The sequence below is a fragment of the Pogoniulus pusillus genome, chromosome 37 (genome assembly GCF_015220805.1).
Source record: "Pogoniulus pusillus isolate bPogPus1 chromosome 37, bPogPus1.pri, whole genome shotgun sequence".
Lineage (NCBI taxonomy): Eukaryota > Metazoa > Chordata > Aves > Piciformes > Lybiidae > Pogoniulus > Pogoniulus pusillus.
This window is the reverse complement of record NC_087300.1, coordinates 3688777-3824928: the sequence shown is the minus strand read 5'-3', so window position 1 is coordinate 3824928 and position 136152 is coordinate 3688777. Positions and strand designations below refer to the sequence as shown.

The following is a 136152-nucleotide window of genomic DNA, read 5'->3' as shown; positions in this document are numbered from 1 at the left end:
GTTAATTATCTGTGCTAAAAGCCATTTCTTCTATACAGAGGGAGAGAGACATGAGGATGGGTGGTGCCACCACAATGAACATGGGAGGTAAAGAATTTTTTACGTAATTCCTTTATGTGGTTAACTCATAAACTGTCAGAAGATGATTATGTATTTCTCTTCCTTAGATCCTTATGCTTCTGCAGCCCAGAAATTTCCACCTCTGGGAGGTGGTGGCGGAATAGGTTATGAAGCTAATCCAGGAGTTGGCCAAGCAGCCATGAGTGGTTCTATGATGGGAAGTGACATGGTAACGTATCCTGTGGTGGCTTTAGTTTAGCACAAGGGAATTGTTGCTGTTGGGACTTGAGTTTCTCTGCCAGTGTTCGGATGGTTGTGTAAATGTCACTGTTAACTGCTGACTCTCTTGTCAGGTGTTTAACACACAGAGTAGCGTGGCAGTACGTAGTAGTAGAGTAGTTGTTAACCATTATGGTAGCTTACAGAGTCGGAAGTTGTTTGTAAGTGAATTCAAATGTGCTCCTCAGCACATTTGCAATTAACTCTGACTTTATTGGACTTGGGAAATTCTGCGTCACTGTTAGGCTTGGAAGGATTTTTTTTAAAAATAAATCCTATGGAGAATCTGCCAAATTCCATCATTTAAACACCTCCTTTAGTAGTTCTTCAATATTTGATATTCTGTACTTGAGGACAAAAGAGATTTTTGTCCTTTCCTGTGTAACGTTGCATTTATTTTGTCCCTTCCAAGCCTAGTTAGGATGGATGCATGTTGGGACGGGTATGCTGTTAATTCAACAATCTGCTCATGTCCTTTTAGCAGCAGATTAATTTAAGTAATGAATGGTGAACAGCATATCACTGATGTGTGCTGATGTTTGCCATAGAAGAGCAGAAATGCTGGTTTTTAGCTTTAGGCATGTTCCAGCCATCCTTGACTGTAGCCCTTTTTGGGGTTCCTATCTTGCAAAGGAATGACAGCCTGTTGTTTTCCCTTGGTGGACACGACTATAGAGGTGGAGTTTGTTAAAGCCGTGGCATATCTCATGTCCTGAGGTTTGTCTTCAAACTGCACAATTTTTGGCACACTATATGTGTGAAGGGGCTGCCAGCCCACATGGTGTTAGCACACTAATGCAGATTAAAGAAATGCTGAGTGGGTAGGGTGGAGATCTGTCGGCTTAGGTGGTGATACCAGTGTGCTTTCACCCTTCTGAAGGGGTGTATGCTCTGTAGCACAAGCTGAACTAAATGATTTTTGGGTGGGTTTAGGCATCTGACTTGTGGTGAGCTACCATAGTAGCTTAAGTACCTTCTGTTTTTTTTGGGAACCATCTTTGGAAATAACGTTGCAGGCATCATTGATTCAGTAGACAGTGCCGCTGGCCTTACCGTATCCAGATAATCCACTGATACTGAAGCAGTTCCTAAGCTTCTGTGAACAATCAGGCAGTCTGTGATGAGTTCTGTGTTCGTTTTTCTCCTGGAATTCTTGGTACAGGTGCATGCTGAACTTGTGTAAGACTTGAGAAGGTGCTAATAATGCAGAAGGTGTGACAGGAAGATGGTTTAACTGCCTCGAGTTTCATAGGATGGGGATCTCTGCCACACATTGCTGCCACAGTTACTGAGCTGATAACTTTTAAGCAGACCTGGAGATTAAACTCAAGTTGCTGTGAGCTAGGCAGAAAGGATCTAGACAATCTTTCTGAAATTCCTTTCTTGGAAGGATTGACACTTTTCAGAAGTCCAGAACTTGAAGTGTGCATTTTCAGTTGCAGATAACCTTTTGTAACAACCAACTTACCACTGTTCCGTTACTCGGTAGTGGGAAACTTGCTTGAAGTGAAAGTTTAAAACTATCTCTGACTTTACAATGGCAGTTCTGTAGATGGAATGCTGATCACACCTACTGGTACAGTAACTGAACAAAGTACATGCAACTAGAGGTACTAGTAAAAAGACTTAAAGCCTCTGCTTTACTGCAGGGTTGATTTAGCTTTTACATCTTGGTGTGAAACCTTTCAATGCTGTGAAGTTGCGAGTTTGCCAAGAGCTTGCGGTGAAGGTGGGGGGGTGGGAAGGGAGATACTGACTCGATGCACACAGCCCTCTGTGCATAGTTCCAACTGGAAAGGGAATAAATTGTAATTCTTGGAAGAGGTTTTGCATATTCTGCAGCAGCTCTGGGGTCCGTGGGATGTTAACAAATGCAAGTCTTTGGAGCGAGCAGTTGCGTTGGTTAGGTAAATCATTGGTCATCAGCCTTTTTTTTCACATATATTTTTTTTTTCTTCTTGCAATCCAGTAGTGCTCACACTCAGTTTTGGTTACTGCCTAAGGCCTCTGCAGTTTAGTCAGCAGACCCTAGTCTCTTTAACCCATCTTGAAAAGCACATGGTCTCTATTGCAGCACATGCCATTAACTGGTGAGTAGGCATTCTGTTTACCACGACATTTGATGAATGTCAGCTCATACTTGAGTGAACTGAAGAGTCATTTTCTGGCTAGGCTCGTGGAAATGACAGTGATGTAATCTCTAAGCTTTTCCTGCACTAAAGGTGAGAAGTTTGCAAGCTGTTTGCATTAACTTGGTTGAAAATTGCTAGAGCTCATTTGGAAAAGTTGTTTTTAATTCACATCTGCACTAATGCTTACATTTCTAGCACTGCAGGGAGGATCTGTTCTTTGTAACAGATGTATGAGAATGCATCAAGTGGGAACATACCTCAAGGCATGTATGACAATAAACTAATTTTTAAATTACCCTTTTTTCCTTTCTATGTTCCCGGTACCTGTGGATCGGCTCAATGGTGATTGTATCGACGAACCTTGACTACGGAACCTTCTAAAAATATATACTTAACACACATGGACATCAACTACCTATAATGAACTGTTAATTCTGTTCCAATAGCGTCCTGAACGCTTTGGGCAGGGAGGTGCGGGGCCCGTGGGTGGCCAGGGTCCTAGAGGAATGGGGCCTGGAACACCAACAGGATATGGTAGAGGGAGAGAAGAATATGAAGGCCCAAACAAAAAGCCCCGATTTTAGATGTGACCTGTAGTTTCATTCCAGTTTGGTTTTTTGTCTGTCTTGTTTAGACACCAACTTTTTAATTCTTGCATTTTAGTAAGAAAGCTACGTTTTTATGGATGTTAGAAACTTACTGACCTAATATTTGTAAGTGGTCTGTTTGGGCGAGTACAATTTAATTATGTAATGCAGTGTTTCAAAACAAATTTAGCTGTTTTTTTGATGTATAACGTCCCTAACTTGATGGCAGTGTACCTTGTGCCACTGAATTCCCAAAGTGTACCAACTTTTTTTTACTGTGCTTCAAATAAATAGAAAACTAAATGTAGTAACTCTCCTTTGCCATTCGTGGTTAAACAAATGAGGCTAAAGTACCACACCTACAGTAAGCCCAGAGTCCTGAATAGAGGTCAAACCAGACCAGGGTGTGGAACTGGGGTGAAGAGAGATCTCCTCCCAGAATGCCTCTAGCCTAAGATTGGGCCAAACAGTAGCCAAACTTTCCAGTAAGGTGCAGGTTTTTTGAGCATTAATTGTGCTGCAATAAGGAAGTAAATTAAAACTCTTGCAAGTGCTGTAAGACAATAACTGAAGCTACGCTGCAAGCAGTGCAGTATGTAACATGTCCTCTTTTAGCTCTGGCTAACGGGTGGTGGGATGGTAGCACGTAACCACCTTGGCAGTTACTGCTTGGTATCTTTTAAAGACTTAAAGCAGAAGACTAGCAATGGTTACTTGAAAAAGACAAAACCATAGAATGACTTGTACTGGCTGACTTCAGAACTAAAGGATTGTTAATGTGATGTTTATATGCTCTTAAGCTCTCTGCGATTACAGGATCTGGCCTTGCTCCGTATTGTACGTGAAATTGCTTGGCAAAAAGACCAGACGTGTTACTGGAGTGATTTAAAGTTAACTTGCTTGTGTCCTCATGCTAATTGAGTGGACTAATTTGCCTAGTTCAGAATACAATCATTTGTATTACGAGGACTGCAGGAACTATTCTTAAATCGTGTAGCCAGTGGGCAAATTATGTAAACTACAGAAATTAGCTTGCTTGCATGATGGTTATCGCTCTTTTATTATTGATGTTTGGAGATAATGCTTCAAAAGTAGTATCTGAATCTGGAGTTTAATAGTTAATACTACACAGTGCAAATAAACTCCCTTTAAGGTTCTTTTGTAGAAGATTTGCTGAATTCGTTAGCTTGCTGTTCATTTCATTAAGCCCCAGAAGAATCTCAGAGCATTCTGGACTCATTGCTAAGGTAGTTTCTTTGCTTATTTATTACACTGTACCAGATAAGCTGGGAACATGACTTCCCAGTGTCAGATACCTTGGTGTTAATGCAGGATTCGTCAACCTGCTTGGCACAAAGTAGGTAAAGTTATTTTGGCTGTACCTTCACACCATTCCCCAACTACCCAGCATTCTGTGAGTAGCTTTTTAATCTTCCAGAGGTCTCTTTTTTTTTCCCATTTCTTGTGCTAAGTATTGGCTAATTCTAAATTCTATGCCAAATTTTTTTTCCTCTGTGGTTAAAACTTCAGTATCAGATTTTTGCAGTATTTGAGAGTGCAGATGATTTGATCCCTCTTGAAGTGTTCACTGGAAGTGCTGTTACTCCTTACATAAAAAAAATAGCATGTTGTGAGAAGCTGCTACCAGGTAACACAGGTGAGAGCATGAAGTGTGCTAAAGAGCAACTCTGCTCACTTGAACGCTTCTTATTGTCCCAGTAAGGTTTGGGGGTTGCTAACATGCTACAGTGATCGATTGCTGTTCAGGAAATTCCTGATTGGCAGTTCCCAGAGTGTGGACCAAGCATTTGGGAGTACTTGTATTGGATACTTAGTTTGAAAATGAGCAGTTCCGATGCAATTTGCTTGATTGAAGTAGTGTTAATTAATGCATATGTTCTCTGGAAGGGTGTTCATGGGACACCCGCTAAAGGTTGAAGGTGTCTTGAGGTGGGGAATTCTGAACTTAAACATTAAATTAATTTTTTTCAGTTTATTTTTCAGATTACATGTCATTCTTTATTAAAGAGATGCTGGTGCATATCCTAAAGTATGTTCTTTTATAGTTATGTAACTTGGAAGAGTTGAAGGATGCTGATGTCCTTGTACCTTACAGAGGTTGTCTTTTGGTACCCCTGTTTTGTACGTAAGCTTCTGTTGCTAGATAACAAAAATAGCTGAGTTGCAAAACCATGCTGAGTACCCTGCAAGATTTGGCAGTTTTCAAAACATCAGAAAGTTGGGGTTAAATCTAGCTTTGTTGGGAGCTGCAGAAGCAGAACTTCTAAAACAAGTTCTGCTTTCAGTTGGATGTATTAAACAGGCATACAATTAACTAGCCAACGTCTTTCCAAGACCTTTTAAAGGCTGTGTCTTTAAAAGCTGGCAAACATGTCAACTTCAAAATATGCTTAAAGCTGCTAAATGTGGGAGGTGAGAAAGTTATGTTCCTTTGCTCTGTTCCTATGAGGTTTTGGACTTTTTTCTCCTAAAATCAGATTGATATCATTGAAGCTTTAAAAAAACTCAAAACCAAACATTTAGGAAAGTGCTTTGTTGGTCAGACCTGGTTTTGGATGGTCTGAATCACATAGCCAAATTTTTATACTGGACTGGGAGGATATTTGCTGTTGCAATTTAGTTTCCTTCATCAAAATTGAGCCCATTTTGACACTGAGATCTCTTAAAAACTGCAGCCTGTAGAAATTGGTATCGTTACAGACGTGTCTTCATACTTTTCTCAGGAATGAATGCAGAATAATCTTCTCTTCTGGTGTAGACACACTAATCATTTATACAGCTGATGAGAAACTGAATCTGCTTTTGAGATTTTGTGGTATTTTTGTGGTAGGAAAAAAAAATTCTTGGCTTCTCTTTGGCAACCATTTATCATGGCAGCAAATTTTTGCTGGAGTTTGAGACTGCAATTTACACTTAAACCAAAAAAACTAGTGGCCTGCTACATAACTGCACTTAGCCAGCATTTCTGCAGTTCATAACTGTGAGGAACGTAGTCCCACAAATGGCAATGGACATTAGGACCCGGATGTAGTATTCCTGCTTGCTCCAAGATTCTCATTGCCGACTGCGTACAGGTAGGTAACAAGCAATATCATCTAACTTGGTGACTTTCTATGTAATCTTATACTTGTGGGTATTCTGACATCACACTTCTGACTGTGGAATTACAGTGCAGCACTCTCCATACCTGTATATGTTGAGCTTGCATCAAAGCCGCGTGGTTTTCAGTTTGAAGCTTTGTCTTGTTCAGAGGCAACAAGTGACGGTGGTTCTCAGACGAGCGTTTTCAGACCCGATTCCTTTGTGCATATCAACTCGGCTTCTGTGGCTTTCTTAGTTCTGATGTAACCAAAGTATTCTTAGAGGAGCTCTGTGGGGAAGAGGGAATGTGGTCTTAGACTTGCTCAAGTAGTCACCTAGGTGCTGTCAGTGCCTAGAAAAGGACTGTTCACGCTCTCTGTAGTGACCCAGTGGCCCATCCTCAGCACATCCCTCTGTAGGGTCCTGGCTCAGTAGGAAATGCATTGGAATCACTGTTCTGGCCTTCGGGTGTGCTCCCAGCCTGCTAATACAGACAGCTTGGAGACTGGTGGGGATTTTTTTTTGAGGACAAACACATGAGTGCTTGAATATCTCTGTAAGCAGTTTCATAGAGCTTATTGGACATTTCAGTTGTCTATTTTAATCCTTGACTGACAAGCATAATGCATTCCTCTGCCTTTAATTGACAGCAATGAGATTCTGTATTTCTGCCTTGTAGACTCATCTTGGTAGTATAATGCTCAATTTCATTTTTCATCAGTCTTGGGGATGTAATTCTAAACTCTTCATTACTAGAAGCACTGAATGTAGTGTTTCAGGATGATTAACATGCTTTACATTTCCAGACATCCAGACATGCTGATCTGCAGATCTTTTGCATTAGCTCTTCAACCTGAATTTCAAGGTCCCTTGTTTTCAGCACATGATCTAGCTCTTGTCTGATACTCAGTTTTTCAGAGGTGTTGTAATGTATTTCCCTACTTGTTCTGCAAAGTTCTGCTTTGCATACTTCTGGTAATACTGTCAAGTGTGGATCCTTCTGTGTCATCTTCCAGGCAGGATTCTTGCTGGGGAACAGGGAATCTGCTGGACAGCCTTGCCCTCTGCTTTAGTTACCTTCTTATATTCCATTGAAAGCCTGAAGTAGTAGCAGCTGCACCTTAAGATCGTAACAGCAGGTCTTGGGTTACACCTCAGTGAGTGTAGCCAAACTCCAGCTAGTCAAGCATTGACACCACTGTCACAAGTCAGTTTGGCTTCTCGCAGTGGCTTGCCTGTGCCTAGACTTCAGCAGCAATACCAGTGGCAGCCTGCATGCTGTCGCCTAGCAAAACTGCACTGGTGAACTCTAAACCAGTGCTCAGACCTGACTTAGTTATTCCAGTGTGCTCTGGAAACTTGGCCTGCAGGAATGTCATGGAGGGGTTACTGGCACATCTGCCTTGTTCTACATACTTGAACTAGCAGGTTTTTTACACTCTTGGAGCAAGCGGTTTGTGACTGAACCCTGGGTCTCATACCAGCTCTGACTGTCTGCAGTAATGAAACTTGGTGTGGTAGCTAACTTGAAAAGCAAATAGCCATGTCTGCTCTAAGTCAGTCTGTAACAAGTGGGTACAAGTAATGACATTAAAGTGCTTGCATTGTGTTTCATCTTGGTTTTATACCTGTGTGAAAAACACTTTTTTTTCTCAAAAGCTTACCTGAAGCTCAGAAGTGTGGTGTCAGAATACATTTGCGTACCTGTTAGGCCCTCAGATCAGGTACTGGTGCTGTCAGGAGAGCCCAGCACAGTGTGGATGGGGGCTTTACTGTAACATTAAGCATACACAGTGCTGATTTGCTTGCAGTTTTCCCCATAGCTAAACACTGAGGCCTGTGAGTAGTTTAGGACTCGAGCAGTACTGGGGTTGCATGTCTCTGTTAATCATTGCCAGCTGCAGTGACAGGATCAGGAAGGCCAGTGGCTTGTTCCATTATGTTAAATGAGGCTAAGCATGTTGGAAAGGATACACTAAAAGTATGCTGCTCTGGGTTAATGACTTGCCTTCTTCCACTACTAGCAAGTTTGGAATCAGCTAATTAGCTTCAGATACATTTTTTTTTCTTCTCCTCATACAACCTAGTGGGGCTGTTAAATAGCTGCTTACTGGAAAAGGAAAAAAAGGGAGGATTGGCCTTTTCCCACCTCTGTCATTGCTGCTAGATAATGATTGACATGTTAGGACTTGGCTGTGCAATCCCGCAGTGGTCTGTGAATACCCCATCTCTCTAAATGTTGCTTCTGAACACCAGTACTGAAGAGCTAACTTGGGAGGGCTGGGAGGAGTGTTGCTATAAGTGAATCTGGAGTGTTAAAAAGGATGCACAAAGATATAGTATCCCTTATGCATGGTGTTTGTTGCTATGGCATAGAGAACAAAACGTGCATACTTTACTGCTCCTGAGGGCCATGATAAAACCCAGGTGGTGGGTCTGAGACTAAACTTGAACTTGGCCCTGCCTGGTCAGATCACACTGTGACCATGGTGTGATTTGTCTCCCTCCCAGAGGTGTGCACAGAACCTAACAGTGCACCCCCAGCTGCTGCCCATTGCAGTTCACCCTTGACTTAGCTGCAGCAAAAGGGTGGGGTTGGGTCTTCAGAAGGGAAGAACCTTGCCAAGAACAAAAGCTGTGACTGACAGTGCTGACCTCCAGTGTCTTCCTTTGGCTTTTGAAGCACTTGTAGGACTACAGGAGTTAGGGACACTTCACTCCTTCACGAAGGAGAGGAAAGGAGACAAGATTAGGGTAAAAAGAGTTGAAGTAGCTTGACAAAATTGTGAATGCCTTCACATAAGGGATAGTATACCTCTGGCTGCCATCAAACCTCACTGTACTCAGACTGGTGGTTACGGTTTGTGCTCAGACAAGGTGCAGTTCTGCAGTCAACTACCTGCATATTCTTTCATCTCTTCACGAGTGCTCAGGCTAGCCTATTTCTGCCCCTTACTCTTCCACTTAGTGTTTTGGAATAATTTGTAAATTTCTGCCCCCCACACCCCCCCCCACCTCATAACTAATCAGTCCATGTATCTTAAAACTTTGATTTTTAAGTTAGTCACAGTTTTCTGCGTGTTACCTTAATAACATCAGTTGTTATCCTTTAGGTGAAGATGAAAGCTGAGTGAAACTGGAGTGCTCATCCATGGGAAGTAAGCATAACTTCTGATGTTGCTTGAAACGGTGGGGGGGGAGTAACAAAGGCTTCTTGGACACTTGATGTTCAGTCAGCTTTGGGTTGGTGACTTGAGAAATTGCTGTGAGTGAAAGAGTGAACTTGAACCTGCTGTGCACCCAGGCTCTGTCTTGGGTTTTGTGGTATCTTGGCAGCAGTGGTTAAAAGTACCTTTGTAGTCAGGAGTTTGTACAAAAGATCTCAAATCTCCATGAGTTTGACTTCTGAATGTTTTTCCAGTTCAGGAGCTGAGCATGAGCACATCCAGCATGATGCCCAGTGGTGTATGGAGGGACCAGGACAGCATGAGGACAAGTAAGTAGTTGGTGTCCTGACTGTTGTCTGTCACCCTCCGATGTATTGTGCAGCTCCTGCCTGAAATTTGCCCTCAAATCATCTCAATTTTATATAAACCAGCTGAATCTTTCTTTTGTAGAGCCAAGATAGAACCATTGTTTGAAGCTTTTCAGCCCTGCAGCATCAAATAAACTGTCCTCTGAATGCTGTAGGTGGTCAAAGGAGAAATAACTCTGAATGGGGTGGGTGATGGTCAGCAAGGAGAAAGGGGAACAATAGAGCAGCTGCCTCTCAGATGTTGATTCAACTGAAAGTTGTCACAAAACTGCTTTTCTGAAATATTTTTATGAACACTGAACTTTGAAACCAACCTGAACTACAAAAAAGCACAGGCAAATAGGAATTTAGGGAAAAATTAACTTGTGGAGCTGTAATTAATGTCATTTTCCCTCTAATTTACCATTAAAACTACAAGGGGGAACTGCAGATATTTAAAATCTTGTGAGGACCAACACCCAAAGTACCTAAACTGAGGAGTGATGAGGGGTAAGTAATGGCGTAGATCTGCCACAACTGAACCTGTGAGGGCAGTGAGCTTGAGCTGGTGATCTCCATTGCTAGGGTAGTAAAATGAAGTCATTTCAGTCCTGACATGGAAGTGGATGAAATGTGAATGCTGTTTGTTGGACTCGAGAACTTAAGGTCCTAGAAAGCCTTGAGGTGCATGACCTGTTGTGCTGTGCTGACTCTCTCTCTGTTGATGTGGGTGGTGGCTGCTGGTGGTTTTACTCTTCCCTGCTAACAAGTGTGCTTTGTGCTTGCAGAGGAAGATGGAGTCTGAATGCAGTGAAGAGGAGCCAGGAGCATCCAACTTCTAAAATAAATAAACTATTTATTTTTTTCCTACAAAGAACTCTCTCTTATCCTCTGTGGCCTTGGGGTGGGTAGGCTATCTGCTGTGGTGCAGAGGAGTTTGAGCAGCACTGACAAGTAGGACAGTGAAAGGGGACACACAGGATGGAGTACAGGGGTGAGAAGAGTCGTTGGATCCTACTGAGGATCAGAGGAGCACTCATGACCAGTACAAACCTGACGTGCACAGAACTGTCCTTTTTTTTCTTGGCTGAGATTGTGCTGTGGGTTTCCTCTTGTGGTTCAGGTGATCAGTTCTGAGTGCACCTGCTAAGTGATGGGGCTTTTTAAGGGGCAGTGGTTTGGAACTACAGCAAGGCAGATCTAGATTGGATGTTAGAAGATCTTTATTATGAGGGTGGTGGAGGTCACATCTCTGAAGATATTCAAGGTCAGGTTTGACTGGGCTCTGAGCAACTTCCTGAGATGTCCCTGCTGCCTGCAATGAGGGTTTGACCTAGATGACTTCTGGAGGTCCCACCTCAGTGCATGCTAAGATTCTCTTAAGGGTCTTTGTTCCCCCTGCCTGCACGCCTATCCTCTGTGGTTTAGATCGTGGAACTCTTATCTGTGCATGCCCTGGGGCTTGCAGAGAGGCTTCAGAAGAGCTTGGTGCTGCCTGGAAAGCTGCTGAGAGCTAAGTTTCCCTTGTTCATGCAATCAGGTGCTTGGGTGCAGGGTAACTGAGGTATTTCACTCTTGATTTCACTGCTTTCTGGTATGGGCCAGACTCTGAAAAGGCTCCAGCAAGGAGATTTTGTGGTTTCTCAACAGTCATGCTGTGGGGGCTGAATCTTGGGGATTGTCTCCACACCATCTGCAGACTTTATGCAGGGTTTTTTATCTCAAATCCTATTACTTTGCACTAATGTCTGGGTGTCCACGGTGACAGGATGGACTGCTTCCTATGTGAACCTTCCACCCTGAAGGTGAGTCTAGTGTTCAACAGGTTGAGCTTCACCTACACCTTGTAAATCAAACCCTGGCTTGCTTCTGCCTGGAGCCAAGCTGCTGGGATGGTTGGGAGAAAGGCAAAAAGCCCTGAGGTGGGGGGGTTAGGGGCCAGCCTTGACCTTAGTCTGCTGAAGGCAAACAAAGCTTGGCCCTTATTTGTCCAAAGCCTCCAACTTCTGTCCTGGCCCGCAGCTCTGCAGTGGGGGTGAAACCTGCTGTGGATGAAAGAACATGCTTTAAAAGCTGAAAGCTGACAACTTTTAAGCTGAAGGATGATGGTTTTGGGTGGGTTCTCCTTGGAACAACAAACCCGGGAGTGGTGATGAGCTGCGATGTCACCAGCACACCGAAGCTGTGACCCTGTGCTGTGGGTGTGAGGGAGCTGAGCTGCTGCCATCCCTTGTACAAGATTTGGCTAGGTTTGAATTCTCTTGTAACCCCCAGGAGTTTTCCTGAGACAAGAACGGTTTCAGCTCCCCCTGGCCTGTTGCTGTTTATCAGCCGAATCACAGCAAGCAGCTCCTCCGCTGCAGCAATCCCAGCACGGCCGGGGAACGATAAGCTGCCAGGGGTAAAAATAGCGCCAGTGCTGCACCCCCGTGACGCTGCACGGCTCTGCTGGGCTCGGTGCTGAGCCGGGCTGGGACACGGTTCCTGCTCCTTCATCTTTTATTGGCATTAACAAAAATCTTTCCACTTCGCTTGACGTTGCCGCTAGTGCCGCGGCAGCTCCCCCGGGCCCTGCCGCTCGCCAGCCCCGTTCCGGAGCCTGGCCGTGTGCCGGAGGCCGAGGCAGGCGCTGGCGCAGATGGTGACGCAGGCTCGGGGAGGGCGGCAGCCGCCTCCGCCGCCCCAGAGCAGCCTCCTCGGTGCCGGCAGAGAAGCTGTGCTGCAGCTGCCAGATCCCGAGGAGCTGATGGCATCCGTGCCCGCAGCCCTGCCCGTGCCAGGGTCTTGGCAGCCCCTCGCACTGTGGCCGCCCGGAGCCGGTGACCCGCCGTGGGTGCTGACACGGGGCTCGACCCGCTCACGAAGCCCCAGCTGTGGGGGGGGTTCGATTTTTGGCTGTTTTTCCGCATTTTCTGCCCCCAGCTCTCGTTTGGTGCTGGGACGGCGCTGGCTATGGCAGGGGATCGCAGCCTTGGGGTATGGGGAGGTGAAGCTGCAGATCTAAGCAGCTCCCGCCCGGGCGGCGCCCCATGGCTTTGGGGTGTCGGTGTCCCTGCCCCCGCTTCTGCTGCGGGGGCCGGGAGCGGGGCCAAGGCCAGGGCCGGGGCCCGGATCCGAGCCGTGCTGAACCGACCCGCCCCCGGCCCCGCCCGCTCGTCCCCACCATGGCGGCGGCGTTCAGGGTCCTGCGCGTCCTGCTCGGGCTCTTCTTCGTGCTGACCGGCGCCGTCAAGCTCACGGAGCAGCTCTCAGCCGACCTGTACCGGCACATGGTGAGCTCGGCTGCGCGGCGGGCGGCACCGAGCCCCGGAACCGCGGGGCTAAGCCCACGGGTGGGGAGGAGTGGACTGGGGTGCTGGGGAGGGCACTTTGGGGTGTTGAGGTGCAAGGCGAGCAGGTTGGGGTGCCGGGTTGAGCCCCTTGGGGTGCTGGGGTGAGCAAGCTTGAGCCCTTTGGGGTGTAGGACTGAGCCCCTCTGGGGTGAGCAGTGGCTGAGCCCGTAGGGGCACAGGGCGAAGTCTCCTGGGATGCAGGGCAAAGCAGAGCACCCCCAGCAGAGGAGCTGTGCCAGCCAGCCCTGGACTCAGGGCCGCCCCACTCCCCTCCTTCCCTTCCAGCACTCGCAGTTCGTGCGCTACGCCGAGGTCTTTCCCCTGAAGGATTTGGGGTTCACGCCGGAGCCAGGCCAGTACCTGGCCGTGGTGGGCTGGGTGGAGGTGGTGACTGGGCTGCTGCTGGCATTCGGGCCCCAGCTCCTGCAGGAGATCAGCAACTTCATCCTCAGCGTCGTCATGATCGGTGAGAGCAAGCGAGCACCCAGCACCCCATACAGTGAGCACCCAGCACCCCGTACAGCAAGCACCCACCCAGCACTCTGTACAGTGAGCACCCAGCACCCTGTATAGCGAGCACCCAGTGCCCTGTATAGCGAGCACCCACCCAGCACCCTGTATAGCGAGCACCCAGCACCTTGTACAGTGAGCACCCAGTACCCTGTACAGCGAGCACCCAGCACCCTGTATAGCGAGCACCCAGCGCCCTGTACAGCGAGCACCCATCACCCTGTATAGCGAGCACCCAGCGCCCTGTACAGCGAGCACCCACCCAGCACCCCGTACAGCGAGCACCCAGCACCCCGTACAGCGAGCACCCAGCACCCTGTACAGCGAGCACCCAGCGCCCTGTACAGCGAGCACCCAGCACCCCGTACAGCGAGCACCCACCCATCACCCTGTACAGTGAGCACCCAGCACCCCGTACAGCGAGCACCCAGCACCCCATACAGCGAGCACCCAGCATCCTGTACAGTGAGCACCCAGCACCCCATACAGCGAGCACCCAGCGCCCCGTACAGCGAACACCCAGCACCCTGTACAGCAAGCACCCAGCACCCTGTACGGAGCCTGGGGGGGACTTGTGGGCAGGGACCGCCATTCCCACTCTCTTCTCCTCGCCCAGGTGCCATCTACACGCTGCTGGTGCTGCGGGAGCCCCTGGCCATGTGTGCCCCTGCCACCCTCTGCCTCGCCCTCCTGCTGCTCCTCAACATCCGTGGGTATGGGCCCCCTGCGAAGCCCAAGTTCGAGTGACAGGAGGCAGGGTGGGTGGCTCGGGTGGCTGGGTGGCAGGATGATTGGCTCAGCCATCAGGAGGAGATGCCCTGACAGAATTTCCCAGGACAGCATCGTATCCTGTGAGGTAATCTGGGACTGGGGCAATGGTGTGTCCTCTCCTGCCACTGCCAGGGATCCCCATGCTGTGTGACCCAGGCTGGTGCTGTGAGGTTGGGGCTGCTGCACCACCCTGGCACTGCCACCAGTCTGGCAGCTCTGTTGCGAAACCCGCACAAGGTGAGCAGCTGTTCCCGGTGTTTGGCTGGGCTGGGCTGGCTCTGCTCTCCTGGTGGCTTTTGTATTTTGGAATAAAGCCTCTTGTTTTTCACGTTCTGCTTCCCCTGTTTATTTCTGCCTCCCCAGTGCTGAGCCAAGGGGGCTGAAGGGATGCCCTGAGTTTGGAGACCCTGGGGACAAAGACTGAGGACTGGCAGAAGCTGGCAGCAGCTGATGTGGAGGCAGATAGCTGGTGGGGAGAGCCCACGTAGGAGTGGGAGCCATCCAGAACCATTCAGCAATGTGCCAGGCCATTTGCAGCACAGCCAGGGGGGTGACAGTGGCAGCGTGACCCTTCCTCAAGCTTATACCCAAGCAGGCACATGCATTTTTGGCATCTTGCTCTAGTGAGACCCTGGGCCCATGGGCACCCCTCTGCCACCCTAGATGAACACAGCCAACGTGGGCCACTCAGGATGAACCCAGAGGTCGTGTTTGAAGCCACATCTCCCAGCATGGTGGCTGGGGTGGGTGAGCAGAGTGGCTGTGACACCCCCTTACCCCAGCAGGACCTGAAGCCCCTTCCACCTAAGCAACATCCACGAATTTCAGGGCCATTAAGAAGCAGTGAGTCAGATTTTCACAGGATTTTGGGGGGGGAGCTGCTCCTCCTAAATCCAACTTTGAAGCCAACAAAAGCTCTAAGAGCTGAGAGGAGGCAGATTCCAGCTTTGATCCCTTTCAGGGCATCCCCCCCCCCCTCCCTTTTTTTTTTCTCCAGCTGCTGGGTGCAGAAACTTGACCCTTCCACTGCTTTCATCCCAGCGTGGGTGGGAAAAGGGCCCTGGGAAATGGTCCTAAAAAGGGCTGGGGGTATGCGAGGGGGGGGTCGGCAGTGCCGGTACCGGCACTGCCGACCCCCCCTCGCATACCCCCAGCCCCGTCGACAGGCGCAAGGGGGTCTTAGCATGGCTCCAAAGTGGGAATCCCCCATTACATACACACACAGGTGCTGCCCACAGGCACTGACCCCCACGGGGGGCTTGGGATGGGAAGAGAGGGGGTGGGTCAGGCAGCCTCTGTCTCCCCCAGTGCTTAAATCCTTCCCCAGCCTGGCTGGATCAGACAGTGAGGAGCAGCCAGAGAGGACGCAGCTGGTTCAGCTCGCTTCAGTGGGGTAAGTGACCCACTTGGGGTGTGGGTGAGGAGAAGAATGCCCTGTGGAGACAGGGGTGAGGGAAGACGAAGAGAAATGAGCTGGAGGGAGGGAGCTGGGGGCTCTTTGGGGGTCTGGGCTGACTCTGAAGAACTGAAACCCACCAAGATGAGCCTTGAATCTCTCCTCACGGTAGCTCATGCCCTCTGTGCCTCAGCCTGGTGCTGGGTGTGCCAAATCCAACCCTGCCACGCTGGAAAACACTCGCTGGGTGACTCAGAGCTGTCGGCGAGGTGTGGGCAGGTAGCAATGGGAGGTGAAGGAGCTGCAGCCCAGGGATGCAGCTCTTGCAGCACAATCTGGTTTTTCACAGCCAGGACCAGCAAACAGCAGGGTGGCAACCTGCCTGGCACAGGGCCGGGAGACACAGAGTGCTTGTACCTGCCTGTTCGTACCTGAGGTCTCTCCATTCCAGGGCATGCAGAGCCGATGGGTGACTTCTCCACGGGTGTCCTGATGGGGGGGGTTTTGGGGTGCTGGGAGCAGGGCAGGGATGGGTGTCCCCAGCAGGCGCACGGCTGCGTGGGTGGTGTTGAGCCCCACAGCTGCCAGCTGGAGACGATGCAGCACCTCCGGGTGCTGCCGGTCAGGGCTCTGCCCCTTAGCCGCGGTGCAGCTGTGCCTGCCACTCCCCAGGGAGCCCTGGCTGGGCAGTGGGGGGGGACATGGCTGGGGCTGGGCTGGGAGTTGGTCCTGGAGCTTCTTTTCTCCTATGAGCTCCTCGTCCCTTGTGAGGAGCTGTAGGAGGCTGAGCCTTTCTAGCAGATGATGGCATCGCCACTGGTGATGCCACCGGTGCCCAGCTGCTCGGGTCGTGTTCCTCTGCTGTCCTTCAGAGGCTGGCTGGGGCCGTGCCACTGATTGTCCACTCATCTTTGCAGGAGCCTGGGATGAACCTCTCGGTGCCAGGGCTGTTGCCAGCAGGGAACCCTGACGACTGCGTGCCCAACGACCCGGTGCAGTTTGTGCTGGTGCCTGCTGTCTACTGCCTGGTGCTGTGCGTGGGGCTGCCGGGCAACTTGGTGGCCCTGCTGGTTTTCCTGCAGAACGGCAAGGTGAGGAAGGCCATCCGCATCTACCTCATCAACCTGACGCTGGCAGACATCCTCTTCAACCTCACCCTGCCCCTCTGGATCTCCTACTACCTGGCCGGCGGCGACTGGCTGCTCTCAGAGGCCGCTTGCCGCCTGGCAGGGGCTGCCTACTACCTGGCGACCTACAGCGCCGTCACCTTCATGGCACTCATCAGCTTCAACCGGTTCTGCGCGGTGCGGGCGGCACGGCGCCAGCTGCCGCTGACGGGGCGCCGGGGAGCTGCGCTGGCCTGTGCCATGGCCTGGCTGCTGGGGCTGGGCTGTGCCATGCCCACCCTGGCTGCACAACAGACCTTTCCCGCCCGGGCCGGTGCCACCGCCTGCTTCGAGCAGCACGGGCGTCAGCGGGTGTACGCCTACGCCATGGTGGGGTTCTTCGGTGCCGCCTTCCTGGTGGTGCTGGGCACCTATGCCTCCATTGCCAGGGCTCTCTCCGTGCCCGCCGCTGCCTCACCGGGCTCCCACCGGCAGCAGGCACGTGCCATGGTGCTGGGAATGCTGCTGGTCTTCGTGGTCTGCGTGGCACCGTACCACCTCACGCTGGCCCCCTGGGTGGGCAGCCAGCCTCCTGTGCCGCTCTGCGGGCCCCCTGCCACCCTGGACGTGCTGCACATGCTGAGCGTGGCCCTGCTCAGCCTCAACAGCTGCCTTGACCCCCTCGTCTACTGCTTCTCCATCCGACGCTTCCGCGCTGACCTGGCACGGACCCTGCGCAAGGTCGGCCGCTGCCTCCCGCTCTCCCCGCCAGCCCCCGCCCTGCCCGGTGCCCGCACGTCCTCCTTTGCCTCCTCGTAGTGGAGTGGGCGCTGAGGTCCTGTTCCAGGCTGCTCTGGTGTCGCTGTCCCAGCAGGATGGGGCCCGAGCACCTGGCTGGGGATGGGGAGCAGCACGAGGGGAGGTCTGGTTTTGTGCAGCCCTCCTCTTCCTCCCACCTCCGTTCTGCTCTGCCCGTGGTTTACGGTCACGCACGGATCCTGCCCTCCACTTTCACCGGCAGCAGGAGGGCAGAGGCTGAGCCATGGCAAGAAAGGACAGGGATGAATGCCCAGGGGTTGCTGTCCCTTCCCGGAGGTCTCCTTCCCATGAGACACGCATGATGAAAGGCATCTGTGGCATGAGCCAAGCTGCCTGGCGGGGGTGTGTGTGGGGACCTGTGGCCAATCCCACCCTGCAACGCGCCCCAGTCTCACACCCTCATCCCTCCTGCCTCTCTCAGGATTAAAAGTTAATGAACCGAAGGCTTCCCCCATCTCTTTGCTGGCGGGCACCACTGCCACACACTGAGCAGTGCCAGCTGCCCTGCACTCTGAGACAGAGCTGGGCATGGGACATCCCCCGGCACCCCCTTCCCACCCCCTGCAGCAGCATCCTTCTCCTGGGAAGCTCCTGTACCAGGGACTGCTCCCCGTGCCCCATTCCCTGCCCACAGATGGGCAGCCATGGTGGGCACAGTGCAGCTGCCAGCCCCGTGCCTGCCACCTACTTTCCCGATGAGCCCTGGCGTGCTGCGTGGGCGGCAGAGCTGGCGCAGAGCCGTGGGCGGCTGCGTGGGAGGAAGACGGTGTTTTCCCAGCCCTGGCTCCTTCCTGCCGCCACCGCAGCCTCGTTCCCTGGCACTGCACGGACGGGAGCGATGGATGGTGGCAGCCACGTGGGCTCTGAGGCATCGGCACACTGGTGGGTGCATCAGCTGCCCCTAACTGGAGGGTTTGCCACTCCAACACAAGCTTGATCTCTGGCATTCTCCAACCCACGAGTGTCTGGGAGGGACACGTGGCACGGAGCAGAAGGAGATAGGCTGCCCCAGGGACAGCTGGCACAGCACAGGCAGGGTGGTAATGCAATGGCTGGGTGATGCCGTGCCCGGCAGTGGTGTTATTAACCACTGCCAAGCTGCCAGTGGGAAGAGGAAAGTGGAGGGCAGGAGCAGACTCGGGGGGGGAGTCTCCACGTGCCATGGGGTACACCATCATGACTCAGGGACACCACAGCTCAGTTAACCTGGCAAAGGCTTGCAGGATGCCAGGATGCTTTGTCCTGGCTCCATGCAATTGTGCCCATGGGCTAGGCTGGACGGAGCTGGTCTCTGTGCCATGGTGCCACGCCTCAGCAGAACTGGGACACAGTCAAGGGTGCCCCTGCTCCACAGCCAGCCCTGGCCCAGCGCTGCTCGGCCACCTGCTTGTTCCCCTGTTGAAGTTCATCTAAAATGTTAATCCTTTTATGTAACTGCTCAGGGAGGTGGGCAGAGCTCTGTGCCCTGTGTGCAGCCCAGGCAGCTTTGCTGGTGGCAACATGGGGTTGGTGAGGACTGGGGCTCACACACACAAACCCCCGCGGGGCAGCAGGGCTTTTTGGGGTCTCTGCATGCCAGGGCTGGGAGCAGCCCCGGCTCTGGTTCTGGTGGAGCGTTCAAGGGAAGAAACTGTGCAGCAGAGGGGTAACAGTGAGGGTGGCCATGGGGCTGCTGAGCAAAACGGCCCAAGACAGAGGTGGGTCCGCAGAGCTTCAGTGCTGGGATTAGAGCCTGGATCCAGCCTCACTCTCCCCACAGAGTGCTGCTCTCCTCTTGCCCCCTGCCACCCCCGGGGAAACACCTGTGCCCTCCAGCTCTGACCATCCCACTGGGTGACACAGTCAGCTTGGCTGGGGCATGGACACAAACCACCAGGACCTGGCTGCTTAAAAACTTGCTCCAGGCACTTGCCTGGGCATGGCAAGTGGCATGGTAGGTGGCTTCGAGGCCAGCACGGTGCCAGGGCTGGGCATGTGCCATGGTATGGCTCCTGCAGCTGCACACAGAGAAGTGTTAACCAGGTTATTGTTCTGCTAGGCTTCTGACACGGGCATGCAGTAATAGTAATTATAACAATCATTGTTATTAGCAAATTACAGGGTGTGGCTCGAGTGGATCAGTAGGTGGGCAGCAAACTGGGTCCTTGTGGACTGCACCTTGCCCGTGGCTGTCTCGGTATTCCCAGGGCTGTCCTGGTACCTTTGCTGCCACGGGCAGGAGTGGTTGATAGGTCCCAATGTGCCCCAAATGGGTGCCCACGGGTGGATACCACCCATCCCAGTGCTAGCCCATCCTGGCCGGGCAGAGCCCACGCATCGTTCCCCACCGGCGGCAGCTCCCTAGTCCCTGTTCCCCCAGCCCGGTCCTGGCTGCTCCCCGACGAGGGTCCCGGGTACCGGGAGGCGGCGGCAGAGCCGCACCGGAGCCATCTTGCGCCGCCGCCGCCCGCTCTGACTCCCGGGGAAAATCCACCGCCGTGTCTTGGCTGTGCCGCGGCGGCTCCTCACCGATCCGCACCGATCCGATCCGCACCGATCCGATCCGCGCCCATCCGCACCGTTCCGCGGCGGCTCCGCACCGATCCGCGCCGCTCCGCGACCATCCACGCTGCACTGCGGGGCCGCCGCCACTCGCATGCTCTCACCCGCGGGGTGCCGAGCCGGGACCGACCGAGCCCAACTGAGCCCCTCAGGTACCAACCGGGCCGGGCCGTCGGGGAACCGCCCGGCGGCGGCCGGAGAATGTAGACGGCGGGAGCGGGGTAAGAACCGGCGGAGGGGTGTCGTGGGAAGGAGTGGGGGTGGTCGGTTCCCCAGTGCTGCCGTCCCCCGAGGCTGGCATCGCGGGGCGGGCGCGGGGGCTCCGCTCCCGGGGGACCCGCTCTGCCCAGCGCGGTGGGGTTGTCCCCAACGAGGCTCTGGGGCCCTGCGGGACAAAGCCCCCCCCTCCATCTCGGGGGACAGGACGTGTGTCCCGGGGACCATCCATCGCCGGCGGGCGGGTGCTGGGGGAAGCCGGGGGAGCTGGCAAGATGGCTGGGGGCATCGCCTCGGCGGGGGTGGGAGAAGGGCTGCGGGCACTCCCCACCTCCAGCTGTGTGAGGCTTTGGGGAGGGGGCTGAAGCTCTCAGCCCCCCCACCCAAGAAGGTGACACCAGTCATCCTGGTGCTTTCCCGCTGCGGGGAGCTCAGGACAGGGTCTGGCAGGCCCAGGACCCCTCCCCAGCCTTGGTAGTCTCCCCTCTCACCGTCCTGCGAGGCTGGGGGGGCAGAAGAGGTGCTGGTGCTAGGTGCAGGGGCCGTGTCCTGGCCAGGCTGGTGCAGGTCCGGGGCTGCCAGCGGGTGCTGGGAGCTGCTGCAGAGCCTGAGCCGAGCTGTGGCTGCTGCCGCGCACCCAGGGCTCCACGGCACAGCCCAGCCTTGCCGGCAAGGAGGGCAGATTCTGGGGGGCCTGGGTCTGGGTCTGTCCTCTCTCGTCACCCTCCATCTCCTGGGGGGGGGGGGGGGTGGGGTGGGTGTTGTTGGGGGAACCAGTGTGGTCCCTCCACCCCACGGCAAACCTGCAGATCAAGTTGGCATGGGACCACTGGTCCCCGTCCATCCTGTGACATCCAGCCCTGCACGTCACCTGCCCCGCGGGGCTCGGGGCCACGCCGCCTGCAGGGTCCCTGTCCTCTCCCTGTGCCAGCCACGAAGAGCCCCGAGAAGGCAGGAGGGGGCAGAGCCAGGCTGCTGTGTGCAAGCTGCCCCTGTGGCAGCCGGGGCTGGGAGGAGGCAGCCTCCCGTGGTGTAAGTGAGGGCAGGATCTGGCCGGCAGCGCAGATTCTCCTTTAGGAGATGGATGTCGGTTCCCATCCATCTCGTTTCCTTGCCCCCGTGCTCCCACTGTCCTCCCACACGTGTTTGCAGCTCTTGGCCCTCGAGGACCCCATCTGCTGGGGCATGGAGCAGGGGATGCCTACCAGGAATGGGGAGGGCTATGCTCAGGGGGCTGGAAGGGGACACGTCAGCCCTGGCAGAGCATTGCTCAAATGCTGGCAGGGCCAGGAGGGAAAAAATAGCCACCAAAGTGAGTGTGGAGCACCTGAGCTGGAGGGGCCTTTCGGCTGTGGGGTGGTGACAGCACTGGCATGGGGCAGTGCAGACACAAGCCATGTTTGGGGCTGCCTTGGACTTCAATACTGCACTGAGCTTGGGCCCCAGGACCAGCTCCAGGCATCCCTGCTGCAAGGAAAGGGATGACACAATCGTGATGTTCCCATCCAGCTTGGGTGAATTGGTGCTGAGCCCTCAGTGCCCAAATCTTCCTCTTAAGTACCAGGGCTTGTGCAGTGTGAGCTGCAGGATCAGCACTTGGCCCATGCAGTCCTCCTGCTGGGCTTGGCTCCAGCAGTCTGGGCAAGGAAGGGGGAGAGAAGGGCAGGCAATGGGGAGCCCAGGGTGGGGGGCTCTGGAGGGGACCTTTCCTTCAGCCTTCCCATCACTAGCTCAGAGGCAGAGCTGTGCCAGCATCTGTGGGACACAGAAGCCATAGGGCTGGTGGCTGTACTGGTGTGGGGTTCTCCATGAGTCTGCCCACCCATCAGGGCAGGATCAGATCCTATGTTGGGGTCCTGTGCCCAGCTGGTGTTGCTGGTGCTGAGGCTGGGGCTCCAGCTCCAGGTTTTGCAGATGCTTGTGTCTCTCTGACAAGCTGTTCTGAAACCCTGGATCCCACCCAGCCAGAAATTTGGATCTGGAGCCAAAGGTGACTCTTGGCCCTGACTGCCAACACGGGAGAAGCTAAAATCTGGATCTGAGCAGCAACACGAGGAGCCTGGAGCTGGCTCAGGAGGTGGACATGTGGATGGGCTCCTTCTGCCCATGAAATTGGATTTCCTGAAATAGCCTGTTGAAGACCAGAGCCCGGCAGGGACCGAATGACAGGTCACCAGGGGTGTGGAAGCCCCACCACGATGCTGGCTGCCTGTTTCAAGACGTTGGCAGGCAGCAATAGCAGTAAAATACGGTGGCATTGCCGGGAGAGCAGAGCGCTGGAGAGCTAAGAATAGCAGGCGAGACGTGCTGGCACCGCGGGCAGGGCTGGGGGTGCACATCTGCTGTGTCCCAGGGCACATAGTGGTGATGGGGTGGATGGAGGTGGCAGCCTGTCTCCTTCACAGAGGGGAGGACAGCCCCGTGGTGCAGGTGGCACAGGGCATGGCAGGCGCCAGCAGAAGGCAAGGGGATAGAGAGTAGGTTGCCCAGGGAGGTGGTGGCATCACTGTCCCCAGAGGTGTTCAAGAAACATGTGGACATGGCACTTTAGTAGGCATGGTGGTGTTGGGTTGGTGGTTGGACTGGGTGATCTTAGAGGGCTTTTCCAACTGAAACAATTCTATGATTCTATGAAGAATGGTGCCCGGTGCTGCCAACCCTGCATAGGGCCCCTCAGTGTGGCCTCAGGGCTCTGCTGTCCCCAAGAGCCATGTGTGAAGCTTGTGCTGCTGAAGTGGCCTCAGGATCAGGGCTCTCTCGATGGCCCTGCGGTTCCTGGTACCTGTATGAGCAGCAGCATGGGGGGACAACCCCAGGAGGCCAGGAGGTCTGAGCTCAGCACTCCACACTCACCTCTCCCAAGCTGGGCAGTATCAAGCTCTTCTGCTCCCTTTGCACTGCCCAGTGCTCAGAAGCTTGTCCCCAGAGCCGGTATGGAGCTGGTATGCGTCTGCCATGGGCACTGGAGCCGAGCCCCGGGGAGGCCAGGCTGCCCTCTGCCAGCCGTGGTGGTGGCACGTGGCCGCAGAGCCAGTGCCCATCAGATTAAGGAGAATTAATTTGTACTTTCCCCGGGTGTGCCTCGGGCACCTGGTGTCCCCCTCCCAGCAGCAGCTGTGCTCCGGCAGCTCCCCTGGCAGCGCTTCTCCAACCTGCCCTCAATCCTAATTAAATTTCCCACGTGCCCCCAGCCCAGCTCCCTTCTGCCCAAACGCTGGAGCGGGAAGGAGCCATGACATGGTTTCTAATCAGCTTTCTGAATTCAGAGTTCCTCTGCCTGCCGTTGGAGGAGGCTTCTGGCAGCCTTTGTCTGGTGCTGCCCGAGCAGGGTGCTGCTCTGCGGTTCCCCTCGAAGGCAGGGCGGCAGCGACGCCAGCATCCTGGAGAGCAAACGGCTCAGCACCACTCACAGAGGCAGCCAGGAGGCCCCCACGCAGACCCAGTGCTGGTTGGAGCTGGGCACTTGCAGTGGCATCAGCAGCATCCCACAGACCTTGCCACGTGCGGCTGGGTGGGAGCCAAAGCAGGCAGCCTCCCCACCACAACCTGGCTGTGCCAGCAGTGCTGAGCCCAACAGTGCTCTGCCCACGGTGAAGTGCTGGTGGTACTGAGCCCAGCAGTGCTGTGCCCACAGTGCCAGCTGCTTCTGGCAAGCCTAGAACACTGTTGCTGCTGTTCTCCTGGGGCTCATTCTGCATTGCTCTCGTGGAGCCGGGCAGCGGGTGCAGGAGCTGGGCACTCTGCCCTGTGTGCCCATCCTGGCACAGCTCTGCCGTGGCCAGTGTACAGCCGGTGCATTGCTGGGTTTGGCTCTTTGCTTGGCACCCAGCCCTCGTGGGCAGCGAGTTGTGGCTCTGAGCAAAGCCAGGGGATGCAAACACATCCCAGTGCTGCCAACCCCCCAATTAATAGCCTGTGAATCACGATGCCATTGGAGGAGCAGATGTTTGTGGTGTGGCTGCCAGCACTCCTCGTTTCACCGCGGGTCTGCTTGGCCTTAAACTGGCAGCTTTGGGTGGCAGGCGGTGGCAGGAGCCTCACTGCCTGCCTGGCCCTATCCTCTGGCACGGTCGGGAGCTGCTTGGGCTGGGAATTAGCTGGAGTTTTTGGTGGGCAGAGTGGATGGGAGAACAGCCTGGCCGTGGGCGTGTGGGGGTGCCGCTGCGGAGCCAGAGGACTGTGAAAGCTGAAGGTATCAAGTCCCACTGTGGTGCGTGGTGGGGGCCTGCTGGTCTCCCATCCCTGTCATTGTGGCCTCAGCCCGGGGTGCCCTCTGTCTCCCCAAGGGGCTGGAAGGGCTGTGGTGGGACTGGAGATTCTGTGCTGTTTGTTTTGGGGGTGATGAATTGGTTGTTACAGGGGAAATGCTGTGTGTCTCTTGGATGTGGCTGTCCCGTGCTATGGTGGTGCAGCCTGGCCCAGTGTAGTGTTCCCAGCTGGTGGGTTGGGGCGAGACCCTGTGGTGGTCCATGCACCCCAGGTTGGTGCCATCAGTGCAGCCAAGCCAAGGGGTGGTCTTGGTGTTTTGTGCCTTGACTCCATTCTGCTGGCCCTCTCTGGGTGGGGGTGAAGTCTGGGACACCACTTGGTGTCAGAGTGTGTGGGGGGGCTGATGGGGGTGGGGGCTGCATGCAGGTGTCTGGGGGGTGCAGAGGAGGGGGTAGGTAGGGAGTGATGGTGAGGGGTAGGGGGTGTGGGAATGCTGCAGGGTGCGAACAGTGGGGTGAGAGGTGGGAGCAGTGGGGTGCAGGGTGGGAGCAGCGGGGTGCAGAGTGAGAGCAGTGGGGTGCAGGGTGGGAGCAGCGGGGTGAGAGGTGGCAGCAGTGGGGTGCAGGGTGTGAGCAGTGGGGTGCAGGGTGTGAGCAGTGGGGTGAGAGGTGGCACCAGTGGGATGCAGGGTGGGAGCAGCGGGGTGCAGGGTGGGAGCAGCGGGGTGCAGGGTGAGAGCAGTGGGGTGCAGGGTGGGAGCAGTGGGGTGCAGGGTGTGAGCAGTGGGGTGCAGGGTGGGAGCAGCGGGGTTCAGGGTGCACAGAGCTGCAGCAGTGTGGGAGCAACTGGGTGCATGTGGCTGTGGGGCTGTGCGGGTGCATGGGGATGCAGTGGCATGGAGCAGGCATGCAGCTGTCTGGGCATGTGGGTCCTGTGTCCACCCGGGCGTGTGGAGCTGTCTGTCTGTCCATGTGTGCTAAGCTGTGTGTCCATCTGGGTGTATGTGGCTGTGTGTCCATCTGGGTGTGCAGGGCTGCATGTCTGTCCAAGTGTGCTGAGCTGTGTGTCCATCTGGGTGTATGTGGCTGTGTGTCCATCTGGGTGTGCAGGGCTGCATGTCTGTCCAGGTGTGCTGAGCTGTATGTCCATCCGGGTGTATGTGGCTTTGTGTCCATCTGGGTGTGCATGCCTGCGTGTCCATCCAGGTGTGCTTAGCTGTGTGTCTGTCTGGGCGTGTGGAGCTATCTGTCTGTCCAAGTGTGCTGAGCTGTGTGTCCATCTGGGTGTGCAGGGCTGCATGTCTGTCCAGGTGTGTGGGGCTGTGTGTCGGTGCAGGTGTGCATGCCTGTGTGTCCGTCCAGACCTGCCTAGCTGTGTGTCCGTCCAGCCATCAGGGGTTGCCTTTCTGCCTGCCTGCCTGTGGGCACAAGGCAACGCAGCGGTGCGGTGCGGTGCGTGGGCACCCGCGGGTGCAGCTGGCGTGGGCAGCCCCTCGGCGGGGGGTGCGTGGCTGTGCGCGGGGGTGGCTGGAGCGCGCCGGGGAGCGCGCGTGGGTGTGTCTGAAGCGTGCGGGGGCGACGGCTCCGCCACCACCTCTTGTCGACTGGAAAGGTGCCGGCGGTGGCGGTGGTGGTGGTGGCCCAGGCACTGGGAGAGTGGCTATCGCCGGGCTGCCCTTGGGTGGCAGTGACCTCAAGGATGCCTCCAGCCGGGCCGCTGGCCGCTCGCTGCGTGGCCTGGCCGCGGCGTGAGCAGCCCGTGGGGATTTAGCTGGAAAAGAGCGAATCCAGGCACCGCTGCGCTGCTTCCGTCCTCCGGCTCCTGCCGAGCCCAGATGGGCAACTTCGTGGCTTAGCGGCAGCGGGAGGGTGAGTGGCGACAGGAGAAGGGGCTGCTGGGTGGGAGGGAGTGGGCTTGGCTGGGCTCAGGGGGGTCTATGCCTCGCACAGCCTCTCTCCCAGGAGTCCTCCACTTTATGCCCAGCGGTACCGGTGCGCTGGGAGGGGGAACTGAGTCTTCCCAGCCCGGACAGAGCAAGGGTCTCCCAGGCAGCCAGAGTCTCTCCTAACCCTTTCCTGGCTGAGCCCTCCGCCCTGGCAGCTACCTCCTCGTTTCAGTGTGCAGCAGATGGCTCCCGGCCAGCTCTCTCCCAGACAAGCCTGGGCACCGTCTTGGATCTCGCCCGGCCGGGATGGGTAGCTCCCAGCGCAGAGGTCTCTGCTCCCTTTCCCTGCAGCCCTGTGCGGGGTGGGGGCTGTGTCTGCTGGGGCTGGGGGCCAGGGGCTGTGCACGCTACAGGTGACAGGCTGGGCTGTGCCTGAGCTGAGCTCACCTTTGGGGACACGATGTGCTCAGCCCTGCGGACACGGCGGTCCCGCGGTGGGTGTTTGCTCCAAAGGAGGCAAGGTGAAATCTCGCTGCTGCCAGCCCAGCTCTTCACGGGCTGTCCCCAAGCACCGGCGTCCACGGCTGGCTGTAGGAACAGAAGGGAGAGACTTCTTGTGGGAGAGGCTCTTCTGTGTGCACAGAGCTGGGGGCACATGGTGACATTGCCTGGAGCCCCGCGTGGGTGGGTGTTCATTCGCCTGCCTGTTACCGTGCGGAGAGCAGAGCAGGGATCGAGCCCCAGAGTGGCCAGATAAGCACCTCCCGGCAGCATGGGGAGCAGGGGAGGGCTGCACCTCTGTGTGTCTGGGGACAGAGACCTCTCTGTGGTGTCAGTGTGCCAGCCCACGGGTGGAGCTGGGGAGCCCCACTTGCCTGCCAGACAGACGGCCTCGCTGCCACCGAGTGGCACAGCCAGTGCTGACATCTGTGCCTCCAGCCCTGCCTGGCTTTGGTGCGCTCCTGGCACAGTCACGGTGGCAGTCAGGTCCCTCTGTGCCTCGCCCTGGTTTCTCCTCACCACGTTGCCTCTCCAGGAGATGAACCTGTGCTCTCCACTGAGTTTTCTCCAAAGGGAAACTGAGGCAGGAGGAGGGAAAGTAGCAGAGCCCTTCCTGATCCCTGCCACCCTCCTGCTCGATCCCATGCCTCACCCTGGGTTGTTTTTTCCTGCCAAGCGGTGCCAAGAGCCGGAGGCAAGCAAGGGCGTCCTGGGACACAGCTCTCAGATGTGTCTGCTCCTTCTGCCGCCGCCTTGGCGCATCCCTGGCCTAGGGCTGTGAGTGGAGCTGGTGGTTGGGCTGCCAGTGGCTGGCTGCGGCACGTGCTGCCAGGTGGCACGGTGGCGGCGGTGCTGACTGCGGTGGCTGTGGTAGCCATGCCAGAGTGGTTATGGTGGCTATGGTGACCCTGACAGTGGCCATGGTGGCTGTGGTGGCCCTGACAGTGGCCATGGTGCTGAGCACTGGACGCTGTCCATGGTGCCGATGCCCCCAGCGCTGCCCATCCAGCCCCATGCATGGCACAACCCCTCAGTCCCCCCGGGGGTGCCTATGGGCATGCTGGGGCTCCCCTGGGGACATCTTGGCCTGCCTTTGGCCTTTGATGTGCAGCAGCTCCAGACGAGGCTGGTGGGATAGGCATCCAAGTCACGGCCATGCCTGCCACCCAACGCCCTGCCTGCTGGGCTGGGCATGTCCTGCCTGCCACCAGGCACAGGTAATTGTCCTGCCATGCAGGTCTGACGGGGGCAGGGTGCTGCGAGTCGTGTTGGAGAGCGGGGCAGAGCACCTGGGGCATAGGCCACTGAGGCTCCATCACACCCTGCCAGGTTTGGGGCAGGCTGGAGGGGTGCTGCTATCTCTGCTGGGCACGGGGTGGCCGATATGGTATGCCCAGAGCTGGGCACATGCACTCACCTCCACCCCCCACCTCCCGACACGGTGCCGGTGTCAGCGCTCCCGGCACAAAATGTCAACCCATGCAAATGAGGCTGCGGGAACAGCTGATTGAAGGGCCCTGCCCCGCCCCGGATTGCAATCAAATATGCAAATGCATCCCGAGGAGGCCAGTGAGGGCTATTAATAGCGGGGACAAGGCTGGGAGGAAGCATGGTGTTCTTGGAGAGGAGGAGGAGGAGGCTGGGGGCTGAGCTGCTTCTGCCTGCCCCTCTGACCAGGGATGTGCCACCTGGGCAGGCACCCACCTCTCTGTCGATGCTCAGATGGGGTAGCATCTGAGCCACCCCAGTTGGACCTTGTGGGGTACCCATGGACACCAGGTATGGCTGTGGTCACCACGACCCTTTGCAGGGTGGGTGCTGCCCATGCTTCTGCCCGTGCCCTGTGCCAATGGTGGGTGCCTTGGCGTCCAGCAACTGCAAAACCCTGCAGGGGAGTGGTTGGAAATGCCTGTCTGAGATTTCCACTTGGAGAGTCCAACCTCAGACAAGAAGGATTTGGGATCCTGGGGGTGGCTGGGCACTGCTGGGGGACTTTACTGTGGCCTCAGCCTGGAGCAGATATCACCCTCGTGATATAGGGAGGGAAGAGGGGGCTGGGGAAGGCTCCTCCTGGGCCCCCATCCTTCACCTGCTGCTGTCATCTCCCCTTCTCTCTCCTGGTTTCCTCTTGTCACTGTCGAGGCAGGGACATTCCTCTCCTGCCAGCTCCACTGTGAGCCCAAGGTGAGCCCTCACCATAGCAGTGGTGGGCACTGCGCTGTCCCCAGTGTGCCCAGCTGGTGCAGGGAGGGGGCTTAGAGTGCTTGGGCCCCCCCTGCAGCCCCTCCACTCTGCCTCGAGGGTTTCAGGAGCTGGGAGCCACTTGACCTTTTTAGCAAATGAAGGAAGTAAATCTGGAGACAACGGTAACTAATTATTTAAAATCTGAAACTGGAATAATTAGCCCAATTAAGAGTCTCAGGTGACATCTCCTTCCACCTGATAACGTCCCGAGGAAGAGGGAGGGTAATTAACCCATCAGCCTGACGTTTGTAGGTCACTGCCAGCTCCTTCTACCTTGTCTGGGGGTGCTTTGAGGGTGCGTGTCCCACTTGGCACAAGGGGACTGTGAATTTTGGGAGTCCCGGTGCAGAGAGGAAGGCCATGGGTGGGTCCCAGTGGCAGCCCAGGGCTGGCGAGCTGGGGGAAAGAAAGGGTGCCACGGTCTGAGGCTGGGGTGATGGGCAGGGGTGCAGGGCTTGGTGTCCCCCAGGAGCGCTGCCGGCGCAGGTTCGTCAGCGAGGTGGCAGCTGTGGGCCTTTGAGGTTGCTGTGGAAACGGCGGTGCTCGGTACCGGGAGGAGCCTTCTGCTTTCCAGGCAAGGACATCCCCCCCCCAGATCGCTGCAGGAGAGGGACCTGCACCCTGGGGCTGCACAGGCCCCCGTGTGTGGGGAGGGACATGGTGAGAGCATAGCCATGCCCACGCAGGCGAGTGGCACTGGGTGTGCAACTTCACCTCTAGCACTGACCCCCTCCAGCTTGTCCTTGGCACGTCCAGGCGGGGCTGCACATGCATGCAGAGGGCAGGGTGCCAGCGTGCACACCTCCCTGGGCAGTGCAGCCCCTTGGGACCTCTGTGGGCACACAGCCGTGCACGCTGCCAGCACAGGAGCGTGTACCCATGCACATGGACCCGCCTGTGCCCCAGCCTGGCGCTGGCGCCACCGTACCTCACCGTCTGCCCTCCGCAGCACGGGGCCCACGGGGTACAGAGCGTGCCAAGGCAGAGCCCCTGGCCGAAGCCCCGTGGCAGCTCGGTGAGGCCTCGGAGCTGCTCTCAGCTCTTGGAGTTTTAATGAGGTAAATTGTGTAAAAGCTGCCTTTGCCCTAAATGCCCATCCCGGCGGAAAGCCAGCGCAGCCCGGCGCCGGGAGCCGGCCAGGGCGCTGTGGGCTTGGGCGCAGCGCTCCTAGGCTGGGCACGTGGCAGCAGGAGGAGGAGAAGAAGGAGGAGGAGGATGAAGGCATTTTTTTTTAGCACATTTGCAATCATTTCCCTCCTCCCTCCCCCACTCCCCCCCCCCAAAAAAAAACACGTTTCCAGCTTACCTCAGCAGCTGATCAGCCTCCAATCTCATTAAATCAGGCAAATTGTAGCATCTGATGTTTTGTGGAGCTGAAGGTGAGCCCTGGACCCTGTAATTATCAGCAGAGATGTATTTACAGTGCCTTGTTGGCAGTAAACAAAACATAACTTCGGATCAAAGCACTTTTACCGGGAAACAAATCTGCCGTCGGACCCCCTCCGTGGGGGGGGGGAGACGTTGGCGCTGCCCGGGGTGGGTGGGCACTGCTGGGGACACACACACACACGCGTGGGGATGGTTTGGGATGTCCCTAGTCCCACGTGGCTGCTGCGGGTCCCGTGTGCTGAGGCCATCTCCAGGCTGTTGCCCTGTTCTTAGATCTCCTTTGTTGGCATCTCCTGTGGTTGCCCAGTGCCATGACTCCACCAGGGATTTCCACCTTGGAGACCTCCCTGCTGGCACAGCACCTGGGCCACCCCTAGGCTGTTGTCCTGCCCTGTGACTGGGTCTCCCTTGTTGGGAACTCCCATGGATGTGGCTTCATCAAGGATTTCTTACCTGAAGACCTCCCTGCTGGCACAGGACCTGAGACACCCCAGGCTGTTGCCCTGCCCTGTGGCTGGGTCTCCCTTGTTGGCATCTCCTGTGGTTGCTGAGTGCCATGACTCCACCAGGGATTTCCACCTTGGAGACCTCCCTGCTGGCACAGCACCTGGGCCACCCCTAGGCTGTTGCCCTGCCCTGTGACTGGGTCTCCCTTGTTGGCATCTCCCATGGATGCCTGGTGCCACCTTGTCTCCACCTTGGGGATATCCCTGCTGGCACAGGACTGGGATTTGCTGGCACAGGGTGTGATCAGGGATGGCACCACCTTGCCTCTCCATTCTTCAGCGTAGTGGGAGCAGTGAGGCTGGGTCATTGCTGCCTGAAGTGGATTTATTGGCACCATGGAGCCTGGGCTCACCATTGGTGTAAATCAGCACGACTGGCACCAGCCCAAGCGTGGTGGCTGCATCCCATCAGGGCAGGAGCTTCCAGGCTTCCTCGGGGGTGTGTGTGTGTGTGTGTGTGTGGCTGTGTAGCTCAGCTCACCTGCCTGGCACTGGGCACAGCTTTGGGCAGAGCTCTCCCTTCTCCTTCCCAATCTCCTGCCTGCTGAAACAAGAACAAAACAGTGATAATGCTGCAGATGTCCTCTGGAAAGGGCTTTGAGGCAGACGAAAGCCTCGCTGAAGGGGGAGGCCATTATTAGTAATAGCTCTGAGCCAGGCTGGAGATTCAGCCAGCACAGCCACTCTGGAAACCAGCCTGCTCCCTGCTGCAGGCTGCCCAGCTGTGGGACAGGCACGGGGGTGGAAAAGCACAGCACTGGGATGGAGTGGGACATGGGACAATTTGGGATGTGGTTTAATGGCATTGATGGTGTTAGATTGATGGTCTCCTTCTCTGGAGCCTTTCAAGGCCTGTCTGGATGTGTTCCTCTGTGATCTGTGTTAGATAGGATTGTCCTGCTCTGGCAGGGGGGTTGGACTGGATGATCTCCTTGGGTCCCTTCCAACCCCTAACATCCTGTGAGCCTGTTGGACTCGATGGTCTTAGAGCTCCTCCAACCAAAACGATTCCATGGTTCTATGACAAAACCTCCTGGCAGAGGCCACCTCTCTCCCTGGGCTTGTTGGGACAACTTCTTAGCTTGTCTGGGAAGGTTGGAAGTGTGGGGGAGGGGACCCAGTTCAAGAATCATAGAATGGTTTAGGTTGGAAGGGACCTTAAAGCTCATCCAGTTCCACCCCTCTGCCACAGGCAGGGACATCTCCCTCCAGCCCAGGTTGCTCAAGGTCTCATCCTGCCTGGCCTTGAACACCTCCAGGGAGAAGGCATCCACAGCCTCCCTGGGCAGCCTGTGCCAGAGTCTCAGCACACTTATGAAGAACAGAGAGTGACTTACATAGGGCTACAAAGATGCTGAGGGGATTGAAACATCTCTCTGATGAGGAAAGACTGAAAGAATTGGGTCTTTTTAGTCTGGAGAAGAGCAGACTGAGAGGGGATCTCATCAATGCTTATAAATACTTCAAGGGTGGGTGTCAGGAGGATGGGGCCAGGCTTTTTTTTTTCAGTGGTGCTCGGTGACAAGGGGTAACAGGCACAGGCTTGAACATCACAAGCTCCATCTCAACACGAGGAGGAGCTTTTTTAACTGGAGGGTGCTGGAACCCTGCAGCAGGCTGCTCAGAGAGGTGGTGGAGTCTCCTCTGGAGTCATTCCAAACCCACCTGGATGTGTTCCTGTGTGACCTTCTCTAGGTCTTGGTAGGGGGGTTGGGCTCAGTGATCTCCTGAGGTCATTTCCAACCCCTACCATGCTGTGGTTCTGTGGCTCTGTGACCCAGAGCTCAGTGGGATAACCTCACCTCTGGCACTGCCAACCTACAGGCAGTGCAGTCAGGCCCCATTGATGCTGCCACCCCGGGATGGGGGCAGGGGGGATGTGGGTACCCGGGATGGCAGGCCAGGGTGTTGGGCTGGGCACAGGGTCCTGTGGGGACATGAAGGGGGTACCACAGGGTGCTGGGGCCACGGCCACGGGCTCGTGGTGCTGGCTGTGCCCAGCTCAGGAGCTTCTGCGGGGGAACGAGCTCTGATATAAATATCTTTTTGCTCAGCACACGACCTACTTTCCAGACAATGCCATTAGCCTCCCGACTCCCTCATTCATCTTCCGCTGTCCTCCCCCAGCCCGCCCTGCGCTGGCACCCGCACTGGCGCTGCGTGCCCAGCCGCGGAGTGCTGAGGCAGGACAGGCACCTGGCCCGCTGGCACCATGGGGATCCTGGCAGTGGTATGCTGAGGCAGGACAGGCACCTGGCCCGCTGGCACCATGGGGATCCCAGCAGTGGTGTGCTGAGGCAGGACAGGCACCTGGCCCGCTGGCACCATGGGGATCCTGGCAGTGGTATGCTGAGGCAGGACAGGCACCTGGCCCGCTGGCACCATGGGGATCCCAGCAGTGGTGTGCTGAGGCAGGACAGGCACATGGCCCGCTGGCACCATGAGGATCCCGGCAGTGGTATGCTGAGGCAGGACAGGCTCCTGGCCCGCTGGCACCATGGGGATCCCGGCAGTGGTGTGCTGAGGCAGGACAGGCACCTGGCCCGCTGGCACCATGGGGATCCTGGCAGTGGTGTGCTGAGGCAGGACAGGCACCTGGCCCGCTGGCACCATGGGGATCCCAGCAGTGGTGTGCTGAGGCAGGACAGGCACCTGGCCCGCTGGCACCATGAGGATCCCGGCAGTGGTATGCTGAGGCAGGACAGGCTCCTGGCCCGCTGGCACCATGGGGATCCCGGCAGTGGTGTGCTGAGGCAGGACAGGCACCTGGCCCGCTGGCACCATGAGGATCCTGGCAGTGGTGTGCTGAGGCAGGACAGGCACCTGGCCCGCTGGCACCATGAGGATCCCGGCAGTGGTGTGCTGAGGCAGGACAGGCACCTGGCCCGCTGGCACCATTGGGATCCCGGCAGTGGTGTGCTGAGGCAGGACAGGCACCTGGCCCGCTGGCACCATGGGGATCCCAGCAGTGGTGTGCTGAGGCAGGACAGGCACCTGGCCCGCTGGCACCATGGGGATCCCGGCAGTGGTGTGCTGAGGCAGGACAGGCACCTGGCCCGCTGGCACCATGGGGATCCTGGCAGTGGTGTGGTGAGGCAGGACAGGCACCTGGCCCGCTGGCACCATGGGGATCCCGGCAGTGGTGTGGTGAGGCAGGACAGGCACCTGGCCCGCTGGCACCATGGGGATCCTGGCAGTGGTGTGGTGAGGCAGGACAGGCACCTGGCCTGCTGGCACCATGGGGATCCTGGCAGTGGTGTGGTGAGGCAGGACAGGCACCTGGCCTGCTGGCACCATGGGGATCCTGGCAGTGGTGTGGTGAGGCAGGACAGGCACCTGGCCTGCTGGCACCATGGGGATCCTGGCAGTGGTGTGGTGAGGCAGGACAGGCTCCTGGCCCGCTGGTGACACCATGGGGATCCCCATATTGGAACTCAGTCTAACTGCCAGCTCTGTCCCTGTGGTTGGCAGGAGGGCCTTGCTGCCTGGCCCCTGCCCCTGCTCTGGCCTTGCAGATGGTGGCCAGATCCAGTGTGGAGTGTCTCCACTGGCTCATCCTTCTGCCTCCAGCACTGTTCCCTGGCACAGGCCCTGCCTTGACCAGCAAATGGCCTCATGCAGGAACATCCTTGTCCAGGGACAGGCTTGATGAGAACATCCTCATCAGAGCAGAGGGCAGCATGGCAAAGCAGACAACATCCAAGTCCTGGCTCCAGGCTGACCCATGGGTAGCAGGTGGGGGCCAGGGCCCCTCCTCATCCCCCTGGAGCATCCAGGGCTGGGGCTGCAGATGTGGTTCATCCAGGGACAATCCCATGGGAGCTCCCACATGGCAGCAGAGACTGTGCCACACAGTTGGCAGCCAGCAAGTGGCTGGTGTGATTAGGGACAAGCTGGGCAGAGGGTACCTGGTCCTGCTGGCATGGCACTGCTCAACCCCCCTGGTCCCTTGTGGCAGCCCTGGCATTGGTTTTCCCTGGAGAGCTGGGAACACCTCCTTGGGAGGCAGGGGCACCCCCTGTGCCCGCCGCCCTCGCACCTCCACATGCCCCCAGGCCGAGCCCCTGCTCCTCCCTGCAGCTAAAATTCAATATTCAATTTGCATTGCTGCTAAACCCTGCAAATCTCTCCTCTCTGAGCTCATGCAGCAGGAGCATCGCTGCTGTCATCTCTGCAGGGGCCCTTCCCACCACCCTTCACAGCTCCTGCCCTTGGACCATGCTCCCCTTTCCCCACATCCTCCCTGTGGCATGCTCTGGGAGCTGGTGGCAGTGTGAAACCCTGGTGCCAGAGCACCCCATGGCAGAGCACCCACCCTGCCTGTGCTGCCTGCTGTGAGGTCAGTGCTGTGCACCACCCCCACGCTGTGTGTGATGGGGATGCCAGTGCCCAGGTGGCCCATGTGGTCCCTCCACAGTGCCCTCCATCCCCACTGCATCCCCAGCCATGTACCCCAGCTCGCTCTGCCCCTGTGCCAGGCCTGTGCTAAGAGCATTGTGCAGAATTATGTATTTAAATATTTAGGCTTTCATCAGCTTTGCAAATTAAGCCCATCCATTAAAGTGGCAGGTTGGCTACTCTGCTGGGGAGCTGAGCTCTGCCATGCTCCAGGCTCTGACCCTGAGGGGCTCCAGGGATGGGATGCATCCTGGGAATGGGGCAGGGTGGCCTGGAGCATCCCTGCTGGCACAGAGACTGAGGGTTCTGCTTCCTTCCCATTCCCATGTCTTGCTTCTTGGAAACCTTGTTCCCTGTGGCTCCACTGAAGGAAGAGCCATGGAGTGGGCTGGGGTTGTGCAGAGTCATAGAATGGGTTAGGTTGGAAGGGACCTCAAGGATCAGCCAGTTCCAACCCTCTGCCATAGGCAGGGACACCTCCCACTAGAACAGGTCACTCAAGGCCTCAGCCAACCTGGTCCTGAACACCTTCCTGGGCAACCTGTGCCAGTGTCTCACTACCCTCAACCTGTGCCAGTCTCTCACCACCCTCACTGCAAAGAACCCTTTCCTAACATCCTCTTTCAATCTCTCCTCTTCCAGTTCAAACCCATTCCTCCTCCTCCTGTCATTCCAAGACCTTGTCCATAGTCCCTCCCCAGCCTTCCTATAGGTCCCCTTCAGATACTGGGAGGCCACTACAAGGTCTCCTTGAAGCCATCTCTTCTCCAGGCTGCAGACCCCCAACTCTTGAGGACTCTTTGGGATGGGTGTTGCTTGGGGCTGGAGCAGAGAGTGCTGTTTGCTGCACTCAATGATCTGAGAGGTCTTTTCCAGCCCAAACAGTTCTATGATTCTATGAAAGTGGGGCACAAACACTGGTGGCAGACGAGAGCCCTGGCATGGCTGAGAGCTTGGTGGGAGCAGAGCCAGGATGGAGTGGCCAACTCACCCGAAGGCTCCACGGGGATGGGACAGGCAGAAACTGTCACAACTGCCACGCTCAGCACTGAAGGCAGCTGCCCTGAGCTCTCCAAAGCAGCTTTGGAGTGATCCTCAGCTTAAGTCATTACACCCTGTGGCCCTGCAGATAAGTGGCTTTGTAAGACCAGGCAGCATGGCCCAGCCTGCCAAGGGAGTGGGCTGTGTGTGGGTGGGGAGGGGGAAATGGCACAGCCCCTAGGGAAATGGGGTTCATAGGGCTCTGCTGCCAGCTAGGAGGCCTGGCACAGCTGGCAGCACCTGAGGGGGGGCTGCTGTGGACCCCAAATGTGCCTGGAAAGGGTTCTTCTCTGGCAGGTCTAAATCCTGGCAGATGCCTGGAGCCCTCTGCCTACCTGGAACTCCACTGGATGCAGTAGTGAGGTGCTCAGTGGGGATGTGGACAGGGCCCCCAGAGTGAGTGTGGCACAGAGGGATGCCCCTGCTCTACCCTTCCCTTTGCTGCAGATGAACATCAGGCACATTGGTCTTGCATTGGCTCTCTGTCCCACCAGGGTCCCTGGGGTGACCTACACATCCTCCTTTTCCACCAAGCTCTGGAGGGCTCTGGGGATGTGCCAGCTGTTGCCAGCCCCAGGCAGCTCGGGCAGATGTCGAGTGCCTCTGTGGGAGTGAAGCTGTTCGTGGGCACAGCCAGTGATGGGTGCACATCCGTGCAGCACAGCACCCATCAACCCTGCACCAGCTGGCATGGGCTGGGGTCTGTGGGGCCCTGCCTGGCCCAGGGGTCCCTCCAATGTGGTCTCCTGAGCCAGTCAGCTGTGTTCCTGCTGTTCTGGCCGTGGGGGCCCACCTTTGGCAGCCAGCTCCCTGCACGCCACATCCTGGCTCCTGTGGGCAGGATGAGAGCATGGCTATGGGGCTGAGGAGGCTGGAGCTGCCTGTGCCTTGGCACAGCCCTGACTTCCAGCCCTGCCCAAGGATGCTGGCACAGCCCCTTCCCTGTGCCACCGCCTTCCTTCTCAACCAACTTCTTAGTGGGTTCTGGCCAGTGGCCCCAGCCACTCTCCACTTGTCCAGGGCTGCTGAAGAAGTGGCTGCTCCTCCAAGATCCACATTTGGGATTCACAGAGATGGGACATCAGGCTTGCTTCTCCACCAGGTTCCCTTCTCCAGCAGGCTCCCTTCTCCACCACCTACCCCTAGCAGCTCTGGGATGCTCAGGCTCCCTTGCACATCCCAGTACAGGAATGGAGAATGGTCTCTGGGGACTGGGTGGTGCTGGGCAGCAAGTGCTGTGCAGGGCAGGGGGTCCCAATTCCCACCCCCCCATCCAGGCAGTGGCTGGAGGCGCCTGGATGCGTTGCATGGGGGAGTCCCGGTGCCGGCGGCCGTGCCGGGATCCCTCGCAGCTGGGACGCGTGGCAGCCGTGTTCCCTCGCTCTGCTCCAGGAGTAATTGCTCAGATAGGGACCGGGGGCAACTCCCATCCCTCTCCCGGCATGGTAATGAGTCAAGAAGACTCAAAGACAAATGGCTCATTAAGAAGCAGTGCTGCATTGCAGGATTTTTCATCCCACCAACCGCTGCATCAGCAGAGGCAGCACCTCTCACGCTCGCTCTCCCCAGCCCCGGAGAAGGAGCTGTCAGGCGGCAGGGCTGGAGCCAGAATTAATCATTGGCCTAATTACATTAATCATTGGCCTAATTACCTGCCCCCCCCCCCCCCCCCCCCCCCGACCAAAGGCTCAGCCCCAGGCACACGGAGCGGGACAGCTCGAGCCCTGGGGCACCCTGGATTTGATGCCCAGGAAGTGCCCATGCTCAGCAAAGAAGGATGTGCCAGGACAAGGCCAAGCCAGGGGAGATGCTTCCCAGCGTCAGGGTACCAGGATCCCTCAGCCTGGCTCCATCAGGGTGCTGGCTGTGCTGGGCAGCTCAACGCTGCCAGCCCCTCTTGGCAGCCTCCAGGAACACTTCCTGCTCTGCTCACATTTGCAGTTCTTCAGTTGGTGTTTGTCCTTCATGACTTCTTTAAAAATCTTGCCTCATCCTTTATTTCCAGCAGTGCCCAGTCGGGCCCTGCCCCTCGCAGCCCTCTCTGGGCAGTGCCTGCCTGCAGCCTGCTTGCTTTGCTTCTGCTAACAGCAGCTGCCTTCGATTTCCTGATTGCATCAAGCCCATTTGCTGCGATATTTGCATCCTACTCACTCTTCTTCTCCTTCCCTTTCTCTTCATCTTCTCCTCCCTTTCTCTTCCCTTCCCATAACCTTCCTCTTCCCTTTCCCTTTCTCATCCTTCTCAATTGCTTTCTTCATTATCTTCTTCATTCCCTTCTCTTCCCCTTCCCCTTTCCTTCCCCCTTTTCCAATTCCTTCCCCCTGTTCCCCTCTCCCCCCTTTCCCCCTTCCCCCCTCTTCTTCCCTTCTTCTCTCTTTCTCCCCCTTTTCCCCCTTCCCTCCTTCCCCCCCTTTCTCCCCTTCCCCCCCTTCCCTCCTCTTTCCCCCCTTTCTCTCCTTCCCCCTTCCTTTTGCCCTCTTCCTCCCCCTTTTCCCCCCTTCCCCCCTCCCCCTCTCTCCTCTTTCCCCCTTCCCCCCTCCCCTTCCTCCCCTCTTTCCCCTCCTTTCCCCCCTCCCCCTTCTCCCTTCTTCCTCCCCTTTCCCCCTCTTCCACTCCCCCTTTCCCCCTCTTCTCCCCATTTTGCCCCCTTCTTCCCCCCCTTCTTTCCCCCCCCTTTTTTCCCCCCCCTTCTTTCCCCCCCCTTTTTTCCCCCCCCTTCTTTCCCCCCCTTCTTTCCCCCCCTTCTTTCCCCCCCCTTCTTTCCCCCCCTTCTTTCCCCCCCCTTCTTTCCCCCCCCTTCTTTCCCCCCCCTTCTTTCCCCCCCCTTCTTTCCCCCCCCTTCTTTCCCCCCCCTTCTTTCCCCCCCCTTCTTTCCCCCCCCTTCTTTCCCCCCCCTTCTTTCCCCCCCCTTCTTTCCCCCCCTTCTTTCCCCCCCCTTCTTTCCCCCCCCTTCTTTCCCCCCCCTTCTTTCCCCCCCCTTCTTTCCCCCCCCTTCTTTCCCCCCCCTTCTTTCCCCCCCCTTCTTTCCCCCCCCCTTCTTTCCCCCCCCTTCTTTCCCCCCCCTTCTTTCCCCCCCCTTCTTTCCCCCCCCTTCTTTCCCCCCCCTTCTTTCCCCCCCCTTCTTTCCCTCATCTTCTTTCCCCCCCCTTCTTTCCCCCCCCCTTCTTTCCCTCATCTTCTTTCCCCCCCTCTTTTCCCCTCCCCCCATTTCCCTCCCTTTTCCATTTCCTTTCCCTTTCCCTCTTCCCCTGGCCAGCCCTTGCCTACCTGCTACCAAGCCTTTCTCTCCCACCTCTCTCTTCCCTGCCTCACACAGCTAATGAACCCTTGGTGAGCTGCCTTCAGCTAATTCAGCTTCAAGAAAATAATGGCTCGGTGCAGAATTCTGGACTAAATTAGGCAGATTCTTACTAAACCTCTCTTCTATTTTTTTTTCTCTCTCTCTCTTTTATTTATTTATTCTCCCCCCCTCCCCCCCCCCAGACTGAGTAAATTGTACTAATACAGGCTAATAAAATAACAGAGCAATTAGTAATAGAATAAAATGTTTGCTTTCCACAATCCTCCTCACTTCCAACCAGCTGGGAAAAAGTAAATAGATTACAGGTTGTGCTCAGGGATGTGTCTGAGGCCCTGTCCCTGGAGACATTCAAGATCAGACCTGATGTGGCTCTCAGCAACCTGATCTGGTTGAAGGTGTCACTGCTGACTGCAGGGGGGGTTGGACGAGATGAGCTTTGAAAGGGTCCCTTCCAACCTGATGCATCTGTGTATGAAAAGCAGGGTGGGAAGGGAGCATGTGGGATTCCAGGTTGATTTTCTGCTGGTGCCCAGAGCTCAGATTTGCTCAGCTCCTAAGTGAGAAGACCACTTGGGTTGGTTGTTTCTTCCCCCCTGAGCTCCAGCTTCTGCGCGGTGCTGGCCGCTCCCGCTGAGCGTTTGTTCTCTCCTGCTTTCATCCTCGGCCGTAAAGATCCCCAGCAGGACCTGTGCCTGCACAGCCTCGCACTCGTGTGCAGAGCAGAACAGGCCGAGCTTGTGTCGCCGCTTTGCCGGCACTGGAGGGCCGAGGGAGCAGGAGGAGGCTTTGTGCAGGATATCTCTGGATCTGGAGCAAATCAAAGCGGATGGCGAGGTGGCCGCTGGGCTGGCTCCGCTGCCTGCTGGCAGGGAGTTGCATAAGAGGCTGGGGCTGGTTTTGGGGCTCAGCTTGGTGGAACACGTGTCCGTGGCTGTGCTGAGCCGTTCCTGTCACTGCCGTGAAGCCTGCGGGGTGGCCCTGGGGGAGGATGGGCTGCGGGAAGACTCCACAGGGCGTTGGGTCAGGCCGGTTTTGGGGAGGAACACCCTTGCTCTACCTCCCTGGGCTTCACCCTTTTCATGTCTCTCTCCCCAGAGCCTGCTGCCCCTGGGAAACCGAGCGTGGAGGAGCCGCCGGCGCCAGGGCCATGAGGACAGCATCCCCCTGAGCGCCGGGCGGTAAGTGCCGCCGATGGGCTTCGACGGGGACCCTGCCACCTGCTGCCCCTGCTGGGGGCTGCTTGGGAAGGGCAGGGGACTGAGGGCCCCTAGGTGTGGGGCCACCAACCCCAGCTCTCAGGGCTCGACGTGGAAACGTTGGAACCCCGTTCTTGCCCTGTGCCAAGGTGGTTTGGTGGACACGGGCGTTGTGGTGGTGTTTTGCTGTCCTGTCGTCTCCTCGCTGTTGTGGAAAGTCCCAGGGGAGGTCAGGCTCTTGTCGAGGCTGCCTCATGTCCGTGCAGCTCAGGCAGAGACCTCACCGGGTGGCTGTTGGGAAGCAGAGCTGCTTCTGACAAGTGCCCCTCTGGGAAATTAAGGAGGAGGCTGAATTTTGGCAATGCTGGAGGCTCTGGGCCCCTTTCCTCCCTGTGCTGACCCTCGTGGTGGGAGCAGACGTCTGAGGGAAAGTGCTGGTGGGGGAATTGCTGGTGGGAGTTTCTCCAGGCTTTGGGTGCAATAAAGGCAAGAAGGGAATTATTTGTAATGGTAATTGCACTCTTCCGGTTTATCCTAGCCCATAATTGTGTGGGCGGTAGGTTCCCACTGGTGGTAATTACCCTGGTGTTAAATGGCACAAAATCCAGCCCAGCTGGGCTTTTCCCCCACTGTTTTGCATCTGCAGCTCCGAGGCACAACCCCTACTCTGCTCCTTGCCCAGGGCTGTGCGGTGCGAGTGGCTGCTGGCGGGATGCAGCTCCAGCTCCCCGGCTGTGGCCATCAGCCCATGAGCCAGCTCCTCCTGCCTGCCTCGGGTGGGTGACAGGAGTGGTCTCAGAGTCTTTTCCCTGCCCTCTGCCCCACTGGGATGTGGGAACTATAAAATGGTTTGGGTTGGAAGAGAACTTAAAGATCATCTTGTTCCAACTCACCCTACCCATGGGCAGGGATGCCTCCCACCAGATGAGGTTGCTCCAGGCTGATGGGGACCCCAGGTCACACCGAGCCTCACAGGATTGCTCTTCACTCCTTCTCCATCCCCAGGATGCTCGCAGGGGGACTGGCTGGTCCCTGAACAAGGTGCAGGTACCTGTGTGGCTTTGGTGAACTGATGTGGGCTGTGATGTGTCACTGTTCTGGTGAGACCTCATCTGGAATACTGTGTCCAGCTATGGGACCCTCAACACAAAAGTCTCTGAAAGGGACCTGCAGGAAGGCTGAGGAGGGACTGTTTAGAAGGGCTTGTGGTGATAGGACGAGGGGTGATGGTTTGAAACTGGAGCAGGACAGATTTAGGTTGGACTTTAAGGGGAAGTTCTTCACCACGAGGGTGGTAAAACACTGGAACAGGTTGCTCAGGGATGTGTTTGAGGCCCCATCCCTGCAGACATTCAAGTTTGGAGATGTCTGCTGACTGCAGTGCGGGCTTGGACAAGATGACCTTTGAGAATCCCTTCCAATGAGATGCAATCTGTGAACCCTTCACCATGGCACGGTCCTGTCCTCTGCCACCGTCCCTGCTCCACCACAGCTGCAGTGCTGCCGCGCTGGCACGGCGCTGGCACGGCGCTGGCGCTGGGCTTTGTTCGTTCCTGCACCTGCTGAGCGCAAGCGACCGGCTGGTGCTGACGGCTGCTCAACTATTTTGACTCCTTCTTCCCGCCGCAGCAGCAATATTTGGATCAGCTGAGAGCTTCCCTCCCCGAGCAGGAGATGATAGCTCAGCCCACGGAGTCAGAGCCAGGGCTGGGAGCTCCTCTGTCTGTCTGTCCCTCCCTCCGTCCTGCTGCCTATCGCCAGCTGGATGGCAGGGCAGGGGAGACAGCCCCCTCCCACATTGCTGTGCCCGTTCCTCGCAGCAGCTCTCCCGGGAGGGGACAGGCATTGCTTTGGCTGGCAGCAGCATCCTTTGGAGAAGATGCAGCAATTAGGGAGCCTCGTTAGAGCAGAAGCGTGATTGCGAAGGCGGGGGCAGAGGCAGGGGATGGAGCCATCCAGCCTCGAAGCTAGGAAGGGAGGTGAGAGTGGAGACTGATTAGGGCAGATGCATTCCCTGGGCACTGCCATGACCCCATCTGCTGCCCATCCCTACATCTTTTGGGGTCTTCCATCCATTCTCCTCCTCTCAGAGGTCCTCAGGGCGCATGGACCCTCCCTTCATCCCCAGCCCTCCTGGTGTCATTTCCAACAGACTCCACGTTCTGCAGGGACTGTCCCATGGTCACCTTTCTCTGCAGCTGGTTCCAGAGACCTGCCTGAGTATGATAACAAGAGCATTAACGATGCCTGTTAATTAGCCAAGCCACACTGGAGGATCAGTAATTTTCTCTTTTACTGTCACACCAAAGGCTGAGCCTTGGAGGGACCTTACGGAAGACACTTAAACCTCCACGGGTGCAGGCAGCTTCCCGATGCCATTCATCATCCTGCCTCTGTGTGGGGGTGCCCCACACCCAGTGTGGCCATCTGCACTCCCTGGCTGCCCATCCGTGGGGTTGGCAGGGCCGTGGGGGCTGGCAGGGTGGCTGGTTGTGGGTCTGTGTCTGCAAGTCTTGTGATGAGGATGGGCTAAATGGAGACATCAGAGCGCAGCCACCCTGCAGCAGCTCATTAACGGCTCTGTGAATCGCAACGGCTGAAAAGCTCAGCCAGAACCGCTTTAATGGAGAAACACTTCATAATATTTGGTGTTGGAGCAGCAAACAAGTTTCTGATGATGGCAGCACGTCCTCCCTCGCTGTGCTGCCTGCATCGCTGCTGGCAGTGCTTTCTCCTTGCTGCTGTCCCTTCGGCGCTGCCCACTCCAAGCAGGTGAGCTGGTGGTCATCAGCTCTCACGTTTTTCCCCACCCCATGGGGAGCCAGGCTCCTGGCACTCCAGCCTGGCTTCACAGGGGCTTGGCCAGGGCTGGATTATGCCCTGGGAGCTTCCCAGCCCCTTTGGTTGGTTTCCAATGGACAACTCCTGTGTCCCATGGGAACCAATTCATACTGGGTCCTACAGTATGTCTAACTATGAGATTCCCAACACATGAGAGATGTGGACCTGTTGGAGCTTGTCCAGAGAAGGGCCACAAAGATGAGCACAGGGATGGAGGACCTCTCCTGTGAGGACAGGATGAAAGAGTTGGGAAGACCTTAGAGCAGCATTTCAATATCTGAAGGGGATCTACAGAAAGGCTGGGGAGGGACTGTTTAGAAGGGCTTGTAGCAGTGGGATGAGGGGCAAGGGTTTGCAACTAGAGCTGGGTAGATTTAGGATGGACATTAGGAGGAAGTTCCTCACAGTGAGAGCAGTGAAATAGAGGAGCAGGAAGCCCAGAGATGTGGTCGAGGCCCCATCCCTGGAGACTTTAAAGCTCAAACTCAGTGTGGCCCTGGGCAGCCTGCTCTAGTTGGAGATATCCCTGCTGACTGCAGGAGGGTTGGACAAAGTGACCTTGGAGGGTCACTGACCCTAACCCAACCCACTGCAATCTGTGATTCTGTGAACCCCAACATTTAGCCAGTGCAGGGGAACATGACACTATGCCTGTTCTTCTCCCCACAGGTGAGCCCGCAGGGACAACCCTGCAAGATGCCGAGGCTACGGGGCGGGTGCTGACACCATGAAGGGCTACCATGGGGAGCGTAGCCAAACACAGCCCTCCTCCGGCCACCGCTGCCGCTGCATCCCAGAAGACTGCCAGCATCCTGCCGACTACGTCCCTCACGGCCCCGAGGCGCGGCCCCCATTCCTCCTCAGCCCCAGCGAGCCCTGTTCTCTGGAGCATCCCTACTGCCCGGCCCAGAGCCCCAGTGCGGCCAGCGAGTGCCCGGGTGGGCCCTTGAGCGAGCCGCCCTCCGCCAGCGCCAGCAGCACCTTCCCGAGGATGCACCACGCGCAGCAGCCCTACGACTCCTGTGACGAATGCATGGCGACTGCCCACCCTGCCAGCAAGATCAACCGCCTGCCCCCCACGCTGCTGGACCAGTTTGAGAAGCAGCTGCCGCTGCACCACGACGGCTTCCACACGCTGCAGTACCCGCGGGCCGGCGGCGCCGAGCCCCGCAGCGAGAGCCCCAGCCGTATCCGCCACCTCGTCCACTCCGTCCAGAAGCTCTTTGCCAAGTCCCACTCCCTGGAGGCGCCGGCCAAGCGGGATTACAACGGCACCAAGATGGACGGCCGCGGGGACGGCTACCACCACCATCACCACCACCACCACCATCACCACCACCAGTCCCGCCATGGTAAGCGCAGCAAGAGCAAGGACCGCAAGGTGGACTCCAGACACCGGTCCAAGATGATGGGCTGGTGGAGCTCCGATGACAACCTGGACAGCGACAGCAGCTACATGGTGTCTGGCCGGCATGCCATTGACCAGGGCACCCAGTACTGTGTGGACGCTCCCGAAAGTGCCTTCAGAGACTTGACCTTGAAGAGTCTAAAGGGCGGCGGGGAAGGAAAATGCCTGGCCTGTGCTGGCATGTCCATGTCTCTGGACGGCCAGACACTCAAGAGGAGCGCCTGGCACACCATGACTGTCAGCCAGGCCCGTGAAGCCTACCCCAGCGCCGGTGGCACTGAGAAGACCTTGATGCTTCAGGAAGCAAAGGCCAAAGACCGAGCGTACCAATACCTGCAGGTGAGGGGCTAGGTAGGGCCGGAGGCTGCCGTGCCAGGGACTGCAGCTGGTGATGCCATGGCGGGAACCAGGACTGGGACTCTCCATCCTAGGTGCTGTGGTGAAGCTCCGACTCCACTCCATGTCTCCAGGGCCTGTACGCTCTCCTGTGGGGGGTCCCACTCTAGCCTCTGCTTTCTTCTTGTCAGCAGTGCTCAGCTCCACCTGCCATTTCCCATTCCGTGCCTGCTAGTTTTGGGGTTCTGTCTGCTTGGGGCTGCCTGTAGCTCCGTGCCCACGCCCTCCTGCAGCTTTTATCCCTCTTGTGGCTGGCTGAGTGCCACAGCCTGCCTCGTCACAAGGCTCCCTTCTAGGTCACCCCCCTTCCAATTAAAAACTAATTAACTCTACTCTCCCTTTCCTGGGGGAAGGAGACAGGGAGCAGCAATGCCACAGTGGCCTCAGGCTAGGGTGGCCAGAGCCCCTCTCTGCTGGCCTGGTGGAGGGGGGCATCAGAGTAGGGTGGCAGCCCCACCACCCTCTCCATGGAGCCTGAGGGACACTGTCCCCCTGCCACAGCCTGGTAAGGACCCCGTGGTGCTGGCGTCAGCGGTGCGTGGCGAGAGCAGCAGCTGCTACGTCAGCCAAGTGGCTGCGCTGGCATGGGTGGGATTTGGCCCAGCCGCGCCTGCCGGGGTGGCTGCAAGGTGGGAGCAGCTGCACCGCCCGTGGTTTGGGAATGGCCACGCATGGGGAGATGTACCTGCTAGAAGGGATCTGCTCTCCTGTGTCTAGGGGCTTTTCCAGGGCTTTAAAGCCTCCAGAGTCTATCCTTGCAGCTGTGGGGTGCCATGGGCAGAGCAGGGGAGCTGTGCCAGCACATGCACCAGCCTTGGGCTGTGCACACATGCTGGGTTTGGGTGATGGATGCGCGTTGGGCTCAGGCTGGCAAATGCCACACGGCAGATGCAGGGCTCAGCTCTGTGTCCACAGGACCCTAACTATTGTGTCCTCCTGTGCTTGCCTCCCGCTCCAGGTGCCACAGGACGAGTGGAGCGGGTACCCAGCAGTGGGCAAGGACGGGGAGATCCCTTGCAGACGGATGCGCAGCGGCAGCTACATCAAGGCCATGGGCGACGAGGACAGTGCTGACTCGGACATCAGCGCCAAGATATTGCCCAGGGCGGCCACAAGGCGAGACAGCTACCGCCGCTCCTCCAGCGCTGACCAGGCCAGGACCAAGTAAGGGCTGGCACCGCTGAGCCTCACGGGCTGGGGCTCCCGGGGAGGAGGAGTGGCATCATCCTCACTCATGGCCACACTCCTCACAGCAGGGCCACCAAGCCCTGCTCTGAGATGTAGCTTGCTGGGGGTGCTGGGCGCAGGTGTGGCTGTGCTGGGCTTTGGGGAGCAAACTGCTGCTGCTGCTGCATGCAAAGGTTGGGGAGATGAGGCACATCCAAAAGGAGACAGCTGGGACATGTCCCAGTGCTGCGGGTGGCAGGCTGGCTCCTCAATCCCAACCTCAGTGCCCGAAGCGAGTGTGTACCCTTCTGGCAGCTCCAGACTTCTGCTTGATGGCTTCATGCTCTTAGAACACTATTTCGGGGCAGTTAGGAGTGGAGACAGTGACTACCAGGATGATGGAGACTCCCAACTTATGAGGAGTCCCATGGAAAAGACAAGGAGTGATGAGGGCAAGTTACTGATGGGGAGATTCCCGTTAGAAGCCGGAGTAAAATGTTTCCACGTGAGAACAGTTAGAGATTGGAATCCTCTCCCAAAGGAAGCGGTGGAGTCCCCCACACTGGGCAGTTTGAAGACTCAGCTTACCAGGGTGCTGGTCCAGCTCATTTCAACTGCACTATCACCTAGGAAACTTGAGCCAGATGATCCTTGGGGTCCCTTCCAGCCTGGCATTCTGTGATTCGGTGCCAGCAGGGGCTGGCAGCAGTGGCTGGCAGGGGCATCGCTGGCGGCTGCATTTCCGAGTGCTCTGCTTGGATGTGTTGCTTTTGGTGCCATCCCTTCTATTCCTACTGTCTCTCATTAGGTTTGCAAGTAGGCACTATTCTGATTCATATATCTGTAACTGTCCCAGCTGCTGCACGCCACCGCGAATGCTCCCGCGGGGACAGAGCTACGGGCGCTCCTTCACCACCGGCCAGGTAAGGTCCCGTGTACACGGGCGCCGTGGGGCAGGCAGGGCAGGGCGGGAGGTGGATGTTCCTCTGAGCGTCTCCTGCCCCACACTCAGCCCCGGCTCACCGCCCCCAGCCTCATCCGCCGCTCTCCCCAGATCAACGATGAGCTCAACCACCAGTTCGAGGCCGTCTGCGAGTCGGTTTTTGGCGAGGTGGAGTCGCAGGCTGTGGAGGCTCTGGACCTGCCTGGCTGCTTCCGCATGCGGAGCCACAGCTACCTGCGGGCCATCCAGGCTGGCTGCTCCCAGGACGATGACTGCCTCTCACTCTTCTCCATGTCAGCCCCTGCCGGGCCGCCCATCACCAGCAGCATCCTGAAGCCCAGCACTTGTGAGTCCCAGGGGGTGGTTGGGGCTCGGCTGCGGGAGGGATCTTCCCCATGTCTCCCTCCCTGTTCACCTGGGCACTGCCAAGGGCTGCTGCTGTACCATCTGCTGCACCTGGGCAGTCCCTGGCACAGGGTGTTAGCGTCGCGATCAGGTCATGAGCACCCCTTTAAGCTCTTTACAGTGAGGGTGGTGAGACACTGGAACAGGCTGCCTAGGGAGGTTGTGGATGCCCCCTCCCTGAAGGTGTTGAAGGCCAGGTTGGGTGGGACCTTGAGCAGTCTGGTCTAGTGGAAGGTGTGCCTGCCCACAGTGGGGAGTTGGAGCTAAATTACCTCTAAGGTCCCTTCCAACCCAATCCATTCTGTGGATCTGTGATCTACAAATCCCACTCTGAGCTCAGCTCTGGCACAGAACCCGAGCATCCTGCTCATCCTGGCCAGGGGGCTACTCTGTGCCCCCCAGCACCCGTCTGCCATTCCTTCCTTCCCTCCACTTCTGTCCCCATCTCTGCCCCTTGCTGTGTGCTGCAGTAGTGTAGCCAGTGCTGGTCAGAGGTGGTTTCCTATCCCTTTCTGGGAATGAACTGGTCAGGCAGCCCCACTGAGCTCCACCTCAGATCTCAGCCAGCTGAGGTGCAAACCCTGGGCCCTGTGCTGCGGGAGGAGGTGGGCACCGTTCCCCCGGGGCTCCTGTTGGTGGTGGGAAATGCACAAGTGTCTGAGTTTTCACATGCCTTTCCGTCCTGCGCCTCTCCCACAACAGCCTTCAGTTACAGAAAAGCTCCACCTCCCATCCCTCCAGGAACCAAAGCCAAGCCCCTCATCTCCGTCACGGCGCAGAGCAGCACCGAGTCTACCCACGACAGCTACCTGCCCAGCGAGGTCGCCCGCAGCCCCGCTTGGTCCAAAGATGCTGCGGCCCGCTGCAACTCGGCCGAGAGCCTGGAGAGCTCCAAGGTGACCACCGTGACCCTCGACCTGCCTCCGGTCCAGCCGCGCGCTGCTCCCAAGCCCTCCACACTCATCATCAAGGCCATCCCTGGGCGGGAGGAGCTGAGGAGCTTGGCTCGGCAGCGCAAGTGGCGACCTTCCATCGGTGTCCAGGTGAGCGTCGCTGCTCCTTCTGTGCTCCAAGCTGGCTCTGATCCTGCCTGAGTGGTATGGGTGGTGCTGAGCCACTATGCAGTGTCTTGGGACCACCCTTCAGTGCTCTCCCATTGTCCCTCAATAGGTTGAGGCCATTTCTGACTCGGATACGGAGAGCAGGAGCCAGAGGGAGTTCCACTCCATTGGAGTGCAGGTGGAGGAGGACAAAAGGTACCACACAGCTGGGCTGGGCTGAGACTTGCCACACTTACTGCATGGGGGAATTGGTTTCCCCAGGGCTCCCTGAGCTCCTTGTGCCACAGCTCTCACAGTATCTTTTCACTCTCTCCTTTTGCCACGTGTCCAGAGCTCAGCACCATCCCTGTCCCAGGCTGGTGGCCACAACCCAAAGCAGGATCCCCTTCCCTTTGCCTTGCACCTTGCTGCTGCAAATGGGCTGCCTGGGGAAGGGGCCTCCCTGCTCCCACCCTGTGCTTGGGTCTCCTCTGCTGGGCTTCGAGCCTAGAAAAGCATCAGATGAGTTCTTTGGGCTTCTCTGCAGCTAAACATAACATTTTGGCTGGGGTGGGAGTGCTATGTGCAGGGACCTGCATGGCCTGAGGGAAGGGAGCTTCAGCAACTGTGCCCACGCAACCCTGGTTCATGCTCCTCTCCATCCTTGGTCCAGCGCTGGTAGCCATGGAAACAGGCGAAGAGCAGAGGAGATGAGAGACAGGAGGATTGTGGCTTCTCAGGGCTGTCCCTGAATGCTCTGAGATCCAGTCCCATCCTGCTCTTGGGCATCCCCCACCTTCCTCATGCCCACCACACTCCCCAGCAGGGTGACAGGTCGCCGTGGCTCTCCTTGCTGGCCGCAGGGGTCCCCACACCCTCTCGCTCTCCGCAGGCGAGCGCGCTTCAAGCGCTCCAACAGCGTGACGGCAGGCGTGCAGGCGGACCTGGAGCTGGAGGGCTTCACCGGCCTGGCCGTGGCCACCGAGGACAAAGCCCTGCAGTTCGGGCGGCCCTTCCAGCGGCACTCCTCGGAGCCCGAGTCCGGCCGGCAGTACGCCGTCTACAAGACGGTGCACACGCAGGGGCAGTGGGCGTACCGGGAGGACTACCAGCTGCAGTACGACACGGTGGAGGTGCCCCGCCGGGATGCCTGGATTGAGAGGGGCTCCCGCAGCCTCCCCGACTCTGGCCGGGCCTCCCCTTGCCACCGTGACGGGGAATGGTTCATCAAACTGCTGCAGGCGGAGGTGGAGAAGATGGAGGGCTGGTGCCAGCAGATGGAGAGGGAGGCTGAGGACTATGACCTGCCGGAGGAGAGTGAGTCAGGGGGGGTTGCAAGGTCACAGAACCACAGAGTAGGAGGGGTTGGAAGGGAGCTCTGAAGCTCATCAAGTCCATTTCCCCAGCCAGAGCAGGATCATTTAAAGCAGAGCACAGATTGCAGCAGGTTGGAAAAGACTCTCTTGTCCAATCCCCCTGCAGTGAGCAGGGACACCTCCAGCTGGATCAGGCTGCTCAGGGCCACATCAAATCTTACCTGAATGTCTCCAGGGACACGTAGGAGTGTGTCCAGGTGGGTCTGGAAATTCTGCAGAGACAGAGACTCCACCACCTCTCTGGGAAGCCTGTTCCAGTGCTCTGCCACCCTCACAACAAAGAAGTTCCTCCTTAGATGGAACTTCCCATGTCCAAGTTTGTGCCCATTACCTCAGTCACGAGAGACTGGGGGGTTGTGCTGGGGGCTCACAACTACAGTCCTGCAGTGATCCCACCTTGTAGCTACTGTGGAGCATCTCCCCTGACAAGGCTAGAGAGGTTGTATGGAGAAAGAAGACACTGAGAACCCCCCTGGCACTCAGGAGGTCTGGAGGAGGGAGGAGATGTCTCATGGGTTGGGGAAAGTCCAAGCTGCAAAGGTTGTTCCACTGCCCCGAGGATCTGTGTCCTGTGAAGTTACTGACTGTCTGCTCTCCTCTTGCCAGTCCTGGAGAAGATCCGGAGTGCTGTGGGCAGTGCCCAGCTCCTCATGTCCCAGAAGGTGCAGCAGTTTTACCGCCTCTGCCAGCAGAACATGGTGAGTGCTGGGCAGCAGTGCCACAGGGTCAGCCGTGGTGAGCAGCAGGTCTTGTATCCTTAGTTGAGGGACAAGAGACTTTGTAATGGCAGAGGGGACAGCTGGACAGAGACACCCCTCCCAGCACTGGGGAGGAATGGCAGTGTGGTCAGCAGAATGGACATGAATGACTCTCTGTGCCCACAGGATCCCAATGCATTCCCTGTGCCCACCTTCCAAGATCTGGCTGGCTTCTGGGACCTCCTGCAGCTCTCCATTGAGGACGTCAGCATGAAGTTTGCAGAGCTCCTGCAGCTCAAGGCCAATGGGTGGAAGATTGTGGAGCCCAAGGTAAGGGCAGAGCTCTGCTGCTGGCACTCAGCCCCTATCACCTCTCCCTCCTCCTCCTCAATCATGTCTCTACCCAAACCATAGCTGTTGGGCTGTGGCTGGCAACTGCTCTGAGCAAACACTTGAGAAAGAGAGCTGGAACAAAATGAGGCTAAAGAAAGTGCTGCTCCTCTGCCATAGTCTCAAAGCTGCCTTGCAGCTCTGGGCAGTGCTGTCTGCAAAGGGCTGGGCAAGGTCCCCAAAGCCCCCAGCACAAGAAGGATGTGGATCTGTTGGAGAGGGTCCAGAGGAGGGCCACAAAGATGATCCAAGGGCTGAAGCACCTCTCCTGTATGGACAGGCTGAGAGAAATCGAGCTATTCAGCCTGGAGAAAAGAAGGTTCTGGGAAGACCTTAAAGCATCCTTCCAGTACCTGAAGGAGGCTATAGGAAGGCTGGGGAGGGACTTGTGATAAGGGCTTGTGGTGATAGGATAAGGGGCAATGGTCTGGAACTAGAGCAGGGTAGTTGTAGATTGGATGTCAGGAAGAAGTGCTTTACTATGAGAGTGGTGAGCCACTGGAACGGGCTGCCCAGAGAAGTTGTGGACACCTCACCCCTGGGAGTGCCTAAGGACAGGCTGGATGAGGCTTGAGCAGCCTGGTGCAGTGGGAGCTATCCCTGCCCATGGCAACGGGGCTGGAAGCGGGTGCTCTGCAAGGCCCTCTCCAACCCAAGCCGCCCCACGGTTGTCTGCAGGAGGAGAAGAAGGTGCCTCCCCCGATACCAAAGAAGCCGCCGCGCTCCAAGGTGCACCCGGTGAAGGAGCGCTCCCTGGACTCGGTGGACCGGCAGCGGCAGGAGGCCCGCAAGCGGCTCCTGGCGGCCAAGCGAGCTGCCTCCTTCCGCCAGAGCTCGGCCACCGAGAGCGCCGACAGCATCGAGATCTACATCCCCGAGGCGCAGACCCGGCTGTGACCGCAGCCTCCGCTTTTCTACCCGGACTGGACGGCACGGCCGTAGCTCACTGTGACGGGGGGGCCGCGGGGACACCCTGGGGCAGCTCTTGGCCCCACTCACAGCTTCTCTCTTTTCTATCTTCGACCTTTCGTGGATCCGGCGGCGAGTCAACGCAAGCCCGGGTCTGCCCCGTCCCCTTGCCCCCCCTGCCCGCATGCCCCTGCCAGCCTCTCCCAGGGTCCGGGGCTCTCCCTCCCGCTGTCCTCCTTGGGGCCGTGTCCCAGTTCTCTCTCCCATTCCCACCCTACCAGACCTTCTGCGCCCTCTTCTTAGCCTGCGTCCCAACTTAAAGAGAGGTGACCCTCAGCCTCCAGCCCTGCTGGAGGGGAGGGGGCTGCAGGCAGGCCCCTTCCCCCGCCCCCCACCTCTCTGTACTCAGTGCAATCCCCCACCGTGCCGTGGGGACGGGACCCTCAGCCCAGCCAGAGCCCTCCAGCCCCACTCCCCAGACCTGCCAGCACGAGGCTTTGGGGTGCAGTGGGACAAAGCAAGAGGTGTCCCTGGTGCTGCCAACACCTGCTTCTGGCTTGGCTGCCACGGGTGCCCCAGGGCCCCCTTTCCTCTACACATATATAAGTACAACCCGAGGAATAACCCAGGGCAGGCGACCCGAGCTGACCAGGGCAGTGCTCTGGCTGGCGGCGCAGAGCAGGGCAGCAGGAAGCCTTGGTCACAGGCAGCCACCCCTCTCCCCTCACATGGAGCATCGTGCCACGCTTCTCCCCTTCCTGCTCGGACCATCCATCTGTCCCTCCATCCGTCTGTCCTTCCCTCCTGCCAGCCTCGAGGCTGGGAGCACCTCTGCAGCGTGCCAATAGCTGGGGATGGAGGGTACAGTTCCTCTGTGCCTCGCTGCTTTCCTGGTGTGTGAGCAAGGTGGTAGTGACAGGGACACCTGCCACAGCCTGTTGGCACCTGTGATGTCAGGCCTTGATGGCTCTGTCCTAGGCCAGGCTCGGTGCCAGCAGGTGGGATGGGAGCATGGACATGGCCAGCAGCTGCCTTGTGAGTGTGAAGAGCTGCTGGAGATCACGGGGGCGGGGGGGTTCTCCCCGAGCTCCCAGTGCCCTGTGGCAATAGGACACCCCAGACAGGGCTGCTGTGTGCCCGTTGCCCTGTGGGGACAAGGAACACCCCGAATGCTGCTGCTTTAGTTCCCCCATTGCTGTGCACAGATCCAGGAGGAGGGTGAAGGCTCCCCTGGGTCTGCTCCAGGGCAGAGCAGTGCGGCAGAGCAGGAGGCTGCATCTGCCCCATCCCTGTTGCCATTCCCATTCCCAGTGCCTCTCCAAGCATCCTGTCATCCCCCCTGTATCCTTTTTAGTGGCAGATGTGGGGGGGGGATCCCCATCCCTGTCCTCCACCTCTCCACACCAGCAGCCCCACGCAGCATCACCAGCCACCCCTCAGGCAGGGCTAGTGCATGCCAGGGAGCTCCCAAAATCCAGGGCCAAACCTTCCTTGCCCAGGGTGCTTAGGAAGGGCAGTAGGATAAGAGGCAGCTGGGGGGGGGGGGGGGGGGGGCAGCTTGTGCCCCTCATATAGCAGGGGGGCCAGGTCCAAGCGGCAGGATGCCTCTCTGGGGGTCCCTTGCTGCAGGGGGTCTGTTGGTGCTAAACACCTCTGGGACAGCAGCGTCTGCTCAGCCACCCGAATCCCTTTCCCACCTCGCTCCCCCTCGCACCTCAGATTTAGGGATGTGCCTGGGAAGGGCCCCCCTGGCCCCCAGCCCGGCCAGCACCGTGCAGTGACCGTGACACCTGGCTCCCTTTTTATTGTAACGAGTCGCCGCAGTTAATAAAGATGACTTTGGTTACTCCGGGCCAGTGGCCCCTCCCCGCAGGGACGCGGCTGGTGCCGGGCTCGCCTTTCCCACGTCTGCTGTCCCTCCGTCTCCGTGGGGTGGGAGGAAGCTGTCTGAGGGGTAGGAGTTGGGGTATCCACGGGGTGGGAGAGAGGCTTTCACTAGGGCAGGAGCAGAGCTCTCTGTGCCGTGGCTGGGAGCTGCCTGCAAGTCTCCCACGGATCTCCACGTGGGTCTTGGTTCAGGGATATGTCCTTGGATCCCACTGTGGATCTCTTCCCGTGGGGATCCTTATGGCTCTTCCCTTGCCAGTATCCCTGTGGGTCTCTCCCCATGGATCTCTCTGTGGATCTCTTCCCGTGGGGATCCTTATGGCTCTTCCCTTGCCAGTATCCCTGTGGGTCTCTCCCCATGGATCTCTCTGTGGATCTCTTCCCGTGGGGATCCTTATGGCTCTTCCCTTGTCAGTATCCCTGTGGGTCTCTCCCCATGGATCTCTTCCCATGGAGATCCCTATGACTCTTTCTCTGTCACTATCCCTGTGGGTCTCTCCCCATGGATCTCCACATAGGTCTCTACCCCGCGGCTGTCTTCACAGCTCTTTCCTGTGGGTCTCCTTGTGGGTGTCTTGTGAGTGTCCCCATGGGTCCCTTCGAGGACAACTGTGTGCATGTCCCCATGGATCTTTCTTCAAGAGTCTCTCCTCCTGTGTATCTCTCCATGTAGTTATCCCAGTGAGTCTCCCTGTGGGTCACCCCTCCACGTCTCCTCGTGTGTCTCTCCCCGTGGATCTCTCAGTGTGTCCTTGTGGCTCTTTTGCTGTGGATCCCCCTATAGATCTCGCTGTAGGTGTCTCCCACGTATCTCCCTGAGGGCACCTCATGGCTCCCTCGCCACGTCTCTCTCCTGCTGGTCTCCCCCCGTGTCTTCCCACCCGTGTCTCCCCCGCGGCACAGCATCATCCCTGGGTCACTCCTCCAGCGCTGCCGTTCCCTCACTGCCCGCCAGGGGGCAGAGCCGCCCCGCGCCGGCGCCTCTCGGCCGCGCTTCCCTTCGCCTCCGCTGGCCGGAAGAGGCGGAGCGGCGGCGGCGGCGGCGGCGGCAGGGCGCAGGTGAGCGCAGGGTGTCCGCGGCTCCCGGTGGGGCTGTCTCCGCCTGCGGGATAGCCCCGCGGGGGCCAGGTGGGGGTCCTGGCGCTGCCCAGGCGAGTCCCGGTTCCTTGTGGGTCAGTGCGCTGCCGTCCGGCGCGGCCTTGCCCGGCTGCGCCTCGTCCCGGTGCTGCCAGCCCGCAGGCCTCGGGCACGGCGGGGACTGGGACCCGGCTTGTGACCGCCGCTTTTCGCCCCGTGCCAGGCGCAGCCCCCCGCCGCCATGTGGTCCGTGGTCTGGGCAGCCGTGCGTTCCAAGGCCCCGTACGTCACCTTCCCGGTGGCCTTCGTGGTGGGGCTAGTGGGCTACCACTTGGAGTGGTTCCTCCGCGGGGACCCCCAGCCCGCGCCCGAGGAGGACAAGAGCATCTCGGAGCAGCGGGAGGACCGCAAGCTGCAGGAGATCGCGGGCAAGGACCTGACTAAGGTGGTGAGCCTGAAGGACAAGCTTGAGTTTGCTCCTCGGGCCGTACTGAACAGGAACCGCCCGGAAAAGAGTTAATAAAGTTGTTTGGGCAAAAGAAGTGCCCTGGAGCGACCGTCCTGGGGCTGAGGGGTGGCTGCCGCAGAGCTCTGGCCTGCAGCACCGTGCTGTGGATTCCTGTGTCACTTGCACATCGTCCAGCAGCCTCCCTCCTGTACCTGGGCAATATGCTGTGCCCGCTGCTGCTCTTCACCCTGCCAGGACCCTCGGAAAGGTCAAGGCTTTCTCGCCCTGCAGATGCACTCAAGACAGCACCCAGACCTCTGCTTTGTGGCAGAGCAGGCAGGGAGCTGTGCTCTGGAGGTGGAGCATGTTTGGCACTCCTCAGTTCAGCCTCTCCTAGCCCCTGGACCTCAAAGCCTTGTCCCGGTTTACCCACGTCTCTAGGCTTGGTTTCTTCCATGATGTGAAGACAGAAGAAACCTGGACCTGAGTGACAGGAGGTCAGGATCAGGCCAGCCACCTGTAGCAGGAGGACCTGATGTCTTGCACGCAGCTGTCCTCTTGATCCTTGTGACCTCCAACCACAGGACTGTGCTGCAGCGTTACACCCGTGGGAGCCTGGACAGTGGTGGAGACCTCAGGGGAGCCCTTCTCTGCATCATCCCAGGCTTCACAGTGAGGCAGGGGGATGGAGGGAAGTGAAGTCCTGACCCTGCTTCTGTCAGAGAGCTCTGAGCATGGTAGTGGCTTTAACCTGGCGTGTAGAGAGTGGGGACATCTCTGCCCTGGGTGGAAACAGCCAGAATAAACTTCTGCCAGTCCTTGGGGCTCTCTGTCTTTTGCATCAGCACCTGGCCCCAGCCCTGGCTGTGTTTCTGCTGCCTGTGTTTTCAAGAGACAGCTCTTTCAGCCACGGGAGAAGAGCCATCCTTGTCTCTGGCCAGACACTGACCCTGAGGCCTGGCAACCACGGGCAGGAAGGAGAGGGAGGCACCCAAAACCCAGCCTGTGCTGCAGTGGTGCCTCCCTCCCAGCCGCCCCAGCCACATCACCCACTTGCAGCCCTTTATCTGGACAAGAAGGGCTGTGACAGCACCGGGTGGGGTTCCAGGGGACAGGGTGGGGGGTCCTGCTGGGCAGTGTGTGCTGGGAGAGGCTGGCAGCCAGCACTGGGTGCCTTTGGCTGGTATCACCTCCAGCCTTCAGTGTCAGCAGCAGCCCGGCAAGACCAAACCCTGGCTGGAGCAGGGCAGGTAAGGGTGCCAGGCTCCCAGCCAGGGTTATTGCTGCCTCCTGCTTTGTTTTTTCCCGTGGTGCCTGAGCGAGGCCTCGGTGCTGCCCCGGCCTGGCCTTCCCCTGCCGGGGACGATAAATCTGTCGTGGCTGCAGTGAAGTCCTGAGCTCAGCAGCTGCTGCATCGCTGCCTCCTCGGGGCCAGCTCCTGCCCTGCTGACAGCTTTACTGCCCAGCTCTGTTCCCTCTGGACCTGCTGTCCCCAGCCTGGATCTCTGCCCTCTGCCCGGCCTCACTGCCTGCCACCACTGGGAGCTCACAGCCCGTGGCTGTTGCCACGTGAGGGCAGCTGGCACTGGGTTAGAAGGTGCCAGAGGAGTCCCAGGGTGATGGAAAGGCTTTCCCAGCCCTGTCCTGCTACCAGCTCCTATGCTGGGGCTCACAGCAGATTCACAGGCTGGAAGGGACCCTCAAAGGTCATCTTGTCCAACCTGCATGCAGGCAGCAGGGACACTTCCAACTAGAGTAGGCTGTCCAGGGCCACATCGAGTCTGACCTTGAATGTCTTCAGGGATGGGGCCTCAACCACAGCCCTGGGCAACCTCTTCCAGTGTTTCCCCACCCTCACTGTGCAGAACTTCCTCCTGATGTCCAACCTCAATCTCCCATGCTCCAGTTTTCAAAGCATTGCCTCTCATCCTATCACCACAGGCCCCTTCACAGCTTTCCTGTAGATTCCCTTCATATATTGAGATGTGGTTCTGAAGTTCCCCAGACCCTTCTCCAGGCTGGGCAGCCCCAGGTCTCTCAGTCTGCCTTCGCAGGAGAGGTGCTTCAGCTCTCTAATCACCTTTGTGGCCTTCTCAGGACCCACTCCAGGAGGTCAGTGTCCTTTTATTGGGGGCCTCATAGCTGGACACAGTAGTCCAGGTGAAGTCTCATCAGAGCAGAGCAAAGCAAGGGGCAGAGTCTCCTCTCTCCAGCTGCTGGCCACGTTGCTGATGCAGCCTGGGCTGCAAGTGTCTGTTGCAGCTTCTTGTCCACCAGCATCCCTGTGTCCCTTTCTGCAGAGCTGCTCTCAGTCTGGGCCAATACCAAGGGTTGTCCCAACCTAGTTCCTCTCATGCCACCACTCTACTCGCCACGGCAGCCTGGCACTAGCCCCTGAGCCCCTCACCCCCCTTGGCCCTGCTTTCCCAGCCTGGCTGTGGGGCAGCGCTGAGCAATGCTGCTCCCTATTGTGCAGCAGGGTGGGAATGATCCCATCCCTTCCCCCAGCCGGGCCCAGCTCGGAAGCCTCTTTGGAGATGCCATTGTTCCCCCCCGCGCCGGAGTGGCTCCCTGGGCTGTTTATAGCTCATTGATCCCCGTTCCCAGGCCTGCCTGGGCACAATTGGGCTTTGTTGGGACCTCGCTGCCCTGTTTCCTCCCCTGGGCCCACAGCCTGGGTCGGGGGGGGGGGTGGTGGTGGTTTGCTCCAGCATCATGGAAGCACTGAGCCCTGGTAGTAGGTGTGCAGGCACCGATGGCACCTGGCTGGGCAGCCCCTGCCCGGGCAGCCCCTGCCCAGCTGGTCCAGCTGCGTTCCCAGCTGGTTTCCCTGTGTCTGCAGACTCCGTCCCCACCTCCAGCAGTGCTGCGGGGCTATGGCTCCGCGCAGGCGCTGGGGCAAGGGTGAAACTGCTTCCTAGAACCTGGTTGCTTTCTCCTAAGGCCTCGGTGCTGTAATCCCACCCTTCCTCCCATTGAATCCCAACAATGTGCTGCTGCCTGGGAAGCGCCGGCGGGACGAGAATGGGAGCTCGGGGCTGGGGCAAGCAGCTGCAGAGCCTCACCGAGACCAGGAGGAAGCTTTGCTGGGTAAACCATCCTGGCACTAACCTGGCTTCCCCAGCCCACACAAGGGCAGGTCCTTGGTCTGCTCCAGTGCCTTTGTAATCCAGCTGTTCCTCTGTAATCCAGCTGTTCCCAGCACGGCACAGCTGGCTGCTGCAGTGGGAGCCTGGCAAGGAGCTGTGCCAGCAGTGTGGCCACCCCTTAGCTATCTGTAAGCATTCATAAGATCCTCCTTCAGCCTCCTCCTTCTCCCAAGCTACCCAGCCCCAAGTCTCTCAGACTTTTGCAGGAGAACATCTTCTCAGGGCTCCTCCAGCTCTGGGACAGTCCCAGCAGGGCTGGCTGTGGCTATGCCATGGCACAGGGTAACTGCAGCAGTGCTGCCTGTCCCTGCTCAGCACCTGCTGTGCCCCAGGCTTGGGGCTAGCCAGCTGAGCCTCTGTCCTACCCAGGTCTGGGTTTTCTCCCAGAGGTCCATGGTGAGCATCTTGTGAGAGGAGCAGATGGAGCTTTCTGGAGGCAGGGTGCAGGAATGAGCCAGGGCCATGCAGAGGGCCATCTGTGCCCGAGACTTCTAGGGGTCAGCCTGGGGGAGCTGGGACAGCTGCTGTGCAGGCAGAGGCAGTGAGAGCATCCCCCAGCTGCTTGGCACAGCTCGGCATGGCCTGGTACACCTGGACTGCAGCAGACATCCGGTGAGGTCAGAGCAGGGATGCAGCAGCTGCATGGGGCTGGGGACACTGTGACAAGGACACATCGGTCCCCTTTCTGCGAGGCCTGTAATGACAATGCTCTGGGGAGGGGAGGAGCAGTGTGGGGGATGTTCCGGAGGCAGGGAAGCTGTGACCTGGAGGGATTTGTGCGCCTGTGTCCCACCCGGAGCAGTGCAGTCACCCTGAGGCAGCCAGCACACTCTCCCTGCCTCACTGGAGAGCAAGTGACACATCCTCCCTGCCTGTCCCCTGCAGCCCCTGGGACGGCTGCTCCCTCCCCTGCCCCAGCCAGCTGAGGCTGTTTCCCAGGCTCTGGTTTTGCCCTTTCCCTGAGTGCAGCCAAGTCCTTTCCCAGCCTCCCTGTCTCACTTTCCCCTTCCTGCCATGGCTTCATGGCACAATCCCACTGTGCCATGCCCAACAGCTCCTTCCTGCAGCCAGCAAAAGCCTTGAGGTGCTGTGGGAGAGGAGCAGCTCTGCTCTGCACACAGCCCCTGAGCCCTGGATAGGTCCAGCTAGAGCAGGATGTGTCCCTTTCAACATCTCTTCTTCCACCTACAGCTCAGAGCTGAGTCCCCCAGCACCTCAGAACCACCACAGCTGCTTGCCTGTAGAGCCACAGAGTCGTTTCGGTTGGAAAAGACCTTTCAGATCACTGAGTCCAACTGTTCTCTAGCTCTACCATGGCTCTCAGCACCACATCTCTGTGGCTTTGAAACACCTCTAGGGATGAGGATTCCACTACATCCCTGGCAGTCGGTGACAGTCTTTGAGGAGCCTTTCAGTGAAGAAGTTTCTTATGTTCAACCTAAACCTTCCTGGTACAGCTTGAGGCCATTTCCTCTTGTATGGTCACTTGTTCCTAGGAAGAAGAGACCAGCCCCCACCTGGCTCAGATTTCCTTTCAGGGAGCTGTAGAGAGCAAGGAGGTCTCCCCTCAGGCTCCTTTTCTCCAGACTAACCAACCCCATCTCCCTCAGTCGCTCCTCACCAGCTCTGTTTTCCAAACCTCATGAACCATCAACCTCCCCACACCAGCAAACTCCTTCAGCTCTGCAAGGCAGCAGCCTCTGCCCTCCCAGTGCTGCACTGGGATGGTGTGATATGGACAGAGAAATCAGTGCACCCTCAGCAAGTGTGCAGGTGATACCAAGCTGTGTGGCACAGTCGACCTGCTAGAGGGCAGGGATCCATCCAGAGGGACCTGGACAGGCTGCAGAGCTGTGCTCAGGCCATCCTTATGACATTCAACAAGGCCAAGTGGAAGGTCCTGCACCTGGGTGGGTGCAATCCCAAGAACAGCTCCAGGCTGGGTGGGGAATGGCTGAGAGCAGCCCTGAGGAACAGGATCTGGGGGTCTGGGGTGATGCAAAGCTCAACAGGAGCCTGCAGTGTGAGTGCAGCCCAGACACAACCCTGTGCTGGGTGCAGCAAGAGCAGTGTGGGCACAGGGCAAGGGAGGGGATTCTGCCCCTTGGTTCTGCTCTCCTCTCCTCACACCCCACCTGCAGTCCTGGGGGCAGTTCTGGAGCCTTCAACACAAGAAGGACATGGAAGTGTTGGAGCCAGCCCAGAGGAGGCCACCAAGATGCTGAGAGGGCTGCAGCAGCTCTGCTATGAGGCCAGGCTGAGAGATTTGGGGGCTCTGCAGCCTGGAGAAGAGAAGTCTTGGAGAAGAGCTTGGAGTGGCCTTGCAGTGTCTGAATGGGGCTCCAGGAGGGCTGGGGAGGGACTATTGACAAGGTCTGGTAATGACAGGACAAGGGGGAATGGGTTTGAAGTGGCAGAGGGGAGATTGAAACTGGATGTTAGGAAGAAGTTGTTTGCAGTGAGGGTGGTGAGACACTGGCACAGGTTGCCCAGGGAGGTTGTGGAGCACAGAAGCACCCAATGTGATCTTCCTGGGGGTGCTCAGGACCAGGTTGGATGAGTCCTTGAGCAACCTGTTCCAGTGGGAGGTGTCCCTGCCTATGGCAGGGGGTTGGACCTGACTGATCCTTGAGGTCCCTTCCAACTTAAACCATTCTGTGATTCTATGATGCCTCGAGTGGCTGACAGGGACAGGACCCACCCAGCGGTGGGCACGGGGGGGATGCCAAGCAGAAGGATCTCGTTGCCTGTGCGCGAGGAAGCGGCTGGAGGGGAGCCACAATGTCAGGATGCGGGAAGCGGTGTGGCCATTGAGAGCTTCCTCCCGCCCGCGGTTCTCACGCGGGGTGGCTTTGGCTGCCCTGCCCGCGCGTGGAGGGCTAAATATAGCCCTGTGCTGGGCAGGAAGGCAGCCCTGGGGGTCTGCCTGCCTTTCACGGAGTCACAGAGTGTCAGGGGCTGGAAGGGACCTCCAGAGCTCAGCCACTCCAACCCCTGCCAGAGCAGGAGCACCCAGAGCAGATCACACAGGAACACAGCCAGGTGAGGTCTGAATATCTCCAGAGAGGGAGACTCCACAGCCCCCCCCCGGGCAGCCTGTTCCAAGGCTCTGTCACCCCCACAGTGAAAAAAATCCCCCTACATTTAAAGGAAACCTCCTCTGCCTCAGCCTCCACCCAGCCCCTTGTGCTGGCACTGGCATCACCCAGCAGAGCCTGGCTGCAGCCTCCTGCCACTCACCTGCACACATTGATAACCACTGCTGAGGTCACCTCTCAGCCTCCTCCTCTCCCAGCAGCACAGCCCCAGCTCCCTCAGGCTCTGCTCCTAACAGAGCTGTTCCATTCCCTTCAGCATCTCTGTGGCTCTGTGCTGGACTCTCTCCATCAGTTCTATGTCCCTCTTGAACTGGGGGGCCCAGAACTGGACACAGTACTCCAGATGTGGCCTCAGCAGGACAGAGCAGAGGGGCAGGAGAACCTCTCTCAGCCTACTAACCACAGCCCTTCTAATGCACCCCAGACTGGCACTGGCTCTCCTGGCCACAACAGCACACTGCTTTCTCTGTGGCAGTGCTGCTGGTCAGGGCAGGACTGACCTGGTCTGGGCTTACCTCCATGGTGGGCAATGTGGGCAAGTCATGCTAGGGCTTGGGGCTTCTGTGCCTGGTCCAGGGGGGTGCTCGTGTCTGTGCCCACTTTCCTCTGGAAGGCTGTGGGAAATGAGTGGCTTAGGAACCTGTGGGCAGAGCTCTGGATATGGTTTGGGTCCCAGTGGGATCTGGGGGCTGTGCTGTGGCCCCAGATGGCATCCCTGTGCCCAGCCCTTTGCCCTTCTTCCTGTCTCGGGGGGAGTTTTGCTCCTGCCATGGCTCTTCCTGTGAGCAGGTCAGATTTAGACACTGAGTGTTTTCTGTGCACTGGGGGAGCTTAAAAATAAACTCCCTGTGCCTGGGCAGAGCCTTGGGCAGAGCCTTGCAGGGGGACACAGACTGTGGCAGCTCTCACGGCTCCACTTCCCCACCACGGGGCAGCACAATGCAGGGAGAGCTCCGCATGGACTGGTCCTAACTGGGAGGAGAGCAGGAACCTTCAAGCAAACCTGTGGCCATAGAGCAATGTTGCAGAGCTCCCAAGGGCTGTGGCTGGTGTTAGACCAATATTCCCAGCAGGAATTGGGGTCTCAGGACTGACAGAGCCTTTCCTGGCTCAGAGGCTGCTCCAATTTGCCACCTTCCCTGATCCCAGCTTCTCCCAACCCACTGATGAACATCAGAAGGGGTGCACCCACGTACCCAAGGAACACCTCCAGCTTCAGGCTCTTAGTGGTCAGATCAGATGTTTATCCATCTGTCTGTCTGTCCATCCACCTCATAAACCCCACAAGGCTCTCAGGTACAACCCCTGCCCTCCTCCAAAACCCGTGCAGAGGTCACAGCCTGTGGGGCCATGCCCAAGGCTCTCCGCCATCCTGGCTGGCTGGTTGTGGTGGGCTCTGGTGCCTGGGCATCACTGGGGCTATGCTTGCTGCCCATTATCCCAGAGCTGGACCCAGAGCTGGGTCTTGGAGGCACCCACGGGGAGCCTCTCATTGCATCCCCTGCTTGCCCACGCCACCACAGGGCTCAGCATCATGGTGTGGGGCTGAGCATTCCCAGAAAGGGACCGGAGGGCCCTGTTTACTCAGGAGGGAGTGTGGAGGTGTGGGAAAGGTCCTGTGTGTCTGGCCAGCCGCTATCTGTCCCTCGGCTGTGCCAAAGGGCTCCGTGGGGCCAGCCCTTATCAGCTGCAAACGTTTATTTGCCTAAGGGACACCCACCCACCTTCTGGGGGGGATGGGGCGGGGGGGCTGCTGCCAGCACTGTCCCCCCAACTGCTGACCCAGTCCCACCGCACAGACGAACCCCTCACTGTTGTTGTTGGCACCTGCCGTGGGCAGGCTCTGGTGACACCAGGTCGCTCCGACGACAACAGGGGAACAATAGCGGGACACGGAGCCGTGTTTGCGCAGCCCCCTCCCTGGCCGGGCGCCGTGGCCAGGCAAAGGGGCTCTCGCTCCTCTTGTTTTGCCCCTTCCAGAGCTGTTTGGACAAGCTCTGATGCCAACAAAAACAGCAGCCCGGGAGAGGGGAGGCTGGCGGTGGGTAAACAGCGGCGCGGCTGCTCCGCTACCTTTCACACGGGCATTTCCTCCCGGCACAACGCGCTGCTGGCGCTGCCACCCCCCCGAAAGCTGCACTGCCACCCCCCCGAAAGCTGCGCTGCCACCCCCCCGAAAGCTGCGCTGCCACCCCCCGAAAGCTGCACTGCCACCCCCGAGAAAGCTGCGCTGCCACCCCCCGAGAAAGCTGCACTGCCACCCCCGAGAAAGCTGCACTGCCACCCCCCCGAAAGCTGCACTGCCACCTCTGAGAAAGCTGCACTGCCACCCCCCGAAAGCTGCACTGCCACCCCCGAGAAAGCTGCGCTGCCACCCCCGAGAAAGCTGCACTGCCACCCCCCGAAAGCTGCACTGCCACCCCCGAGAAAGCTGCACTGCCACCCCCGAGAAAGCTGCGCTGCCACCCCCGAGAAAGCTGCACTGCCACCCCCGAGAAAGCTGCGCTGCCACCCCCCGAAATCTGGGCTGCCACCCCCCAAAAGCTGCGCTGCCACCCCCCGAAAGCTGCGCTGCCACCCCCGAGAAAGCTGCACTGCCACCCTCGAGAAAGCTGCGCTGCCACCCTCGAGAAAGCTGCGCTGCCACCCCCCGAGAAAGCTGCGCTGCCACCCCCCGAAAGCTGCACTGCCACCCCCGAGAAAGCTGCACTGCCACCCTCGAGAAAGCTGCGCTGCCACCCCCCGAGAAAGCTGCGCTGCCACCCCCCGAAAGCTGCGCTGCCACCCCCGAGAAAGCTGCACTGCCACCCTCGAGAAAGCTGCGCTGCCACCCTCGAGAAAGCTGCGCTGCCACCCCCCGAGGAAAGCTGCGCTGCCACCCCCCGAAAGCTGCGCTGCCACCCCCGAGAAAGCTGCGCTGCCACCTCTGAGAAAGCTGCACTGCCACCCTCGAGAAAGCTGCGCTGCCACCCCCCGAGAAAGCTGCGCTGCCACCCCCCGAAAGCTGCGCTGCCACCCCCCGAGAAAGCTGCGCTGCCACCCCCCCGAAAGCTGCGCTGCCACCCCCGAGAAAGCTGCGCTGCCACCCCCCGAAAGCTGCGCTGCTCTGAGCCTTTGCAGCTCTGCTGATGCCTGGGAAGCACTGGGCTGGGGTCCCCACCTTGCGCTGGGGTCCCCCAGGGAATCCCCTCTGGGCACAGTGAGTGTAGGGCGATGCCCCGCTGGAGATGGTGGGAACAGGGCAGGGGATCTACCCTGGTAACATCATGGAGGGGTGCAGGGGAGGGCTGAGAGCCGGTAACATGTACCCCAGGCCCCAATCCCAAAGGGTTTTAGCCTCTTCCCCATTCCCAGAAGGGAAACGAGGCAAGGGCAGGCTCTGCAGCAAGGGCAGCACAGGCGGGTGCCTCCCTCTCCTCTTCCTCCAGGGGCTGATGGCAGCGATATCTCCCCGTATCACCCATATTTCATTTTCTCCAGGGTATTTTTAGTCTGTCCCACCCTCGCTGCAGAGGCCCTCGGCTGAGAGCAGGCTCTGCCCTGGGCTGGCTTGGCCGGAGAAACTAAACAACAGCCCCAGCCACATTGTGTGACTTTATCAACGCCTCATTTCCACCTATTATGCAGCCACCAGCAGCTCCACAGCTTCCACTGAGTTTATCTGCAGCAGAGCTGGGGCACAGGGCTGAGTTCTGCTTGAGGCCACCTAGGGCCAGCACCACGATGACACCCTGTGACAGCCCCTGGGCTGAGGCTGGGACACCAGCAGGAAGGGTCAGTGTTGTGAGACACCATCAGCACAGCTGGCTCTCCCATGCTTCCCGTTGCCCACAGGGCAGCAACTCCCTGCTCCTTCAGCCCCAAACCTTCACCCCTCCCTCCCCAAAGCAGCTGCAGGAAGCTCAGTCACACCACACTTCACCTTTTTCATTCATCCAACTTTATTCAGTAAGATGTAACAGTGAGTCTGCCAGGGAGGGGAAGGAAACAGCACTGAGGGCAGTGCCCACATCCCACGCTCCTGCCTGGGTCATGCAGGACCCACAGCTCCTTGGACAGGGCAGGACACTGCCCTTCACAGCATCCTGGCCTGGAGAAGGCAGGACAACTCTCATGGTCACAGTTGGTTCTTTCATCCCATCCCTTCCCCTCCCAGCACCTCAGCCCCTAGCAGGACTTGACCAGTGCAAAGTAATAAAATCAATAACAGCCTCCCCTCTCCCAGACAGCAGCTGCCAGGCTAATTCCTCCCCCCAAACCCACAGGGCTGGTGGGTGCATGGCCCAGGCTGGACACAGGTCCCCACATCCCCACACAACTGCAACTTTAAGGCAGAAGCTGCATGCTCAGGCCAGTGGGTTAAAAATAACTTAGAGGCACAGACCAGATTGGAAAGGGTCCAGGACCAGGAGGCCGGGGTGGGGCTTGTGCTCCTAAGGCAATCGAGTGGTGACCCTGCGGCCATCGGGATCGGCTGGTCACCGCAGAGCCCCAGCGGAGAGCTGCTGATGGCTTAACCCCTGTGTCCCCTGGGGAAGGGACAGCTCCTGCAGCAACCCCCAGGCAGGAGCTGTTGATCCTACTGGCTCCATGCCGGGATCACAGGAACAGCCTAGGGCTGGCAGCCAGGAGTCATCCCAGGCTGAGCCTGCTCCATGCAGGGGCTGGAGGCGAGTGGCTTCCCACGGCCACATCCTGGCTCTCACATCAGTGAGGGCTCCGGCAAGACCCGGGAGATGGCCAAGCTGAGGAGCCCGAGGGGCAGCAGCCTCCCGACATGGCCCTGGGGACAGCCTGTTCCCAGCCCATGGCTCCAGGGATTTCTCCCTTTCCCACGACAAGGCACACAGGACACAGCGTCCTGGGGAACTATCTGCAGCTTCCTTCCTTGCAGGGTCTGTGGGGAAAACAGGAGGGAGCAGAGGCTCCAGGACACTGCTCGGTCCTGCTCCTGAGCATCACATCCCAAACATGGGCAGGCCAAGGTGGGCACAACCTCCAGAACAGAGCCCACCCATATGGCACCAGGCAGGAGGCAGCTGCCCTTGCAGGCACAAGGGATCAAGCAAGGTCCCCTCAGCCAGCCAGGGCAAGCCTGGCACTAAACATACTGCTTCTTGGAGGCTGAGCTCCCAGGCCGGCTGCACAACTTCTCCTCCAGGGCAGGGTCATCAGCAGTCCTGGGGGCATAGGGGTCTGACAAGGGTCTGCTACTGCTGGCCAGTGCCAGATTCTCCTCGTTGTGGAAGTTGGCCCAGTTCTGCTCACTGGAGAGCTTGTTGTAGGCCTGGTAGGGTGGTGTGTGGCTGTCAGCCATAGGCAGGAAGGGGTAGTGCTTGGGTGCATAGGGGCCTGAGACCATGTTGTCGGCAAAGGCATCCTGGCTCGGGTCAGCTGGCCTCGACGCCTTCTTGAGGTTGCTAAACAGGTTCTTGCAGCAGAGGTGGAAAAGCTCTAGGAGATTGAGGACCAAGGAGATCAGGCCCATCACCAGCATGAAGATGATGAAGACGCTCTTCTCAGTGGGGCGGGAGATGAAGCAGTCCACCTGATGAGGGCAGGGGTCCCTCTCGCACACGTAGCGAGGCAGCATGGAGAAGCCATAGAGGTACCACTGGCCGACGAGGAAGCCAGCCTCAAAGATGCTCTTGCAGATCACACTGCTGATGTAGGTCCACATCAGTGCACCTCGGATCTTGAGCCGCCCGTCCTCTGTCACGCAGATCTTGGCCATCTTCTTCTCCACGACTGCCAGGGCCTGCTCGATCTTGGGGTCCTTGCTGAGGACAGCCCGGAGCTCGCTCTCCTGTTGCTTCAGCTTCTCCTCCTTCCGGGAGAGATACACGACGTGGCCGAGGTAGACGAGGGTCGGGGTGCTGACGAAGAGGAACTGCAGCACCCAGTAGCGGATGTGGGAGATGGGGAAGGCTTTGTCGTAGCAGACGTTGGTGCAGCCTGGCTGCTTGGTGTTGCACACGAAGTCCGACTGCTCGTCCCCCCAGACGGACTCCCCAGCCAAGCCCAGGATGAGGATGCGGAAGATGAAGAGCACGGTGAGCCAGATCTTCCCGATCACAGTGGAGTGCTCCTGGACTTGGTCCAGCAGCTTCTCCAGGAAACCCCAGTCGCCCATCTTCTAGGGACTCTTGTGCCTCTGCCAGCAGAGAGGGGAGGGGAAGGGAACCAAATTAATCCTTGCTTCCATGCTGGAGAAGGCAGGGCAGATGGAGCCACCTCAACCCCAGGCTTTCTTGGGACGTGCTCTGCAAACCCACCAAGGAACATTCCAGAGCCCAGGAAGGGAGTCTGGCAGCATCGTGGAGCCCAGAAGTAGGTAGATGGGGCTGAGGGAAAAGAAGCAGAGCAGGGATTCCCCTCTCCCAGCAGCACCCAGAGGACTGCACCCACGGTTTTGGACTGTCCTGACCTCTCAGGACACAGCCCCTGGGCTGTTCTGAGGCTGCCCAAGGAGGTCACAGCCACAGCAGCCAGTGAGGGGACGTGGTAGGGGCTCACAGAAGCAGCCCAGAATTGTCTCACTCCTGCCTTTGCCGAGACACAGAGAGCAGCAGGGAGTGCAGCCCCCGCCGGGGTACAGCAACCACCCCAACACCACCCCAGGGCTTACCCTACACTGGCGGGACAGTCCCTTGCCAAGCTCCCTTGCCGTGCCCTCTCTCCCTTGCCCACTTTGGGGACGCCCCCCCCCCGGGATAACTCACCACACACAGACCGTTTGCAGGGACCCCTGCGGGTGTCTCAGCCTCACCTCACCGAGCCCAGCCAACGCCCCCCGCCTGGGAGGGAGGAACCAGCCCCAGCTCTGCGTCCTAATTAACCTCTCTTAATTAAACGGGCAGAGGTAACAGCTGGGCCCGTTAAAGGGACACCCAGCCCGGGCGGAGTGCCCCGGACAGCGGGTGGCAGAGACAGGGGTGCCCCCTGTGGCAGCGTTCCCTGTCCCGGTGTCCCCGAGCGGTGCCCTATGTCCCGGGGGTCCCGAGCACCCCTCACTCACCTCCGCCACTCCGGGCAGGTCTCGCCTGGTTCGGGCTGTGCTGGGTGTGAGGGGCCGGGCCGGGCCGGACGGCTTTGGCCATGCGGGGCCCGGGGGGAGCCGGGGGAGGAGCGCGGGCAGGAAACCGGGGGCTGTGCCGCAGGTGTGCGGGGCCGCCCCCCTCCGCTGCCCCCGGCCGAGGAGGTGTCCCCGGCTTGGGGATCGGGGGTGGTGGAAACGTGGAGCATCCCACGGGGGTAGCTGGGACCCACCGAGACAGCCGGGAGCCCGGGGGGCCGTCGAGGGTAAAAGGAACTCCGGGAGACAGCCGAGACCCCCCGGGGCCGAAGCCGTCGGGGGCGTTGGGAAGATCGGGTGTCGCTGCCCGGGTGTCGCTGCCCGGGTGTCGCTGCCCGGGTGTCGCTGCCCCTTGTCCGCGGCTGCAGCTCCGCCACCGGGGAAAACTAACTGAGGGGGGATTGGGACCTGCCCAGGGTTCCCGGAGCCTGCCCACACGTGGGACCCTTAGCCTGGCATCCCATCGTGTGCCCCTAAAGATGGAGGTGAAGGTTGGGAGGCAAGGTCGGGGGAATGCCCCAGAGTGTCCCCGGGGATGTTCCGCGCTCTGCCCGTCTCGGCCGAGCTGCTGCTAAGGTTGCGACGGGCGCTGGGTGGTGCTGGAGCCACACCGGAGCTGCCCGGCCCTGTGTGCCCGAGCTGAGCCGTGCCGGGCACCGGGGAACTGGGGCACCGGGACCCTCCTTCCTGCTTGTAGAGGGTTCAGAGCAGGGTGCAGGGGACACGGGTGGGCAGATGTTAATGTTTTATGCGCAGGCTAAAGTCCTGCTGGCTTTGAGCGGGGAACAACATCCCCGTGTGTGCCCCCTGGGACTGTCTTGCAGAGGCCACCAAGGGCTGGCACGTGTGGCATGGAGTGGCTTGGGCTCTCGAAAGCAGAAACTGGGCCAGTTCACACACAGAACTGAGAGCTGCTGCCTCTTCCACAGTGAGAGGTGGCATTTCCTGCTCCCAGACAGGGCAGAGCTGGGGACATGTAATTATGTTTAATATCAAACAATTGTCATGCTTCAGTTAATGCCCATGTGCCATGCCATGCCCCGGCACAGTGCCCATCTCCCAGTCAGCCCATCATGAATCTTGCTTCTCCCTCCCACCACCCTACGGTAGTGGCTGCCTAGGTGGCATCATCCCCTTTTGGTGCCAGTCCCCAGTGATGCTCCGTGCCCCGGCAGTCCTTGATAGGTGAAAACAATCAGCTCTGGGAAGCTGCTCCAAAACCACGAAGGAACCAGAGGTGACCTCACTTATGAATTTGCCATCTCCCGCAGTCCTTTACCCACCAGGAGGAGAATGCCCAACACAGGCTTCACCCACACGAGGGAGCTGTGTGGGTGTTCCAAAGCAGACCCACACTGGTGTCGGAGCCACTTCCCGGTTAGACATCCTGTGCTGTGCAACCTCCTGGATCATCTTTCCTTTGGCACAGGGTGCCTCATGCCCAGGGCTGGCACCACGGGTGACAGGATGCTAGTGTGCCCACAGGAGCATCCCACGCTGGAAGCACTTGCTTTGTGTCCCAGCACGGAGATGTGCCACCCTCCTGGCAGCGTGGGCATCGCCATCACAACCTCAGGGAGCGAGCTGGGAAGACGTCTGGCTGGGGCAGCAGCAGACCCCATGTGGAGCGCTGCTTGAGGAGAGATTAAATGGAAATCATTTCTATTTATTGTAATATTTATCAAGGTTTAGTAAATAATTGATGCTGATCCCTCCCTCATTTCCTCGGGGGCCGGCGTGCGCTGCTGCTGAATTAAAGTTTAACAAGGCATGACGAGCTGGGAGGAGCTGGGAGCTCGACCCGCGCTGCCCAGCAAGACCTGGCCACGGGCTCCTGAAGCAGCTACTGCAAACTCATTTCTTCCGCCCTCCCCAGTCCCTCCCCGCCCCGACGCGCAGCATGCAGAGCGGTGCCTGTGTACAAACGACGCAACCTTTATTGGCCTTTCAGATCCGCAGCTCGAGCTGCCGCATCCGTCCGGGGTCGGGGGGGGGGATGTGAAGGTATTGAGGGAAGCAGCAGAGCCAGCAAGGGCATTTGGGCAAGACAGCAGCGTGGTGCCTGCATGGGCACAAGGGGAAAAGCAGCTTCTGCCCCAGTGCTGGCAAACTGGGGACTGTCACTGTGCTAGGTGACACCAGCCCTGAGCGGGCACCAACTGATGCATTTGTATGCAGAGCTGAAGGACCCAAGAGGAGCTGCTGGGACACAGGAGTCCCCTTGCTCCTCCCTCACCATCCCCAGTCCCTGTGCTGTCCCAGCTTGATGGCTCCATCTCTGCAACTTGTGACTAGGCTTGCTGCTGGGTAGGGCACTGGTCTCTGTTGATGTGATGGCCAAGCTCCCATGGTGCCACCACGTGCAGACAGAAGAGCTCCAGGGCTGCCTTGGCCTTACCTGCATCTGCTCAGGCACCCATGGGTCTCTTGAGGGGCTTCAGTTTGTTGGCTGTAGTTATTTTTCACATGGGCTGACTCTCAAGGGTTCAGGGACTTGGCAGGCTTGAGATGCTGCTGGGCCAAGAGGAAGGTGAAGGGTCCTGGAATGGGTGAGCTCACAGCTCCTCTCCTCTGTGGAAAGAACAGACACCTTCAGGCATGCCCATGGGCAGCAAGTAGCCACCTGCCACGGAGCATGCCTATGCCACTGGAACACCTAAGGACATGCCCATAACCCTGAGCAGGAGACTTCCCATGGATGTGACCCCTTCCCTTACAGCCATTCACATCCTGGCTGAAGAGTTTGGTGGTGGCCTCGCCAAGCATCCACCTCAGAGGCAGCCATCCTTGGACATGCCTCCCTCCCTCTTTCCCTCCCAGCACCCCATCAGACAGCAGACAAGTTGGGAGCTGAGCACCACAGGGTTGCCACACACCTAGTCTGGGACTTGTTGTCTTTCTCCTCCAGCTTCGGGTGGCACTGGCAGGTGGAGGCTTTGCTGTAGCTGACAGAGCGCTTGACAGACTTCCTCCACTTCCGCGCACTCCGCACGACCCGCTTGAAAATGAGGTAGAAGATCTCACAGACAGTGAGGACGATGCAGATGGAGGAGGCTCCGACCATGAAATAGGTGAAGACTCTTTTCTCGGTTGGCCGAGCGATGTAGCAGTCTACAGTGTTGGGGCAGGGCTTGTCGGAGCACTTGACCAGCCGTGGCAAGTCAAAGCTGTCCCACATCTTGTGGAGGAGGTAGAGGAACAGGATCTCTATGATGAGCTTGAAGAAGAGGCTGAGCAGGTAAGTCCACCACAGCCCGCCGTGCTTCTTGCCCGTGTCGCTGTAGAGCTTGGGGCAGTTCTCCCCATTCTTCTCCCTGTTCTTCTTCTCGCGGTCTTCCCGGTAGGCCACGTGCATGATGACCAGGAGGGAAGGACAAGTGACAAAGATGAGCTGCAGGGCCCAGAGGCGGATGTGGGAGATGGGGAAGAAGTGGTCGTAGCAGACGTTGGCGCAGCCTGGCTGCCGCGTGTTGCAGTCAAAGTCCTTCTGCTCGTCCCCCCAGACGCGCTCGGCCGCCACCACGTAGACCAGCACGCGGAAGACGAAGACCACGGAGAGCCAGATGCGGCTGAAGGCTGTGGAGTACTTGTTGACTCCACTGAGCAGTGCCTGCAGAGTCTTCCAGTCCATGGTGGCTGGTGGAGAACGGAGTCACCTGGAGAAGGAGCGGCAGAAGCAGTGGCTGAAGAGCGAGGTGAGACAGCAGCGGCGCAGCTCATCTCTTGCCGCGCTTAGCGCAGTGACCTCCTGGAGTCTCTCCTTCCCCTGCATGAGACTCATTGAGGGGGTGCGACAACATCCCACCTGCAGACGCTGTCCTCACACCCTCTCGGTGAGAGGTGAGTCAGTGCCTCTGCCCCTCCTTCTGAATGGGGCCTTTGCTGTAGGGAACGAGCCACTTGGCCAAGTTCCTGCCACCAAGTCCCTGGCCTGATGGCACAGGTTGTATAACTTGGCAGCACAATCTGCTGGAGTGGGCCAGGATCAACACTCAAAAGCTGTGCAGGGCACTTGGCACGTCAGCAAAGCAAAGGCTTGTGTGGACACCAGCCCTGCCAGCTGGCAGGACCCCTGGGACAGGCGTAGGAGGAGGCCCTGGAGTACATTTCTACCCCAAACCACATCTTCCTCCTGCTCTGCTGCTCACAGAGGCAGCACCTGAAGGGGGCTACAGCAAAGCTGAAGGGGGACTTTTTAGAAGGGCTTCTGCAGGGCTGCAGCTCTGGGGTCATGCGAGGTTCTGGCAGAAAGAGTGTGCCATGGGAACCATGAGTGGCCCAGCAGGTTGGGGCCAAGGAGGTGGCAAAATGGCTGGCAAATCCCTCCAGGGGGAACACATCCCAAATATCACCAGCCCCAACGCCTAACTGCCCTGTTTGCTAAGAGATGTTTTGTGTAAGAAAAAGCTTGGACCTTTCAGACAAAGGCTTTGTGTGTGGCTGCTGAAGAGCACACCCCAGGAGGGCAGGGCAGCCCAGGACCCAGTGGGCAGCTCCAATTTCAGGCCAAATCAATCACAGAGCTGTTTTGATTGGAAGAGAGCTCTAAGACCATCGAGTCCAACTGCCAGCCTGACACCACCATGGCTACCAAAAGCTTTGTTCAACCCCCAGGAGCTAATTTCTTCCTTTCCAGCTGCTCGGGTCAGTCAGCATCGTGTGCTCATCTTCTCACTCCCAAGGACCTGCTGCCCATCACCCACCCAGTGCCATCCCAGACGTACCTGGAGGAGGCTCAAACTCATTCCCTGCTCACCGGCGGCTGCGAGGTGGGAAGTGCCCAGCCTGGGGCATAGCCAGGGGTGTGATGGCACGAAGACAGTCAAAGTCCCCTTGTCCCAGTGAGGCTGTGTGATACGATGAGATGTGCCAGGGCTGCAGTGAAGGAACAGAGCCTGAAGTGCTGCCTGGAGCACAGGAGGCCACCAGGAGCCTGTCCCTGGCTGGGGCTACCCAGTAGCAAGCCCCAAACCTGCCACTGCTCTCCATATACCAAGAAGTGTGGCTGAGACAGGCAGGGTGAGGCTGGGGTCCTGTGCCAGCCTGTGTCAGGTGCCAGGGCAGTGTCTCTGTCTGTGTCCACCCAGCTTTGCTCCCATTCCATCTGAAACCAGGAGATCCTCCTTCTTGGCAGACCTGTGGCAGCAAGCCAGGGTGGGCAGCAATGGGAAGGGAAGCAGCTGCTTTCCCACCTCAGCCCAAAGCTGGTACCTGCCAGTGCCACCTTGCCAGGCTGCCAATTAACCCATGCCCCCATCTCAGTGCCTTTCCAGCACTGGTACCCAGACGTCCAGCACCCATGTGCCCAGCTCAACCCAGCCATAGACCAGTGGTGGGATGGGAAGGGGGCATGAGTGCCATGCCAGGTTGTGTGCTGGAGTGTAGTGCTGTGGGAGCTCCTCAGCCTGGCCAGCACTGGCAGGCAGCCAGGCGGAGCAGAGGCAATGCTCTGGGTGTGCTCAGCTATGCCTGCGGCACTGGTTTGCCTCCCGTGAAGCCCAGCAAACTTGGCAGCCCCCGGCGTGCCAGTCTGCTGTGTCACCAGCAGGTCCTGCTCCATGGGGCTACAGGGTGTTGGGCTCGAAAATGCCCAGGTCCTGCCTGGGGTGTAAACATAACAGAGTGCATCTGAGCCTGTTCTCAGGGGGAGGGTGCAGCCTCTCTCACTCCCTGGAGAGAGTGATGGGACAGGGAAGCAGGTTCTGGGGTGCTACTCCTGCTCCTTGGCATGCCACACTGTGCCAATCCCCTGCATCACCCCCTGGGTGCACAGCATCATGGACCAGGGAGCCCAACACTGCCTGCAGGGTCCCAAGGTGGCACTATATAAAGTTGAGCTCCCCACATTCAGGCACCTCAGGCACAGCAGCCCCAGCCCTAACCCAGCTTGCACCCACACCCCATTAGCACCATGGGGTCTGCACCCCACAACCAGCAGGTCCTCAGCAGCCCCCTGAGCACCCCACACCTGTGCCCACCCATTGGAGTTACCTGTCCAACCAGGAAAGGGCCAGATGGAAGTGGCTGTGCCCAGGCAGCTTTGGCAGTGAGGATTCTCTGTCCTGCTGTGAGTCTGGAGCCCTCCTGCGTGCCCAGGCTGCGCCGGCGGCGCTGAGCGGTGTGCGGAGGGGAAGGTTCGCTCCGTTCCCGGTCCCTGGGTGAGTCTGGCAAACAGCTCCTGCAGAGCTTCTCCTCCGTGCACAGGCAGCCACACGCTCGGGTTGAACAATCAAGGCGGGTCAGGTCCTGCAGCCAGATCAGCGGCGCTGGATTCCTCCGCAAGCGGCTCCTGCCAGGTGATGCCGTGTGTCCTGCTCAAGTAGTTCTGGGCAAGCCCAGCACCAGCTCTGGGGCAAGCCCAGAGTGGCTGGGGCTCAGCACCAGGCTCACCCCTGTGCCCCTAGCTCTGGGTCAGCCAGCAACTGTCGTTCAGGATCAGGAATTGCACAATGCCAACCCACTTCTGCAAGGATTGTGCCTTGGAAATAGTTGTACAACAGCTCATCAGTGTCTCCAACCCACGGCAGCCTGGAGCCACCGCCCTGCCAGCCATGGGGCATCCTGGATGAGACCTTTCCCAAAGAGTGGCACAGCCCAGGTGGCAGAGCGTGGCACTAGGCTCCCCATTCAGCAGGACTCTGCTCTGCCATTGGTCTCCATGCCTGTCCTCCTGGGTCCTGGATGTATTCCTAAGGGATGTCCCTCTCCCCAAAGCACTGGTGGCTTCCAAAAGGCTAAGTCAGCTCCTCCATGCTCAGCCACCCCCCTGGAGCTGCCCTGTTTGGTGCCTCTGCAGACGTGGCCTGGGCATGGACACGTTTCCGCTTGCCCACGGCTTGCCTGGCCTCTTGGCTGCCCCAGAGCATTCCTGGCATTGCTTTGGCACACCCTGGGGCCAAGCACACCATGCTGCTTTCCCTGGCCCTTGAAGCCCCACAGGGCTCCTCATCAGGGCCACTCCTGTTTGAAGTGCCAGGTGCTTGATGCCCTGAGAGGCTTGCTCCCTGCACCCGCGGTGGGTAAGGAGCTGCTCCTCCAGCAGCTTTTTGGCTTCAGGAAATCAGCTGAAGTGTGTGGGGATTTTCCAGGCTGGGAGCACGACAGGGAGAGGTCACAGGAATGAAAGCCCAAAGCAAACCCTCGGGGAGGGCTGGGGGTGCAGGGTGGGGTGACCCCAGAGGAAGGGACAGACGCAGGCACCCTCATCCCAGAGGAGAGCAAAAGGGGCTCTGGAGCTTCCCCTCACCCAGGAGCTGCCTTTGCAGGGCTCTATCTGCAGGATCAGGAATCTGAGCTATGTTGCAGAGAGCCGGTGTGTCGGGAGCTGCCTCAGGAATCTGGGGGCCGTGGCCTTTGAGATGGAAAGCCCAGAGGAGAGGGAAGCCAGGGAGAAGAACCAGCAGCAGGTCCGATGGCTTGTGAAGCCATCAGCCCCCTTGCCCCACAGTAAAACTCTGTGAGGTCCAGATGAAAAGCAGGGCCAGAGCCCCCCAGCAGCCTCTTGCTTCCCATTTGGGCATTTCAGGAGGGGCCACAAAGCCACAGCAATAAAGTTCAGGTGCTTTTGGCACAGGCAGAAGATTCCCCCTGAGGCGGCTGGGTGGGGAAGGGAAACGCCTCGTGTTTGCTGCGCTTTGCAGTGCTGAGCTGGCATTTTAGGTGTCTCAGCAGAGAGCAAGTCCCTGCACCCCTCCTGCCACCCCTCTGCTGACTGATCTGGCGTGGGCACAGGGACAAGGCAACAATGCAATTTTGCTGCTCTCAGCACCGGGGAGCCCTTGGAGGAGCTTTGGGTACGTGTGCCAGGGCATGTCACCCTGCTGTCACCCTGCCCCATCTCAGTGGGGTGATGGGTAAAAGGCTCCAGTGCCAGATGTGAGGATTGAAAGCACTCAGGGACTCCCAGTGGCCCGACCTTGGGCCCTCCATAAAGGGAAAACTCAAGCAGTGGAGCCAGACCAGAAGGGAAACCTCAGTCTCTTTAAAAGGGTCTTAGCTAGGGCATGGCAGGAGGCAGTGCTTGGCTGCCCGCTGGGACCCAGCCCAGCCTTTTATCTCCAGCATCCTGGCATCCCACTCCAAGGCCGTGTCCCTGGGGAGGAGACTTCCCTTCCACGAAGAGTAAGAGGAGCCTGGGAGTCAGCAGCTGGAGCAGCTACTTGCTCCAGCACAATGGATGTCAATGAGTTTCTCTTCAGTTCCCAGCAAGGGGAGGGCTTTGGGGCAGGGAAGGATCAAGCCACTGCTGGGAAAGACAGGCTGCCCCTGATCTGTGGCACCATGCATGCCAACCCCACACATCCCTGCCAGGCTGAAGGTAGCGATGGGTTTGTTTTAAGTCTCCTCTCCCCAAAACTCAGAGGGCTTTCTGGTCACCCCCCAAGCAAATACGATGCCCTGGATGATGGTGGAAAGTCTGGGGATGTTCAGGTTGCACTGTGACACCCTCCAGTTTGTCTGCTTCCCTACTCACACTGCTCCTGCCTCTTCCCCCAGTGCCTTGCATCCCAGGAGGTAGCCCAGCCCCCAGCACCCCCATTTCTGCAGCACCAACTGGGGTAACCTCAGAAGCAGTTTAGAAAGAAGCTGCCACATTCATAGATTCATAGAAGGGTTTGGTTTGGAAGGGGCCTTAAAGGTAACCTAGTTCCAACCTCGCCTTGCCATGGGCACGGGCACCTTCTACTAGCCCAGGTTGCTCAAGGCCTCATCTAACCTGGCCTTGAACACCTCCAGGGAGGGAGCATCTGCAACTTCCCTGGGCAACCTGTTCCAGTGTCTCCCCACCCTCACTGTCAAGAAGCTCTTCCTAATCTCTGCTCTAAATCTCCCCTCTTCAAGCTTAAATGTCCCTGCTTGCCCAGCCAGTCCCCACTGATCCCAAGCCTGGATGGTGCAAGACACCTGCAGTGCTGGCTCCCAGCGAGATCAAGCAGCACAACAGGAACTGGCAGCTGGCTCAGCAGGTCTCTCGCAACGGACACAGCCACAGCTGCCTCTTTGATGTGCAGAATTGGGGCAGGTGGGCAGGGAGGCTGCCCTGGGTCTCATCTTGATTAGCACTCGTGGCTGAGGAACACCTCAGGACTTTGCAAATCAAGGACAGTGTTGATCAAGACTAGCCAACCTTGCTTGAAAACAAACAGCCCAGCCCTAGCTCTTTAAACCCGGAGGCTGTGGCTTGCACACAAAGAACAACTTGTGAAAGGCTCCAGTAAGGAAAACCTTCAGGTGGCTAATCCAGCAAACACAGCAGCGAGAGCAGACAGAATTAATCAGGTTGTAAAAAGATCCTTTCAGATCATCAAGTCCAAGACAGGAGGCAGAGCTCAGCACAGCTTCACTTAAAAGGAGCTGGTGGAATCCAGCTGTGTTTCACCGTTTGGACAGTGGGAAGAACTTTGCCATAAGGGTGGTGGAACACTGGAACAGGTTGCCCAGGATGGTGGTGGAGACTCCATCCCTGGAGACATTCAAGGTCAGGCTTGATGGGGCTATGAGAAACCTGCTCTAGTTGCAGATGTCCCTGCTGACTGCAGGGGAGGGGATGGACAAGATGCCTTTTAAAGGTCCCTTCCAACATAGTGCATTCTATGATCTGCCTCTCACCTTCAAGATCTCCAAATTCACCAGTGTCAGTGCAAGGAACCCACCATGGAGCACTGGAACAGGCTCCTCAGAGAGGTTGTGGAGTCTCTTTCTCTGGAGACTTTCAAGCCCTGTGTTCCTGTGTGACCTGTGCTAGATTCTGTGGTCCTGCTCTGGTGGGGAGGTTGGACTGGATGATCCCTCCCAGTCCCTAACATCTTGTGATCCTGTGACCGTGTGCCCAGAGGGTCCTGGGCTGGCAACAGGCATCCCTTTAGGACTCCTCCACCATTCCCATCCTCGTGGGACAGCCAACCTGTTCCCTGCTTGCCCTCAGGATCCCCCAGCTGCATCAACCCCTCTGCCTCCCCTCTTAAGAGTCATAGAATCAGTCAGCATTGGAAGGGACCACAAGGAGCAGCCAGTTCCAACTCCCCTGCCATGCCCAGGGACACCCCACCCTAAAGCAGGCTGCACACAGCCTCATCCAGCCTGGCCTTAAACACCTCCAGCCATGGGGCCTCAGCCATCTCCCTGGGCAACCCATTCCAGCCTCTCACCACTCTCATACTGAACAACTCCTGCCTCACATCCAAGCTGAACCTACCCACCTCCAGCTTCGCTCCATTCTCCTACTCCTGGCACTGCCTGATAGCCTAAAGTGTCCAGCACATCCAGGCTGGTCCCTTTCATAGAATCATAGAATCAAGCAGGTTGGAAGAGACCTCAAAGATCATCCAGTCCAGCCTATCCCCCAGCCCTATCCAGTGAACCAGACCATGGCACTAAGTGCCTCATCCAGGCTTTTCTTGAACACCTCCAGGGACAGTGACTCCACCACCTCCCTGGGCAGCCCATTCCAATGCCAATCACTCTCTCTGCCAACAACTTCCTCCTCACATCCAGCCTAGACCTCCCCTGGCACAACTTGAGACTGTGCCCCCTTGTTCTGTTGCTGGTTGTCTGGGAGAAGAGCCCAACCCCACCTGGCTACAGCCTCCCTTCAGGTAGCTGTAGACAGCAATGAGGGTGGGCTCTGGGAAGCAGCTTGGTTTTGCCCAGATTGTTTCTCGGGTAGGAGCTGGTTCATGGAGTCAGGAGGGCTGCAAAGTAACAGTAGCTGCAGTGACCTCTCAGCTCCATCTGCCAGGACACGGTGCCAGCATCCTCCTCCCTGCGCCGCTTCCTCTGGGCAGAGCCAGCGAGCGAGGGGACTGCTGGTGCTGGGGGAAGCTGTAATAATAACAATCACACCCTCTAAATACAGCAAACCCAGCAACAGCTCGAGCTGCATGGTCCATATTAATGTCACTTACGAGTGCATTTGCCATGAAATTATTGTTAATTATTCATCTCAGCTAATGCTCAGCAACCGCTGATGGCCTCAGGAGCTGCCGTGCAGTCTGAGTCAACGAATTATGGCCATAAACCAGATCCTATTCTGCCATTTAATGGAGCTGGTTAATCACTGGTTGGGGTGGTTTTCCTCTCCTCTAGCTGGGTGTTTTTCTCTGCCTGGCCAAGAAGATCCAGCAGCCCACAGCAGGCTCTGCCCGCCTGGCTGGATACTCACCCCATGCTTTGCTGCGGTGGCTGTGGCATCAAGCATGTGCTCAGCTAATGTGTGATTAACAACCATCAGGTTGGGCTGAAGTGCCCTGACACCTGTGGGGTGGCTTCTGTAGGGTGAGGGATAGAAAGAAGGGATCCCTCAGGGGGCTTGAGGGTACCCAGCCTGGCTGGCCCCTTTTGCCTGCCACATCACAGAAGTGTAGGGGTTGGAAGGGACCTCTGCAGATCGAGTCCAACCTTCCTGCCAAGCCAATGTCACCTAAAGAAGGTCACACAGGAACACTTCCAGGTGGGTTTTGAATGTCTCCAGAGATGGAAACTCTTCCACCTCTCTGGGCAGCCTGTTCTGATGCTCTGTGACCCTTAAATTGAAGAAGTTCCTCCTCATGTTTGGATGGAACTTCCTATGCCCAAGTCACCTGGGGATGGTGACAGCTCTGGGTGTGCCTGCCTGTGCCCAGCAGCCCATCTTAGATCCACACTGTAGTTATTTGAAAGCCTGGCATTGCAGGGTGACAACGAAGCTGTCCTCCTTGCGTGCCTGTGCCCAGTGCCTGCTGAATGCACCAAGGCTTTGCTGTTGACCTCCTGGGCGCAGGCACAAGCCCTTGCTTGGACAGTGCAACCTTCTAACACCTCACACATCCCAAAGGTCACCCTCCAGGCTCCAGCCAAAGCCATCACTCATGCCCAGCTCCAAGGGCTGCTCCCTTTTCCAGTGGCTTCTCTCCAGCAGACCTGAGCATCTGGCTGGTGGTTTGTCACCACCCAGCACGGTGGTTTGTGCAAACCCAGCATGGAGCTGCCCATGGAAATGCTGCTTCTCCAGGGGCGACTCAGCCCTTGCTCTTCTCTTCGTGGAATCACAGAATGCTTTGGGTTGGAAGGGACCTTTTGTGCCCAAGGAGCAGGAGAACAATTGCTTTGGTCATCGCTTCGGAGGGACAAACATATTTATTCATTGCAAGGGTACCCTCAGGACCAGCTAAGCCAGCCTGGCTGGGATGAGTTTGACCTCCAGGCACAGCTGCCAGTTCACCGCCACAAGGGAGCTGCCCATCCCTGCCAGCTCTTGAGGACCACACATGTCCCACAGCACCCAGTTTTACCCCAAATCAGGGTAACCAGCTCCTGCTTTCCCCCAGGCAGCCCTAGGAAAGAGTCTCCTCCTCAGGCAGTGTGTCAGGGGTGGAGGTTGTGAGGGGGATGGAGGTCGTGGGGGGGATGGAGGTCGTGGGGGGGATGGAGGCCACCCCGTGGAAAACCTGCCTGTCCGTGCCCGCGGGCTCGGCGCAGTCGCGGCTGTGCCGATGGCACTGGTGGGGGCCGAGCAGCAGGCGCTCGCGGCACCGCTTGCCGATCAGGTAGGCAGCCTCGATGAGGTTCAGCACCACGCAGATGCAGGTGGTGACCACCATGAAGAGAGTGAAGATGGTCTTCTCGGTGGGCCGGGAGATGAAGCAGTCCACCACGTTGGGGCAGGGCTGCAGCTCGCACTTGACCAGCCGCGGCAGGCTGTAGTTCTCGTAGAAGCGGTAGAAGATGTAGAGGAAGACCACGTCCACGCTGGCCTTGAAGATAAGGCTGAGCAGGTAGGTCCACCACAGTCCCCCCCCGCTTCTTGCCAGGGTTGGGGTAGACGCAGTGGTAGCTGTCCCCGCCGGCATCGCGGCGCCTCTGCGCCTTGGCCTCCCGGTAGGCCACGTGCATGATGACCAAGAGGGACGGGCAGGTCACCAGGATGAGCTGCAGGGCCCAGAGGCGGATGTGGGAGACGGGGAAGAAGTGATCGAAGCAGACGTTGGTGCAGCCTGGCTGCAGAGTGTTGCAGTCGAAGTCCTTGTGGTCATCGCTCCAGACCTTCTCGGTTGCCACCACATAGACCAGCAAGCGGAATATGAAGACGAGGGAGAGCCAGATGCGGCCGAAGGCTGTGGAGTACTTGTTGACCCCACTGAGGAGCCCTTCGAACACCCCCCAGTTCATGGTCCCCCGGTCCCTTTAGCCAGCCTGGCAGGAGAGAGAAGATACAGTCACAGCAAAGCAGCAGCGAGAGGTCCTCATCAGAGCACCCAAAGCACCAAGCCACTCTCCTGCCCAGGTGGCCTTGGAGGACATCTCTGACCTTCAAGCACGCAGGGGGATGCTTGACACATCCCCAGCACAGACCTGGTCCCGTAGAGGAGTCCCTGCAGAGCACTGTCCCCTTCTGTAGGGTCGTGAGGACGCGGCAAAGCCCAAAGCATCCTTCAGCCACGAGCAGCAGCACTCCACAGCTCAGCCCTCACCAACCTGTGCCATCCGCTCCAGCTCCTGCCTCGCTGCCCAGGTATTTGTTATTGATTTTCCTCACGTTGCCAGGCCTGGCCCAGGCAGAAGACAAATAGGAGGAGCTGGGGCATGACTCACCTGGCTCCACCACAGGTCCTCTCCCATCGCTGGAATCTGCCAGCACCTCCATTCCCTGACTTGGGCAGCGTGGGAGGAGCTCGACACCAACCCATGCTTTGCCCACATGCCAAGCCCACACACCATGCTCACATCAGGCATGGCACAGCCCAGAGCAGAGGCAGCAGCTGAGCTGGGAAGGGGACTGCACAGCCCAAGGTGCTGCCCTGAGGCTGGGCAACTACAAGAACGAACTCTCAGCTCAAATTCATCTCAGCTTGTTCCCGACCCAGGACCCCGAGCATCTCTGTTGGTCCTGGATTGCACCGTGCCCTGTAAGCCCACCCAGAGTGAGGCTGCAGCCGGGCAGGGCTGCCAGGGCTGCGCTTGGCACTGACTCTCCTGAGATACTGCAGCCGCCAGCGAAACAAGGAGGTTGCCCCTCGCTGGCAGAACTCTGCGGGGTGAGCACATCCCCTGCTCAACACACCCTGGCCCATGGCACGCAGCAGCCCGCAGGGCTACAACCTCCAGATTGCTCCTTCCCCACCCACAATGCCACCACCAGCCATGGCTGTGCCCAGCACCCTGGCACTGGGTCGCGCTCTGCGGGCCGCCCCCTGCAGCAGATTCCTCTTCCGCAGCCCCAGCCCCACCTCAGCAGGGGTGGGGGCCGCAGCAGAGGAGCGCTGGGGTGCCGCTTACCCTCGGGATGTCCCACTGCCGAGGCCGGCGCCGGTGCCGGTCGGTGCTTGCCCAGGGCGCGAAGGCATCGCCGCTGTGCCAGGCGCCGGCACCACGTGAGTCACCGCTGGGAGCAAGGAGGAGATTCCCAGGAGGAAGGGTTGGGGTTCCAGGCAGATCCCCACGTGTCCCGTGGGCCGTTTCCCGGGGTGAAAGGTGCCCGATCCTGCTGCGGTGCAGGGAAGGGCTGCGCTCGCTGCTCCGCCGCGGGGAAGGGTGCAGGTGCTTGGGGCCGCCCGCCCTCGGACGTGGCAGGCATGCCAAGGTGCCCATCGCGGCTTGGGGTCTCTCCAGCCCCTCCCGGTGCCCATCTTCCCTTGGTTGCACCGGCAAGGGGGACGTGGCCGCCTGCCCGAGGCTCTGGGAGGCTCTCAGCTCAGCTCCTCCCTTTCTAATCCCTTTCCACCCAAACTTTGCACCACGGCAAGAGCTCCAGAGGAGCCTCGATCCCACCCGCGGACGAGTGGGTGGCAGCTGAGCGTTTCGCTGAGAGTTAATTAAGCACTTCTCCTGCACTCCCCTCGCCTGCAAGCTGCAACCAGTCTCTTCCCCATCACGGGGGCCCTCCCCACCACGGAGCCCCCAGCTCACAGAATCCCTTCGAGGTCTGAGCCCCACTTGGAGGCTCTGAGCACAGAGCAGGGCTGCAGGGTCAGGTGGGTGGGGATCCAACAGGGGAGTGCTGCCAAGAGCTCAGGTAGAGCTGGAGCCATCCCAGGAGCAAGCAGAGGTTGCAGTTGCAGTTCTGCTGGGTTAATAAATAAATAAGTGTGGGGAAACAAATCTAAACAGCTGTAAAGTAAATTACCAGTGTTTGTGGATGGCTCGAGGGAAGAGCTCTGCAGTTTGAAACCAAACAAGCCCTTTTGTTGGTGTTTTTCCCTCCCCCCTGTCTGTGCAGTGACTGTGCCAGGAAAAGGGTTCCCAGAGGCTGTGTCCTGCCATGGGCAAGCAGAGCAGCACCCACCCCACCAGCACCCAGCTATGGGGGGGGGGGGAGGATGTTGTGCTTGTGAGTGTGCAAAGGGTCTCTGTTGGTTTGCTGCCTTCTGGGTTAGAATCCTTTCCTCTGGGGAGCTGCCAGGTGTGATGGGCAGTTTCTGGTGGTGCTGGGCTCTGGGTACATCTCAAGCCCCTGATGGCCATTCCGGGAGCATGGGTGAAGCCCCTGTGACCCCATTTTGTCCCCAGAACTTTGGTCAGATGGCAGGAGGAGATTTCTCAGGGATGTGGTTGAGGTCCCATCCCTGGAGACATTCAAGGTCAAACCTGATGGGGCCCTGAGCAAGCTGCTGTAGTTGGCAGTGTCCCTGCTGAACGCAGAGGGGTGCACAAGATGACCTTTGAGGGTCCCTTCTGTGATTCTGTGAGTGGCCATGCAGCTTCCCTCTCTCCATCCTGCTGGCTGGGGCTGTGCCACTGAGATGAAGTGGAGATCAGCTGCAGCTGCCTGGCAAATACCTGTGTCCTGGGTTAGGGTGGATCCCTCCCCCAGTAGAGTAAACTCATAGAATGGTTCAGGTTGGAAGGGACCTCAAAGATCACCCAGTTCCAACCCCCTGCCATAGGTGGGGACAGCTCCCACTAGAACAGGTCACAGCATCATAGAATCATAGGATCAGTCAGGGTTGGAAGGCACCACAAGGATCAACCAGATCCAACCCCCCTGCCATGCCCAGGGACACCCTACCCTAGAGCAGGCTGCACACAGCCTCAGCCAGCCTGGCCTCAAACACCTCCAGCCATGGGGCCTCAACCACCTCCCTGGGCAACCCATTCCAGCCTCTCACCACTCTCCTGCTCAACAACTTCCTCCTCACCTCCAGCCTCACTCTCCCCACCTCCAGCTTTGCTCCACCCCCCCCACTCCTGGCACTCCCTGATAGCCTAAAAAGTCCTTCCCCAGCTCTTTTTGAGGCTCCAGGCCTCATCCAACCTGGCCTTGAACACCTCCAGGGAGGCAGCATCCACAGCCTCCCTGGGCAACCTGTGCCAGTGTCTCACCACCCTCACTGTCAAGAACCTTTTCCTAACACCTAGTTTGAATCTCTCCTCTGACAGTTTAAACCCATCCCCCCTTGTCTGTCATTACAAGACCTTGTCCATAATCCCTCCCCAGCCTCCCTCTAGGTCCCCTCTTACAACATGGATTTTTGGCAAGTCAGGAAAAACAAAGTTGTGTGTTTTGTAGTTTAAATCTAACAGTATAAGGAGAATAAACTACCAGAGAAATGTAATCACCTGAAGGGAGATGGGGAAGGGGTCAGGTGGCAGCAAAGCAGCCAAAACAGCATCAGGGGAAGGCAGCAGCAGGTGCAGCAGGAGCAGCCAGGGGAAGGCACAAGCTGTGCCTCCAGCCATAAAGCTCTTGATGCTGCAATGAAATGATATTAACTTATCCTTGTTGCCATTCTGTGGCCTATCCCTAGAATGTTCACCTCTCCACTCAGAGCTTCCACTTCTAAGTTTCTCTGCTCTGATTTGTCTTAATGTCTGAGCTAGAAATAGGGCACCAAAAAAATCAACAGGGAGAGGGAAAACCACAGGCTGGGAGAAAGCAAGAGGCAAGAGGTTCCTGAGCAGCAGACAGGGCTAAACTCAGCCAGCAAAGGCCACAGCAACTCTTGGGACATCCTCTGTCCTTGGGCTGGAGGGCACCAAGTTCCTGCAACCAGAGCTGCTTTCCCACTACTCAAACCTGCTGGAAATCTCAGTTTCCCTCAGACAGAAGCAGGGTGCTGAAGGCTGAAGCCTCCACCAGCCAACACCAGGCAGCCCTGGTGGCACTGGGGACATGGAGGTGTAGTAATGGCAGCACTTTATCTTCCAGGAACAAGCCCCATTAGTACATTTTCTCTACAAGATGAAATATTAATAACACTTTGCATTTATATAGTGTCATTCATCCAGGAGTCACCAGCCCAGCTCCTGGCATGAATCAAACACCACAGCCAGCTCTTCAGCAGGCAGGTAAACTGCAGCAGACCCAGTGTGCTGCACACACCCGGGCTGGCATCCCTCCAGGGCACTGCTGCTTTGTGCCTGTCAGGGGTGAGACCATCTCCTGCTCCCCCTCGGAGATGGCACCGCTCTAGAGAGGTCAGCTGCATCTCCAGCCAGCCCACCTGCCTTGCAGGGAGTTTTGCTGCCTCAGCCAGAAGCTGCCTGAGGACAGCAAAAAACTGCCTTGAGTCACTGACATTTTTTCCTTGAAGCCGTTGGAACTGCAAGGGTTTTGCCACTTTGTAAAGTAACAATAGCCACAAACCCAACCCACGTAGCCAGTGGGTGCTCCCGAGTGGCAGTGGGCTGCCAACTCCTCCAGCTGCCAGTGTGTTCCTGATGTTGTGCTGATGCAGCAGGGCCTGGAGTTGTTCAGTGTGGTTAGGAAAGAATCAGAATTAATCAGGTTGGAAAAGATCTTCAAGTTTATCGAGTCCAACCTATCCCCTGACACCTTCTAATTAACTAACCCATGGCACTAAGTGCCTCATGCAACCTCCTCTTAACCACCTCCAGGGATGGTGACTCCACCACCTCCCCAGGCAGCCCATTCCAATGCCAATCACTCTTGCTGTGAAAAACTTCCTCCTAACATCCAGCCTCAACCTGCCCTGGTGCAGCTTGAGGCTGTGTCCCCTTGTTCTGTCCCTGGGTGCCTGGCAGCAGAGCCCAACCTCACCTGGCTACAGCCTCCCTTCAGGTCTGCCCTAATCCTCCTCTGCTGCAGGCTGCACCCCCCCAGCTCCCTCAGCCTCTCCTCGCAGGGCTGTGCTCCAGGCCCCTCCCCAGCCTTGCTGCCCTCCTCTCGACACCTCCCAGCACCTCAACATCTCTCTGCAATGGAGGAGCCCAGAACTGGACACAGCACTGCAGGTGTGGCCTGAGCATTGCTGAGCACAGGGGCAGAAGGACTGCCCTGGTCCTGCTGGCCACACTATTCCTGATCCAGGCCAGGATGCCATTGGCCTTCTTGGCCACCTGGGCTGTCAGTCCACAACCAGACCCTGACACAACCCCATGGCTCCTGCAGCACAAAAGAGCCAGCAGGGCACTGGTGGGGATGGTATTTCCTACATCCCTCTTGTGGCACTTAGTGCCATGGTTAGCTGATTAGATGTGGTTGGATAATAGGTTGGGTGTGATGATCTCTAAGGTCTTTTCCAACCTGGTTAATTCTGGGACTCTGGGGGTATTTTCATCTTAAAGACCCTCAAAGCTAAACCCTCCTCCAGGTCTGTAGCACAAAATGATTGCAGAGGCTTTTACCCACCAACCTGACAGGTTAGGAGGGTTAAATCCCAGGACTGATGCTGGATAAATACAGAAACCAGGTCCTGGGTGAAGGTGCAGAGCTGGGGTGAGCTGCAGAGAAGTGCTGTTTGCCCAGCCCAGCTGTCACAGGCTCACAGGATGTTAGGGGTTGGAAGGGACCCAAGGAGATCATCGAGTCCACCCCCCCCTGCCAGAGCAGGACCACACAATCACAGGATCACAGGGTGTCACCACTGCTATGCAGGGAAGATGCTACCCTGCTTGCAGCTCACTACAACCCCCCTAACAGATCAGTGAAAATTAAACAGCCAGGGAACAGCCTGGGTGCTGGCTGAACCACCACGAAAGCTCTGTGAGCATCTGTCCCTGTTGCAGTGTAAGGGGATGCTGCATGCCTGGCTCAGCCCTGCTGCCCTGGGACCCTCTCTGGCTTCCTGAGACCTTCTCTGGCCTCCCAAGATCTTCCCTGGCCTCCTGAGACCTTCCCTGGCCTCCTGAGACCTTCCCTGGCCTTCTAAGATCTTCCCTGGCCTCCTAAGATCTTCCCTGGCCTCCTGAGATCTTCTCTGGCCTCCTGAGACCTTCCCTGGCCTCCTGAGATCTTCTCTGGCCTCCTGAGACCTTCCCTGGCCTTCTAAGATCTTCCCTGGCCTCCTAAGATCTTCCCTGGCCTCCTGAGACCTTCCCTGGCCTCCTAAGATCTTCCCTGACCTCCTAAGATCTTCCCTGGCCTCCTGAGACCTTCCCTGGCCTCCTAAGATCTTCCCTGACCTCCTGAGACCTTCCCTGGCCTCCTGAGACCTTCCCTGGCCTCCTAAGATCTTCCCTGACCTCCTGAGACCTTCCCTGGCCTCCTGGGATCTTCTCTGGCCCTAGCCACTGCCCCATGGCTCACAACTACTCCCCCATCTTGGGGGGTCATCATGTAGGTGGTTGTCATCTGACCACACTGCCAATACCCCTGGAGACTTGCAGACCTCCTAAGGATTTCCTCAGAGGACTCCCACAGCTTTATTTGACCTCCTACATCTTTTTGGCCTCCCCCCTCTGCCAAGGTGGCCTGCAAAGAGTGGTGGGAAGGCTTGAAGACGCTGGTGGCTCAGGGACACAAGCCATGGGACCTGCCATCTCCTGGCACATGTGGGAGGAGCCAGCACAGCACCAGCACCACAGCCTGGTGGCACTTTGCCCCAAGGAGGGCAGAAAGAAGAATGTTCCCAGTCTGTGCAGACCTCTGCAGTGATGGTGAGGGATGGCAGGGAGGAAAAACTCATAAGCTGGGGAATCCCAAGGTCCTAAAACACAGGCAGGGAGGGTTTGGGGGGCCCTGGGATGCTTTCAGAGTCCAACCCAGCCCTCAGTCCCCTCTCAAGGGGTCCATTTCTGCCTCTGTTGGGTTGTTTGGGCAAACAATCATCATCCAAATGACATCTTTGCCTTTGCCACTGACCTTGGTGGCATTCAGATGGACGACCCACAGGTCAAAGTCTTTATATCCTATTACCAGTCTCCTGAGTCATGCCTGTCCCCTGGCAAGTTATATCATTTAGAAATGGCAGCTAAATGGGAACGAGGTCATGCTCCCAATACAGCCACAATAGGACATGACAGCACTTTTCTGAGTGATTAAGCCTCAGGTGATGTCAGGGCTACAAGACAAGTGGCTGAAGGCTCAAAGACTTTAATCACCCTGGATGTGTCATCCCATCCCCACCCTCCATCCTCCTGGGATGGCCTTTTAGTGCCAAACGGGAGAGATAGAGACCAAAAAAAAACCTCACTCCAAAAATCATTAAGCCCAACCTGTGCACCTCCCCACCTCCCCCATCCCCTCCAAGTTATCCATGCGGCAGGGAGTGCTGCTCATCATCAGCCCCAGCAGCCTGGTGGCCCTCAAAGATCATGCTGCAATAAATCAGCTGCGATGGCTCTCCGGAGGCGCCCGGGGCCGGCGAGCAGACACTAGGTGGCACCGGGAGAACGCTCCGCGCTGCCGCCTGCCTGCCCGGGAACGCTCTGGCAAAGCGGAGCACGGAACCCAGGATGACGGAGCAGAAAACGTCTCTGCTGAGGAGGAGGAGGAGGAGGAGGAGGCTGCCAGCTCACCTTCAGCCTCGCACCAGGCTCTGCAGCAGGGCAGCTGCGCGGCCCCCGGCGTGCTGGGGACACGAACGCGCGGGGCCGTGGTGTGGAGCCCACGGTGTGGAGCCCACGGTGTGGAGTTCATGGTGTGGAGTTCATGGTGTGGAGTTCACGGTGCAGAGCTCACGGTGCAGAGCTCACGGTGTGGAGCTCACGGTGTGGAGCTCACGGTGTGGAGCTCACGGTGCGGAGTTCACGGTGCGGAGCTCACGGTGCGGAGCTCACGGTGCGGAGCTCACGGTGCGGAGCTCACGGTGTGGAGCCCATGGTGTGGAGTTCACGGTGTGGAGTTCACGGTGTGGAGCTCACGGTGTGGAGCTCACGGTGCGGAGCTCACGGTGCGGAGCTCACGGTGCGGAGCTCACGGTGTGGAGCCCATGGTGTGGAGTTCATGGTGTGGAGCTCACGGTGTGGAGCTCACGGTGCGGAGCTCACGGTGCGGAGCTCACGGTGCGGAGCCCATGGTGTGGAGTTCATGGTGTGGAGCTCACGGTGTGGAGCTCACGGTGCGGAGCTCACGGTGTGGAGTTCACGGTGTGGAGCTCACGGTGTGGAGCCCATGGTGTGGAGTTCATGGTGTGGAGCTCACGGTGTGGAGCTCACGGTGCGGAGTTCACGGTGCGGAGCTCACGGTGTGGAGCCCATGGTGTGGAGTTCATGGTGTGGAGCTCACGGTGCGGAGCTCACGGTGCGGAGCTCACGGTGCGGAGCTCACGGTGTGGAGCTCACGGTGTGGAGTTCACGGTGTGGAGCTCACGGTGCGGAGCTCACGGTGTGGAGCTCACGGTGTGGAGTTCACGGTGTGGAGTTCACGGTGTGGAGCTCACGGTGTGGAGCTCACGGTGTGGAGCCCATGGTGTGGAGTTCACGGTGTGGAGCTCACGGTGTGGAGCTCACGGTGTGGAGTTCACGGTGTGGAGCTCACGGTGTGGAGCTCACGGTGTGGAGTTCACGGTGTGGAGTTCACGGTGTGGAGCTCACGGTGCGGAGCTCACGGTGTGGAGCTCACGGTGTGGAGCTCACGGTGTGGAGCCCATGGTGTGGAGCTCACGGTGTGGAGCCCACGGTGTGGAGTTCACGGTGTGGAGCCCATGGTGTGGAGCCCATGGTGTGGAGCTCACGGTGTGGAGCCTCTTGGCTGAGCTCACACAAGAGCTTCTCCTGCTTCGACCCTGAGCTTACTCTGACTTGTTTCACAACAAGCAGGCTGAGCCCCGGAGCCTGTGCGGCCGCTTGCTGCCCCCCAGCACCCAGCTGCCCCCACATCAGCACCAGTGTGGCCGCTTCAGGGCTTGGTGGGTGCCTGCCTGGCTGTGGCAGCGTGGACCTGGCCACCTCAAGGGATGGCAAGGGTAGCAAGGGATGGCTACCAAGAGCAGGGCTTTAAGCTGAGCACAGCTGCTGAGCCCTCCCTCTCTGCTGACACCAGGAACTCCTCTTCACACGATAGGGAAGATTCCCCCTCCCCCCCCGCAGACTGGACACAGGCTTTCCTGACCACCAGCTGGAGGGAAGCAGGGAAACTTCTGGAGACTTGGAGGCTACAACCCCACAGCCAGGAAAAAAAGCTTCAGGCAACCTGCAACACCAGGTTGGAGCCAGCAATTTTAGCCGGGAGCAGTTAGGCTCTTTCCCCTCTGGCTGGCTCCCCATCACTCACCTTCTCTTGTCCCTGCCTCAGCAGGGTAACAGGCAGCAAAGCCCAAACCCTCTCTGAAGAAGCAGTGCAGGGCTCAGTTTCTTCTGGAGAGCTTTGCTCAGGCAGCCTCCTGTGACAGCTTCCTTCCTAAAGAAGAAATTTGCTTACACCTGGAGCAAAATCCTACATCAAAAGCAACCCCTCACCCCTCTTGGCTTGCTCTTGCTGCTCCAAGGGGACCCTGGGCAGCAAACCCATGAGCTGAACCCTGAAAAGGGCCTGGACTTGGCTCAAAACGAGAGATTTTGCATCCTCCTGCCTTAAAATGTCAGCACTGTAATTAGCTGCCATCTGAAGCTGGAGTGGGAAAACAGTGAGCAAACTGTTTTGCCCCTCTCTGTTTTCAGTTCAGCTTGAGAAATTTGTTCAGGCTGACCTTTTCCCTCCTAGACCCCTTAGAATTCCCACTCCACGGTGGCATTTCCTAAAAACAGGTCAAAACAGCACCTCCCCCACCCCTGAAATCCTGACCAGCTGCAGGGATGATGTGCTCAGCATCATGCCAATGCAGGGAGAAAGCTCTGTGCCAGAGGACCTCAGTGGTGAGATTCCTGCCCCAGCAGATGCTCCAGGCTCCTCTGGGTACTCGTGACTGCCACACAGCCAGCCACATCCTCCCAGCAGCTCTCCAGGGCTCCCACCACACCTCATCACCTCTCTATTAACGTGGAGAGCTCCAGGACATGGTCTGCGATGTGCAGGAAGCACAACAGAACACTTTGTGAGCTGCAGATTTCAGTTGCTCACTCACTCCTTGTGGGCTGGGGGCTGTGCCTGTGCCAGGCGAGGTGCCCAGTGCCCCCCCCCCCCCCCAACTCTGCCACCCTCCCCAGTGGGCAGGGACAGGTCGACATGGATAAATGAAGTGAACAGGGTGAAGTCTGAGGGGGTTGCAGAGTGCTTTTGAGGGGAAGCCAGCCCCTGCTGCCACCCATGAGCATCACCCATCCTCCTGGCATTCCCCTTGAGCCACACCTGGCACCTCTCTAACCCTTGGTCAGCTGAATCTGAGGGCAGAGATGACACAGGTGCTCAACATCATCCCACAGCCACCCAAGAGCCCCTCAACCAGCAGATGAAAGGGATGGGGCTGCAAGGCATCACCTGCTGCAAGGCAATGTAGGCTTCCCTGCTGTTCTGTCTCTGGCCCCATCAGCCAGGATCACCAGGGTCAGGCCTTTCCCTCTCATCTCCTTTGGACACCACTGCCAGGTCCCAATCATCTGAAAGCAAACTCCCAGTTACAGGGATCTGAGATCAAGCTGTCACTGGTTTAGACCTTTCTAGTGCATCATTTACATCCTCATCTCACCTACCCTTTCCCATTCTGTTTTTGTCCCTGTAAGGCTGCTGGAGTCACAACTTATGCTCCAGATCATCTCTTGCTCTAAAGGATACAGTGAACTTCTTTGCCCACCAGCTGAGGATGTCTCTCCAGATGGGCAATGGTTGCATTTTGGTGGCTGGAAGTGGAGGTTCAGGTCCTCTTGTGCCCTGCGTGCTCTGTTACATCAACAACAGCAAAGACAGAGGAAACACCTGCAAAAACACAGGAAAGCAGGAGGCCACGATGGCTGTTTTGGAAATCTCAGTGCTGAGGTAGCACAACACCACCTTTGAAAGGGCTCTGCTGCCTCAGACAAGACTGCCTCCAGCACCACCTCCAAGAGCAGAAACCACCAAGAGCAGGGACACCTCCCACCAGCCCAGGTTGCTCAAGGCCTCGTCCAAACCAGCCTTGTACACCCTCTAGGGACAGAGCATCCACAAGCTCCCTGGGCAACCTGTTCCAGTGTCTTCCCACTTCGCTCCAGAGAATTTCTTCCTAATGCCCACTCTCAATCTCCCCTCTTCAAGCTTCAATCCATTCCCTCTCATCCCATCGCTGCAAGCCCTCGTCAAAAATCCCTTCCCAGCTTTCTTGTAGGCCCCAGAAGGCTCTCTCTGAGGTGTCCCCAGAGCCTTCTTTGCAAAGCAACAGAAAGCTCAACCCAGCACAATACCTTCCTCGGAGCCTAATCGTTCTCCGGCGCGTCAGAGGAAGAAGAAGAAGAAGAAGGGGATCAAAAGCATCCTCCCTGCCTCCCCGCTCATTGACAGAGAGCCTGGAGCCTGGGCCTGGCGCTGCTCCGGCTTTGGTGGAGCTCGACCCTCCTCTGTGGCATGGCCTGCAATTATGGCTGGGAAAAAAGAAGGGGCAGCTCGCCCTGGGTGCGGGAAGAATGAGAGGCAGACGCCTTTCATCCGCGCCCCACCGGCCGCCGCCTGCCGCTCGCTATTCTTATCCCTCCCGATCAAGGCGAAACGTTTCCTCCTCCTGCCATTGAAGCCCGGAGCCTCGGCATGGTGTGGACTGAAGGATGGAGACCTTCCCGGCCCCATGCTGCGGGCCACGACCCTGCCATGGGGGCTTTGAAGCTCAGAGAGAGCGGCTGGCGGAGGCAGACGTTTGTGCATCCCCGCGGGTGACTCCGCTGCTCCTCGCCCGCCGAGGAAGGGCAGCCTTGGGCCATGCTTGATGTGGCAAGTGCTGTAGCTGGGATGGTGGCAGGCAGCAGAGCGGCTGTGTGGGCACCTGCCTTGGTGCCCGACAGAGGTTGTGGCCTAAGGAAGAGGAGGGATAGGACTGGGGGGGAATGGACCAAAGGTAGAAATGGGGAGGTTCCGAGTGGCTGTGAGGAGGAAGTTGTTCAGCAGGAGGGTGGTGAGAGCCTGGAAGGGGCTGCCCGGGGAGGCGGTAGAAGTCTCATCCCTGAAGGTGTTTAAGGCCAGGCTGGATGAGGCTGTGGACAGCCTGATCTAGGGTAGAGTGTCCCTGGGCACAGCAAGGGGGCTGGAACTGGCTGATCCTTGTGGTCCCTTCCAACTTTGACTGATTCTACAATTCTATGGTTAAAAGGGGCTCCAGGAGGAAACTTTGGTCACTGTGATTTAAAAAGCCTCTTGTGTTCATGGACTCCTAGAAGGGTTTGGCTTGGAATGGATCATCTAATTCCATCCCCCCCTGCCATGGGCAGGGACACTTCCACTAGCCCAGGTTGCTCAAGGTCTCAACATTGACTAAATCCCCTCTCAGTCTTCTCTTCTGCAGACTAAGCAGCCCCAGGGCCCTCAGCCTCTCCTCATCAGGCAGTGCTCCAGTCCCCTCATCATCCTCATTGCCCTCTGCTGGACCTTCTCCAGCACATCTGGTCCATCTGGTCCCATATGAAGCCAAGTGAGCAGAGCTGTCTCAGGGACCAAGAATGTTTGAGAAGCAACTGAGGAGACACCAAATTGCCCTGGTGATGCTCTCAGCCCCCAGCCTGCTACAAGAAGAGTTTCCTGCTAGGGAAAAGGGGAGTTGTTGATGTCACACAAGGGGAGTTGTTGATGTCACACACCCCCCCTGCTGCCCTCGCACAAGCAGGGCACTGCCACTGCCCCCACAAGCCAAGGTCCCCACGCGTGGGGGACGGAGCTGACTCGCCTGGACCAGACCCAGCAGCCTGCTCCTTCTTTTTTTTCCCAGGCTATTTCTTTATCCTTTTGCCAACGACAGATTGAGGGCTTCAAAAACCAGCCCGGTGAACTCTCTCCTGCTTCCCCGCCATGGAAATTACCTCACACTGGTTCAAAAGGGAGAGCAATTTGCAAAACAAATAAGTCTGCGATTAGCTAACAAGCGGCAGCCTGACCTTACAGGGACCCTTTCATTAGGAGACACTTATTTCCTGAGACTTCTCCACAGAGCACCGATTAAGTGCACTGGGATGGCAGGAGCTGCTTCATACTGGTTTAATGAATTAAATATATGCTCCTGTTTGGCTCTTAATGTTGGGAAAAAAAGCCCCTAAAATAGAATTAAGTAGAGGAATTGTCACATTCCCGAGGCTGAGTGGCTCTCTGCTAGGGCAGTTTGCCTTCGCTTTCCTCTCCCCATCACCAAGTTTACTCTGGCCATGTGCTTCTCCTGTCGCTTCATTCTGAAAGGGGCTTGCAAGAAAGCTGGGGAGGGACCTGAGACAAGGGCTCTTCTGCCTAGTTACTGATAGGAGAAGGGGAAATGGCCTCAAGTTGCCTCAGGGGAGGTTTGGGTTGGCTGTTGGGAGGAAGTTCTTTGCTGAGCAGGTGGTCAGGCACTGGAACAGGCTGCTCAGGGAGGTGGTGGAGTCGTCATCCCTGGAGGGGTTTAAAAGGAGAGTGGATGTGGTGCTTGAGGCTATGGTCTGGTGATGAAGGATGCTGGGATGAAGGTTAGGCTGGATGATCATAGAATCATAGAATCAACCAGGTTGAAACAGACCTCCAGGATCATCCAGCCCAACCTAGCACCCAGCCCTATTCAGTCAACCAGACCATGGCACTAAGTGCCCCAGCCAGGCTTGGCTTCAACACCTCCAGGGTCATCGGCACCACCACCTCCCTGGGCAGCCCATTCCAGTGCCAATCACTCTCTCTGCCAACAACTTCCTCCTAACATCCAGCCTAGACCTGCCCTGGCACAGCTTGAGACTGTGTCCCCTTGTTCTACCCTGGTGGTCCTTTCCAACCATAGTGATTCATAGTGCTTGGATGTTGTGCTGAGGGATTTGGGTTAGTCAAGGACTTGTCAGTGTGAAGCTAATGATTGGACTTGAGAATCTTGGAGGTCTTCTCCAATCTAAGAACTTCTGTGATTCTGTGCAAGAGGGAAGATTGAGATTCATATAATGGTTTAGGTTGGAAGGGACCTTAAAGGTCATCCAGTTTCAACCCCCCTGCCATGGGCAGGGACATCTCAACTAGTCCAGGTTGCTCAAAGCCTCATCCAACCTGACCTTAACCACCTTCAGGGAGGGGGTATCCAAAGCCTCCCTGGGCAACCTGTTCCAGTGTCTCCCCACTCCCACTGGAAAGAATTTCTTCCTAATCTGCAGTTTAAGTCTCCCCTCCTCAAGCTGCAATCCATTCCCTCTCACTCTGTCACTACAGGCCCTTGTCGAAAGTCCCTGCTTGGTTTTCTTGTGCAGACACAGATGTCCACACAGGCTCTGTTCTGGCCTAATTCCAGGGGAATTTAGACTGGAGTTTAAGAATAAATTCTTTGCAGTGATGGTGATGAGACACTGGAACAGGTCACCCAGGGAGGTTGTGGATGTCCCCTCCACGGTGGTGTTCAAGGCCAGGCTGGGTGAAGCTTTGAGCAACCTAGGCTGGTGGGAGGTGTCCTTTCCCATGGCAGAGGGGTTGCAACTGGATGAGCTTTAAGGTCCCTTCCAACCCAACCCATTCTATGATTCAATTCTCCTCCATTAACACCAGCCCATTGAAGTGTCCTGCACAGGGAGCCTGAGAGCTCTCCTCCAGCTCTCCTGCTCTCCAAGGGTATCCCAGCAAACAGCAGAGTGCTCCAAGCCCTCATCTTGTGTTGGGGCTTAGAATCATAGAAACATTGAATCAACCAGGTTGGAAGAGACCTCCAAGATCATCCAGTCCAACCTAGCACCCATCTAAGGATCATGGCACTAAGTGCCTCATCAGTCTTTTCTTTATCTTCTTTTATCTTCTCTGTCTTCTCCCTGCAAATCCAAGCACAGCAGCATGAGCTGTGCCCCCACCACTGAGCATAGCCAGCCTATGCTCATGGCCTGGAGGATGCTCTTGGAGCAATGTGGCTCTGGATGGGTGCAGGGAGGCTTTGGGGACAGTTTAGATTTGCCCAAGAGGAAACACCTCCTGGGATGTTCCTTAGCCCACTCTGCTGAGGATCATCTCACAGAGTGAGTAGCCCTTCCTGGCACCTCCAAGGGGCTGGGAAAAAAGTGATGGAGACAAAAGAAATAACAAGGAACTCATGGAGGCAGCAAGAGACCCAAATGTCCCAGCCATGGGGCTGCTGTCCTGGAGCTCATGGGGCTGCAAACCTCCCCCATTAGGCTGGTGTGCCTCTGACTGGTGTGTAATTTAATTACTGCATGCTTAAAAGATTAAAGCCACGATTAACAGAATTTACATGGATTAGCACAGGAGGATTTTTAAGTCACCACCAGCTCATGGCAGAGCAAACCAGAAAACTACAACCCCCAGCAAAAGCACTGGGGCTGAGTGGCAGCCCTGGAGCTGCTCCATGTGCCAGCTCCTTGGGGAGCAGGAAAGCTGAACGTGAGGACCTGCCAAGAGCACTAAAACCCTTTGCAGTGCAGTCAGCTCCATGCTGGGAGTGATTTCACCTCACCAGAACATTTCTCCTTGATCACCTTCCCTGGCAGAGTTGGGGCTGTTCAGCCTGGAGAAGAGAAGGCTCTGGGGAGACCTTAGAGCAGCTCTGAAGGAGGCTACAAGAAAGCTGGAAAGGGAATTTTTACAAAGGCTTGTAGTGACAGGACAAGGGACAACAGTTTTGAGCTGGAAGAGGGGAGACTGAGGCTGGAGATGAGGAAGAAATTCTTGAGTGAGGGTGGGGAGACATTGGAACAGGTTGCCCTGGGAGGCTGTGGATGGTCCCTCCCTGGAGATGTTCCAGACAAGGTTGTGAGACCTTGAGCAACCTGGGCTGGTGGGAGGTGTCCCTGCCCATTGCAGGGGGGTGGAACTGGATGATCTTCAAGGCCACTTCCTACCCAGTCCATTCTCTGTTTCCATGACCCATCACTCCATCACACACATTGCTGCTGGAGAACATTCCTCTCTCAGTCCCCAGCCATGAATTTGAGGCTGTGCTTAAACCCATCTGTTATTTTTCTTAAGCCAGTTATTAGATGTCCCTTTATGGGGGAAAGAAAGAAGCTGGGTGTGAGGGAAGAAAACTCAGGCATGCAAACTGGGAAGATTTATGAAATCAACTGGTTTAAATCAAATTCACAGGTCTCCAGCTGATGCTGTGCCCCAGCAAGCATTATTGTTTCCCTCTCAGGGGTGAGAAGGAGAATGTGAAATTCATTTTCCTATGCTGGGAGGGGAAGGAAAGATCCAGGGCAGAATTTTCATCAGATTGCTTCTTCCAACAGAGCTATTTACAAATCCTCATCCCTTTACCTAAGCAATTGCCTCATCTGGCTGTCATGGTCAGCCCTGGCATGGGCAGAGCCAGAGAAGGACCAGGGCCAGTTAAACATCTCCATTGGCTCAAGCAACATTTTGCAACAGCTCTGAGAAAATTCCTCCCTCCTGAATGGGGCCTGGAGCATCTCTGAAGAGGAAAGGCTGAGAGAGCTGGGGCTGTTGAGCCTGGAGAAGAGCAGCCTGAGAGGGAATATTCTCAATGCTCAGCAAGAGCACCTGCAGCACCACCACCAGCAAGTGGAGAAGAGAAGGCTCCTGGGAGACCTTAGAGTTGCATTTCAGTATCTTAAGAGAACCTACAGGAAGACTGAGGAGAGACTGTTTGGAGGGGCCTGTGGTGACAGGATGAGGAGCACTGGTTTGAAACTGGAGCAGGAGAGATTTAGTTTGAATGTTATGAGGAAGCCATTGGAATGGGCTGCCCAGGGAGGTGGTGGAGTCACCATCCCTGGAGGTGTTCAAGAAAAGCCTGGCTGAGGCACTTAGTGCCATGGTCTGGTTGACTGGATAGGGCTGGGGGATAGGTTGGACTGGCTGAGCTTGGAGGTCTCTTCCAACCTACTTGATTCTGTGATTCTATGATTCTAAGCTCTTTGCAATGGGAGTGCTGAAACACTGGAACAGGTTGCCCAGAGATGTGGTTGAAGCCCCATCCCTGGAGACATTCAAGACCAGCCTTGATGCAGCCCTGGGCAGCCTGCTGCAGTTGGAGGTGTCCCTGCTGCCTGCAGGGGCTTGGCCAAGATGACCTTTGGCGGGGGGGGGGGGGGGAAGGATCCCTTCCAACCTGACGCCTTCTGCGAAATCCCTGTTGGCTGGCTGAGGCTGGAAGCACAGCCAAGGACACTCATCCAGGCACCTGCTGAGGGGTGAGGATGCTTGGGAGCAGCTTCCTGACCTGCAGCCCTTCCCATGGCTGCTGCCCTGGGAGCTGTCTGGCGTTCTCGGCGCTGGCTGGCGGCTGGGCAGAGCTGTTTGATTTGAAATATTAGCGAAGAGATTTGAAACAGTGCTCATGATTTTGTGATGCATATGGTAATTAAAGTGTTACATTGCAATTATGATGTAATTAAACTGTGGGATGCTCTTCAAGATGCAATTGCCACTCATTTGCATAACTGACGGATTTGCTTATTATCGCCCTTTTAATATATGTATTCAAAAGAGCAGCAGGAGCGGCGGGAAGGGAAGCCTGCAGCAGCCTCCCTCAGCGCTCAGCCTCCCTCCAGCCCACTTTGGTGTTCTGCTGTCACTCCCCAGCCCCAGCTACCACTGATTCTCTCCTCCTGGGCAAGACTTAAGAGCAGCTCCACTGACCAGCACCCCCTCAAAAGCCCAGACCTCAGTGAGCCCCAGGGTTGGAGCACAAACACCTCCTTCCAGCCCACTTTGGCGTTCTGCTGTCACTCCCCAGCCCCAGCTACCACTGATTCTCTCCTCCTGGGCAAGACTTAAGAGCAGCTCCACTGACCAGCAGCTCTTTAAAAGCCCAGCCCTCAGTGAGCCCCAGGGTTGGAGCACATAAACCTTCCATCCCACTTTGGTGTTCTGCTGTCACTTCCCAGCCCCTACCACCACTGATTCCCTCCTCCTGGGCAAGACTTAAGAGCATCTCCACTGACCAGCAGCCCTTTAAAAGCCCAGCCCTCAGTGAGCCCCAGGGTTGGAGCACAAACACCTTCAGGGCAAGGGGCAATGGGTGGAAGATCAGCCATAAGAGGTTCCATGTGAGCCTGAGGAAGAACCTGAGGAAGGATTTTTTCACTGTGAGCGTGCCAAAGCATTGGAACCAGCTGCCCAGGGAGGCTGTGGAGTCTCCCTCTCTGGAGATATTCAAGAACCATCCAGTGTGATCTGCTCTGGGTGATGCTGCTCTGGTAGGGGGGCTGGACCAGATGAGCTTTTGAGGTTCCTTCCAGCCCCTGACATTCCATGATTCTATGATTCAGCACATTCACCCTTGGTGCAGTCAGTGGAGGCTTGGACCCAGGCAACCCCATGGTCACATCCATCCTGACAAACCACTGCCAAACTCTCCTCTGCACCAGACTCTTCATGGAGTTGTAGAACTCATGGAGTCATTGCCCAGGGAGGTGGTTGAGGCTTCCTCCCTGGAGGTGTTAAAGGCCAGGCTGGATGAGGCTCTGGACAGCCTGATCTAGTAGTGTGAGGTGTCCCTGCCCATGGCAGGGGGGTTGGAACTGCCTGATCCTTGTGGTCCCTCCCAACCCTGACTGATTCTATGATGGTTTAGGCTGTCAGGTAGTGATAGGACTGGTGGGAATGAAGCAAAACAAGAAGTGGGTAGATTGAGGTTGGATGTTAGGAAGAAGTTCTTCAGCATGAAGGTGGTGAGAGCCTGGAAGGGGTCACTCAGGGAGGTGGTGGAAGCCTCATCCCTGGAGGTGATTAAGGCCAGGCTGGATGAGGCTTTGGACAGCCTGATCTAGTGTGAGGTGTCCCTGGGCATGGCAGGAGGGTTGGAACTGGCTGCTCCTTCTGGTCCCTTCCAACCCTTACTGCTTCAATGATTCTATGATCACTACTGAGGTTGAAAGAGACCTGGGAGCTCATTGAATCCAGCCATTCACTGGCGTGTTTCAGACAGAGGCTTTCACCTATTCCAGCCTCCTTAAGCCCTTTCAAGGATGCTGTTTGGGGAGGTCCCTGTCTGGAAAACCCCAGGAACTGGATCCAACCTGACTTTTCCAAGCTATTGATGCCCTCTGCTACACCCACCAGCTGCACACACACGGCCCAGGGCAGCCACCCAAAGGCTCGTGGAGAGATCGCTCATTCTCCTCCTGGAAAGACCTTCCTGGAGCTGTAGATTTCTGTAGGTGCTGCAAACCAAACAAATCACCTTCTAAAACGAGCCTGGATTTTCTCCTTTTTTAAGCTCATCAGACCTTCCTCTGGGGAGCTAAAATAAAACCACCCTCAGGATTGAGCTGCCCATAACCTCGTCGCCATGAGGCGGCTGTGAGTGGGTGGAACACGTGGCAGGACGTGGGCATACGCTAGGCAGCCCAGGAGTGAGGGCTCAGGAAGAGAAATCTTCCCTGCAAGCTAAATCCTGTGTCTGGACTTTGTTTTATCCTGAGAAGGCCATGCCTTAAAACATCCCTGACAGCTGTAATGCCTCCATCTGACTCACTGAAGAGAAGGAGAGATGGCTTTTCAAATGGTTCCTTTTATCTGCTGTTTTAACCTGCACTGAGAAACAGGAGATCCCTGCAAAACGTGATGCCTGCTGGTGTGCAGGAATAGATCTGTCAGGAAAATAACAGCACAGCTTTCAGAGGACAAAGGGTTAGGCTCTGCTCCATCCCCTGCCTGGACAGACCCCAGGGAACGTGGCTGGGTTTGATGCTGTGTGGGGCAGTGGTGCTTGGGTAAGACCCAGAGCAGCTGGTGGCATCGACCCCTAGGGAGCTGTGTGGCTCTAGAGGAGTAATCTGCCAAGGTTTGCTGCTCAGAGCATCCTGTCCTCTCTTAAAAACACCTTTGTCTTGGCATTATTGCCTTCCCAAACCATCTACCTCATTACAGATGCTGTTAGCATCGAAAATAGACAATATTGATCTAGGCAAATAGAATTGTCTCTCTTTAGGCTCCACACACATCCATGGGGACCAGGATCAGGCTCCTGGCTGCAGCAGGACCAGGTACCACTCAGCTACCTGGTGCAGAGCTAACAAGGCTCTTCTGCTGCTGAAGGGGATTGGTCAGAATCACAGAATCACAGAATGGTTTGGGTTGGAAGGGACCTTAAGGATCACCCAGTTCTAAATCCCTGCCATGGGCAGGGACACCTCCCACTAGAACAGGTTGCTCAAAGCCTCATCCAGCCTGGCTTTGAACATTTCCAGGGGGGAAGCATCCACAGCCTCCCTGGGTAACCTGTTCCTGTGTCTCCCCACCCTCACTGACAAGAATTTCTTCTCAATATCCAGGTCTAAATCTGCCATCCTCAAGCTCCTGGTTGGTAGCCAGGAACCCCCCATGGGGATCTGCTCTGCTGACGGCCAAGGCTGCAGCCAGGGAGGGGAAGGAGGCTGCTCCCCCTCCAACCCATGTTGTGTGCTGCAGTGGGTTTGGGAAGTGACAGGTCAGGTCAAACACCATCAATCACCAGGTCAGACACCACCAATCAGGTCAACCCCCAGCTCATCGATTCCCAGCCCCTCGTGAGCCATGGTCTTGGAGAAAAAAACACTGATAGGCATTTAGAGGCAGGTAAAGGAAAAGCTTTTTCCCTTCTCTCTAAGCACAGCAGATCTATGATAGGGCTTTTGAAACTCCAGCATCCCCCTGGTAGGCAGTGTGCTAGGCCTGCAGGTGGAAATAAATGACTCCTCACCGGATTAAAAGATCTATGTGACAGCAGAGAAGTAGCTGAGCTACATCTAAGGAAGTGCTGAGCATGAGCCATGCTGATGCCAGCAGTGTGCCTGTGGGGCTCTCTCTCACCCTGGCAGAACCACCTGGGACCCCTGAGCACCCTCCCTTTCCCCACTTACTTTGCTTTGGTTGGGAAACTCTAGAAGCTTGCCAGTCAAAACTGATGTGGCGTTCAGCGGAGTCCGATCCCGCATCGAGCTGCTGTTGCTCCCTTCCCCAGCAGGGCAGGGCTGCCATATCAGACAACTCTTAGACTCATTAGCAAAAGCAGATGCTTAGATCCACAGTCCCTAATGACTGTAAATGAGAGTATCAGTTTATTGATTGATGGCCTAATTGTTGCCACCAGGACACAAGCGATAGCTTGAGCCCGAGCACTCCATGCTGGAGGATCCTCAGCCTGCTGGGGAGAGAGGGAAAATCCTGCTGAGGCTGGGGCCAGGTGAGCAGGATGGGCTCCCAAATGATTCCCAAATGATCCCAGCGTGTGAACAGTCAGGCAGAAGTTAATTCAATTACACTTCACTCTACAGAGGTCAAAGCCTTCGAGTGAGTGTTGCTGCCTGACCTTTTGTGGGGTCCACTGACTTGCCTGTGCTCTTGGCATGGTAATGAGGAGGCTGCTGGGAGCTGTGAAAGCAACGTGTGCCTTCCCTTCCCTCTCTCCCTGCTTCAGCTGGCCAGGAAAATGTAAATACAGGGATGGAGGGGAAGGTCACAGCTCGGTCTCTGTGCAGCCCTGCAATGGGGAGTTGTGCCTGGGTGCCATTCAGCCCTGCTCCTGCACTGACCCTATGATGGACAGGCCACGGGAGCTCACTGCAGTGATTAACTGTGGCTCTGCCTTCAGAAAGACATCTACAGACTGACCCTGACCCAGAGATGGTCACAAACTCCTCTGAAATCAAGAGGTGCTGAGCATATGCCCTGATGGCTCACAGAGCATGGATTATGCAGGACATCGCTGCCTTGGGATGCTGTTGGGGATGGATTGCTAAAAGGAGCTGGATCTGAGGAGGATCCAGACCAGAAGCCAGACCATGACCTGTGGAGTCTGAGCAAGGTGCCAGGATCCACAGACAGCAGCCACAGGAGCTGCTCCACTATGGATCAACCTCCCCCCCAAATGCTGACACAGCATTGTGTGTGTTCACAGACTGCATTGGGCTGAAAGGGAGCCTCAAAGCTCATCCTGTCTGACACCCTGCAGGCAGCAGAGACACCTCCAGCTAGAGCAGGCTGCTTGGGGCAACACCAAGTCTGATCTTGAATGTCTCCAGGGATGGGGCCTCAACCACAGCCTTGGGCAGCCTGTTCCAGCATTTCAGCATTCTCACAGTGCAGAACTTCCTCCTGATGTCCAAATCTCCCCTGCTCCAGTTCCAAACCACTGCCTCTCATCCTATCACTGCAGGTCCTTCTAAACAGCCCCTCCCCAGCCTTCCTGTAAGTCACAGGCTCACAGGATGTCAGGGGTTGGAAGGGACCCAAGGAGATCATCCAGTCCAACCCCCCTGCCAGAGCAGGACCACACAATCTAGCTCAGGGAACACAGGAACACATCCAGACAGGCCTGGAAAGGCTCCACAGAAGGAGACTCCACAGCCTCTCTGGGCAGCCTGTGCCAGTGCTCTGGGACCCTTCTAGGCAAGAAGTTCCCCCTTGTGTTGAGCTGGAACCTCCTGTGCTGCAGCTTCCATCCATTGCTTCTTGTCCTATCTCAGGGAGCAGTGAGCAGAGCCTGTCCCCCCCTCCTGACCCCCAGCCCTCAGATAGTTATCAACATTGATTAAATCCCCTCTCAGTCTTCTCCAGACTAAGCAGCCCCAGGTCCTTCAGCCTCTCCCCATCAGGCAGTGCTCCAGTCCCCTCATCATCCTCCTAGCCCTCCCTTGAACCCTCTCCAGCAAATCCCTGTCCCTCTTCAACTGAGGAGCCAAAAACTGATCACAGTATTCAAGATGAGGTCTTGAAATACAGCTCTAAGTCTCCCCAGAGCCTTCTATTCTCCAGCCTGAGCAACCCTCAAAGCTCATCTTGTCCAACCTGCATGCAGTCAGAGGGACACCTCTACCTAGAGCAGGCTGCTCAGGGCCACCTCTAGCCTGATCTTGAATGTCTCCAGGGAAGAAGCCTCAACCATATCCTTGGGCAACCTGTTGCAGTGTTTTACCCCTCCCAAAGCTCCAGCAGACCTTGGGGCAGAGAGATGGCCATGAAGCAAACAACCTCTGCCTTGGGTGATGTTTTTCTATCACCTGCAAATCAAGAGGGGAACAAAAAAAAAACCTTCCAACCTCTCCCCCCCCCCCCCAGAAAAAAAAACACCCAAACCCTCCCAGATTTGCAAGAGGATTTAAGAGGCATCAAGTTGCCTGGATACCAGATCTTGTAAGTACCCAAAAAGTAATTATAAAGCAAGAAATCTGTCTCGGCTAAGCAGGCAATGGGAAATTGGAAATCCATTTGTGAGAGACTTTCTGCTTTCTAACAAGACAGGTTACAGCTCAGCCTTGTTCACAGCAGCCTCACACATGCTCCTGCTCCACACCCTCCCAGCTGAGCCTCCTTTGCAAAGGGAAATCAGAGCAAGGCTCAGAAATTCCATACAGAAGAGGACTAAGAGCAGCCAGGTTCTGGCAGGGCAGGGTGGATGGGCAAGTAGAGAGCAGCATCCAGGCAAGCAGAGGATGAACAGAGGGTCCAGGAGGGACAAAACTGTGCCAAGATGCACCACACATGGGACTGCTCCACGTGGACTGCTCCACATGGACTGCTTCTCTTAGCCTGGAAAAGAGGAGGCTCAGGGGTGATGATCCTGGTGGTCCTTTCCAACCATAGTGATTCATAGTGATTAGATGCTGTGCTGAGGGATCTGCTTTAGTCAAGGACTTGTCAGTGTGAAACTAATGATTGGACTTGAGGAGCTTGAAGGACTTTTCCCATCTAAGGAATTCTGTGATTCTGTCGTTCTGTGATCTCATTGCTGTCTGCAGCTACCTGCAGGGAGGCTGTAGCCAGGTGGGGTTGGGCTCTGCTGCCAGGCAAACAGCAACAGAACAAGGGGACACAGTCTCAAGCTGTGCCAGGGCAGGTCTAGGCTGGGTGTTAGGAGGAAGTTGTTGTCAGAGAGAGTGATTGGCATTGGAATGGGCTGCCCAGGGAGGTGGTGGAGTGGCTGTGGCTGGAGGTGTTTTGTCCAAGCCTGGCTGGGGCACTTAGTGCCATGGTCTGGTTGGTTGGGCAGGGCTGGGTGCTAGGTTGGGCTGGAGGAGCTTGGAGCTCTCTGCCAACCTGCCTGATTCTGTGATTCTGTGATAACCAATGGGATAATCCCTTTGTCAGGCTCAGGAGCCAGTGCTGATTGTCCCAGGAGGGCTGGTCTGGGGGGCTGCCTGCAGAGGCAAAGTTGGACAAGATGACCTTTGAGGGTCCCTTCCAACCCAAAGCAGTCTGTGAATCTGAGGACCCCAATACAGCATCTCCCTGCATGGCTCAGCTGGATCCCTCCAGCTCTCCCAGTGCCTGCCCCTGCCACCCTCCTGAGTGCAAAGCCACAGCTAATCTCCACACCACCTCACTCCCTCCACAAGGGAAGCTCACACAACCTGGCTTCCCAATGCTGTGTTTGCTCCTGAGCTTTGAGTGCTGCCATAACCCCTCCAGATGGTTGGTGCATGTGGGTCCCACGGGTCCCCAATTAGCTGCAGGGGCTCTGCTCTCCCCTGGCAGTCCCCCAGCTCCTGCTCTCAGGGCAGTGCCATGTTGAGAGCTGCACAGCAAACCTCTCCTGTGTGACACAAAGAAGCTGGCAGCCCCATGCAGGGCTTGCTGAAGCCACCTCCTGTCACCTCCTCCCCTGGGTTATGGAGGGTATGGCTGATGGAGCCAGCTGGGCACTGCCACACCAATTAAAATAAACCCTTGATGGCCCTGCTAATGAGAAACCCACTCTGAAACCTGCAGGTCTGGTGTTTTGCTCTTGGAGTGGGGGGTAAAAGGTTGAGGAAAATAAAGGGCAATTGAAAAAAAAAAATCCCTCTGCAATCACAGGATCCAAATTCCCTCACAAGGACTCACTTCAGGCTCAGCAAAAGCAGCTCAGATCAGCTTCTGGCTCAGCAAAAGCAGCTCCTGCCAGCCAAGAGCAAGGGTCTAGAGAGCAAGTCTGAAATGAGGAGCAGGTGAAGGAGCTGGGGGTGTTTAGTCTGGAGAAGAGGAGGCTGAAAGGAGACCTCATTGCTCTCTACAACTTCCTGAAAGGAGGTTGGAGCCAGGCAGAGGTTGGGCTCTTCTCCCTAGCCTGACCTGTTTAGGTGGTCCAGCCCTCTCCTACACAAGGGCTCCAATCACAGAATCATAGAATCAGTCAGGGTTGGAAGGGACCACAAGGAGCAGCCAGTTCCAACCCCCCTGCCATGCCCAGGGACACCCTACCCTAGAGCAGGCTGCACACAGCCTCAGCCAGCCTGGCCTCAAACACCTCCAGCCATGGGGCCTCAACCACCTCCCTGGGCAACCCATTCCAGCCTCTCACCACTCTCATGCTGAAGAACTTCTTCCTGACATCCACTCTGACTCTCCCCACCTCCAGCTTTGCTCCATTCCCCCCAGTCCTGTCACTCCCTGACAGCCTAAAAAGTCCCTCCCCAGCTTTTTTGTAGCCCACTTCAGATGCTGGCAGGCCACAAGAAGGTCCCCTGGGAGCCTCCTCTTCTCCAGCCTGCACAGCCCCAACTCTTTCAGGCTGTGCTCACAGGAGAATTCAGCTTCCCACAGCTCCACACCCCCCAGACTCACTGCAGCACACAGAAGTAGCCACAGCTGCTTCACCTGGCTGAGCTTTGGTGGAGATTCCATCGAATCACAAAAGGGTTTGGGCTGGAAAGGACTTCAAAGCTCACCCAGTTCCAACCCCCCTGCCCTGGGCAGGGATAGCTCCCACCATTCCAGGTAGCTGAAAGCCTCCTCCTGCCTGCTCTTAGACATTTCCTGGGATGAAGTGTCCACAATTTCTCTGGGCAGCTCACTCCAGTGTCTCACCACCCCCAGAGGAAAGAACTTTCTAAGCAGCACCCAAACCCATCCAACCTTTCCAGAGCAGATCCCAACAGTGCATTGCAAGGCAGAATAATTCTGACTACAGAAGCCTTTTGCTGCTGTAATTGTTTCTGTGTGGCCTGGGAGGAGTTGGGTTGTGCTGGAGGCAAGGGAGGTTGTGCTGGAGGCAAGGGAGGTTGTGCTGGAAGCAAGGGAGGTTGTGCTGGAGGCAAGGGAGGTTGTGCTGGAGGCAAGGGAGGTTGTGCTGGAAGCAAGGGAGGTTGTGCTGGAGGCAAGGGAGGTTGTGCTGGAAGCAAGGGAGGTTGTGCTGGAGGCAAGGGAGGTTGTGCTGGAGGCAAGGGAGGTTGTGCTGGAAGCAAGGGAGGTTGTGCTGGAGGCAAGGGAGGTTGTGCTGGAGGCAAGGGAGGTTGTGCTGGAAGCAAGACAGGTTTTGCTGAAGCAGGAAAAGCAAAGCAAAGCCATTTCACTTTAGGCAACAGTTCTGGAGCTTTAGGGGTCAACAAACTGAGAACTCCTGGAAAATACTTTTCAGGGCAGGACAGTCTGGAGAGGAAAAAGGAATCGAGACAATGCAGTTATGAAGTGGCCAATTTCCCCCCTCCCAGTCTCTCTGCTCCTTTTCAGCATCAAAATAAGAGCCAAGGAGGAGAATCAGCAGCAGCAGCCTGCAGTAGCAGCTCGGAGGAGAATCAGCAGCAGCAGAGGCATGGCAGAGGAAGGGAAACTGAAGAGAGGGAAATGCAGTGGAGATGGTGAGGAGTGGACACTGAAGAGAGGGGAATGCAGTGGAGATGGTGAGGAGTGGACACTGAAGAGAGAGGAATGCAGTGGAGATGGTGAGGAGTGGAAACTGAAGAGGGAAATGCAGTGGAGATGGTGAGGAGTGGACACTGAAGAGAGGGGAATGCAGTGGAGATGGTGAGGAGTGGAAACTGAAGAGAGGGGAATGCAGTGGAGATGGTGAGGAGTGGAAACTGAAGAGAGGGGAATGCAGTGGAGATGGTGAGGAGTCTGAACTGCAAGGAGATGCAAAAAAAGAAGGGATGGGAGCAAAAGCCTGGTGGCAGTAAGAAGCTGGCTTTGGGAATGCCATCCTTGCTCCACGCCAAACACAGACACGCCTCTCCCTCTCATTCACTCCAGAAGCTTCCACTGGAGGATTCCTCTTTTCCATGGGATATGCCTCTGTGCAAGAAGCCTCAGAAATCTGCATTTCTGAAGGCAGTGGGGTGGGGTTTTTTTTTGCCAAGATCAAGGGCTGGTTTGGAACACTCCCAGTGTAAATCAGCAAGGGCTTGGGCTGCCTTCTTCCATCCAGGAGACATCAAGGAGGACGCCAGGGATGCAATGGTGTAGGAGTAACCCTACAGCAAGAGGTGACCTTGACCCAGAAGTTTCCTTCTTCTTTTGCTTTTTGGGTTGTTTTTTTTTTTTGGTGTGTGGTTTCTTTTCTTTTCTTTTTTTCCCTTTTCACTTCTTTTTTTTTTCAAAGGCAAACTCCAGCCCCAAAGAAAATGAGTTGCTAAACGTGGAGCACAACTTGCCTGCAGGTATGTAAAATACAAGAGGAGACCTCTCCCCCTCGACTCCCTCTGCACCCTGCCCTGAACGCCAGAGGAAAAGTCATTTGAGTGATCTTAGCAAAATCAGAACAAGCATTTAGTGCTCTTTAAGGACCCATAACAACACTTCAGTAGTTTGCTGGTTTGGATCTATCTCCTGCATTAGCCAGTTAAATTAAAGCATTTATAATTAATTGAACAAATCATTTCCTCTCACCCCCCTCTGGGGCTCAGAGCCTGGGAGCCTTCACTGCATCTGAGCCTCTTAAGCAACTGGGAGTGGGGGGGGAACGAAAAAATCCCTCATGAGGTTCAACAAGACCAGGTGCAAGGTCCTGCAGCTCAGTCGAGGCAATCCAAGCACCAACATAACATCCACCAGTGCCTGGCTGGGGAGCAGCCCTGAGGAGAGGGATTTGGGGGTGCTGGTGGCCAAGAAGCTCAGTCTGAGCTGTCAGTGTGCTCTGACAGCCCAGAGAGCAGCCAGAGCCTGGGCTGCAGCAAGAGCAGTGTGGGCAGCAGGGTGAGGGAATTGATCCTGCTCCTCTGCCCCACACTGCTGAAACCTCACCTGGAGCACTGCATCCAGTGCTGGAGCCACTACTGCAAGAGGAATGTGGAGGTGCTGGAAGGTGTCCAGAGCAGGGCCACGAGGATGAGCAGAGGGCTGGAGCTGCTCTGCTACAAAGAGAGACTGAAAGAGTCAGGGCTGTTCAGTCTGGTGAGGAGAAGGCTCCAAGGTGACTTTATTGTGACCTTTCAGTGGGATGGGACCATCACTGCAGTGTGGGTCACAGCAAGACTCAGGGCACAGGCAGGTGCCACGCTGGAGCTGTGTGCTGGGGCAGGGATGCACTTGGAAGTGAGTGCTGGCAAAGGGAACTGGAGAGGCTGCTGCTGGGCTCTGCTCACAGCTAATTGGAGCCAGAACAAGGGAGAATGGCCTCAAGGTGAGGCTGGGGAGGTTTAGCTTGGATATTAGGAAATGATTTTTCAGGGAGAGAGTGGTCAGGGACTGGAATGAGCTGCCCAGGGAGGTCATTTTAGGGCTATGGTTTAGGGTGAATCTTGTAGAGTAGGGTTCTAGGTGGGACTTGGTGACCCTGCCTGTTGCTGTGTGATTCTGTGTGTGTGAACTGAGCAGGATAAAACCCAGCAGAGGAGAATCAGAGCAAGGCTGAGGAATCCCATATGGAAGAGGACCCAGAGCAGCCAGGCTACTGCAGAGCAGGATGGAGGGGCAGGCAGGGAGCAGTGGCCAGGCAAGCAGGGGATGGGGACCAGGAGAGACAAAACTGACCTCAGATACACCACACATGGGACTGTTCCACGTGGGTGACAGATGGAACAACTCCCACTCAGGCTCAGGAGGCAGCCAGGAGTGTCCCCAGGAGGGTTGGTCTGGGTGGCTGCTCCCAGCTGGGCTGGCTGCAGAGGCGAAGGAGCTCGGGAAGGGGCCTGATCTTCACAGAAAGATACAGTTGATTTTGATGCCCTGGAAGTGCCTCTGTCAGTAGATCTATCTTTGCATTGTGAGAAAGCCTATTAGCTTCTGCTTTCTACTGCTGTGGGAATTTATTCCTCTGTCAGCTCTTCAGTATCAAAGTGCTTCCCTGGCACAGATTGATACGGCGCAGGGCAGGCAGCCCCTTGCCTCGGGAGGGATGAGGGATGGCTCTGACAGCACAGCACCAGCAGCTCCACAAGATGAAATCTCAATTCCCAAGGTCTGCTGTGACATTCCCAGGACCTTGGGCTCTCACCCTAGGACCCACACGTTCTGGGCTGCCAGCAGGGCGGGCACTGGTAAAGCCTCATCTCACATGCCCCAAGCAGGGGAGTGTCCCCCAGCAAGGGGGCTGGCAAAGCCTTGCCACCTCATCCCCCGCTGATCAGCAGACCAAGAGCAAGGACAAACCTGGGGGGCTCCTGTCTAGCTCTGTGGGGTCCAGAGTGGAAGGTGGTGAGCAGCTCTGCTCAGCCATGGCTGTGCTCAGTAGTGAAGCAGAGCTCTGAGCAAGGTTGATCATAGAATAATAGAATCAAGCAGGCTGGAAGAGAGCTCCAAGCTCAGCCAGCCCAACCTAGCACCCAGCCCTGCCCAACCAACCAGACCATGGCACTAAGTGCCCCAGCCAGGCTTGGCTTCAACACCTCCAGGGATGACAACTCCACCACCTCTCTGCGCAGCCCATGCCAGTGCCAATCACTCTCTCTGCCAACAACTTCCTCCTGACAACCAGCCTCAACCTCCCCTGGCACAGCTTGAGGCTGTGTCCCCTTGTTCTGTCCCTGGGTGTCTGGCAGCAGAGCTCAACCCCACTTGGTCACAGATTCCCTGCAGGCAGCTGCAGACAGCAATGAGCTCTGCCCTGAGCCTCCTCTGCTGCAGGCTGCACCCCCCCAGCTCCCTCAGCCTCTCCTCACAGGGCTGCTTCCCCCCCGACCCCAACCCCCTCTTCCTGCTGGTGGCTGACATGGGGAGGAGAGCCCTGCCTATAAATCATGTCCTGCCCAGGTTTTGAGGAGAGAGCAGCTATTATGAGAAATAGATCAGAAGTGACACAGCTCATTACCATGAGGTGAGTCCAAGTTGCAGACAAGGGCAAAGTTAATAAAACCTGTGCCCAATGCACAATGCTAACTCTAATTGTTAGCACTAATGAAGCCTATTTAGGGTGGATTATGTATCTGGCACTTTGGATGCAGCCTTCGATTCATCTTCCGTGGCAGATGTCTCATTGCATCAGATCCTGAGGCAGAGGGAAGCCTTCTCCCCATCCCCTCCAGGGCTGGGGCTGAAAAACAAAGGCTCTCTGGGCAGGGACCTTGTGGAGAGTCATGGAATGGTTTGAGTTGGAATGGATCTTACAATCATAGAATCAGTTAGGGTTGGAAGGGAGCACAAGGAGCAGCCAGTTCCAACCCCCTGCCATGCCCAGGGACACCCTACCCTAGAGCAGGCTGCACACAGCCTCAGCCAGCCTGGCCTCAAACACCTCCAGCCATGGGGCCTCAACCACCTCCCTGGGCAACCCATTCCAGCCTCTCACCACTCTCCTGCTCAACAACTTCTTTCTAACATCCACTCTGACTCTCCCCATTTCCAGCTTTGTTCCATCCCCCCCAGTCCTGTCACTCCCTGACAGCCTCAAAAGTCCCTCCCCAGCTTTCTTGTAGCCCCCTTCAGATCCTGGAAGGCCACAAGAAGGTCACCTGGGAGCCTTCTCCTCTCCAGACTGCACAGCCCCAACTCCCTCAGTCCCTCCTCACAGCAGAGCAGCTCCAGCCCTGTGAGCATCCTCCTGGCCCTGCTCTGGACACCTTCCAGCACCTCCATGATGATTTTAAAGATCACCCAGTCCTAACGTCCCTTCCAGTGGCAGAGACACCTCCCAGGTTGCTCAAAGCCTCATCCAGCCTGGTCTTGAACACCTCCAGGGAGGGGACATCCACAACCTCCCTGGGCAGCCTGTGTCAGTGTCACCACCCTCACTGTAAGGAGTTTCTTCCTAATCTGCAGTATAAATCTTCCCTCCTCAAGCTTCAATCCATGTCCCTCATCCTGTCACTCCCAGCCCTTGTCAAAAGTCCTTCCCCAGCTCTCTTGGAGCCCCTTCAGGTATTGGAAGGCTGCTCTGGGGTCTTCCTGGAGCCCTCTCCTGGCTGAACAACTCCAACTCTCCCAGCTGGTCCCCATAGCAGAGGTGTTCCAAGTCTCTAATCATCTTTGTGGCCTCCTCTGGACCCAATACAGCAGTTCCACGTCCTTGTTGTGCTGGGGGCCCCAGGGCTGGACACAGTTTAGGTACTCCAGATGCTCACGAGGAGCCAACTCACCTTCCCAGCATGGCTGCTGGAGGACCAGTGGCTGCAGCAGCAGCACTACAGGACCTGGCTGAGGGCAGTCACTTCCCCATCACCCTCTCTACACTCCTTCCAGCTCAATCAGCCACTGAAGTGGCTGCTCAGGATGCCAGGAGGTGGCTGGTGGTTGTGGCTCTGCCCTGGAGCAGTCCCAGCCTCCTCCCAGGCAGTGTTCTTGGCATAGTTCTGGAATTAAGGACAAATTGTAATTACTTTCCTCAGCAACAAACCCTTTGGAGGAAAGGGCCAGTGATAGATTTCAGGTTTGATCAGAGCTGACAAGCAGCATTATTCACACTGCACCACAACTGGCACCCTGGCAGACAGGGAGGGCTGTGGTCACCATCCCCTGGGGCACCAACAGACACCACCAGTTTGACTTTTGTGATTCTCCACCCCCCATAATATGAGAGTGAAGCAGGTTGGCTCCTTCAGTTCCCTCAGCCCTGCTCAGCAGTGAGTCCAGCCCTGGCACATGGTCCATGAGGAGCCACCTCCTCCTGCCCCAGAGCAGGGAAGCACTCTAAAGCCAGCCTGAGCAGAGACAAGTGACCTTAGGACAAGCAGCAATGGATGGAAGCTGTAGCACAGGAGGTTGCAGCTCAGCACAAGGGGCAACTTCTTGCCTGGAAGGGTCCCAGAGCCCTGGCACAGGCTGCCCAGAGAGGTTGTGGAGTCTCCTTGTGTGGAGCCTTTCCAGGCCTGTCTGGATGTGTTCCTGTGTGCCCTGAGCTGGGCTGTGTGGTTCTGCTCTGGCAGGGGGGCTGGACTGGATGAGCTCTTTGGGTCCCTTCCAACCCCTGACATCCTGTGAGCTGTATCCTGTGACCTTCCCACAGCAGAGCAACTTTTCTAACACTAAGAGCAGCAACTCAGCAGACCATGGCACCCAGGGAGGAGGCAGAGCCTGCCCCTGCAGCCTGATCCCATTTTGGGGCAACAACAATGAACTGCAGGATCCTTTCAGCCTCATCAACGAAGCTCCCCCCCTCAAAGCCTCTCTCTGCCAAACCCAGAGATGTTCCATCCCTGGAGGGATGCTCTGCTCCTGCCTGGACTTAGGGATTAGAGTTCTAAACAATCAATTAACTAATTGAGCTCATTCCATTTGATCTCTTAAGCCCAGCTTTAAAGCCCATCTCTTCCCACGAGTCACCTGCACACCTTAGCCTCTGCTTTTCCTGCACAGACAACATTTGGGATCCATCTGCTCCTCTCCCACTTAGGTATCCCCTCAAGCTCTTGACTGAAATTGTTGATGGCTCACAGGGAGGGGAGGTCTCAGGTGCATTTCAGCTCCATCAGGGATAGCTTCACCAAACTATTGCTTGAAAGGTCACCACAACCCAAATCCCAGAGAGGAAACTGCCAGGCAAGGAGAAAGGGGACTCAGGGTTTTGGTGTTGAACTCTCCCCACAAATGGGGCACTTCTTGGGTATGTCCAAGCCAAATCCATCCAAAAGAGCTACCTGCTCCTTGGATCAGGGTTTGTCTCTCCCTAAGAGAAGGAACAGCCCCAGGCTGCCACAGTCCTGGTGACCATCAGGGAATCAGCCCTAAGATCAGAGAACCCCAGCATAGTGGGGGTTGGGAGGGACCTCTGGAGATCACCCAGCCCAACTCCCCTGCTCCAGCAGGGGCATCCACAGCAGCTTGCCCAGGGTCACAATGGCTGGGGGGAGGGGTTGGAAGCTCTGCAGAGACTCCACAACCTTTCTGGGCAGCCTGCTCCAGGGCTCCAGCACCCTCACACCAAAGAAGTTCCTCCTCCTGCTGAGATGGAACCTCCTGGATTCCAGTTTGTGCCCACTGCCCTTGTCTGTTGCTGGGCACTACTGAGAAGAGCCTGGCCCCAGTCTCTTGCCCCCCACACTTTAGCCATCAACCAGCACTGAGAAGCTCCCCTCAGGCTGCTTTTCTCCAGATGCCTTTAGATGGGGACAATGCTGGCATAACTTGCTCCAAAAGGTGAGACTTACCCTGCCAGCCTTGGGCTCCTGTTTGCTTCTGGCTCTGCATTAGCCTCAAGTGCCAGCACTTCACTGCAGCCTGGATTCAGCTGGGTGCAGCCTTTCATTACCATCACTTCCTCAGGAGTTCTAAAGACTGCAGCAGCCTCCCCCAAGCAGGGAGCTGCCACTCAACCTCACATGGCAGCATTCTCTCTTCTGTCCCCATTTCCCCTCCTCAGCAGCACTCTACAAATGGGCAGCAAATCTCTTCCCAGTGCCCAGGCAAATCAGGGCAGAGGGATTCATTGGGAAGATGATTACGCAGCACTCAGGTGAGTGCCACAACCATGCCCAGAGGCACTGGAATGAGCTGCCAGGGAGGTGGTGGAGTCACCAACGCTGGATGTGTTTAAGGCTGGTCTGGATGTGGTGCTCAGGGATATGGTTTAAGGTGAATCTTGTAGAGCAGGGTTCTAGGTTGGCCTTGGTGCTCCTGAGAAGCTTTGGCAGCCTGCATGGTGCTGTGATGCTGTGAATTACTCTGCTGACCTGTAGTAGGACAGAACAGTGCTGGCTGGAGCAGGGGAGCCAGCAACAGAATGAGGGGACACAGCCTCAAGGTCTGCCAGGGCAGGTCTAGGCTGGATGTTAGGAGGAAGTTGTTGTCAGAGAGAGTGATTGGCATTGGAATGGGCTGCCCAGGGAGGTGGTGGAGTGGCTGTGGCTGGAGGTGTTGCAGCCAAGCCTGGCTGGGGCACTTAGTGCCATGGTCTGGTTGGTTGGGCAGGGCTGGGTGCTAGGTTGGACTGGCTGAGCTTGGAGCTCTCTTCCAGCCTGCTTGATTTTATGATTCTATTCTAAACGGGGGCTGGCAGCCCCAAGGACCCCCACACCTCCCCCTCTTCCCAGCATGAGTGTGGGGAAGGTGCCTTGACTCACAGAATCACTAAGGATGATCACTCCAAGGTGATCAACTCCAACCATCAACCCAACACCATTCTGTGCTGGGATCTGAGCATCCCACTGCCTTCCAGCTTTGCTCCCCATGAAAACAAGAGCCTGAAATCAAAGTGAGTAATGAGAGCCATTGAAAGGCTGAGATGGATGGATCCATCTCATCTTCCATCCACTGTATCCATCATATGCCTGTGTCCCTTTAAATAATGCTGCTTGCTATCCACTGGGGAGGGAGAGGGGGGAAAATGATGTAGAAAAGGAGGTGAGGGGAAAGAAGAAGGGGGGAAAAAAAAGGCATAATTGTGTTCCACAAAAATTAAGGGAAAGAAAAATGATGTAAAGAAATGAACTCTCTCAGAAAAGGCTATTTCATAATGGCCCTTTAAAGCATTCCATCAAGCAAAACCAACACATTCATTTCAAGTGCTAAAGAAGAACCTTCAATCAATCAGAGAACTTCACTTTTGGACTGGAATGAATTCAATTGACCTTTGTGTTGTGCAGATACAATGGTTGAGGCAAAGGGGTTGGGGGGGTGCTGCTGCCTGGGTGTTCTCAGTGAGTGGTGAGAGGCTGGAATGGGTTGCCCAGGGAGGTGGTTGAGGCCCCATGGCTGGAGGTGTTTGAGGCCAGGCTGGCTGAGGCTGTGTGCAGCCTGCTCTAGGGTAGGGTGTCCCTGGGCATGGCAGGGGGGTTGGGACTGGCTGCTCCTTGTGGTCCCTTCCAACCCTGACTGATTCTGTGATTCTATGATGCTGTGACCTGTTCTAGTGGGAGGTGTCCCTGCCTATGGCAGGGGGTTGGAACTGGGTGATCTTTGAGGTCCCTTCCAACCTAAACCATTCACAGTATCACAGTATCACAGTATCACACAGTATCACCAAGGTTGGAAGAGACCTCACAGATCATCAAGTCCAACCCTTTACTACAGAGCTCAAGGCTAGACCATGGCACCAAGTGCCACGTCCAGTCCTGCCTTGAACAGCTTCTATGAGTTTACTCTACTGGGGGAGGGATCCACCCTAACCCAGGACACAGGTATTTGCCAGGCAGCTGCAGCTGATCACTTCATCTCAGTGGCACAGTCCCAGCCAGCAGGATGGAGAGAGGGAAGCTGCATGGCCACTCACAGAATCACAGAAGGGACCCTCAAAGGTCATCTTGTGCACCCCTCTGCATTCAGCAGGGACACTGCCAGCTACAGCAGCTTGCTCAGGGCCCCATCAGGTTTGACCTTGAATGTCTCCAGGGATGGGACCTGCCCATGGCAGGGACTTTGGAACTGGATGATCCTTCCAACCTTGACTGATTCTATGGTTCTAATTCATGCTGGGCTGAAATCCCTCCCTGGGCAAGGGGGCAGGCTGCAGGAGGTGCCCTTGGCTGCTGCCAGACCTTCTTTGGGGGTTTGGGTTTAAGAAGACTTCCACTGCAGCACTTGAGGATTGGCCAGCATGGTGAGAAGGGACATCACTGGAAACCTGCTTGGAGAGGGATGCTTCTGTATGAAATCCTGAGCTTAAACCTCTGCTCTCAGAGCAATTATTGCCAGCTAATGTAAGCTGGGAAATGGCCTCTCCCTTCCCACTGACTGACATCCCATTTTGTTCCCCCCCCAGTGCATTCACTGAGAAACCCATGAAGAGCAGAGATGAAGTTAGTGGCTCTGGTGTCCCCACCTGCTAGCACATCACAAACTCACACAGAAGTGGAGCCAGAGGGATTTTTGGATACCACATTGCTTTGGGATGGAAGAATCTCATGTCAAGAAGAAGGGGCCAGGCCCTTTTCAGTGGTGTCCTAGGATAGGACAAGAGGCAATGGACACAAACTGGGACCCAGGAACTTCCACCTCAATATGAGGAGAAAATTCTTTGCTGTGAGGGTGCAGGCTGCCCAGAGGGGCTGTGGAGTCTCCTCCTCTGGAGAGATTCCAAACCCACTTGGATGTCTTCCTGTGTGACCTGCCCTGGGTGATCCTGCTCTGGCAGGAGGGGTTAGACTGAATTGATCTTCAAAGGTCCCTTCCAACCCTTCCCATTCTGTGATCCTGTGAACCTCAACTCTGAAAGCTTTTTGGGAGCATGGATCCATCTGTCCTGCATGGCTTCAGCAAAGTGGCAGCAGGAGAAGATGCTGCTCCATTTTCCAGTGACATTAGACAGCCCCAGCAGCTGGGCTGGTCCCAGAACTGGGCTGCTTGTTGGAGGTGCAGCAGCTCTGCACAAATCCCAGAGCTTCTGCTGCTCATGGTGGGGGAAAACTGCAGCCCCCACCAACCTTTCCTCTCGAGTCATCTCCTGGGTAAACAGTGGAGCAAGCACTAATAAACTCGATGGCTCAAAGCACAGAGAAAGCAGCCACTGAGGGGAGAATCCCTGGAATTGCAGCCAGGCTCATTAACTCTGACCCAGGGGGCACCACCAGAGCCATATGGTAACCTCTGAGCCATGTGAGAGCACCTGGGAGGTGCAGTGAGAGCAGAGAGACACCAGAGCACTGCACTTCCCCCCTGGAGATTCCACCCTTGCCTCCCCTTGTGAGTTTCCTCACAACTACCACGTTCTTGGTGCTCCTCAGGGAGGTCCTTGACACTCCTCAGCTCTCCCCTTCCTTGGTCAATGCCACCCTGTGCTTGGATGCTGCCCCAGGCTCCTCATCCTGCTTGCCTGCTACTCCACCCTGCTGCATCAGCAGGAGACAGCAACCAGTTCTCGTGGTGAGCCATGCTGGGGAACTTGGGAGAGCAAAAATGAAGGATGTTGTCCAAGATCTATACTTAAACAGCTCCTGAAAGCAGGGAGCAGGGCATCCACAATGCTGAGATGTCCTTAGTGATGCCAGGCAGTGAAGTTGTGAGCAAAGTGAGTTCCTTGGTGCTTCTCTTTTAAAGATCATCTGGTTTGGGAATGTTGGGAGAGGCTCAGTACCCTCCAGGGGGTGGAGAGATGGGAAAGACATCTGGGCAGCAGGCAGGCAGGGAAGGTAGGAGGTGGTGCTGCTCTCTGCATGCCAGGAGAAAGGGAGGAATCATAGAATCATAGAATCATAGAATTGAGCAGGTTGGAAGAGACCTCCAAGCTCATCCAGTCCAACCTATCCCCCAGCCCTAGCCAGTCAACCAGACCATGGCACTAAGTGCCTCATCCAGGCTTTGCTTGAACACCTCCAGGGACAGTGCCTCTACCACCAGGAGGAGGAGGAAGAGGAGGAGGAGGAGGAGGGGGAGGAGGAGGAGGATGAGGGGGAGGAAAATAAAGCTTCAGAAAGACAAATTCTGTATTTCTTCACCCTGTGGTCAGGAAATGGCTAAGTGATCAATGTCACACTCACTTAACAAGAAACTTGTAACAATCAATACCTGCTCCTTAGCCTCTCCTGGGACCACTTTGCTACTGGAATTGGCACCTTCCCACGGCAGGTCATCAACACAGCCACAGGCAGATGGATGGAGAGTCAATGGCACTCAGAATGCACCTTCAGACTGCAGAGAGGACACTGACCTGTGGGGTGAGGCACAAAGCCAAGCACCCCCAGACCACCTGCCTCTGAAGATCCCAGGTTTAACATTTTGTTTTAATATAGACTTGCCTGGTTGGAAATGTCCTGAGGACCATGGAGTGCAGCCAGAACCTAACAGCTCCCTGCACACAGCTGCCAGAGCAGCAGCCTAAGCTCCTCACCCAAACGCCACACAAACACCTCCAGGGGTGGTGACTCCACCACCTGCCTGGGCAGCCTGTGCCAGTGCCTGGCCACTCTTACAGTGAAGGAATTGCTCCTCTTGTCCAGCCTAAACCTCCCTTGGAACGACTTCAGATTCACAGATTGCACTGGGTTGGAAGGGACTCTCTCAAAGGGCATCTTGGCCAACCCCTCCCTGCAGGCAGCAGAGACACCTCCAACTAGAATCACAGAACCAAGCAGGCTGGAAGAGAGCTCCAAGCTCAGCCAGCCCAACCTAGCACCCAGCCCTGCCCAACCAACCAGACCATGGCACTAAGTGCCCCAGCCAGGCTTGGCTGCAACACCTCCAGCCACAGCCACTCCACCACCTCCCTGGGCAGCCCATTCCAATGCCAATCACTCTCTCTGCCAACAACTTCCTCCTCACATCCAGCCTAGACCTCCCCTGGCACAGCTTGAGGCTGTGTCCCCTCCTTCTGTTGCTGCCTGCCTGGCAGCAGAGCCCAACCCCACCTGGCTACAGCCTCCCTGCAGGCAGCTGCAGACAGCAATGAGGTCACCCCATAGAGCAGCCTGCCCAGGGCCACATCAAGTCTCCTCTTGAATGTCTCCAGGGATGGGACCTCAACCACAGCCCTGGGCAGCCTGTTGCAGTGTTTCACCACCCTCACTGTGCAGAACACCCTCCTGATGTCCAACCTCAATCTCCCCTGCTCCACTTCCAAACCACTGCCCCTCATTCTATCACCACAGCCCCTTCTAAACAGGCCTTGCCCCAAACCCAGGACTTCTGTTTGCTCAGTCATGAAGAAGCAGCAGCTCTGGGTTCAGTTGTGTGCAGCTCCTCACCAACCCTCCCCCAGCCAAGGCAAGCCAAAGTCACTTAACTCGGTGCTGATATAATGGGGAGCAGGAAGGAGCTCAGGCATGGCAGCAAGCACAAGGCCTTCCAGAGGAACAATGAGGAGCAATTATGCTTATCAAGGAGCTGGGGTGGGATCTGGCACGTCTGCAGGCTGGTGCCAGCAATCACAGTTAATTTTCCAAAGTCTGGATGACATATAGGGAAGATTTAGATGTTCTAATTACTCTGCTGAATACCAGGGGTGCTGCTGATGAGGGAGGCAGGCACATGTACATCACACACAGGCACTCAGAGCCAATTAAGAAAGAAAAACAGCAACAAGCAGCCTGCAGGCTCGAAGGTTCCTCATAAAACACAGGTCTGAGCTGACCTACCCTTGCCTGTGAAACGCAGCAACTCAAGCTGCAAGACCTGGTGGCCAAATTCCAGCAGTGAGGACCTGAAAGCTCTGCAAGTGGCAGGGTTCAAGGCATCAGCCAAGCTGCACAGCTTTGTTTTGCTAGCTGATAGCATCATGGTACCCAACAGCATCATGTACAGGGGCTTCCACCCAGCAAAGAGCAGGAGGCAGGAGCTGGGGCAGCAGGGAGGTGCTGCTGGTCAGTGAAACCTGTGCCTCTCCATGGCACAGTTTGCTCAGCTCTCACTACTGGGTGCCTGCAGCATGCTCCATCTCTGATGCAAAAGCTCCCCCAACCTAGACCCAAAAGTCACCACTGCCCACCTCTTGCAAGTCTGCATCATGGAATCATAGTCACAGAATGGGTTAGGTTGGAAGGGAGCTCAAGGCTCAGCCAGTTCCAGCCCCTCACCATAGGCAGGGACACCTCCCACTACAACAGGTTGCTTAAGGTCTCATCCAACCTGGCCTTGAACACCTCCAGGGAGGTTGTGGAGCACAGAAGCACCCAATGTGATCAAAGATCAAGGATCACATTCAGTGCTTCTGTGCTCCACAGCCTCCCTGGGCAACCAGTGCCAGTCTCTCACCACCCTCACTGCAAACAACTTCTTCCTAACATCCACTTTCAGTCTCCTCTCTGCCACTTCAAACCCATTCCTCCTCCTCCTCCTCCTCCTCCTCCTCCTCCTCCTCCTCCTCCTCCTCCTCCTCCTCCTCCTCTCATTACCAGACCTTGTCAATAGTCCCTCCCCAGCTCTCCTGTAGGCCCCTTGAGATTCTGCAAGGCCACTCCAAGGTCTCCTCAAAGCCTTCTCCTCTCCAGCCTGCACAGCCCCAACTCTCTCAGCCTGTGCTCAGAGCAGAGCTGCTGCAGCCCTCTCAGCATCTTGGTGGCCTCCTCTGCACTGGCTCCAACACTTCCATGTGCTGCTTGTGCTGGGGGCTCCAGAACTGCCCCCAGGACTGCAGGTGGGGTGTGAGGAGAGCAGAGCCAAGGGGCAGAATCCCCTCCCTTGCCCTGCTGCCCACACTGCTCTTGCTGCAGCCCAGCACGGGGTTGTGTCTGGGCCAACTGTGTCTGGATCTGAGTTTACTGCACTGAACTCAGCCTTCTGTGCCAGGAACCATTTCTGCCCAACTCACAAACAAGCAAGACCACAGAACCACCACAGCAAACCCCAGAAGCAGCCCAGCCAGGGCTGCCTGGATGAAGTTCATACAGAGCCAGCTCCTCTGCCCAGCACACCCAGGCACTCACTTACCTTGGGCTGCTCTGAAACCCACCCAGAGGGCAACAGAAGACCAAAAGTTCTTCACAGGATACAGGCACCTCTCTCTGCCTTCCCCTCCAGCCTGTGGGCAGCCAGTTCCCTGCAGAGAAGTATGGAATTAAGAACTTAAAGGCCATTAAAAACAATGAAGCCCTCTGGTCCTGGCTTGGGGGAGGGTGGGAATCCTCCAGGCAATTCAGCAGCAGCAGCAGCAGCAGCAGCAGCAGCAGCAGCAGCAGCAGCAGCAGCTCAGAGGTGCTTTGGTGCTGCAAGCAGTGAGATGCTGCACCCAGTGCCCCCTGCAAGGGCAGATGGGGAAGGGACTGGACACGAAGTGCAAGGAGCAGGAGTTTTACCCAACCCTTGGGAAAGCCTTGCTGTGAAAAAGGTTATTTAGGCATTAATATTACTGCACTTATTAATAGCTAAGGCTGGAGCATTATTGCCAAACACTGCATGACTCTTCATGCTGACACTAATTTATCAATAATAGATTGGTAGTGGCTTGCTATGTGGCTTGTGCTTCCCTGAAAGGATTTTTCTCCCCCCACCCTCCACTCTTTTTGTTCAGTATTTCAGTGAGTAGCTTAAGCTAAGCAGGAAAAGGCCCAGTTTCCTTAGACACCAGGCAGAAAGTGTTTGCCTGGAAGTGTTGGAAGCTTCAATCACAGCCCAAGGTCAGTGCAGGGAGAGGAGTTGACTGGTTGGGCTGGCTACATTTTGATCTTCAGAGATTGGCTTTGCAACACAGCCATTAAAACAAAAAAAGGGGGCATGTGTCAGAGGGTTCAGAGCACCACAGCATAGTGGGGGCTGGAAAGGAGCTCTGGAGATCATCCAGCCCAGCAGGGGCACCCACAGCAGCTTGCCCAGGGTCACAATGGCCAGGTGGGGTTGGAAGCTCTGCAGAGAAGGAGACTCCACAATCTCTCTGGGCAGCCTGCTCCAAGGCTCCAGCACCCTCACAACAAAGAAGTTCCTCCTCCTGCTGAGATGGAATGGCCTGGATTCCAGTTTGTGCCCCCTGCCCCTTGTCCTGTCACTGGGCACCACTGAGAACAGTTTGGCCTCATCCTCTTGTCCCCCACCCTTCAGCTCTTGCTGAGCATTGCTCAGATCCCCTCTGGGGCTCTCTTCTCCAGGCTCAAAATCCCCAGGGCTCTCAGCCTTTCCTGCTCACAGAGATGCTTCAGGCCCCTCAGCATCTTCAGAACCTCCACTGGTCTCTTTCCAGTAGTTCCCTGTCCCTCTTGCACTGGAGAACTTGGAACTGGACCCAATACTACAGCTGTGGCCTCACCAGAGCAGAGCAGAGTGGGAGGAGAACCTCTCTCAACCTGCTGGCCACATGTATCCCAGGACCCCATTTGCCTTCCTGGCTCCAAGGGCTACTTGCTCCCCAGCAGGCCACCCCTCTCCTGTACTGGTGCAGGAGGTTGCTCCTCCCCAGGGGTAGGATCCTACATTTGCCTTTGTTGACCTCCACGAGGTTCTCTCTGTCCACCTCTCCAGCCTGGCCAAGTCTCACTGGACCAACAGGACCTCTTTCCCCCAGTGCAGAGGCTGCAAGCACTGCCCTGGGAGGGCTGCCACCACCTCACCCCTTCTTTTGCAAGCCCCAGCTCACTGCTTGGCACAGCAGGGACCTGGTGTGCCCTGGGCAGGGTGAGTGAGCCCCGAGCGATGCCAGCCACTGCGCCACAGCAGCCTGGCACACAGGCTTTGTGAGGAGAGCACCATCAATCCTGGCAGTGGGGAGGTGAGGTTCTGCTGGGCTCTCACCCAAATCATTCTCATTTCTCACGCTGAAACCCTGCCCTGTGCTGGCAGCAGATCTGCAGAAAGGCTCAGGCAGAGCCCTGCCTGCTGCTGCAGAAGCAGAGTCAGCGCCGCGCAGAGTCAATGAGGCAGCACCAGCTTCCAGGGCACCTCACCAGCTCTGTGCAAGCACAGTCAAGCATGACTGAGTTTAAAGTTACCTAAGGAGGAACTCGACCCTTTGAGCAGCACAAACCATTCATCTTCCCACCCTGGCCAAGGAGCAGAGCTGCTGAAGCCAGCTGCACCTGCAGAGCAGCAGCAGAGTGGTCACCCAAACCCAGCCAGCCTCCAGCCAGCGCTGCACTCCTCCCAGGATGGTCACCAACCCCCTTCTGCACTGACTGCAGTCTGTGTGGCCACCAAAAAAACCCTCCCAGGGCAGGTCAGTTCTCACCCCCAGAGGCAGAACTCAGCTGCAGAGATGCAGTCTGACTGGGCTGAACAGCTGAGAAGCAGCATCGTCCACCAAGCCCAAGAGCCAGGGCTGGGGGCTGCAGCTCCAGCACCAGCTCCTTGGTGCAGTGTGCTTCTCCCCGTGCTTGCTCTGCTGTCCTGCACTAAAGCAAGCAGCACCTCTTTGCTAAAGGCTTTAAGGACACAGGGCAGCAAACTCTGGCCAGCAAGAAAGTGAACTCCTTGGACTTTAAACGATCAAAAACCTCCTAAAAAGATCCTGACAGATGAAAGGAAAACCTAAAAGTGCACAGCTGAGCTTTAACCCTGATGCCACTGGGTCTGTGGAGACATCTCTCTTGTGACTGCTTTACCTGGAAAAGGCTCTGACATGCTGGGGATGGGCAGTGGGATGAAACATGAGGGTAGAGATCATGACCCCACAGCCTTCCACGTTTCATGACTGGGTCAGCAGGGTGGGAGTGACTTTGAAATCCATTTTGGTCTCAAACCAGCCAGGACTCCAGGGTGCTCCTTCCCACAGCTTCTTTGATTGGCAGCTTTTGGCAGCTGGGGAGGGGAGGAACAGGCAGAGGGAGAAGCTGCAGCAGGCAGGCAGAGCCTCCCTCCATCACCCCCACTGCTGGGCTCAGAGGGACCCAGCTCCTGGCAGCTGGCTGAGTGTAGATACTGCAAGTTGCAAATGAAAACCTCACTTATCTTCTGGGGAGGAAGCCCTGGCTTTCAAATGCTGCCTGTTCAAACAGCAAACACTCAGCTCAGCCTCTGAAGAGCTTTACACAGAACACAGCCTCATCTCTTCTCAGGCTGGTTTTTCTTCCCTGGCCATATAAAGCACCCACTAGCAACATTCCTCCAGGGTTTTGTTCAGCCTGGAGGAGAGAAGGCTCCAGGGAGACCTTAGAGCAGACTTACAGTAGATGAAGTGGGTTACAGAAGAGCTGGGGAGGGACTTCTTACAAGGCTTTGTAGTGACAGGACAAGTGGCAGTGGCTTTGAGCTGGGAGAGGGGAGGCTGAGAGTGCAGATTAGGAAGGAGTTCTTGACAGGGAAGGGTGGGGAGACACTGGAACATGCTGCCCAGGGAGGCTGTGGATGCTCCCTCCCTGGAGATGTTCAAGACCTGGAGCAGCCTGGGCTGCTGGGAGGTGTCCCTGCTCATGGCAGGCAGGAGGGGTGGAACTGATGGTCTCTAAGGTCCCTTCCAACCCAAAGCATGTTATGGTTCTGTGACTTCCTTGCCTCGACATAAAGGCCTTTCCCACCATTCATGGTTCTGGTGATTCCACTGAAGTTTAGGGTGAGAATGCACTAGAACTGAGAAGGAATCCAAGCCTGGGCCTTCAGTGAGCTGGTCCTCACCTGCCAGGCACATCTGCAGCCACTCTCCTCCCTCAAGAACACTCAATGCTCTCTATTTATATCCTCTTCTCAGTGCACATTCCTTCCCTGTGCCAGAGAAAGAAGAGCGAGCAAAGAAAGTCCATCCTGACGTTGAGAGACAAAAGGAAGATAAAGAACAGCCTCTCAGCTCAGAGGCAGCTCTGCAGGGTCTCAAAAGCTGTTTTTCCTCCAGCAGAGCCAGGCTGGAGCAGCACTGGCCACAGCTCTGCCAGGTCTCACTTGGCCTGAAGGCAACAATCCAGCCTCACCTCCATGGCCATCAGCAGCTACTTCCAAGGGCCAGGAGACAGGATTTGTCCAGCGTGCACACTGTGAGCTTAGCCTTCTGCTTTCTCTTTCACTCCCTTCTTTGGCCCCAGGCACTGAGAAGTGGCTGCTCTGTGGGTCAGTGCCATGAATCAGCACCCAGCCAGGGCTGGGGAGGGGAGGAGGGAGTGGAGGAAGAGGGAAAGATGCTCATGTAAGCACAGTCCCCACCCAAGAACGAGTGTGCCCAGGTGGAAAGAGGCAGGGCACTGCCGAGTCGAACCCTTATGCAACCCATTTTACACAGTCCAGCTCCTTCCAGGCTTTAGCACCCCTGTATGTAGGTCACTCTCTGCTCTGGGAGGAAGAGGAGTGTGTGGCAGCACATGCCTGTGAACGCCCTGAAATGATGACAGACAGACAGGCTGAAAGACTGCACTTGGCAAAGCACAGCAGAGCAGGCACCCAGAGCCCTTGCAGCCACCAGCCCCAGCAGGGGACCTCCAGGAGCTCTGCTCCTCACAGACCAGGGGCTGCAGGCAGGGCTGGCCAGCTCTGTCCACAGCCCAGACTCTCCTCACCTGCCTGTGTGCACTGTGTGAGCTGGGGCTAAGGTCTGACCCCTCCTTCCCTTGAGTAAATCAAAGCTACTGCCCAAAAGTGCCAGAACTTGCATCGAAATGAATGGGACTCAGATGCCAAAATACCTTTGGGTATGTGGCCCTCCAGGTCTTTATCTTGATTCAATATTCTCTGCAAGTCAGGGTGGAGTGAGGGATAGGTTTTCATGGATGATTTTGCTGACTAGAAGCCATGGGCTGTAGGTAAATCTCACCTGGCAATACCTTACCCATCAGAGCCCTTTCAAAACCCTGAGCAGCACAAAGCATCCATCAGGGCTGACACATTCATTCAAGCAATGTTATTTTCTCATCATTTAAGGCCCTCTCTCCCCACTTTTTGTTTGGCAATTGAAAATATTTTGGAGGCAGCACACAACTTCCACCCTCAGCCTGCTGCCTGGGACCAGTGCCATGGGCTGCAGGGATCCTTTGCATTCCAGTCAGAATGAAGTGTTCAAAGGGGGTGAAGATTTAATCCCATCCCAGTAGGACTTTTTCCTTGGGATAAAAGAAAAAGTGTTGTGCTCTTGCTGAAACAAATCAAGCCTCAGTGATGCTGATGGTGGCAGAGGCTGCTTTAAACCTCATTGCCTATGCAAAGAGTAGAGATGAATCACAGGAGCAGAGAGCAATATTAGGTCCTGGGTACCTGTAACACAGCCTTGGCTGAAGGTTTCTTCTGCCTGGTATCAGGTGATACTGTTCCTGCTCACTGAAGGGGGGGTGGACAAAATGACCTTTGAGGGTCCCTTTCAAACTGATGCAATCTGTGAACAGAACAAGAGAAAAGATGTGCAAGGTGAGTGGCAGGAGGCTGGAGCTAGGCTCTGCTGGGTGATGCCCAGTGCCAGGACAAGGGGCAGTGGGTGGAAGCTGAGGCTGGGTTTGTTTAGCCTGCAGCAGAGGAGGCTCAGGGCAGAGCTCATTGCTGTCTACAACTACCTGCAGGGAGGCTGTAGCCAGGTGGGGTTGGGCTCTGCTGCCAGGCACCCAGGGACAGAACAAGGGGACACAGCCTCAAGCTGTGCCAGGGCAGGTCTAGGCTGGATGTTAGGAGGAAGTTGTTGTCAGAGAGAGTGATTGGCATTGGAATGGGCTGCCCAGGGTAATGGAGTAGCCATCCCTGGAGGTGTTGAAGCCAAGCCTGGCTGGGGCACTTAGTGCCATGGTCTGGTTGATTGGGCAGGGCTGGGTGCTAGGTTGGACTGGCTGAGCTTGGAGCTCTCTTCTGACCTGCTCAACCATGATTCTATGATTCTGTCTACTCTGTTTTTGACCACCTCTGGGAATAGTGACTCCACCATCTCCCCTGGGCAGCCTGTTCCAATGCCTGAACCACTCCTGCAATGAAGAAATTGTTCCTAATATCTAACCCAAACCTCCCCTGGTGCAACCTGAAGCCCTCTCCTCAAAACACCCCCATCAGTGGTGTGACTCCGTGTGGGGATGACACCCAGCAGCCTTCAGCTCTGGTTAAAGATCTTCTCCAAAAGAAATCACAGAGCCACAGAACTGTTTTTACAATGAGGATGCTGAGACACTGGCCCAAGTGGCTCAGAGAGGTGGTAGGTACCCCAACCTTGGAACTGTAGAATCAAGCAGGTTGGAAGAGAGCTCAAAGCTCAGGCAGCCCAACCTAGCACCCAGCCCTGGCCAAGCAACCAGACCATGGCACTAAGTGCCCCAGCCAGGCTTGGCTTGAACCATTCCAGTTCAGGTTCAACAAGGCTCTGAGCAACTTCCATCTAGTTGAAGTTGCCCCTGCTGACTGCAGGGAAGTTGGCCTAGGTGATCTTTAAAGGCTCCTTCCAAGCCTAAACCATTCTGTGATTCTGATTCTGTGTTGAGGCTGGAGATCATCAGGGTCCAACTGTTTGCTTAGAGCTCACATCCCAGGAAATGATTCTGTGGTTCTCTAATGAGGGCTTAGCAGGGCAGGGATGTTCTTACACACTGATGGAGGTGGCTCCATCCTCTCCTTCCTTCCTTCCTTCCTGGAAGGGCACACACATCACTGCTCAACAAACACATTTTAGTGAGAGGGTTTAGGGCTCTTTTTTCCCCCCCTGCTTATCCACTGACATTTAATACAGAGCATTCTTTTGTCCTAAGAACCAGAAAGGAGCTTTTGGATCCACTCACTTTCTTATCTCTTTGTGTGATAAACCATGACAGTGTTATTCTGGCCTCAAACGTTTCCAACGAGAGGGGATATCAAAGAGGGTTTGCTTCCCTGCCTGAGCTTTTAAACACCTTGTGGTTTCTCAGCACATTCTCTTCTCTTTGTGTGGTGCATCTGCCTCCCTCCTCTTCTCTTCTTCTCTCCAGGAAGGCTGAGATATCTTTTTAAGCAAAGAAAAAAGATTGGTTTTTTTTTCCCCCTTCTTCTTTGTTCTGCTGCTACTTCCTAAACGATTCCTCCTTCCTCTCCTGAGCCCCTGCTGCCCTCTCCTCGAGGCAGAACCAAGGGTGAAGCTCCTGAGCCCTTCAGGGATCTCCTGTGGGCTGTAGGTGATAGGCAGGGCTGGCACAGGCAGAGCTGAGCAACTCAAGCCAACAGAGACTGGAGAAGCTGCCTGGGAAGCAACGCAGGAGTTCCCTGGCTCTGTGCTGCTGCCAGGTGAGCCCACACAGACTCATCTCCTTTGGCCCTGCTACCCAGTAGCATCCTCAGCCATGCAGGAGAGGACCACAGGAGCTGCCCTTTGGGTTTGGCTTCTCCCAGGCCATGGTTTAGTGGCCATGGTGGTGTTGGGTTGATGGACTCGAAGACCTTAGAGGTTTTTTGCAACCTTAATGATTCTACAGCACTGCAATTCCGTGGCCACCCCAGGGCATGGGCAGAGCTGTGCTGCAGCGTGGGTGCTGCTGGGTGCTGCCTTTGCTGTTCCTCCACCAGCTCTGCCTTGCTGTGTCACCCAACACATCAAGGCTGTGATCTCCTCCAGCTCCTCTAAAGCAATTAAGAAATCATTTCCAGGAGCAGAGTGTCATTAGCATCTCGTACTTGGTAACCCCAGCAGCAGCTCCAGGTTCAGCTCATTGTCTCCAGTCAGGCTGATTTACTCTGACAGTGATCAAATGATCTTAATGATTTGTCAGGCAGCTGTCATACCCAAAGCTGTTTGTGATGAGGACCAGGAAGTGAAAGCAATTCATTTAGTTTGTTTATCATCAAGATGGGCTTGGACACCCCAGAGTCATTAAAAGAAGAAAAGGCATCTCAGAAAAGCTTCAGCTATTTGATTCCAGCAGGCACCACCACGAGCAGGCTTCCTCCAAGCACAGCAAAAAAGGCTTTCAAAGTGCATAAATCAAAAACTACAGCAGCATGAAATTTGACCAAAGCAAACCAAATGAGGTGTCCAAAGCCCTGGGCACCAGGGTGTTTCTTTAATAGCTCTGGTGACTTTTAGGGCTGGGCAACCTCTTGGCATGAAATGAGAATTCCTCTGGTTTGCACAGCTGAGCTGCAGTGGGCTGGGGGGAGAGGGACTGGGGGGGCTGCTAGAAGTGGGAATCACTCCTTGAATCCAAGCTCCCAGGAGAAGTGGAGCATCGTGGGCTGATGATGAAAAAGTTGATGGCCTTCAGCCCACCCTGCAGGTCCTGTGCAGGTTGGCAAGTGGCAGCAAAGTGGAAGGTCCATGAAGTCTCACAGCAAAGGTGCCAAGGTTCTTGAAGCCCCACAGCAAAGGTGCCAAGGTCCAGCTCAGCTCCTGTGCACTGCCCTGAGAATCACAGAATGGTTTAGGTTGGAAGGGACCTTAAAGGTCATCCAGTTCCAGCCCCCTGCCATAGGCAGGGACACCTCCCACTGCAACAGGTTGCTCAAGACCTCATCCAACCTGGCCTTGAACACCTCCAGGGAGGTTGTGGAGCACAGAAGCACCCAATGTGATCTTTGATCACATTGGGTGCTTCTGTGCTCCACAACCTCCCTGGGCAACCTGTGCCAGTGTCTCCCCACCCTCAACCTGTGCCAGTGTCTCATGACCTTCAACCTGTGCCAGTGTCTCACCACTCTCAATCTGTGCCAGTGTCTGACCACCCTCAACCTGTGCCAGTGTCTGACCACCCTCAACCTGTGCCAGTGTCTCACCACCTTCACTGCAAACAACTTCTTCCTAACATCCTCTTTCAATTTCCCCTCTGCCAGTTCAAACCCATTCCTCCTCCTCCTGTCATTACCAGACCTTGTCAACAGTCCCTCCCCAGCCTTCCTCTAGCCTCCTTCAGATCCTGGAAGGCCACCCCAAGGTCTCCTCCAATCCTTCTCTTCTCTGGCTGCAGACCCCAAACTCTCTCAGCCTGTGCTTATAGCAGAGCTGCTGCAGCCCTCTCAGCATCTTTGTGCCGATCATCATCAGCACACCACCACTTCCCAAATCCTTGGGACTCTGCTTTTCTCCAGCCTGGCCCTGTCACACAGACACATCAAACACTGCAACCAACCTTGTGAAGAAATTCTGGGGTGGTGTTCCCAGCAACGAGGACCTCTCTATCAAACTGGCACCTCCCAAGGAAGCTCGGCGCTGCTGGAACGCTTCCAGCCCGCTCTCTGCGAGAGCTAAAGCAGTTTGCAAATCCACACCTCATCTTCTATTCCATTTAAATGATCTACCATCTTTAGCAGGGCTGAGCCTCTCTAGAGCCTGTATCCAAGGCAACAAGAGCTAGCAGGGAAAAAATGGATCCAAGAAGTTATTAAAAATCACAATATCCTTCCTGAGCGAGGCAGAGATAATGAGAGCGTTACGCTGCTTCCCTGCACCATGGGCTGGCTACAAGTCACCTGCTGGGTGAAGCTCTCTGGCTGGTTACCAAAAACCAGCTTTGTGGAGGCATTTAAGGTCCTGAAGATCCTGAGCAGCAGCTCTGTACCTCCAGCCCTCAGCTCAAAGCCATAAGAAGCCAAGAATTTATTCACTGCCTTTGGAACCAGCCTTTGGTGCAGGCCAGCAGCATGAGGAAGGGGTTGTGGACTTCAGGTCTCTTCCAAGATGTTGAGGAATCAGGAGAGATGCAAAGAGGAAAATGGGACATGCTGGCCTGGCTTCCACACAGCACTCAGCACCTCAGGAACCACATGTCATAGGTGGGACTGCCCCCACAGGCTTGCTCCTGGCTCCATCTCTTGGTATGTTCTTCCTTTTCCTATGCAGCAGAAGAGAGCATAGAGATATGGGCAGCCCAGACTGGAGGCACTGATGGATGGCTCTGAAGCTTCTGTGCTGGAGAAGCAGGAGAGCATGGAGATGTGAGCCCAGACTGGAGGCACTGATGGATGGCTCTGAGACTTCTGTGCTGGAGAAGCAGGAGAGTATGGAGATGTGAGCCCAGACTGGAGGCACTGATGGATGGCTCTGAGACTTCTGTGCTGGAGAAGCAGGAGAGAGCATGGAGATGTGGTGAGCCCAGACTGGAGGCACTGATGGATGGCTCTGAGGCTTCTGTGCTGGAGAAGCAGGAGAGCATGGAGATGTGGTGAGCCCAGACTGGAGGCACTGATGGATGGCTCTAAAGCTTCTGTGCTGGAGAAGCAGGAGAGAGCATGGAGATATGGGCAGCCCAGACTGGAGGCACTGATGGATGGCTCTGAGGCTTCTGTGCTGGAGAAGCAGGAGAGCATGGAGATGTGGTGAGCCCAGACTGGAGGCACTGATGGATGGCTCTAAAGCTTCTGTGCTGGAGAAGCAGGAGAGAGCACAGAGATGTGGTGAGCCCAGACAGGAGGCACTGATGGATGGCTCTAAAGCTTCTGCGCTGGAGAAGCAGGAGAGCATGAAGATGTGGTGAGCCCAGACCTGGAGGCACTGATGGATGGCTCTAAAGCTTCTGTGCTGGAGAAGCAGGAGAGAGCATGGAGATATGGGCAGCCCAGACTGGAGGCACTGATGGATGGCTCTGAGGCTTCTGTGCTGGAGAAGCAGGAGAGCATGGAGATGTGGTGAGCCCAGACTGGAGGCACTGATGGATGGCTCTGAAGGTTCTGTGCTGGAGAAGCAGGAGAGCATGAAGATGTGGTGAGCCCAGACTGGAGGCACTGGTGGATGGCTCTGAAGCTTCTGTGCTGGAGAAGCAGGAGAGAGCACAGAGATGTGGTGAGCCCAGACTGGAGGCACTGGTGGATGGCTCTGAAGGTTCTGTGTTGGAGAAACAGGAGAGCATGGAGATGTGAGACCAGACCTGGAGGATGGATGGTCCTGAAACTTCTACACTGGGCAACACCCTGACCATCCCCCAAGAAGGAAGCACTAAAAGCAGTGCCTTTGCTGGAGGGTCAGTGCTGGGGTGGGAAGGGGCTGGAGCCCACAGCTCCCCATGGCTGTCCTCACTTTGCAGAGCTGAAGGATGCTGCTGCAGGAATGAGTCACCTCCATGCACAACTCTCAGTGCTTTAGAAAGCCCAGGATGAGGAGAAGATGTCAAAGCCCTCACACTCTGTGTGAGCTTGGCCTGAGACAACACCTCCTGGAGGCAGGCCAAGGCAAAAGGAGTGTGGTGTAATTTGTTTGGATGGCTCAGGACTCCAGGTGCCAGGGCAGGACAAACTCCCACCGCATCCCCAGCGAAGGGCAGCTGTGCCCCAAGAGCTCCAGGGCCAACTCTGGGATTAGCTCTCCTCTCCACCTCTCCAGAGAGAGGCACCTCGTTCAAGGCTTGATTTGCAAAGAGATTCTGCAAACAATTTCCCTTTATCCAACTCTCTGCTTGAGCTTCTCTCAGGTTTTAAAGCCAAAAGCTGATCTCTCCTGGGATTTAGGCTGAGACCAAAGGCATCAGCTGAGCTTCACTTCCACAAACTGCAGCCAGGTTTGCTCAGAAAAAGGGAGCAGCTTCTCTTCAAAATGAGCCCAGGAGCTGCTGCAGGCAGGCAGGGCATTGAGGTGATGATTGGAAAGGAGAGGTGGGGTTGGTCTCCTCACCCAAGCAACAAGCAGAAGGGCAAAAGGAAAGGGACAAGAGGACAAATTTCTTCTCCAAAAGGGTTATCAAACCCTGGAACAGGCTGCTCAGGGCAGGGGTGCAGTCACCATGCCTGGAGGGGTTTCAAAGCAAGAGCAGGAACTTCTTTACTTTGAGGCTGACAGAGCAGACTGCCCAGAGAGGTGGTGGAGTCTCCATCTCTGGAGTCATTCCAAACCCACCTGGATGCCATCCTGTGCAACCTGCTCTGGGTGATGCTGCTGTGGCAGGGGGGTTGGACTGGATGACCTCCAGAGGTCCCTTCCAACCTCTACCATTTTGTGACATACCCCAACAGCAGCATCTGTGCAGTGTCTGTCCTGTCTGACAGCAAAACCAGCTGAAGCATTTGATGATGTTCCTTGGCTTGGTGAAACTCCACCAGCACAGCTTTTAAACCCAGGATGATTAACCAGGATTCACAGCCTCCATCACCCAACCATTAATTCCCTGCTTTTTAGTGTATTTTGCAAATGAAATGCTCAGCAAAGGGCATTTAATCATTCTTCATTGCTCTCTAGCTGTAAAAAGAATCAAACCAAACTCCCCTCTCAGATTTGAATCAGACTTTAGAGGCAGAAGCAGTCAAAATGAGGGAGGTTCTTCTGCCCCTGTGCTCAGCACTGCTCAGGCCACACCTGGACTGCTGTGTCCAGTTCTGGGCCCCTCAATTGCAGAGAGATGTTGAGGTGCTGGAAGGTGTTTGGAGAAGGGCAGCAAGGCTGGGGAGGGGCCTGGAGCAGAGCCCTGTGAGGAGAGGCTGAGGGAGCTGGGGGGGTGCAGCCTGCAGCAGAGGAGGCTCAGGGCAGAGCTCATTGCTGCCTGCAGCTGCCTGCAGGGAGGCTGTAGCCAGGTGGGGTTGGGCTCTGCTGCCAGGCAGCCAGGGACAGAAGAAGGGGACACAGCCTCAAGCTGTGCCAGGGCAGGTCTAGGCTGGATGTGAGGAGGAAGTTGTTGTCAGAGAGAGTGACTGGCATTGGAATGGGCTGCCCAGGGAGGTGTTGAAGCCAAGCCTGGCTGGGGCACTTAGTGCCATGGTCTGGTTGGTTGGGCAGGGCTGGGTGCTAGGTTGTGCTGGCTGAGCTTGGAGCTCTCTTCCAACCTGCTGGATTCTCTGATTCTAAAACAAGTAGAGGAGAATGGCAAAAGCCACTCCTGGCATTTGGCCTGCTCTTTCTGGATCAAAACTGAAGGTTTGGGTCAAACTGGCTTAGTTTGTCAAACCTTGGTTGAACAACAGGAACAAAACCTTCCTCACCTGAACTGTTTGACTTGGTATCCTCTTGCTCCAAACCCAAGATCTGGCTGGAAATGCTTGGCAGAAAACAATTACTCTGAGCTTTGGGTTGCCTGGTTTGTGTGTTTCTGCTGTAAATAGTCTCTTTAACTGTGGCTGCTTCATCACAGCCCTCCCCCAACGCTGCCCAAAGCCATGGTGAGGATGCTCAGCACCTGCACAGTGGCAGCACCCAGCTCTACCTGCATCAGCTTCACCACACCTCAGCCACCTTCCCTCATGCTCTGCAGAGCCACGTACCAGCCAAAGGCCTGTTTCTCTAAAGAGATGATCACAGCAATGCCCCAAAGGCTCAGACCCAACTCCATTTGTTTTCTTTTCATCCTCCCCAAGTTAAAATATTGATGAGGTTTCTCTGAGCTGCAAGGCTGGCACTGAGATGTGCTGGGTTAAACACCCACGCACCCACTCGGGGACAGCATTGGGCTTCACTTCGCCCTCCCCCATCCTTGCTCTCCACACCAGACTGTCCTTGTGCAACCCTTTTCACAGTGCCTGGCACCCAGAGTTACCTTCAGCACATGAAGCATCACCCTGGGGTGTCCCTGGGCAGGTCAGAGCAGCAACAGGGGCAA

The 136152-nt window shown here is 56.7% G+C and overlaps 8 protein-coding genes and 1 long non-coding RNA gene across 22 annotated transcripts in view; 5 read left to right on the top strand and 4 right to left on the bottom strand.

Annotated features, from left to right (window-relative positions):
• The window catches only part of SFPQ (splicing factor proline and glutamine rich), a 15331-nt gene extending 4780 nt beyond the window's left edge, over nt 1-10551 (top strand). The window contains exons 8-12 of one of the 2 annotated variants that reach the window (XM_064172811.1): nt 39-87; nt 168-289; nt 9274-9318; nt 9582-9656; nt 10114-10551. In XM_064172811.1, coding sequence (XP_064028881.1) covers nt 39-87; nt 168-289; nt 9274-9294 — 192 coding nt within the window. In that variant the 3' untranslated portion in view covers nt 9295-9318; nt 9582-9656; nt 10114-10551. Of the gene's footprint in view, nt 1-38; nt 88-167; nt 290-2917; nt 5055-9273; nt 9319-9581; nt 9657-10113 lie in introns of those variants that run through there. The other variant, XM_064172810.1, reaches the window with a different exon arrangement.
• Nucleotides 10552-12338: 1787 nt separating this feature from the next.
• On the top strand, nt 12339-14615 carry TMEM35B (transmembrane protein 35B). Its single transcript, XM_064172456.1, has 3 exons — nt 12339-12946; nt 13292-13472; nt 14133-14615. Exons 1-3 carry the CDS (start codon nt 12704-12706, stop codon nt 14261-14263), a joined length of 555 nt encoding a protein of 184 aa, XP_064028526.1. The 5' UTR covers nt 12339-12703; the 3' UTR covers nt 14264-14615.
• Nucleotides 14616-15464: 849 nt separating this feature from the next.
• On the top strand, nt 15465-18051 carry LOC135191001 (platelet-activating factor receptor-like). Its single transcript, XM_064172934.1, has 2 exons — nt 15465-15680; nt 16601-18051. The coding sequence occupies exon 2, from the start codon at nt 16610-16612 to the stop codon at nt 17606-17608; it is 999 nt and encodes a 332-aa protein (XP_064029004.1). The 5' UTR covers nt 15465-15680; nt 16601-16609; the 3' UTR covers nt 17609-18051.
• Nucleotides 18052-19781: 1730 nt separating this feature from the next.
• On the top strand, nt 19782-54147 carry DLGAP3 (DLG associated protein 3). 7 transcript variants are annotated; one of them, XM_064172932.1, is made up of 12 exons: nt 19782-20370; nt 40935-41017; nt 44546-45623; nt 46639-46844; nt 47704-47770; nt 47902-48136; nt 48898-49238; nt 49366-49451; nt 50128-50552; nt 51218-51309; nt 51496-51639; nt 52378-54147. In XM_064172932.1, exons 3-12 carry the CDS (start codon nt 44604-44606, stop codon nt 52594-52596), a joined length of 2835 nt encoding a protein of 944 aa, XP_064029002.1. In that variant the 5' UTR covers nt 19782-20370; nt 40935-41017; nt 44546-44603; the 3' UTR covers nt 52597-54147. The 7 variants fall into 7 exon arrangements, with proteins under 7 accessions (XP_064029002.1, XP_064029001.1, XP_064029000.1 ...); XM_064172931.1 differs by having other exon boundaries at nt 47860-48136; XM_064172930.1 differs by having other exon boundaries at nt 47656-47770.
• A 1367-nt stretch (nt 54148-55514) lies between these two features.
• Nucleotides 55515-56838, top strand: SMIM12 (small integral membrane protein 12). 2 transcript variants are annotated; one of them, XM_064172429.1, is made up of 2 exons: nt 55515-55554; nt 55796-56838. In XM_064172429.1, exon 2 carries the CDS (start codon nt 55814-55816, stop codon nt 56090-56092), a length of 279 nt encoding a protein of 92 aa, XP_064028499.1. In that variant the 5' UTR covers nt 55515-55554; nt 55796-55813; the 3' UTR covers nt 56093-56838. The 2 variants fall into 2 exon arrangements, with proteins under 2 accessions (XP_064028499.1, XP_064028500.1); XM_064172430.1 differs by having other exon boundaries at nt 55517-55646.
• Nucleotides 56839-66190: 9352 nt separating this feature from the next.
• Nucleotides 66191-69321, bottom strand: GJA4 (gap junction protein alpha 4). 4 transcript variants are annotated; one of them, XM_064172612.1, is made up of 2 exons: nt 69286-69321; nt 66191-68421 (listed from the first exon to the last, which is right to left on the bottom strand). In XM_064172612.1, exon 2 carries the CDS (start codon nt 68398-68400, stop codon nt 67369-67371), a length of 1032 nt encoding a protein of 343 aa, XP_064028682.1. In that variant the 5' UTR covers nt 68401-68421; nt 69286-69321; the 3' UTR covers nt 66191-67368. The 4 variants fall into 4 exon arrangements, with proteins under 4 accessions (XP_064028682.1, XP_064028680.1, XP_064028683.1 ...); XM_064172610.1 differs by lacking the exon at nt 69286-69321 and adding an exon at nt 68990-69077; XM_064172613.1 differs by lacking the exon at nt 69286-69321 and adding an exon at nt 69037-69061.
• A 1940-nt stretch (nt 69322-71261) lies between these two features.
• GJB3 (gap junction protein beta 3) lies at nt 71262-75523 on the bottom strand. 3 transcript variants are annotated; one of them, XM_064172471.1, is made up of 4 exons: nt 75334-75523; nt 74067-74217; nt 72219-72998; nt 71262-71913 (listed from the first exon to the last, which is right to left on the bottom strand). In XM_064172471.1, the coding sequence occupies exons 3-4, from the start codon at nt 72971-72973 to the stop codon at nt 71898-71900; spliced, it is 771 nt and encodes a 256-aa protein (XP_064028541.1). In that variant the 5' UTR covers nt 72974-72998; nt 74067-74217; nt 75334-75523; the 3' UTR covers nt 71262-71897. The 3 variants fall into 3 exon arrangements, with proteins under 3 accessions (XP_064028541.1, XP_064028538.1, XP_064028539.1); XM_064172468.1 differs by lacking the exon at nt 71262-71913 and having other exon boundaries at nt 72170-72998; XM_064172469.1 differs by lacking the exon at nt 71262-71913 and having other exon boundaries at nt 72170-72998; nt 74067-74189.
• Nucleotides 75524-81437: 5914 nt separating this feature from the next.
• LOC135190733 (gap junction beta-5 protein-like) lies at nt 81438-84146 on the bottom strand. Its single transcript, XM_064172433.1, is given in 3 exon segments — nt 81438-82124; nt 82126-82512; nt 83596-84146. Coding segments are annotated over 2 exon segments (834 nt in total). The 5' UTR covers nt 82489-82512; nt 83596-84146; the 3' UTR covers nt 81438-81653.
• A 9666-nt stretch (nt 84147-93812) lies between these two features.
• LOC135190907 (uncharacterized) lies at nt 93813-128054 on the bottom strand. Its single transcript, XR_010308671.1, has 3 exons — nt 127961-128054; nt 122795-122903; nt 93813-93930 (listed from the first exon to the last, which is right to left on the bottom strand). It is a non-coding gene; the product is annotated as an uncharacterized LOC135190907 (long non-coding RNA).
• Nucleotides 128055-136152: the final 8098 nt, after the last annotated feature.

Bases quoted from the DNA above. Each gene is read 5' to 3' on its own strand.
- GJA4 (XM_064172612.1), bottom strand. From the start codon at position 68,400: ATGGGCGACTGGGGTTTCCTGGAGAAGCTGCTGGACCAAGTCCAGGAG.
- DLGAP3 (XM_064172926.1), top strand. From the start codon at position 44,604: ATGAAGGGCTACCATGGGGAGCGTAGCCAAACACAGCCCTCCTCCGGC. The intron at 49,452-50,127 runs GTACCACACAGC...CGCTCTCCGCAG, and splicing joins CAGGTGGAGGAGGACAAAAG to GCGAGCGCGCTTCAAGCGCT. The intron at 50,553-51,217 runs GTGAGTCAGGGG...TCCTCTTGCCAG, and splicing joins CTATGACCTGCCGGAGGAGA to TCCTGGAGAAGATCCGGAGT.
- GJB3 (XM_064172468.1), bottom strand. From the start codon at position 72,973: ATGGACTGGAAGACTCTGCAGGCACTGCTCAGTGGAGTCAACAAGTAC.
- TMEM35B (XM_064172456.1), top strand. From the start codon at position 12,704: ATGGCTTTGGGGTGTCGGTGTCCCTGCCCCCGCTTCTGCTGCGGGGGC. The intron at 12,947-13,291 runs GTGAGCTCGGCT...CTTCCCTTCCAG, and splicing joins CCGACCTGTACCGGCACATG to CACTCGCAGTTCGTGCGCTA. The intron at 13,473-14,132 runs GTGAGAGCAAGC...CTCCTCGCCCAG, and splicing joins CCTCAGCGTCGTCATGATCG to GTGCCATCTACACGCTGCTG.
- LOC135191001 (XM_064172934.1), top strand. From the start codon at position 16,610: ATGAACCTCTCGGTGCCAGGGCTGTTGCCAGCAGGGAACCCTGACGAC.
- SMIM12 (XM_064172429.1), top strand. From the start codon at position 55,814: ATGTGGTCCGTGGTCTGGGCAGCCGTGCGTTCCAAGGCCCCGTACGTC.